Consider the following 121,896-nt stretch of genomic DNA (forward strand, 5'->3'; position numbering starts at 1 on the left):
AGTCCATTATATACATATTTAATCCTTTTTTTTGTTTGTTTGTTTGGTTTTTTTAAAGATTTTATTTATTTATTTGAGAGAGAGAATGAGATAGAGCGAGCATGAGAGGGGGGAGGGTCAGAGGGAGAAGCAGACTCCCTGCTGAGCAGGGAGCCCGACGCGGGACTCGATCCCGGGACTCCAGGATCATGACCTGAGCCGAAGGCAGTTGCTTAACCAACTGAGCCACCCAGGCGCCCCTACATATCTAATCCTTAATGCAGTCCCATGACATAAGTAATGTTGTTATCCCTGATTTGCAGATGAGCGTGCTATAGCACTGAAAGTTTAAGTAACTCTCCCACAGTCAAACACCTGAGCAGAGTCAAGATCTTGACTCATGCAGCTGTCTCCAGAATCAACTTTTATGGCCAAATTATGACATTTTATGGAAAGACAGAAAAGGAGACCAAAATAAATGAAGAGTAACACCACATTCATCCACAGGAAGACTCAACATCAATCAATAAGATGCTGAGTCACCAAATTAATCTTATATTCAATGCACTTTCAGGCAAAACCTTAAAAAGTTTGCCTGAGGACATTTCAGGCTCTTTCCATAGTTTTTGTATCCTTCGGGTAAATAGAATGATGAATGGATAACGAAGAAGTGGTATGTATATGTATATATAATGGAATATTATTCAGCCATCAAAAAGAATGAAATCTTGCCATTTGCAGTGACGTGGATGGAGCTAGAGTAGAATGTTAAGTGAAAGAAGTCTGTCAGAGAAAGACAGACACCATATGATTTCACTCACATGTGGAATTTAAGAAACAAAACAGATGAATATAGAGGGAAAAAAAGAGAGGCAAACCAGGAAACAGACTCGTAAGGATAGAGAGCACATTGAGGGTTGCTGGAGGGGAGGTGGGCAGGGTATGGGGGAAATGGGTGATGGGGATTAAGGAGGGCATTTGTTGGGGCGCCTGGGTGGCTCAGTCGTTAAGCATCTGCCTTCGGCTCAGGTCATGATCCCAGGGTCCTGGGATCGAGCCCCGCATCGGGCTCCCTGCTCCGCGGGAAGCCTGCTTCTCCCTCCCCCACTCCCCCTGCTTGTGTTCCCTCTCTCGCTGTGTCTCTCTCTGTCAAATAAATAAATAAAATCTTTAAAAAAAAAAAAAAGGAGGGCATTTGTTGGAATGAACACTGTACGTAAATGATGAATCACTAAATTCCACCCCTGAAACTAATATTACACTATCCATTAACTAACTGGAATTTAAATAACAACATGAAAAACAAAAAAAGTTTCCCGAGAAACGTCACAAGCAGATTTTAAAATTTACATGGAAGTGTACTGGCCTCAGACACTCTTTTTTTTTTTTAAGATTTTATTTATTTATTCATGAGAGACACAGAGAGAGAGGCAGAGGGAGAAGCAGGCTCCCAAGGAGCAGGGAGCCCGATGCGGGGCTCGATCCCAGGACCCTGGGATCATGACCTGAGCCGAAGGCAGATGCTTAATGACTGAGCCACCCAGGCGCCCGGCCTCAGACACTCTTAAAAAAAGAATGAGATGGGGAAATTGCCCAACAGATTTCAAGATTATAAACATGCAATAACCAAGGCAGTGTGATAGTGTTGAAAGGAAGCACAAACATCCCAAATAAAGGACCGTGCCCAGAAACAGAACTGTCGAGAGCCATTTGACTTAGGACAGAGCCAGACAGCAGATTGGTGGCGAAAGAATGGATATCTTAATTAACAGCTGGGATAATCAGGTATCCATATGAGGGGGCAACATATGAATAGATCCTTACTTCACACTTTACACGCAAATCAGTTGTAGAGGGATTGAAACATAAATGTGAAACCCAAAACTTTAAAAATTAAAGTAGAAGTTGTAGGGGAATACCTTTATAAACTTAGGGTAAAAAAGAATTTATTTTCTTAAAAGACTTTATTTAGGAGCGCCTGAGTGGCTCAGTCGTTAAGTGTCTGCCTTCGGCTCAGGTCATGATCTCAGGGTCCTGGAATCGAGCCCCACATCAGGCTCCCTGCTCCGCGGGAAGCCTGCTTCTCCCTCTCCCACTCCCCCTGCTTGTGTTCCCTCTCTCTCTGTGTCTCTCTCTGTCAAATAAATAAATAAAATCTTTTTTAAAAATCTTAAAAAAAATCAATACTGCAATTAAAAAATGAATAATACAGGGGCACCTGGGTGGCTCAGTAAGTTAAGCGTCTGCCTTGGGCTCAGGTCATGGTCTTGGGGTCCTGGGATTGAGCCCCGAGTTGGACTCCCTGCTCAGTGGGGAGTCTGCTTCTCCCTCTGCCCCTCCCCCCACACTTATGCTCTCTCTCTCTCAAATAAATAAATAAAATCTTTAAAAAAATGAATAATACAACCTGTGGGGTGTCATTTGTACTAAAACCAAGAAAGGCGTAATCTCCAGGAAATATGTTGAGAAGAATAAGGCACACTGCGTAAGAACGCATGCACTGACATCATTTACATGAAGTTTAAATACTTGCAGAAATACTTTAAGTTCAGAGATTTTTCTTAAAGATTATTTATTTATTTATTTATTTATTTATTTATTTATTTGAGAGAGAGTGAGCCAGAGAGAGAGAGAGCATGAACGGGGGGAAGGGACAGAGGGAGAGGGAGAAGCAGGCTTCCCGCGGAGCAGGGAGCCCGATGCGGGGCTCGATCCCAGGACCCTGGGATCATGACCTTAGCGGAAGGCAGACGCTTAACGACTGAGCCACCCAGGCGTCCCGAGTTCAAGGATTCATACATATTTTGTAAAAATGTTTAAAAAAAAAAAAGGAATGCAGAAAAGCAGTAACTATGTGAGTTAAGTCTGTTCTTCGGAATGTGCTCCCCAGGCAGATGTCCAGGAAGGGGTATGGCAATCTCCAATGGAGTCAGTCCCTTGTGAACCCCCAGCCCTGGCAGCCCCAGGTTCCTTAGGGTTTTTGTCATGGGCTGCCCAGGAAGGCCCAGAGATGGACAATGTGGAGCCACGTTGACCTCACTGGGAGCAAAGGGGCCTGGGTGACCCCAGCCTATGCTTTGCTCCTTTCTGTCCTCCCCCATTCTCTCCCCATCCAACCCAGGAGAACCACTTGCTGCATCTTTGGGGCACCCTCTCCTGATCCGGGATTCCCCAGGAGCTGCAGGACTTTGGCCAAATCCTTGAGCTGGTCTCTTCATTTCAAAACAAATGCCACATGCAAAAGAATGGAATTAGGCCCCTATCTTACACCATCCATGAAAACCAACTCAAAATGGATTAAAGACTTAAACGGAAGACGTGGAACTGTAGAATTCCTCAAAGAAGATGTAGAGGAGAGGCTCCTTGACATTGGTGTTGGTAACGATTTCCTAGATTTGATACCAAAAGCACAGGCAAGACTAAAAAGCTTCTGCACAGCAAAGGAAACAATCAGCAGAGTGAAAAGGCAGCCTATGGAATGGGCGAAAATATTTGCAAACCATCTATTTGATAAGGGGTTCATATCCAAAATCTATAAGAATTTAAAGAAAGGGGGGCACCTGGGTGACTCAGTCAGTTAAGCGCCTGCTTTTGTCTCAGGTCATGATCTCAGGGTCCTGGGATCGAGTCCCATGTTGGGCTCATCAGGGAGTCTGCTTCTCCCTCTCTGCCCCTTGCCGCCCCCCCAGCTCGTGCTTGTGTGTGTGTGTGTCTCTCGCTCACTCGCTCTTGCTCCCTCTCAAATAAATGAACAAAATCTTAAAAAATAAAAGAATTTCAAAAAAAATAAAAGAATTTCCTACAATTCAATAGCAAAAAATCCAAATAACCCAATGTAAAAATGGGCAGGACTTGAACAGACATTTGTCTAAAGACATACAAATGGCCAACGGGTGCATGAAAAGATGCTCAACATCACTAATCATCAGGGAAATGCAAATCAAAACTGCAATAAGATATCACTTCACACACATACTTACCTGGCAGGGGAGATACTATGATCACAAAGGTGGTTTTCCCAGGGCGACGCTTATCCATTGCACTCCGGATGTGCTGACCCCTGCGATTTCCCCAAATGTGGGAAACTCGACTGCATAATTTGTGGTAGTGGGGGACTGCGTTTGCGCTTTCAAAAAAAAAAAAAAAGATATCACTTCACACTTGTCAGGATGACTGTTATAAAAAAAATAACAAGTATTAGTGAGGATGTGGAGAAGTTGGAACCTTTGTGCACTGTTGGTAGGAATGTAAATTGGTGTAGCCATTCTGGAAACCAGTATGGAGGTTCTTCAAAAAATTAAAAATAGAACTACCATATGATCCAGCAATCCCACTTCTGGGTATTTATCCAAAAGAATGGAAATCAGGATCTTGAAGACATTTCTGCACTCCCATGTTCATTGCAGCATTAGTCACAATAGCCAAGTTATGGATACAACCTAAATGTCCATGGACAGATGAGTGCATAAAGAAAATGTGGTATCAGTGGGTAGTTTTGGGGCGCCTGCATGGCTCAGTCAGTTAAGTGTCTGCCTTTGGCTCTGGTCATGATCCCGGGGTCCTGGGATGGAGCCCCACATCGGGCTCCCTGCTCAGCGGAGAGCCTGCTTCTCCCTCTCTCTCTGCTGCTCCCCCTGCTTGTGCTCTCTCTCTCTCTCTGTCAAATAAATAAATAAAATCTTTAAAAAAAAGAATTAAAAATGTGGTATATACATACAATGGAATATTACACAGCCTTTGGAAAGAAGAAAACCCTATTTTCCACCACACAGATGAACCTAGAGGACATTATGCTAAGTGAAAGAAACAAGTCACAGAGAGACAAAGACTGCATGACTACACTTATATGAGGTACCTAAAATAGTCCAGCTCATAGAAGCAGAGAGTAGAAGGGTAGTGGCCAGGGGCTGCGGCTGGTAAGGAGGAGGAAATGGGGAGGTGTTGCTTTATGGGTATAAAATTTCAGTTATGCAAAGAGGAATAAGTTCTAGAGATCTGCCCTACAACATAGCGTCTCTACATAGGTAACTATATATGCCATACGTAGCCGACAATAAGGAATTGTACACTTTAAAATACATTAAGAGGAGGGATCTCATGTTGAATGTTCTTCAACCAAAAGAAAAACACACAGACACACACGCAAAAGAACACAAGGAAATTTTGGGGGGCGATGGGTAAGTTTAACATCTTGCTTGCAGGGAGGGCATCGCGAGTCAATGCATATGTCCCAACTCATCAAGATGTGTAAGTTGAATATGTGCAATATTTTGTGTATCAATTATACCTCAATAAGTCTTTTAAGAAAAGAAAGAAAAGAAGGGCAAATATATGAGACTTCATGAGGTTTTAAAGGACAGGACTTGTATTGCGTGGGTGGCCGCTGGTGCTCAGTAAGCAGTCAATAGCGTCTTGCGTATTAACTGGGGGACGAGGGTTAACTCTCCGTCCTCGCAGCTCCCTGCAGCCCCCGACAAGCTCCGCCCCTGCCACCAAGGGCACAAGTGCCTCAAACGTGCCTCCCAGGCACACGCTGACACGAAGCGGGGGGGGGGCGGGGGGCGCAGGGCTGGGGAACACCTAGAAAGGAGGGACTGGGGTGGGACGTGAACAGCCGCCCGAGGCGCCCAAGGAGACCCTAGAGGCGGGGAGAGAGGGATGGCAGAGCGGTGGAGGGGGCGACAAAGCTCCAGGGCGGAGCACCCCACGGCGGGGTGGGGGGGGGGGTGTGCCTGGCTGTTCCAGGTCAGACCCTCGGGGCCCAACATCCGCAGTCACTTGAACGCCAGCTCCCCACTGGGCGAAACAGGAATGCCCCAGTCTCTAGACCAAGCAGCCTCCTTGCTCATCATGTCACCTAACCCCGTACCCCCTCCCCCCTCAGCAAACTAAGGCGTTCATTCCTTCAGCCCTTAGATCTTTCCAGAACCCTCCAGCTAAGTCTGGGGTTGGCCAAGCGCAAGCTCACCCCCAGAGCCAAAGCCATACCTCCTTAGCGAGCAATGCCAGGGCGAATGGAGATGGAGAGCCGGTGGGGGCTTCAGGTGCCGCAAGAGGAGTATTTACTGTGATAGGAGGCGCCCCTAACCTTGGCCTTTGCACATCTTATATCTGGAAAAGCCGTGTTGGAGCCCCAGGGGGATGAAGGGGGTATCTGCTGGCCCCCCTCGTTAGTGGCTTCTAAATGCCACTCTCCACAAAAGGATACAGGGCTCTTTGGAGAAATTGCTTATTCTAGGGATGAGCAAGGAAAGTACAAGATGAGCTTGCAACATCTTGTGCCAGAAAGTAAGGGAATGCTCAGGAATGATGGAGACATATCAGAATAATACGGGAGACAGCTCCAAGGGGCCCTCACGGGGTCACATTTGGACCATTTAAGCACCAAAATAAATAATAATATGACCTCTAGTTCCCACCAAGTTGAAGTAGCCCCATTCCTTCCACGCCCTCCCTCTTACAACTAAAAACCCCTGTAACAAACATAAGATGACTCTGAAAGATGGAAAGAAGACAGACTTCCTAGGGGGCTCCAGGACTTGAGAAATAACACAGCAGTGCATTTCCTCAGCTTCTGATTGCCACCTGTGGATCCTGGACAGGGTCTCCAGAAGCCTCCAATTCCCAACTCCCAACAGGCACCGAGGAGAAATAACAAATGAAAAGCTACAAGGAAAGCCTGTTCCCCTTAGCCAGAGGTCCTGGAAAACAGGTGGACCAACAACAGAAAACTTTTTGGACAATACCAGCCCTGCACCAGCCAAACACAATGGAAAATCCACATCACCCATCACCGCCCCCCCCCCCCCCCCGCAAAAGCCAGATTTCATCATTTCATCAGGGGAACGTGGAGCTAATGCTCCACCCCACCCTGAAGCAGGAGGAAGTGAACTGAGTCTCGGTCCCCACCCATCTGAACAGATGAGAGAGGGGTCTAATCAGGATTCCACATTTCCTTCACCTCTGGTGTCAACAGGACCCAGCAGGCAGGTGAGCTCACAATCCCACACAGAGATAAGGAGGTGGTGTGTGTCTGTGCCCTAATTTTGCTGGGGACAAATTTCCTGCTGGGGAGAAGATGAGTTTCCACTGCACCTGCACCCACCTACTTGGAGGCAGTGTAAGTGCCCCACCTTCGCTGGGCACTTGAAAAGAATGTGCATTCTGCAGCTGTTGGGTGGGTCACATCTTCCATATACTTGCTAAGTTTTTGTCTAGTAGTTTTATCAATTGGTAAGAGTGGGTGTTGACGTCCTCAACTATAACAATGTATTTGTTTATTTCTCCTTTCAGCTCCATTGTTTTTTTTTTTTAAATTATTATTGAAGTATAGTTGACATACAATGTTACATTAGTTTCAGGTGTACAATATAGTGATTTGACAATTCTATACATTATGCAGTGCTCAGCACAAAAAGTGTAGCTACCATCTGTCAGCATACAGTGTTATTACAATATTACTGACTATATTCTCTATGCTATACTTTTCGACCCTATGACTTATTATTTTATAACTGGAAGTTTGTACCTCTTAATCCCCTTCACCTTTCAGTCATCACCCCAGCCCTCCTCCCCTCTGGGAATCACCAATTTGTTCTTTGTATTTATGAGTCTGTTTCTATTTGTTGCTGTCGTTTGTTCCTTTTGTTTTGTTTTTTGGGTTCCACATATAAATGAAATCATATGGTATTTGGTTTTCTCTGACATATTTCACCTAACATAATACCCTTTGGGCCCATCCATCTTGTTGTGAATGGCAAGATATCATTCTTTTTTATGGTTGAGTAATATTCCATTGTGTGTATATATATCACATCTGCTTTATCCATTCATCTATGGACCGACACTTGGGTTGCTTCCATATCTTGGCTATTGTAAATAATGCTGCAATGAACATAGGGGTACATGTATCTTTTTGAATTACTGTTTTTGTTTTCTTTGGGTAAATACCCAGTAGTGGGATTACTGGCTCATATGGTATTTCTATTTTTAATTTTTAAAGAAACCTCCATACTGCTCTCCATAGTGGCTGCATTAATTCACATTCCCACCAACAATGTACAGCACTAGTTATTTCTTGTGGTTTTGAAACTAGCCATTCTGACTGGTGGGCATCAGTTTTTGTTCTATGTACTTTGAGGCTCTTTTGTTTGGTACTTGCATATTTAGGATGGTTATGTCTTCCTTTTATCATTATGCAATATCCCTCTTCACTTTTACTAAGGTTTTTTTTAAATCTGATATTAATATAGCCACTCCTTTTAAAAAAATTAATGTTTTCATGGCATATCTTTTTCTATCTTTTTACTTTCAACTACCTATGTTATTGTGCTTATGGTGAATTTCTTGTAGATAATATCTGATGTGGAGCTCAATGTATGTAGAGAAAATATTTAAGACAATTATATTTAGGGGCACCTGGGTGGCTCAGTCGTTAAGCGTCTGCCTTCGGCTCAGGTCATGATCCCAGGGTCCTGGGATCGAGCCCCACATTGAGCTCCTTGCTCCGCGGGAAGCCTGCTTCTCCCTCTCTCACTCCCCATGCTTGTGTTCCCTCTCTTGCTGTGCCTCTCTGTCAAATAAGTAAATAAAATCTTATAAAAAAGACAATTATATGTAAAAATATAATTTTTTTATTTTTATATAAATATAATTTATAGGGAGGGCACCTGGGTAGCTCAGTTGGTTAAGCATCTGCCTTCTGCTCAAGTCATGATCTCAGGGTCCTGGGATCAAGCCCCGCATCAGGCTCTCTGCTCAGTGGCAAGTCTGCTTCTCTCTCTCCCTCTGTGCTCACTCTCTCTCAAATAAATAAATAAAATAAAATAAATAATAAAAAATAAAAAGTGGGAAGGGTAAAAGAAATAAGGTTTCTATACTTCATTCAAAGTAGTAAATGCTGATACCGATAGATAAGTTACATATCTACTGGTTACCTAGAGCAACCAGTAAGAAATCTATACAAAGAGATATACTCAAAACACTATAAATAAGGGGCGCCTGGGTGGCTCAGTCATTAAGCTTCTGCTTTCGGCTCAGGTCATGATCCCAGGGTCCTGGGATCGAGCCCCGCATCAGGCTCCCTGCTCAACGGGGAGTCTGCTTCTCCCTCTCCCTCTCCCCCTGCTTGTGTTCCCTCTCTCGCTGTGTCTCTCTCTGTCAAATAAATAAATAAAAATCTTTAAAAAAAAACCACTATAAATAAATCAAGTTGGAATTCTAAAACATGTTCAAATCACCCACAGGAAAGTAAGAGAAAGAAATAAGAAACAGAGAATATGCAAAAAACGTATTAAGATGGCAGACTTAAACTGTAATATATCTATAATGACCTTACATATAAATGATCTAAATTCATCAATTAAGAGAGATTGGCAGAGTGGATTAAAAACACGATCAAATAACATGCTAGAATATATAAAGAACTCTCAAAACTCAACAATAAATGGGCACCTGGGTGGCTCAGTTAAGTGTCCAACTCTTTTTTTTTTTAAGATTTTTAAAATTTATTTTAAAGAGAGAGAGAAAGAGAGTGTGTGTGAGACTGCAAGCAAGCGAGAGAAAGAGCAGAGGGAGAGGGAGAGGGACAAGCTGACTCCACACTGAGCATGAGCCCATTGCAGGGCTCGATCTTACCAACCTGAGATCATGACCTGAGCCAAAATCAAGAGTCAGATGCCTCACCAACTGAGCCACCCAGGTGCCCCAAGTGTCTGACTCTTAATCTCAGCTCAGGTCTTAGTCTCAGGGTCATGAGTTCGAGCCCTGTGTTGGGCTCCACACTGGGCATGGAGCCTACAAAAAAAAAAAAAAAAAAAAAAAAAAAAAAACAACTCAACAGTAAAAAAACAATCCCATTAGAAATTGGGCAAAAGGTATGAAAAGACAGTTCACTGAATGGGGTATGAAGTGGCAAATAAATACCTGAGAAGTTGTTCAACGCCATTATCCATTAGGGAAATGAATATTAAAAGCAGAATGAGCTATCACCACACACTCCTAACAGAATGGCTAAAATAAAAAATAGTAATACCAAATGCTAGCAAGTATGCAGAGAAACTGGATAACTCATACATTGCAGGTGGGAATGTAAAATGGTACAAACGCTCTGAAAAACATTAGGGCAGTTTCTTATAAACTAAACGTGTAATTACTACATGACCCAACAATTATACTCTTCGGCATTTATTCCAGAGAAACTAAAACTTATGTTCACACGAAAAAATTGCACACAAATGTTCATAGAAGCTTTATTAGTAACAGTGAAAACGTGAAACAATTTAGATGTCCTTTGACAAGTGAACGGCTAAACAAACTGTGGTACATCCATATTATGGAATACTACAGAGCAATAAAAAGGAACAAAATGTTCCAAAAGGAACACACAACTTGAATAAATCTCCAGGGAATTATGCTGGATGAAAAGAGCCAAACCCAAATGGTCATATACTGTAGGATTCCATTTGTATAACAGTTTCGAAAATGACAAAATGATAGATATAGAGAACAGATTAATGTCAGGGGTTAGGGACAGGGAGGAGGGGATGGAGGGTGAAAAGGTAGCAGATGTGGTTATAAAAGGGCAGCAGGAGAGATCCTGTGAATTATATCAATGTCAATTCCCTGGTTGTGATATCGTACCAAAGTTTTGGAAGGTGTACTATTGGAGGAAACTGGATAAAGAATCTCTCTGTATTATTTTTTGCAATTGCAGGTGACTCTATAATGATCTCATAATAAGTTTAATTTTAAAAAATTCACAGCTCACATTTGATGTACGTCTATCTCTGGTTTAGATCATGGCTACAAAGTAGTAACCAGAGGGTGGTGAGAATAAAGTGGGGGAGGTAGGAATCTTTTGGAAGCAACGGAGAAAAACAAGCAAGCACATGGTGGCAGAAGCCACATTGCCTGGGCTAGAATCTTGAGTCTGCCACATACTAGTTCCACAGCCCTGGCTAAGTTATTCCCTTCCTCCGTGCCTCAGTTTCCCCATCTATAAAATGTAGATGAGTTAATATGTGTAAATCACTTAGAACAGCACCTGATACATAGTTAGCATTCAAGGATTTCTTATTATTTCTATTATTTCACCTAGGAAGGATAGTGCTCAACTTCTGACATTGATCCCCCAGTGCACTAAAAAAATGCTAGGTCAACATCTTAAAAAAGTACCGTAAAATCACATCACATGAATATTTAACTTATGAGAATTTCATTATTCATGTTCTGGGGGTAACTAACATATTATATGTAACCATTTGTATGACTATTCAGATTTGCTGTCTTCTTTTTGTATTACTTCATTCTTCCCCATCTTTATCCTAATTTGTATAATAAAAACAATATTGAAATTTTTAAAAATAAAAATAAATAATAATAGTAACTTATAAACCCATAGAATAAAATAGGGCATCATGAGTCCATACTGATATAAATACATGAATAAATTAAATATTTGATGAGGAAGAGGATATCTGCATGATCTCAAAGTGACTCTCTATAAATTATGTATTAATTACAACAGGGAAATGAGTAGCTTTACAGTGGAGAAGCCTGCCAGATCCACTTTAATCAAGCAATTACAATGAATATTATTGGTAACAGGACAAATTGACCTTATGTGCCACCTGATTAGATGCATTCAGAACACAGCATCATTTCTGTGCTATCCCTGACAAAGATACATAACCTGAACCTAACCTTGAGGAAACATCAGACAAATCCAGATTGAGGGACATTCTACAAAATAACTGCCCTATGATCTTCAAAAGGTTATGAAGGACAAAGACAGACTAGAGAACTAGTCTTGATTGAACAACACTAAAGAGACATGAAAACTCGATGCTAAACATGATCCTAAACTGGATTTGTTTGCTATAATGGGCACTGTTGGAACAATAGGTGAAACCTGATGAGGTCTGAGGATTAGATAGTAGGACTGTTAATTTCCTAATTTTGCTGGCTGTCCTATGGTTATGTAGGAGAAGGTCCTCGTTTGTAGAAAATACTGAAGTAGTCAAGGATGATGGGGCATCACATTGGCAGCATACTTTCAAGGGGTTCAGAGAAAAGTCATTTTTATTGAACTTGCAACCTTTCTATAAGCATCAGATAGTCTCAAATCAAAACTATTAAAACCAAACAAAATAAAATCTATTCATCCAAACATCATCAAATAGTGAAAAGCCACAGACTGGGAAGAGGTATTTTCTATACCTATAATGAACAAAGGATTAGAAAATATCCAGAATATAAAATGTCACTAAGAAAATAGGGTGCTATTTTCTTCACCCTCTCACTTTTCCTCTCAGCTCTCTCTCTCTCTCTCTCTGAAGTAAATAAATAAATAAAATCTTTCTTAAAAAATATTTAATGGGCGCCTGGGTGGCTCAGTTGTTAAGCGTCTGCCTTTGGCTCAGGTCATGGTCCCGGGGTCCTGGGATCGAGCCCCGTATTGGGCTCCCTGCTCAATGGGGAACCTGCTTCTCCCTCTCCCTCTGCCTGTCACTCCCCCTGCTCATGATCTCTCTCTGTCAAATAAATAAATAAATAAAATCTTTAAAAAATTTTTTAAAAATATTTTTAAAAAAAGAAAATAGATGGACAGGGGCGCCTGGGTGGCTCAGTCAGTCAAGCAGCCAACACTTGGTTTCTACTCCGGTCATGATCTCAGGGTTGTGAGATCTAGCCCCACGTCGGGCTCCGTGCTCAGCACACAGTCTGCTTGAGCTTCTCCTTCCCCCTCCCCCTCTGTTCCTTCCCTTGCTCATGCTGGCACCCTCTCTCTGTCTCTCTCTCTCTAAAATAAATAAATAAAATCCTTAAAAAAAGAAAATAGTTGGACAACTATATAGAAAAATGAACAAGAAATTGAAACAGGCAATTGACAAGAGAGGCAACTAATCATATAAAAGTTGATCAGCCTCATAGAATAAAACCTCATTAAGAACCAAGGTTGGTAGTCATTATCCTATTAGTCCAATACTGAAGATTTCCCAAAACCATGAAACCGACTTAATAAGAAAGGATTGTTTTCATTATCGTACATATGAAAATGATTCCTAATTAGTATATTAATGCCATACATGAGTAGATGTAGCTAGTGTCTGATAATAGTTTAATTTTCATAGTGAGTCAAACCTGTTCAGCAATATTTTTTTATCTTTTAATTTATTTTCTCCAGCTATATTGAGATATAATCGACACATGACATTGTGTAAATTTAAGGTGTAGGATGTGTTGATTTAATACATTTATAAATTGCAAAATGATTATCACCATAGTATTAACTACCACCTCCATCCCATCATAGAGTTACCATTTCTTTTTTTGTGGTGAAAACGTTTACGATCTACTCTCTAGGCTCCATTCAAATATGTGATACAGTATCATTAGCTTGAATCACTACACTGTACCTTAGCTCCTCCAACTGTTAATCTTATGACTGGAAGTTTGTACCCTTTGACCAATGTCTCCCCATTTCCCCTGCCTCTCTACCCCCGGTAATCAACACTCTACTCCGTTTCTCTTTCTTTTTTAGATTCCACATTAAGTGATATCACAACAGTATTTGTCTTTCTTTGTCTGACTTATTTCACTTAGCATAATGCCCTCAAGATCCATCCATGTTGTTGCAAATGGCAGGATTTCCTTCTTTTTTATGGCTAATACTCCATTGTGTGTGTGTGTGTGTATTTTTTTTTCTTTATTCATCCATTGATGGATACTTAGGTTGCTTCTATGTATTATAAATAATGCTGCAATAAGCATGGGATGCATAAATCTTTTTTAGTTAGTGCTTTCATTTCCTTAAGATAAATACCCAGTAGTGCAATTGCTGGATCATATGCTAGTTCTATTTTTAACTTTTTGAGGAGCCTCCATTCTGTTTTCCACAGTGGCTGCACCAGCTTGCATTCCCACCCACAGTGCACGAGGGTTCCCTTGTCTCCACAGTCTTGCCAACACTTGTTCTTTCTCATCTTTTTTTGCTAATAGCCACTCTAACAGGTGGGAGGTGATAGCTCATTGTGGTTTTGATCTGCACTTCCCAGATGATGAGTGATGTTGAGCATCTTTTCACGTACCTGTTGGCCATTGTATGTCTTCTCTGGAAAAATGTCTATTCAGATCCTCTGCCCACATTTAAATTGGATTGTTCATTTTTCCCTTTTGAGTTATATGTTTTAAATGTTAACCCCTCATCAAATACACGATTTGCAAATATGTTCTCTCATTCCATAGGTTGCCTTTTCATGTTGGTGGTGGTCTCCGTTGCTGTGCAAAAGCTTTTTAATTTGATGTAGTTCCACTTGCTTATTTCTCCTTGTGTTGTTTGTGTTTTTAGTGTCATATCCAGGAAATCACTGCTGACTAATGTCAAGGAGTTTTTCCTGGTGTTTTCTTATGAGAGTTTAATGGTTTCGAGTCTTAAATATAAGTCTTTAATCCATTTTGAGTTCATTTTTGCGAGTGGTGTATGTCCAGCAATAATTTTTTTTACCCAACAGTTTTACCTCACAAATGGGTAAAGGAAACACATATCACAGTTAGCTGCCTTACATTCTGTTGGCTCAAAGCCAGAGAGAGAGCAAAACTTACTTGGACTATTAATTATTTTAAATGACTCTTCTCTTAACAGACTCGAGACGAAGGCAATGAAAGCCTTTTCTGCCTTACCAACTTGGAGATTCTGATGCCTAAATAGCATGTATCTCCAGGTGCTGTGGCATTTCCCTATTCAAGTAACGTCCTGATGTGGTTCTATTTTGGGTGGTGATTAGTTTAATTGCCTGTTCTGTGGCATTTCTTCTTCTACATCTCACTGCTTGTAAAACAGCAGATATTCAAAGGGTTCTGAAATTTTTCTTCGCTTAAAAGTTTTCACTATTTTCCCTCTATGCTATTTTTCTGACAAGTTCCAGTGAATCTCAAACACTTCTAGGGTATCTAGTAGTTAGTTGGGGGGAAAAAATGAAAACTCGAGATCTTACACCTCATACCAAGATAAATTCCGTTGGGATAGAAGCTTTAAAGGCTAAAAACAAAACAAAACAAAACAAAACAAAACAACCCAGACAAACCTAAAGAAAAAAAACACACATTGGAAGTATTAAATTAAAACAAAGGCGAATATTTTTATAACTGACAAATCGGATGTCATGAAAGAAAGAAAAATCGCTAAATTAGGCCTCCTAAAAATATAATTGTGTATGCTTCTGAGCATTTTGCTATTCTTATACCAACATAATTTTTTTAAGAAAAATGAGATCGGGGCGCCTGGGTTGCTCAGTCGTTAGGCGTCTGCCTTCAGCTCAGGTCATGATCCCAGGGTCCTGGGATTGAGCCCCGCATCGGGCTCCCTGCTCCGCGGGAAGCCTGCTTCTCCCTCTCCCACTCCCTCTGCTTGTGTTCCCTCTCTCGCTGTCTCTCTCTCTGTCAAATAAATAAATAAAATCTTTAAAAATAAATAAATAAATAAAAGCAAAAAAAGAAAAAAGAAAAATGAGATCAGTGAATGCTTATTGCTTTGCGACTTTTATTCACTTGGCAATAGAATAATGGCACCTTTCCAAGTTAGTGCCTTTGTTTTAATGGATGTGGAAGTAATCTCATTACATTGAGATCGAGAATGTATTCTCTTTCATATTCTTCTCTTTTGTTAATATCTTAACTAACTAGGTTACAGGAGAAGCAACGGATAAGCCTATAGCAATATTTATAATGCCTAGAGAGTCTTATCAAAGGGTTTCAAAGCACCTAAGCCACTGGTTTTGTGACATCCTCTGCTCCAGTGTGTGGCTGGAGATAAGGGATTCCGGGGGGGGGGGGGAAAGTGCTGAGTCACAAAACATGTATTTTTTTCCACCACCCCCAGGTGGATATGAATTTTAATATTAAAAAAATGGTAATTAAGATTCTGAAGACAATAAAATTATGAATATTGGAAAATCACATAGTTTTGCTTTCCAGGGTGATGATAAAAGTGTACCATTTTAGTTATTAACTTTAAAAAATAAACAACACATCAATACATGTCAGGTGTTGCTCACAAAAAGGAGAGAGGGGAAATGAGCTAACTTTATGATCTAAATATTGTATCCGCGAAGCAGTTTTCAAAATGTGTACAGAATCAAACGAATAACTAATTGTTTTCTTTGGGTCTCAGAATTTTTCCCTTACACTGGCCATGGCCTGTTTCCTTCCAGAAAATTCCCTGGACGGGATTTTGCGCATAGCCCAGTAGAGGGCCCCGTGTTCTGAGCCACCGTCCCGCATATATTTAAGACACTGCGGATACCAGTTAGGAAATCAGGAATCAGGGCTTCTAACCTCCCACGCTCCACCCACAGGGCTATCAGTTTCCAGTTACAGCTGTTTGGCTAACAACAGATGGCTTCTGTGCTTCCTTTTAATCAAGGAGGCAGAAGAAATGGTTTCTAAGAATAACTAGCAGCTTGGGAAAATATCCCCATTATGTGAATTACCATGCAAGTATTTTATATTGCAGCTTTCATTCCCCTAAGATTCCTAGCCTTGTTTTAAAAATGTATTTGAAAGATATATAGACACATAATATGAATGCTTAGGAGAAATACATTAAAAAGGAAGACATCACAACGATAAATGATGGTTATTACTGAAGAGATTATGGCTGATTTGGCCACATTCTTTCATTTTCCTGATTTTAAAGGCAGCACATGTCTTTTGTTTTGAACATTCCATTTTCAAAAAGAGCAAACACAGAAGAAGGGAAAAGCAAGAGATAGGAAGTAAATACATGCTTAGCAAAAACATTCAAGGGGCGCCTGGCTGGCTCAGTCAGTAGAGCATGCTACCCTTAATCTCAAGGTCGTGAGTTCAAGCCCCACGTTGGGCGTGGAGCCTGCTTCAAAAATAATAATTATTAAATTAAATTACATTTAAAAAACTCAAAACATTTGGACCAACTTTTAAAAATTTTTCTTAAAAGCATTTTTAGAACAGTATAAAATAATGTACATGAGAATGACTCATTTAGCCTTTACCTAATTGGTCATTTTTTTTATTTTTTATTTTTTATTATTTATTTCAAAGATTTTATTTATTTATTTATTTATTTATTTATTTATTTGAGAGAGAGAGCGACAGACAGAGAGGGGTGCAGAGGGAGAGGGACAAGCAGACTCCGTGCTGAGCACAGAGCCCCACCCAGCTGCATCTCACGACCCTGAGATCATGACCTGAGTGGAAACCAAGAGTCAGCCACTTAACCGACTGAGCCAGCCAGGCGCCCCTAATTGGTCATTTTTATCCTTTCAGCAAAAAAAGTGGAAGAATGTATTTATGTGAAGAAGGTATGGATCACTTTTCCAGAAAGAAATTTTATCTTGAGTTCAAGGAGGGGGAAAAAACGGCGACTTTCTGTCATTAAAGTATGTTTTGAATTAAAAGATCATTTACTTATTCTTTTTCCACAAATATTTACAAATGCCTTTTAGGTACCAGGCGCTTTTCATTCCATTAATCCTCTCCCCACCCCCACCCCCCCAAAAGATTTGCCTGCCTAATCTAGATCACAAGCCCTACTTCTCAGGAAACTAGCACTGTTACTATTTTCATTCCCTCTGGTAGATGTTCTATCTCCCCAACCCCAGCTGTCACTTGGCTAAGACCCCTTCATTCCTTAGTTCTTCAACAATTCTTCAGGGAGACTTTCTCATGTCTCCATCCCAGCTGGCTCCTGCCCTCCAGGCATTTGCTTCCTCAGTACCCCTGGATGGGTACCTTCATCAAACTCCTTGCGGACGCTGGGTCTTCTGCTTAACTGTGAGCACCAGGAAGGAAGGCCAGGAAGCCCTGGAGCCAAATCTGCTGACATGGAAATCCCAAGTATGCATAAGTGGGCTGTACTTATAGAATAAGCAGGTTTGTAGGCATTCTCTAATTCCAAGATAGGGTTAGTTCTTCTCTGTCCCACTATATTTTATATTTTTAAAAAAGATTTTATTTATTTATATGCCAGAGAGAGAGAGAGAGTGCACAAGCAGGGGGAGCGGCAGGCAGAGGGAGAAACAGGGTCCCCCGCTGAGCAGGGAGCCCAACATGGGACTTGATTCCAGGACCCCGGGATCATGACCTGAGCCGAGAGCAGACGCTTAATGACTGAGCCACCCAGGCATCCCTATTTTACATTTTTAAAAAGATTTTATTTATTTATTTGAGAGAGAGAGGAGAGAGAACAAGCTGCGGGAGGCATAGAGGGAGAGGGAGGAGCAGATTCCCCACTGAGCAGGGAGCCCAGTGCGGGGCTGGATCCCAAGACCCTGAGATCATGACCCGAGCCGAAGGCAGACGCTTAACCGACTGAGCCACCAGGCGGGTGCCCCTATTTTACATTTTTAAATGTTTATTTTGAAATGATTTTAAATTTAAAAGAAAACTTGCAAGAATAGTACATAGACACTTTGATGATGTGTAGGATGTTTTGTAGACTCAAACTCCTCCCTCCCATTTAGTATTCATTGGTTATTCTTGCATATTTATTTAAATTTTTAGTTTGCATTAAAACTTTTTTCTTTTTTTTTTTTAAGATTTTATTCATTTATTTGACAGAGAGAGAGAGAGACAGAGAACAAGTAGGCAGAGAGGCAGGCAGAGGGAGACGGAGAAGCAGGCCTCCCTCGGAGCAGGGAGCCCGACACGGGGCTCAATCCCAGGACCCCGGGATCATGACCTGAGCCGAAGGCAGCGGCTTAACCGACTGAGCCACCCAGGCGCTCCAAAACTTTTTTCTTTTTTAAATTTAAATTCAATTAGCTAACATAGTTAGTTAGTTTCATATGTAGTGTTCAATAATTTATCAGTTGCGTATAACACCCAGTGCTCATCTCATCACATGCCCTCCATAATCCCCATCACCCAGTCCTCCCATCCCCCCACCCAGCTCCCCTCCGGCAACCCTCAGTTTACTTCCTAGAGTTAAGAGTCTCCTATGGTTTGGGGCGCCTGGGTGGCTCAGTCGTTAAGCGTCTGCCTTCAGCTCAGGTCATGATTCCAGGTCCTGGGATCCAGCCCCTCATCAGGCTCCCTGTTCGGCGGGAAGCCTGCTTCTCCCTCTCCCACTCCCCCTGCTTGTGTTCCCTCTCCTGCTGTGTCTCTCTCTGTCAAATAAATAAATAAAATCTTTAAAAAAAAAAAAGAGTCTCTTATGGTTTGTCTCCCTCTCTGATGACTTCCCCTTCTGTTTTCCTTCCCTTCCCCTACAGTCCTCTGCCCTGTTTCTTATGTTCCACATATGAGTGAAACCATATGATATTGTCTCTCTCTGATTGACTTATAATTTTTAAATATCCATATGGCCTGTGTTGCATTTTTGCTTTAGGACCTGCTAGGAGTGGGCTTAGAATGTATAGATGTTCTGGCGCCTGGGTGGCTCAGTCGGTTAAGCAACTGCCTTCGGCTCAGGTCATGATCCTGGAGTCCCGGGATCGAGTCCCGCATCGGGCTCCCTGCTCAGCGGGGAGTCTGCTTCTCCCTCTGACCCTCCTCCCTCTCGTGCTCTCTGTCTCTCATTCTCTCTCTCGCAAATAAATAAATAAAGTCTTACAAAAAAAAAAAAAAGAATGTATAGATGTTCTTCTTGAAGAAGAGCAAGTTTGGAAGACTTGTTCCACCAGACGTCAGAATGTATATAAATTAGGGCAGGGTGGTAATGGTGCAGACATAGACAAGCAAATAAACGAAGCCGAATGGAAAGCATGGCAATATGCCCAGCATAGAACCTTGATCTATGATCAAGGTGTTACTACAGAGCAGTGGGGGAAGGTGGGCCTTTTCAATAAATGGTTCTGGGCCAATTGTATATCTATATGGAAAAAACCTGAACTTTGTTCCCTATTTCACACTATCTACCAAACATCAACTCACGAGGCATTATAGATCTAAATAAGGGGGCGCCTGGGTGGCTCAGTCAGTTAGGCGTCCGACTCTTGGCTTTGGCTCAGGTCGTGATCTCAGGGTCAGGCTCTGTGCTGAGGATGGAACCTGCTTGGGATTCTCTCTCTCTCTCTCTGCCCTCGCCCTTCCCCACTTATGCTCTCTCTCTCTAAAACAAGCCCCCCTCCAAAAAAAGATGGTAACTATGGAAGGTGATGGATATGTCAAATAGCTCGGTTGTGGTAATCATTTCATAATGTATAGGTATATCAAATCATTACATTGTCCATTTTAAATATATATAATTTTTATGGTCAATTATACCTCAATAAAGCTAGAAAAAGTCCCCAACCCACCTTGGGTGGATACTCCGAAGTGGCGCCTCGATGTCCCTTCAAGCAAGAACTTGTGGCCCCAGCTGATGGGAGCACTGGGAGCACGGCCCTCAGTCATCCACCCCTGCAAGGGTGCTCATGGCTGCGGAGAGCCATCTTGCACAAGGCCATGCCCTCCCTAGGGCAGTCCACACCCAGTCACTGACTAATGAGGGGGTAGAAAGGCCTGGCTATCTTCGGCCCAGCTCTGGAAATCTCTGATAGGCCACCCTCCATCAAGAGCTGTCCGGCGTGATCAGCCAAGGCTGTCTACGGGACTGCCCATAAAAGCTCGACTTGTGGGTGCCTGGGTGGCTCAGTTGGTTGGGCGACTGCCTTCGGCTCAGGTCATGATCCTGGAGTCCCAGGATCGAATCCCCCATCGGGCTCCCTGCTCGGCGGGGAGTCTGCTTCTCCCTCTGACCCTCCCCCCTCTCATGTGCTCTCTCTCTCATTCTCTCTCTCAAATAAATAAATAAAATCTTTAAAAAAAAACAACTCGACTTGTCCTTCAGTCCAATCTGGCTTCTCCCATCGCTTCCATGTGCACTGATGCCAAGAACATTCCTGAATAAACAGTCTGCACACTAAACTCCACCACAGGGTCTGTTAATTAGAAAACCCAACTTGCAAGATCACCTTTCAATCTTGCGGCCTCTGATGTCATATTTTAAAAAGAAATGACAGACATTGTGACTCTGCCTGATCAGATGGACGAGTCTTTGGCTTCAAGATATATATGGTTTCAGGGGCGCCTGGGTGGCTCAGTCATTAAGCGTCTGCCTTCGGCTCAGGTCATGATCCCGGGGTCCTGGGATCGAGCCCCGCATCAGGCTCCCTGCTCGGCAAAAAGCCTGCTTCTCCCTCTCCCATTCTCCCTGCTTGTATTCCCTCTCTCGCTGTGTCTCTCTCTGTCAAATAAATAAATAAAATCTTAAAAAAAAAAAGATATATGGTTTCAATAAATTTCTGTATATAATATAGTTAATATTGTGTATCTAGATTGCACGTCAAGTGCAAAGCTTCAGCCTATTGTGAAATGTGTGCATTTTGAATGAAGATATAAATCGAAAAAATCCTTTAACCCAGCTTAGATTTCTATTAGTTTGTACAAATACTAAGGCACACAGACTCTTGGATTAAACATGAAAATTTGCCTGCTAATTGTGAAGAACATCGGGGCTCTAGAAAAGTAAGGGTTTTTATATGAATTAAAACCTCATATTGAGGGGCACCTGGCTGGCTCAGTTGGTGGAGCGTGGGACTCTTGATCTCGGGGTCATGAGTTCGAGCCCCACGTTGAGAGTAGAGATTACTGACAAATAAAATCTTTAAGAAAAAACTCTCAAGGCGCCTGGGTGGCTCAGTCATTAAGCATCTGCCTTTGGCTCAGGTCATGATCCCAGGGTCCTGGGATCGAGCCCCGCATCGGGCTCCCTGCTCGGCAGGGAGTCTGCTTCTCCCTCTCCCACTCCCCGTTTGTGTTCCCTCTCTTGCTGTGTCTTTCATGTCAAATAAATAAATAAAATCTTTAAAAAAAAGAATAAAAGGTTTGCATCTTCCTGAAATAGTATTTTTAGTACAATATAAATGCAATATAAAAGAGATTTCGTGCAATATAAATATATATTTATAAAAAGATAAATTTTTAGTGCAAGCCTCTGTTGAAATCTTTCAATAGTACCACTAGAGGGCCTGCACTGCAGAAAACATTTGGTATCATAGAGGTTGCCAGGTTTAGCAATTGTTGGGGTTTTTTTTGTTTTTTTATTCTTATGTTAATCCCCATACATTACATCATTAGTTTTAGATGAAGTGTTCCATGATTCATTGTTTGTGCATAACACCCAGTGCTCCATGCAGAATGTAGCAATTGTTGGTTTTAAGAGCCTTAAAAGCTTTTTTTTTTTTAAGATTTTATTTATTTATTTATTTATTTGAGACAGGGAGAGAGAGAGAGAGAGAGAAGCACAAGCGGGGGGGGGGAGGGGCAGAGGGGGAGAGGCAGAGGGGGAGGGAGAAGCAGACTCCCCACTGAGCAGGGAGCGCCTTGCGGGACCCGATCCCAGGACCCTGAGATCATGACCTGAGCCGAAGGCAGACGCTTAACTGACTGAGCCATCCAGGCGCCCCCTTTCTGAATTTTTCAAACATTACTTTTTAAAAACCTTTTAAATTTTTTATAAGTTTTTATTTTAATTCCAGTGTCGTTAACATACAGTGTTATATTAGTTTCAGGGGTACAATAGAGTGACTCAACACTTCCATACATCACCCTGCGCTCATCACAAGTGCCCTCCTTAATCCCCATCACCTATTTCCCCCATCCCCCCCCACCTCCCCTCTGGTAACCATCTGTTTGTTCTCTGTAGTTAAGAGTCTGTTTCTTGATTTGTCTATCTCTTTTTCCCTTTGCTCATTTGTTTTGTTTCTTAAATTCCACATATAAGTGAAATCATTCTTATTTCACTTAGCATTAGACTCTTTAGCTCCATCCATGTTGTTACAAATGGCAAGATTTCATTCTCTTTTATGGCTGAGTAATATTCCATTGTCTATATATACCACATCTTTATCCATTCATCAATCGTTAGATGCTTGGGCTGCTTCCATATCTTGGCTATTGTAAACAATGCTGCTATAAACACCTGGGTGCATGGATCCCTTTGAACTAGTGTTTTTGTATTCTTTGGGTAAATACCCAGTAGAGTGATTGCTGGGTCATAGGGTAGCTCTATTTTCAACTTTTGGAGGAAGCTCCATACTGTTTTCCACAGTGGCTGCACCAGTTTGCATTCCCACCAACAGTGCATGATTGGGAAACTCAAATTTTAAAGAGAAAGTTTTGAGAGAAACTCATCCTTTTGAGGCATTCTCCATAGTTTTGGCACCATTTGTCTTTAGCATCAGTTAAAATTCTTCTAATATTACAATGCAAATTACATTATGTGAGGAGCAATACTGGGAATAAAGAAGTGGACACACGTTTAGAGACCTAGGCTAGGCCCTACAGGAAAAGGCAGGTCTAGATCCCCTCATTCTGTCCCTGGCAAGTTCAGCTTCCTCATCCTTGGGACCAGGGAGGGAAGAAGAGGGGTCTGATTTTCTCACCTATCTTTGCCAGGGCCGGTCCCCAGTTGGGACACCTCACTACATTAAGGCCACAATCCATCTCTTTTCCTTCTGTATTGGAAAAGGGTACCCATGAGATACAATGAGATTTAGACTAGAAAAATAGGCATCATCGATAAAATTGTAAAGATTTTCAAATGAGCGTGCATTTGTGAGTACCAAGAACGTGTTATTTTGTTCGTGATTTCCCAAAAGAATCACTGATAAAAAGGCATTTTTGAATAGTTTACTTCCATGCCTTTTCATAATACTGTCTTTGCTCATGTAGGTATCGGGAAGGTGAGTCTGAAACGGAAATGTGTAATCTAGAGGAAAGCAATGTTCCCAGATCGCCATCCTTGGATGAGAAATATGGTGTATCAGTCTTCTGGAGCCACCATAACAAAATACCACAGGCCGGGGAGGGGGGTGCTTAAACAACAGAAATTTATGTCTCCCAGTTCTGAAGGCTGGAAGTCCAAGGTCAAAGTGTTGGCAAGGTAGGTTTCATTCTGACACCTCTTCTTTTGCCTTGTAGATAGCAACCATGTCATTGTGGGCTCAGAGGACCTCCTCTTTGTGAAGGGGAGAGAAGGGGGCAGGAAGGGAGGGAGGCAGAGGGAGAAGGGCGGGGGAGGGGAAGAGAATACATGAGTGCTCTCTGGTGTTTCTTCCTAGAAGAACACTAATCCATCAGATCAGGGCCCCACTCTTATGACCTCACTTAACCTTAATTACTTCCTTAGAGGCCCCATATCCAAATATAGCCACACTGGAGGTTAGGGTTTCAACATAGGAATTTTGAGGGGACACAACATTCAGTCCATAACATACAGTGAGGATGCCCACATTCTCTTCCATAAAGAAGTTGAATGTAGTAGATGAGCCTGTTCTCCATAAATATATTGGTAAATCTCTTTAAATATTAAGGCTTATGATGGAATTCTACAACATGGGAAAATTTTTTCAGAAGGTTCAGAGAGGGACGCCTGGGTGGCTCAGTCGTTAAGCATCTGCCTTCGGCTCAGGTCATGTTCCCAGGGTCCTGGGATCGAGTCTCGCTTCGGGCTCCCACTCCCCCTAGTTGTGCTTTCCCTCTCTCTCTCTCTGACAAATAAATAAATAAAATCTTTAAGAAAAAATTTAAAAATTTTAAAAATTAAAAAAAAAAAGAAGGTTCAGAGAATATTCATTCTATGCCTAAAGGTATTTGTATTTCAAAATAGCTGGACAGAAATATTATGTGGAAGCATATTATATACCTAGACAATTTCTTTCTCTTTTTTAAAGATTTTATGTTTAAGATATCTCTACACTCAACGTGAGGCTCACATTTACAACCCTGCAATCAAGAGTTGTACCCTCCACTGACTGAACCAGACAGGTGCTCCTAGACTATTTCCATAACAAGCATTTAACTGTGAACTCAGAATTAAACCCAGGGATGAGAGACAGGTCTTCTCAAGAGGAAGAATGTTCTGTGTAGAGAAACTTCTGCCAGTGTGTGTGGGGAAAACAGTTTCAGGGAAACAGCAGCTTTTAAAGAAATTTTGGCCAGTTAGATCATTATTTTGGAAAAAGCACCCAAGGTCTTGGTTTTGGAGGTTGTGTGGAGTCATTAAGAAAAGAAGTAAACACTTCTGTTTCCAACCAAGATGAAGTAACAGGGAATAGATATAACGTCCTATCCGAAAGAACCAAAAAATCCCAGACAATATAAATAAAACAGTGGTTTTTAAGATACTGGACATCACGCAATGAAGGGCAGTGATCCCCGAGAAACGGAAAATAAACAAGGTCAGCCCTGTGATTGCCCCCAGCTTACTGTCTTGAGAGTTTCCGGACCCCACAAAGGGCCAGGGAATGAGATGGGGCCCAGTGGACTCCCTGAGTTGAGGAGATCTCCTGGTTGTGATAGCATACTATAGTTTTGCAAGATGTTACCATTGGGGAAAATTTGGAAAAGGGAACACAGATCTCTCTATATTATTTCTTACAGCTGCATATGAATCTACCATTATCTCAAAATGAAAACCTTAAAAAAACGTTAGCTTTAAAAATGGGAGAGGGGTGACAGGCACCTGGGTGGCTCAGTCATTAAGCGTCTGCCTTCGGCTCAGATCATGATCCCGGGGTCCTGGGATCGAGCCCCACACTGAGCTTCCGGCTCAGCAGGGAGCCTGCTTCTCTCTTTGCTGCTCTCCCTGCTTGTGTGTACGTGCTCTCTCTCTCTCTCTGACAAATAAATAAAATCTTTAAAAAAATATTTTTAAAAATGTAGGAGAGGGGTGTCTGGGTGGCTGAGTTGGACTCCCTGCTCAGGGGGAATCTGCCTTTCTCTCTGCCACCCCGCCTGCTTGTGATCTCTCTCTCAAATAAATAAACAAATAAATAAAATCTCTAAAAAAGTAGGAGAAATAACGTTGCTTTCGGGTATACAAAAGCTGAAAGAATGCATCACCAGCAGACCTTCAGTACAAGAAATGTTAAAGGATGTCCTTCAGGCAGAAAGCAAATGATACCAGATAGAAATCAGGACCTACACAAAGGAATGAAGAGCACTAGAAGTAATGACGATATAGGTAAATAAACAAGATTTCATATAGTTAAATCTCTTTAAAATGTTATTTAAATCTCTTTATTTTAATTTTTAAAGATTTTATTTATTTATTTGACGGGGGTGGGTGGGAGAGGGAGAAGCAGGCTCCCCGCTGAGCAGGGAGCCCAATGTGGGGTGAGGGGCTCGATCCCAGGACCCCGGGATCATGACCTGAGCCAAAGGCAGATGCTTAACTGACTGAGCCACCCAGGCGCCCCTACTTAAAATCTCTTTAAAAGATAATTGCCTGTTTAAAAATAATCCTAATAACGTGTTATGGGTTTTTTTCTTAAAGATTTTATTTATTCATTTGAGACAGAGAGATACAGAGAGAGGGAGAGAGAGAGCACGAGCAGGTGGGAGAGGCTGAGGGAGAGGGAGAAGCAGACTCCCCGCTGAGCCGGGAGCCCGATGTGGGGCTCGATCCCAGGACCTGGAGATCATGACCTGAGCTGAAGGCAGACACTTAACTATCTGAGCCACCCGGGTGCCCCAGGGTTTTTAACATATGTAAAAATATAACGCATGGCAGCAAGAGCATAAATCTCAAGAGGGGAGCAATAGAAGTATACTATTGTAAGGTTCTTATACTATACATGAAGTGGTATATTGTCACTCAGAGGTAGACTATGATAAGTTAAATATGTTTATTATAAAGCCTAAAGCAACCACAAAAATAATAAGTTCCTAAGTCCGTAAAAGAGATAACACGGAATCATCATAAAAATACACAATCCACGGGGCGCCTGGGTGGGTCAGTCGGTTAAGCGGCCAACTCTTGGTTTCGGCTCAGGTCATGATCTCAGGGTCCTGGGATCAAGCCCTGCATCAGGCTCCATGCTCGGTGGGGAGTCTGCTTGTGGATTCTCTCTCCCTGACCCTCTGCCCCTCCCCCTGCTCGTGCTCTCTCTCTCTCTCTGTCTTTCTCTAAAATAAATAAATAAATAAATCTAAAAAAATACTCAATGTGGGACACCTGGTTAAGCGTCCAGCTCAGGTCATGATCTCATGAGTCATGGGATTGAGCCCCCCAGTCAAACTCCATACCCAGAACTTCATGTTTCCCCTGACTCAGTACTTCCTAAGCTTCTAAACCCCTAGAAACCTGTGAGGCCAAGGATACCTATATTTCTTGACTTCTCCCAAGCTTAAATCCTTCTGTTCTGCAAGCAGAGAATCCCTATCCTCAGAGACCCAGTTCCAAGTACTCAGAGACCCAGAATCCTTGGATCCACAAGATCCCCACAGTCCTTCAGACCCCAATACCCAGAGTACCCTAGTTTCCCCCAAAAGGAGCCTCCAATGCCCCTTGAGACCCAGAATTCCCTCAGCCTCCCAGCCCAGGCCCCCAGATCACCCCATTTCGGTCCCTCCAGATTATCTTTATGGTGGGCCATGGCTATCTGTCCCCGGACCTCCCCTCACTTGCTCTCACTCTCTAAAATAAATAAATAAATCTTTAAAAAATCTTGAAAATGTTCCTGCAAGGAAAATTCCAGGCGCAGGTGGCTTCACTGGTGAATCTACCAAATATTAAAGAGGAAATAATAATTCTACACAAACTCTTCCCTAAAATTGGAGAGGTGGCAAATCAAATTCTATAATATATTAAAATGATAATACATTATGACCAAGTGGGGTTTATCCCAGAAATGTAGAATTGGCTTAGCATTTGAAAATCAATGAATGGGGGCGCCTGGGTGGCTCAGGTCACAATCCCAGGGTCCTGGGATCAAGCCCCATGTCCAGCTCCCTGCTCAGCAGGGAGCCTGCTTCTCCCTCTCCCTCTGCCTGCCGCTCCCCCTGCTTGTGCTCTCTCTGTCAAATAAATAAATAAAATCTTTAAAAAGAAAAGAAAATCAATGAGTGGAATGCACTACACTAACCACAATAACAAACTAAAAGAAAAAACCATATGGCGGAAAAGCATTTCACAAAATCTAACACTCATTCTGATAAAAACTCCCAGAAAATTAGGATAAAAGGGAACTTTATCAATCTTCTAAAGGGTATCTTCGAAAAGGAAAAGGACAGAAGAAATGGAGCAGACCTTCTCAAGGCCCTAGCACAGGCTGAGCTGCTTACCTGCAGGTCCCCAGAATGGCTTAAACATCTGTCAATGCTGGGGCTGAGCCTTCTGAAATGAAACTATCCTTCATATTGGATTTTTTGGGATGTTTAATCTTCTGTAATCCTGTCACGTCCTTGAACTTGGGTCATACAAGTTCTGCCAGGGGACATAGATCTTTGCTTTAATACTTTAATAATACTGATGGTGATGATAGTGATAACGGAAGTAGCAAATAATTACTGCTTAGTCACTGTGCAGAGGGCACTGTGTAAAGTTTGATATAGATTAGTTCACAGAGTCTTTCAACCTATGACAGAAGTTCTTAAAAAATATTAAAGATAAGGCTGAGACACGTGGAGAGAGGAAACAACTTGCCCAAGGTCACAGTTACATAGCAGGACATGGGGATACTCGCACACTCTAACTGGACAAGTGGTCAAATCCTAAGGCATTCTAGGTAATTCTAGAATTGATTTTCTCAGACCACATGACCATACATAACTTTTACGTAGGTGGCATAAACACTATGAGGAATTCTATTATATATACAAAGGACTAAATATAATATGCGTATCGTATCAAGAATGACATAGTGAAGACCACATGTGGGTCATTTAATGAATGAAATAATGAAAACTTACTTGGAATACATTGGTGTGAAATCTCATTTACAACGGTTTTAGATATTGACTAGAAATTTATTAAATATGTGTGATGTAAACCACAGATATTAAACTTTTTTTCACCTATGATGGGCCTGTAGCTCAGTGTATATGTGCTTGAAATAAATGTGTTAACCTTGAGAAAATTTTTACCAGATGCATTTCTTTTCTTTTTCTTTTTTTTTTTAAAGGTTTTATTTATTTATTTGACAGAGAGAGAGACAGCGAGAGAGGGAACACAAGCAGGGGGAGCGGGAGAGGGAGAAGCAGGCTTCCTGCCGAGCAGGGAGCCCGATGTGGGGCTTGATCCCAGGACCCTGGGATCATGACCTGAGCCGAAGGCAGACGCTTAATCGACTGAGCCACCCAGGTGCCCCACCAGATGCATTTCTGATGAAATCCAAAGTAGACACTTCTGAATCACTTCCTTTGGGGAAATTACTTTTTGTTTGTTTGTTCAGTTAATTAATTAAAAATTTAAAAATAATTGCTGACCATATTAAATTGTGGTCCCTACCTAGGGAGCTAACAAGGAGGACCAGAGGTGTATGTTACTGTCCATGGCACCTCAAAGGTGGTTCCATTGCTCAGTTTGTAGGTTTATATTGATCCTTTTGCTAGACTATTAAATATTTTCATACTTGACTTTTATTTCTAAGAGATAAGCACACTGACCAAAGGATTCCCTCATCAGAGTAAATTTTTAATAACAATTACAGGACTGTTGGGGTGGCTCAGTTGTTAAGCATCTGCCTTCGGCTCAGGTCATGATCCCGGGGTCCTGGGATCGAGCCCCGCATCTGGCTCCCTGCTCAGCGGGAAGCCTGCTTCTCCCTCTCCCACTACCCCTGCTTGTGTTCTCTCTCTCGCTGTGTCTCTCTCTGTCAAATAAATAAATAAGATCTTAAAAAAAAAAAACAATTACAGGACTGTTACTTGGTTTAATTATTTTCCCCCTCTTTATCGAGAAATAATTGACTTTTTTCTTTTTTACTCCTCTGATCCTTGGATTTGGAGACTGAAAACATACAAACCTGCACATTTGTTTTATTTTATGAAAGCATGGAATGCCATATGTAGCATATAATGAACTTAAAAAAATTTTTTTAAACAAAAGAATCCTGTGTTGGTTTAATGGTGTGTTTTTCATCAATTTGGATCATACAGATAGCAAACTCAAATTCCTGCTCAATGCATTTTCTTAGATTTTTTTTAATGAGGAAAATTTATGTTAAAAGTAATGTTTTGGTTCACATGTAAATTCCCCACACTTCTTACCCCTGGGTTGTATATTAAAAATCTCTTCAAAGAATATTCATAAGTGGAAACTTCCACACTCTGCTTCAGATGGACCAATTACAGCTGCATTGCCATTAATTTAAAAGCAACGTTAAATTGCTGGTTTGTAGCAAGTCTCGGGCTTGCATCACCTCCCATTGGCTGGGATGGCCCAAAGCCCACCTCCTGTGCGTAGCTATTGGTTTGTCCGTGGCTCCTCAGCATCCGGACGTCCCCTCTCTTCTCATTCTTCAACGCCTGGGGTTGAGGTAGAACCTATCAATGCCCGCGGCATCCCAAAGCCCACCCTCCTCTCCATTGCCATTGGCTGATCTCGACGCCTGTCGAGGGCCTGGAGCGCGGAGTGGCTCCCCGCAGACCGCCCGTGGCCTAGCGGAGCCGGTAGGTGAGGGTCCTGAGTTAGGTCTGAGGGGCCTCCAGCCAAGTCTCCCTCCTTAGTGAAATGTGAATACGCGCGGTCGTCTCTTCCGAAATGGGTAGCTGAGAGGGAGGCACTGCGATCGGGTCTCAGAGGTGGCATTCTCCCGGCGGCGGCAGCGGGGGGCAAGGGCGTTGGCGTTGGGAAATGGGCGTGGCAGGTTCTAGAGGCGGGCCTCAGGCAGTCCGGACTGCTGGGGTGGATCCAAGATTCCTTAAGGAGGTGTCCCTGGCCTGCACCCTTGTTGAACAGTTTTTAATCAAACTTGAATTCCTGGGCTGAGCTCTCCTCTCCCTCCAGTTAGGGCAGCCTGAACCTCAGTTTGCTCAGCTGCAAAATGGGTAGCATTACAACAGCAGTCGGTGAACAATTCAGATTTTATATATATATATATATTAAAGATTTTACTTTTTTATTTGAGAGAGAGGGAGAGCACAGAGGGAAAGTGAGAGGGAGAAGCAGACTCCCTGCTGAGCAGAGAGCCCCATGTGGGATTAGATCCCAGGACCCTGGGATCATGACCTGAGACAAAGGCAGACGCTTACGGGCTGAGCCACCCAGGCGCCCTGTGATTTTATATGTTTGTAGACACGTTTCTAAGACTTTTTTTTTTTTTTTTAAGATTTAACCTATTTATTTGACAGAGAGCACAAGCAGGGGGAGTGGCAGGCAGAGGGAGAAGCAGGCTCCTAAGGGGCTGAGCAGGTAGCCCAACCCCGGCTCAATCCCAGGACCCTAGGATCAGGACCTGAGCTGAAGGCAGGCGTTTAACTGACTGAGCCACCCAGGCGCACCAAGACTTTTAAATCAACAATAAAAAAACCAACAACCACTTTAAAATCGTTTAAAATTTCTAGGTGGATAATTTAGAAAAAATCATTATCAGCTAGTTCCGGTTTTAATTTTGGTTTTAATACATGGTGCTTCTGATGGTTTTAAATGTATGATGACGGTGATGTTATATAAAAACCCAAATCACTTTAAAGGCCTTCACGGCTTGTCAGGTACCTGTGGGATACTTGGCTGAAGTCCTGCCAGTTGGGATGGGTTTGAAGTGAGTCTGTGAGCCCTTGGGAGAGAAAAGATTGCCCTCTTTCCGCCATCCATCCCTTCCCCCCCTTACCTTCCCGCAGCGCCTGCGCAGTGAGTTTCTGGAGGGATTTTTTTTTTTTTTTTTTGCAAAGGTCCAGCAACACAGCCAGAAGTCTGTCTTTAAATACTGCCTAGAAATTAACATTTTTAAACAAATTAAATAATATATAACTGAATAATATTTCAATGAATTGAAATTTAAAATGTATTCCCCCGACCCTGGAATTTATTCTTAGTTGGAGTGAGTATGTTCGCCCTTCACCGAGCTCCAACAGTTGTTCCTGACCCCATGTGGTGCTGAGGTGGCTGCCAGGGCGCTTGCACTGAGAAATGGGATTCAATTTCAGAAAAGAGAATTTAAAAAAAAATTCTCTAACCCGTAAGAATTTGTAAGAAATCAAGATGTTTGGAATTATGTTTGAAGCCATTTTTTTTTTGCCATGCGTTATTTATGAGGTATGTTTACATACAATAAAATGTCCCCAGTTTCAGTACAGAGTTCAATGAGTTTTGACAGATGCATACTGAACAGTCCAGTCACCTCCAAAAGTTCCTTCATGCCCTTCCCAGTTATTTTCCCGTAAGACAACAACTAGTCTGAAATCCCTCATTATAGATTAGTTTTGCCTGACTTAGAATTTCATACAAAGGGAATAGAGTATTTCTCCTTTGAGTCTGGATTCTTTTTTTTTTTTTAAGATTTTATTTATTTGACAGAGACAGCGAGAGCAGGAACACAAGCAGGGGGAGAAGCAGGCTTCCCACTGAGCAGGGAGCCCGATGTGGGACTCGATCCCAGGACTCTGAGATCATGACCTGGGCTGAAGGCAGCCGCTTAACGACTGAGCCACCCAGGCGCCCTTGAGTCTGGATTCTTTCACTCAACCCTATGTCTATGAGATTCAGAGACATATGAAGTAGTTTGTTTCCTTTCATTGCTGCGTTGTAGTCCATGATCCCATTCTTGTGTTTCTTGTCAATTCTTCTGTTACTGGACACCTGGGCTGCTTCCAGTTTTTTGGTATCATGAATAAAACTAATATGAACATCTGAGTGCAAGTTTTTGTGTGGACATACTGCAATCGCATGCTGTGGACGGCTCACTAGAGCCGATTTTGCAAACCTCAACTGTGGTTCAGTGATGGCATATTAGTAGCTTGAAATAAGTCATGGTGGGAGTGTTTACACCATAATTGGGAAATGCTACAAATTAGAGGGTTGTTTTTTTTTTTTTTTTTTCCTGGAGAGCTGGTTGTTAAACATTTACCAGCACATCACTGGACATATGTTCTTATTTCTTTGAATACCTAGGAGTCAGATTGCTGGATTGCACGTGTTTACCTCTATAGGAAGCTTCCGACCTGTTTCCAAAGTGGTTCACCACTTTAATGACAGTGCATGAAAGTCCCAGTTGCTCCACATTCTCAACGATATGTGGTATTTATTGTCAGTCTTTTTAATTTTTGCCAATGAATGGTGAAAATCCGAATAGAATGGGGGCGATGGGAAATGGGAGGTTATATGACAGCCCAGTAAGCCAAACTTTCGTCTCTCTTTATAGGCAGAGAAACATTAAATACACGTGGAAGCATGTTGACGTCTCCGCACCTAGGGACTGTTCTCTATTCTTTCCCATTTCACCACATAAGGATGCTGAGGTTCCAAACAGGAGAATGTAGCCAGTTCAAACACCACAGGCAATTCACACTGTCGGGGAAATAATTAAATAATAAAATCTTGTGCCAGCCTGTGAATCCTCTCCACAAAGGTAGAAAAGAATGAAATAGTTTTATTTTTGAATAAACATTAAACCAGACCGCAATGTGCAACTCAAGCAATGCGCTAAAGAGCTTTCAAAGACAGAAAGAAACCTCACCTTTTATGCAGCCAGGCAGCTCTAACCCGTTAGTTAGATACACGTTCTCAAGAAGGACAATTTGTCCTCGAGCAAGAGAACTTGACAGCACCGTTTGCTATACATAGTTCATCTCCAGTTCACCTGGAGATCGGGGTAGCCATCTGCCCTTACCCAGAGGAAAAATAAAACACCTATCTCTTTGACAAGCAGGTAACAACTTGGGGCCAAGAGCCTAGGTCAAATTCCTACGGAGACGAGGAGATAAGGGTGTTAGACTCGATGTTTACATTTCAAAGAGATGGCTCCAAGGCCCTTAAGAACAACATTCCTGGGTAATGAAACTGGCAAGAGGCCTGTGTAGCTTTTTACAAGATTTACGTGCATTTGGAAGGGACAGGGAAAAGATTTTACAAGTCTTCTAAAGGAAATGCTCTAAGAGAAGAGAGGATGGAAAGCCTCGTCCACTTTTGACACCAGGGAAAATTCAACTTTTGAAAAATTTGTTCTTACCCTACAATGCCTTCACACATTTCCCTGCTCTGTGCCCCATTCCAGGTCCACACTTCCCTCGCCTCCTCAACGTGGTCATCTATGACTAATCTCTCAAAATCCTTACCAACTCCATTCCTAAAGTAAACTGCCCAGAACAGCAGGCTGCTCCTCCTAGGGCCAGACACCCCAGCCCCGGGCCCAACCAGAGACCCGCTGTTATCAAAATCTATGACTACAAGTTTCTTGGAACTGGCAAATGTTGCAGTTCTGCGGTCTGATTGCAACTCATTTCAAATGCGGTAAAACCGAGACACAGGAAAAGCCCAAATGGGTACCTAGGGCTTCGGGTCACTGGCCAAAAAGAGGGCACTTAAGGATTTCCCGCCCGGACTCAGGAACCCCTAAAGTCAGCCCCAAGTGACTGAAAAAAAATTCCTGCTTTACTCCACCACGGCACGATTGGGGTTGAAGTCCACCGCACGCAAGTCTCCACCCGACTGCGCCTGCGCGAGTCAGGACGTGCGAATTTGCCTCAGACCCTGACGTTTCAGGCAGCCCCTCCTAATCCGGAACACGACCCACATTCCGCCGGTCCTGCCTTGACAGGCGTGACCCTAACCCAATAAGCATGGAGGGCTGAATCCAGCGGAGCCAATGGCGAAAGTCCGAAGGGCGGTGGAGGCGGACTCTGCGAGGAAACAAGAAGACAGGCCCAAGATGGAGGCGGCGGTGGCCGTAGCGGCGTGACAGGTGAGGGCGGGCCGGGCGGGGTTAGGTTTCTGGAGCGACCGCCGGGCACGGGCAGGGAGCCGGGACCGAAAGCTTAGTCCCAGGATGGCTTCGCCTGGGCCCCGGCGCCCCCCGCCCGGAACCGGAGGAGTGGTTTGACCCGGGGCGAGACCATCGTCGACAGCGGGGGTGGGGTGGGTAGACAGGAATAGGGGTGCAAGGCTGCGGGGGATGGTTTCGCCCTTTCGCGTGTGGCAGTGCGCCTGCGCCGAGCTGGAAGGCCCTCGGTAGGCGGGGCCGGGTTGAATGGGGCCTGGGCTGTGGTGCGGTGTCCGGGCTCCCTCTAAACCTCCTTGAGGTCTCTTGGTGAACCTGCCTTGCCGGCCATGGGGAGTGCGTGGAGCTGTGGTTCACTAGTCACGACCCACTAGGAGACTGTTTGAGGATTCCCCCATTACTCCTCTTTATTCCTCCCCAGCCTCCTTCCATTGTCACCAGTAATACGTCCGTGATCCCTTCATTAGTTAGGGGGGATTTTGGACCCCTTCACCCCCCGCTTTAAACCTGTTTATCTCACCTCGACAGTGCTTGGTAATGCACCATTACCCTCCATTCCCCCATGACAATGCCTGGTGATCTCCGTTATCCACTCTTCTCCCCATTACAGTCCCTTCAGCACAGTTTGTGCTGAGCCCCTATGAAGTCCCCATCACAGCCTGGTGACTGCCGTTAGCCACCGAACACAGTGTTTGAGAGCCTGCCACCGTTACAGCCCAGGGCTTAGGGATTCCTGCAGGACCCTTAAAAACACTGTTGGGTGCAATTCCCATTTCCCCCCAACTAAGGGCAGTATCTGATGATCTTGCATTTCTTTCCCATCATCCTGTCTGTGACTCCTCCCTCACCACAGTGTCTGGTAACCACCCTTTCTCCATTAAAAAGCCAGGACAGCCTGTTCTTGTCCTTTATGTACCTGACACGCCTAATTGCAGTGTGGTTTGACTTCCTTGTTACCCCCATCCCCCCAGCACAGAGACTCGATACTCCTGTGCCCTCCAGGACAGTTTGTGCTGCCTCCTTGTGTGGTTACTACCCTCTCCTCTGCCTCCACCCTATGAATCCTGGACCTTGGCCCTTAATAGGGGAGGATGAGCAGAGGAGACACTGGATGAGTTCGAGGTGTTTACAAGATCCCTTGGCCGTTGTGTGTAGATTGGGCAATGGGGGTGGGGGTGATGTGGAGCCTGGAGATTGAATTTTTTTTTTTTGGTCCCTTCCACTTTGCTTCCAGACTATCATTACTGGACCTCTGAATTCCTCCTGTGTTCTAGGAGCCCCATGGCACCTGCTCAGCCCCGCCTCAGCCCGTCTTGACAAAGTCCTAGGCTCCATGGAGCCACCACGGGGCCCCCCTGCCAACGGGGCCGAGCCATCCCGGGCAGTGGGCACTGTCAAAGTATACCTACCCAACAAGCAACGCACGGTGGTGAGTCTGATGGCACAGCTGGCGGGGGGTGGGGATGGACCCAGTTGTAAGTCTTGGATCAGAACGGTGACTCGGGGAGGCGGGGTGGGGTGGGGTGGGCGGTGAGGCTTCTACAGAGGCCCAGGAAAGTCGGCTGGGGCCCTTGTTGGGCACTGACCCACCCGTCTGCACACAGGTGACTGTCCGGGATGGCATGAGTGTCTACGACTCTCTAGACAAGGCCCTCAAGGTACGGGGTCTCAATCAGGATTGCTGTGTGGTCTACCGGCTCATCGAGGGGTAAGTGTGTCCCCCTCCCCGCTTCGACTCCCTCCACTGGGCACCCAGCCTCCTGTCCCCTCCTCGGAGGCATCCGATTCCTTCCCTCTGTCGTGCAGTTTCCATTAGTCTTCCCTTAAGCTCAGTGACTCCATGAGTGTGTGCAGCTTTTGTTTCATAACTTCATTCATTCATTGGCCTTTGAGGCCAGCAGCTCGTCTCTCCTTGGCCCTCAGGTCCTCGCCCTGCTCCCGCGCCTCGTGCCGGAGTTCATCTGTGGTGTTCTTTCACGATTTCATCTGTTTGCCAGCTCGCTGCATCCTCTGCCTCCTCGTTCTTGGTCTGCCGAGCTGGGCCACGCAGGCCTTCCATTTATTCTCTGTCCTGGGCTTCCTTAATTGTTTTGTTCGACGCACACATGGCTTTTTATTTGTCGTCTCGGCCGCATTAGCCACTTTTTCAGGGGCTTGCTGAGCGCTTCTGAGATTTCGTGGTTTATTCACTGTCTCATTTGCTCCTCACCGTGTGATTAAGAGCATGGGCTCTTCACACTGGCCAGCCACTCTCAGTCCTTTGTGGCCTTGGGCCAGTCACTTTATCCCTCTGAGCCTCAGTTTCCTCATCTGTAAAATGGGGGCGAGGATAGTAATTAGTTCCTAGAGTTGCCATGATGAAAATTAAACACGTTAGATGTTGCTCCATGGATGATGAGCATGGAGAGACTTTTGGGGGTTCCCTGCCTCCCACGAGCCCTGTCCCCCCTCTCACTCACTCCCTTCCATGCCTCCTACAGGCGAAAGACAGTCACCGCCTGGGACACGGCCATTGCCCCGCTGGATGGAGAGGAGCTCATCGTAGAGGTCCTTGAAGACGTCCCACTGACCATGCACAATTTTGTGAGTGTGGGGTGGAAAGTCGGGGCAGACTGTGGGCATGGGGCGGGAGGGTCCTAGACCAGGCCTCAACCTTCCCTGCTCTGTGGCAGCAGGTACGGAAGACGTTCTTCAGCCTGGCGTTCTGCGACTTCTGCCTTAAGTTTCTGTTCCACGGCTTCCGCTGCCAAACCTGTGGCTACAAGTTCCACCAGCATTGTTCCTCCAAAGTCCCCACAGTCTGTGTTGACATGAGCACCAACTGCCGACAGTGAGCCTGGCCTGGGGTGGGTGGGGGAGTGGGGACGACAGAAGCCACAAGGTTCTTACAGACAGCTGACTCTTGTCCTCTTGCCGTATCCCCTTAATGCCCTCAAGGTTCTACCACAGTGTCCAGGATTTGTCCGGAGGCTCCAGACAGCACGAAGCTCCCTCACACCGCCCCCTGAATGAGCCGTTAACCCCTCAGGGTCCCAGGTAGGGGTGCCTTAGCTGGAGGCCTGTTGTCGGGAGAAAAAGATCTGGAGGCCTTCATAGACCACAAGCCATACTTCATTCATTTGTTTATTTGCACACATTAAGCACCTGCAGGTGTGGAGCTGTGGGACCTTGGGCAAGTCACCTAATCTCTCTGGGCCTTAGTTTTCTCATCTACGAAGAGGGGACAATAATACTTTTTACCACATAGGGTTCTGGTGAGAATTTTTTTTTTTTTTTTTTTAGAAAATTCTTTCTTTCTTTTTTTTTTTAAAGATTTTATTTATTTATTTGACAGAGAGATAGAACAAGTAGGCAGAGAGGCAGGCAGAGGGAGAGGGAGAAGCAGGCTCCCCGCCAAGCAGGGAGCCCGATGCGGGGCTCGATCCCAGGAGCCTGGGATCATGACCTGAGCCGAAGGCAGCTGCTTAACCAACTGAGCCACCCGGGCACCCCTCTGGTGAGAATTTAAATGTGTTAAGGCATATCCAGTGCTTAGAATGAGATCTGGTACAAAATAATAAGTCCTTATTAATTACAAATACATATGTATAAGTATCTAACTGTTTCGTTAATTCTTGCAGTATAACCATGCTGAAACCTTTCCATTTTGAAATACATATTATTTTATCATAAATTCCCTTTTATTTCTCTTTAACATCAAGTATTATAATACTGTAGTATTTCTTTTTTTTAAAACACTTCTTTTTTTTTTTTTAAGATTGTATTTATTTGTCAGAGAGAGAGAGAACATGAGCCGGGGGAGGGACAGAGGAAGAAGTAGGCTCCCCTGCTGAGCGAAGAGCCTGATGTGGGGCTCGATCCCAGGACTCTGAGATCATGACCTGAGCTGAAGGCAGACGCTTAACCGACTGAGCCACCCAGGCGTCCCAATACTGTAGTAGTTCTATATTAAAGTATATGATTGCTCTAAGGTAGCATAAGTTTATAAAATATGCATTTTATGTGTCTACAAATACAGTACATTATATTAATATATCATGTGTTCTATGTACATTATTTTTATGTAATATAAAACACATTTTTATGTAACAAAATAGTAAAGTTAGGGCATTATGTTGTTTTTAATTATGGGTACATGTAGATTAATTTCTATGCATTTCATTTCAGGATAGTGAAAGGAACATTTAAAAATACACTTGTGACACTAAAATATATATAACATATCTTTATGTATTAACATGTACATCTGTGTATAACATATAGTTGGCCTTTGAACAACATGGGCTTGAACTGCATGGGTCCTGTCACACGTGGATTTTTTACATGCAGTACTATAAGTGTATTTTCTCTTATGATTTTCTTAGAAACATTTTCTTTTCTCTAGCTTACCCTATTGTAAGAATACAGTATATGATACATTGAACATACAAAATATGTGTTACTCGACTGCTTATGTTATCGGTAAGGCTTCTGGTCAGCAGTAGGCTCTTAGTAGCTAAGTTTTTGGGGAGTCCGAAGTTACACATGGACGTTCAGCTGGGCAGGGGGTCAGTGGTGCCCCTAATCCCTGCATCGTTCAAGGGTTAACTGTGTGACGTTACTGTAATAGGGCATATTCAGAAGCATTGGCATCTTAATACAGATATATGTTGTATGTCACATAATAATAGATTTGAGTAGTACACACAGAAGATATTATTTATTACTCTTCCCCCCCCACTATCTTCTGTGGCTTGCTATTCCTCCTTTAGGTCTTTACTCAGATGTCCCCTCAGGGAAGCCTTTCCAGACAGAATCCGTGACACTTTCTGTCTCCTCGTGTTGCTTTACCTTTTCTTTATTGCACCTGTCACCAGCGGACATATTAAATATTCCTTGGCGTTTTTTGGCGCTCTCTCCTCACTAGAACACCAGCCCCACGAGGGCAGGAACTTGTTTTCGTTTTGCCCTCAGTTTTATTTCCACTTGCCGAGTGCCTGCCCTGTGGCAGACACCATCCTAGGTAGTGGAGAGCGGTAGTCACAGGAGACGGTGACTCGGAGCTACACATAATGTTTACCGGGCTGGGGGGCGGCTTTCCTCGTTCTCGTTGGTTCGACAGTGATTTCACAGCCTTTCCCCTGCTCTAGCTCCTGCACCCAGCACCGCGAGCCTGAGCACTTTCCCTTCCCCGCCACGGCCAACGCCCCTCTCCAGCGCATCCGCTCCACGTCCACTCCCAACGTCCACATGGTCAGCACCACAGCCCCCATGGACTCCAGCCTTGTCCAGGTTGGTGTGGAGGGGCTCATTCCCAGAGGGCACCGGGCAGAGGGGCGCGCCGTTCCTCCTGGCCCCTGTGTCCCCTCTCTGACTCCCGTCCCTCTTCTTGCAGCTCACTGCCCCGAGTTTCAGCACCGATGGTGAGCCCGCCCCCCCGACCCCACTCCCGTGCCCCGCGCCCCCTCACCCCACCCCCTGGGCCCCCACTCACATCCCCTCCACACTTGCAGCTGCCGGTAGTAGAGGTGGTGGCGATGGAGCCCCCCGGGGGAGCCCCAGCCCGGCCAGCGTGTCCTCGGGGAGGAAGTCTCCCCATTCCAAGTCCCCATCAGAACAGCGGGAGCGGAAGTCCGTGGCCGATGACAAGAAGAAAGTGGTAAGCTCCGGGGGAGCCTTGGGTGGGGACGCCACAGGCTGAGTGATGAGGGAAGTGGGCAGGCCCCTGAGATGCCGCCCATGTGGCCCACAGAAGAATCTGGGGTACCGGGACTCGGGCTATTACTGGGAGGTGCCGCCCAGTGAGGTGCAGCTGCTGAAGAGGATCGGGACGGGCTCGTTTGGCACCGTGTTTCGCGGGCGGTGGCATGGCGATGTGGCCGTGAAGGTGCTCAAGGTGGCCCAACCCACAGCTGAGCAGGCCCAGGCCTTCAAGAACGAGATGCAGGTGCTCAGGTGAGATGGCACGAGTGTGTGTGGGGAGGGGGGGCGCGGGGGCGGGGTGGCTTTGGCGCCTCCCCCAGGGAAAGGCCGCGCTCAGGGCCCTTCCCGCACATCAGCCGTGTTTGTGTTATAAGCATCAGTGTAAGCTGTTTCTCAATCAGGGATGTTCCTTTCCCCTCTGGGAGATGGCTCTGTCTAGAGGCCCTCTGATGATATTATTGTTTGGGTTTGGGTTGATACTGCTGTTAATTCATGTCTCCGCCTCCAAAACGTGGGTCTTCTCATTTGCCCGGCACGGGTGGGTATGGCCGTAGGACTTGGGCGTTACTGCGTGCCCTCACGTTAATAGCGTGCTGTTAAGCGCGGTGCCAGGAAGTCTCGTGTCCCTCCTTCCTCTCTGCTTGTATCACATCGTTAGTATTAGGTTTATCGGGGTGGATTCCTGTTATTAATCACAGTAATGCCGTGATTTCAAGAACAGTATTATTTAACTTACTTTAGTCATTAATTAACGGTTGTAGTTGCTCTACTTAATACGTTGTTAATAGCATATTAGTTAATTTGCACTGAGAAACGCTGGTGTTCCTTTTCTGCCACTCTAGTTACTACCACTCCTGGGGTTGCTGACGTGGACTTGTCCTCTGACAAAAAATGGGCACAGTTACGTTACAGAGTTGATGTTATCATAATTTCTTGTGCTATTTTAACATTTATCCTCGTTATGGACACCGCAGTAAGAAAACTTTTATTCTCTGTTCCTCTCTGTGAAATGATTTGAGCACGCTGTTAGTTTGCATCGTATTAATGTTTTAACCGTAATTGCACCACTGTGAAGAACGCTCCTGTCCTCTGTTACCCACTCTGGCGTGAGCAGAATTGCAGAGCATTGTCGATGTTTGCATTTGTGTGACCGTAATACCTGAGGTTACTCCTTCTATAAGGAGGGAAGATTTTCTTCTAAACCAGAGGGGGGGTCTGTTCTTCCGTGATGGAGTTTCTGTGAGGTAGACTCGGGTACCCAGTAGCAGTAGCAAGGATAGTGACGTTTTCAGGGTGCTTACCTGTGGTAGGTGCTGTTCCAGGTGCCTTGCCGATCATTTGGTAACTCTTCTTGCCAACATCCCTATAAGGTAGCTGATATAATGATCACAGTTTTGCAGTTGAGGAAAATGAGAGGTTAAGTGTCGTCCCTGAGGTTGCACAGTGAGTACCCGGGGAAGCCTGGATTGGAACACAGGATCTAATCTGAGTCCTAACTCCAAGCTCTTTACCTCTGAGCCTCTCGTGGTGATTAACAGGATGTAGTCACACGTCACTGGTATTTTTACGGGCGTGTATCAGTAGTATTAGGCTGCTGTATCAGTGAAGAAGGTTGGCATTCCACGTTCTTGTCTGTGAAACGGTCACAGGTCCAGGTCATGGTCGGGGTCAGAGGTTGGCAGGTGTCGATGATGGAGAGCCACTGGTCGGTAGAGGGGTAGGGGGCAGTGGTCTCTCCCTCCCGCTTTTGTTGGGAGACTCGGCTGGGGAAGCTGGGGACACAAGCCCCCCGGGGACGGAATCCTAGCCCATCCAACATACCTCACAAATGCAGTGCGTCTGGCCGCGGCCTGGCCCCGAGCCTCCTGACAGACAGGGTGGAAATGACGACAGAAGGCAGCAGTGAGTGGCACCATCCCTGATGCTCCGAAAGGGGGTTACAGCCGCTCTCTTTCCTTCCCGCCCCGGTACCACCCTCCCTGCTTACAGGAAGACACGGCACGTCAACATCCTGCTGTTCATGGGCTTCATGACGCGGCCGGGCTTCGCCATCATCACGCAGTGGTGCGAGGGTTCCAGCCTCTACCACCACCTGCATGTGGCCGACACGCGCTTCGACATGGTCCAGCTCATTGACGTGGCCCGGCAGACCGCCCAGGGCATGGAGTGAGCCTCCCGGCCTGGGGGTGAAGGGAGGGGGCCGGGGGGCTTGGGGCGGGGAGATGAGGTAACCCCGCGCGCCGGCCAATTTGCCTTCTACTTCCACCCCTACAGCTACCTCCATGCCAAGAACATCATCCACCGAGATCTCAAGTCTAACAGTATCTGCCTGTCCCTGTCTGCGGGCTTGCGGGGGGGTGGGGGCTCAGTGGGGGTGGCTCTTGTTGGGGGGCCCTCTGGAGATGCATGGGGAGGGACACGTGTCACGTGGCTCAATAGGGGCTCTAATGGGGGGGTGTCTCTTGGTCAGGACTCAAGGTTGTGGCTGATTCGGGTGCTGTTGTTGGGGACTTTGGTCAGGGTCCAAGCTATGGGAGCTGTGGAGGGCATGGCAGGTCTGGGTGCTGCTCGAGGGGCTTCCTGGCTAGGAGCCGCGGTGGGGTGGGGCAAGCATAGGGGGCATTAATTGGAGTTCCCCACTCAAGTCAAGATTGTAGCTAGTTTGTGTGATACCGGGGGGCTTCTGGTCGGGGTCAGAGGCATGGCTGGTGGGGGGGGCGTCAATGGGAATCGCCCAGTCAGGGTGGGAGACGTGGCTCTTGGGAGCTCCTCTAGTGGCCCTTGACCCTGGTGGACATCTTCCTACACGAGGGGCTCACGGTGAAGATCGGTGACTTCGGCCTGGCCACGGTGAAGACACGGTGGAGTGGGGCCCAGCCCTTGGAACAGCCCTCAGGCTCCGTGCTGTGGATGGTGAGTTGGGCCAGGCTGGACTGCGGCCATCCAGATGGGGGCGTGGGTGGCTGGGGCGGGATGTGGGGAGCTGCGTGGGGTGGGGATGCTTGTGCCAGATGGGGGCGTCTAGACTGCTCATGCTTTACCCCACGTGGGTGCTCTGAGTTGTACCCAGTGTGGTTAGTGGGATCTGGGACAGTGGGCGGCCATTTGCTGACCTCCATGGTTCCCCCCTGCCTGGTCTTCCCTATTGAAGGCGGCTGAGGTGATCCGTATGCAGGACCCGAACCCCTACAGCTTCCAGTCAGATGTCTACGCCTATGGGGTTGTGCTCTATGAGCTCATGACCGGCTCGCTGCCCTACAGCCACATTGGCAGCCGTGACCAGGTGGGCCCCACCCTTTACCCATAATCTCCCAGGCACAGACCCCAGATTTCCTCCTTTGTAAAGACCGAGAATGCCACACTTCCCCCAGAAACCCAAAATCTTCTGGGTTGAGAGCTCTCAGCATCCTCTGGGCTTCCCTACCTAGAATCCCCTCCTTCCCTACATATCTACAGTCCTCTGGGTCCTTGAAGTCCAGAACCTGCCATGGCCCCCAAACACACCCAGAAGCCCCCTGAAACTCTAGATACCTACAGTCCTCTGGCCTGGGTACTCAAAATCCCCCAAGTGCCAAAGCCCAGAATCCCATTTCTCCCAGTGACAGAAGCCGTCTGTGCTTCTGGAATACTCACAGATACCCACAGTCATTCAGGCCTTGGGTATCTGGCAGGCTTTGGGGGCCCTGGAACCCATGATACTCTGGGCCCCAGGCTCTCCGAGTTCTCCACGTTGAAGGCCTCCAGGCCATCAGAAACCTGGGATCCTCTAGGCTCCAAGCACTGAGCTGTCACAATCCTACAGGCCACCTGGACCCATAGTTCTCTAGGCACCAGCCCCCTACAGAAACACAAGCCCCTGAGTTTTAGACTCCTTTAGCTCCTCCAGACCCAGAACTTCGTGTTTCCCCTGACTCAGTACTTTCTAGGCTTGTAGAAACCTAGGAGGCCAGGGATACCTGTAATTCTGGATTTCTCCCAAGCTTCAATCCCTCTGTTCTGCAGAGAATCCCTGTCCTCAGAGACCCAGTCCCAAGTCCTCAGAGACCCAGTGTCCTTGGATCCACAAGATCCCCACAGCCCTCCAGACCCCAATACCCAGAGTACCCTAGTTTCCCCCAAAAGGAGCCTCCAAAGCCCCTTGAGACCCAGAATTCCCTCAGCCTCCCAGCCCAGACCCCCAGATCACCCCATTCCTGTCCCTCCAGATTATCTTCATGGTGGGCCGTGGCTATCTGTCCCCGGACCTCAGCAAAATCTCCAGCAACTGCCCCAAGGCCATGCGGCGCCTGCTGTCTGACTGCCTCAAGTTCCAGCGGGAGGAACGTCCCCTCTTCCCCCAGGTGGGCCTGGTAGGAGGGCTGGATACACTGGGGAGGTCGGTGCTCAGGAGGAGGAGGACTCCGGGGTGTCAGTGGGAATTGTGCAAGTTCAATGCTCAGAAGTGTACGGCGTGTGTGCGTGTGTGCGCTTCCCCAGTAGGCTGGGGTTTGTGGGTGTCGGGGTGCCCATGTGGCTCCGGACACCCCCCCCTAACCTGCCCTTGCCCCCAGATCCTGGCCACGATTGAGCTGCTGCAGCGGTCACTCCCCAAGATTGAGCGGAGTGCCTCCGAACCCTCCTTGCATCGCACCCAGGCCGATGAGCTGCCTGCCTGCCTGCTCAGTGCAGCCCGCCTTGTGCCTTAGGCCCTGCCCCCAGCCACCCGGGAGCCAATCTCAGCCTGCCACGCCAAGGAGCCCTGCCCACCAACCAATCATTGTTCTGTTTCTGCCTTGATAACTGCCTCAGGATCCCCCATCCCCGTCCTGGGAGATGAGCGGGTCCCCATGTGCTTTTCCAGTTCCTCTGGAATTGGGGGACCCCCGCCAAAGACCGAGACCCCTGCTTCCTCCATGATTTGGTTTCCTCTTGCCTTTGGGGATACTTCTAAATTTGGGAGCTCCTCCATCTCCAATGGCTGGGAGTTGTGGCAGGGATCCCACTCAGAACCTCTCTGGAATTTGTGCCTGATGTGCCTTCCACTGGATTTTGGGGTTCCCAGCACCCCCTTTGGATTTGGGGGGTCCCCTCTGTGTCTTCCCCACCATTCAAGGACCCCCCTGTTCACCAAGAAGCACAGAATTCTGCTGGGCCTTTGCTTGTTTATTTTGCTTCCCGACTCTTCTCGTGGGGTTCAGAGCCGCTGAAGGGTGGGGGTGAGTCCAGGCAAGGAGTGGTTGGGGGGAAGTGCGGACCACACGAACAGCGCCACTGCACGCTCACCACAGGCGGCACGAGGAACGCAGACCACGTATGCCAAGCACGGCACGAGAGGAGGCCACGGCAGTCACAGACAGACATCACAGCAAAGGTGGGGAAGCGGAGGACCATTGGCCCTCCCTGTGCAAAGGATTCTGGGAGGATGGGTGGAGTTTGCATATTTAAAGATAGCTGTCAGAGGCAGGGAAGTGGGAGTATGGGTCCCTGGGGAACAGGAGGGTCCTAGCAGTGGGAGGGCCTCCCAGTGTGTTGAATGGGGCTGGGGGCGGGTAGGAGAAATCCCTGCGGGGCTGGGTCGTGGCATCTGACGCGGTGGCTCCAGAGATGGGAGATCCGTGGAGAGGGCCTCCAAGGCAGGGGTTTCTTAAGGATTTCGGGAATTCTGATGGGGCACACGGCGCACTTGAGAGATCTGGGACCAGGAGGACGATTTTCCAAGAATTTCGGGGCTCCAGGAGGGGCCTTGGTGTCAGGGCCAGAACGGGTTGCCTGGTGTTTGGGAGCTTCTGGGAAGGAAAGTGCACTCCGGGGGGCGGGGGCGGCCGGGAGTAGAGGTCTTCGGGAGTTTGGAGGTTCTAAAACTGAAAAGTACGTCTTGAGGTGGCTGGGAGTGGGCTTTTGAAAGGACTTGGGGCTTCCAAAAGTGAGAACTGGTGTTAGGAGCAGGAGTGAGGGGTTCCCCAGGGACTTGGGCATTCTGCGGAGTGAGAAGAGGGATCTTGGCGGACCAGGAGAGGGCTTCTCAAGGGATTTGGAGACTCCAGAAGTGAGAAATGGATTCAGGGCCCAGAGGGGGGTTGCCCAGGAGGAATTAAGGGTTCTCAGGGTGGGGTGTCAGTCGGAGAAGAGGCTGGCGAAGGACTTCCTCAGGCTGCGGATGGTCTCAGCTTTCACCTCGTCCTGGCTAAGGCTGGGCCTGGGCGGGGCTGGCTCTGGAAGGTTGAAGGCATTGGTCAGAGACTGGGATTTGCTAGAGAGAGACAAGGTGGAGGCATGGGAGGAAGGGGGGGGAGGAAGGGAGGAAGGGGAGAGAAACACAATGTTACCCCAGGCCCGGCCCAGCCCTGCCCCTCTAGTCCTGGGGCTGTGCCTGTGACCCTCCCACCCACCCTCACAGGCCTGGACCCTGCTGGAGTCTCGGGTGGAGTTGGGGGAGCCCTGGGCCAGGCTGGGAGGACTTGGATCTAAGGTGAAGTCTGGGCTTAGTGGGAAGAGGCCCAGACTGAACCTCCTCTTCACATTCTAGGCTGGACTGGGAGGAGTTGGAGGTGCAGGGGAAGATGGGCGGGGCACTTTCCAGTCTGGGTGAGGTGTCCTGGAGGAAGCACGGTGTGGTTCGCACCCAGGACTGGCTGGCGGGGGGTGGTGGGGGGGGGCAGGGCTAAGGGGGGAGTAGTTGCATGTGGCGGGGAGGACTTCTAAGCTAAGGTGGGGGGAAGTCTGGAGTGCACCAGAAGAGGTAGAGAGGACGGTATGATGATTTGGGGGGAGACTGGGATGGCCCAGAGAGGAGCCTAGGCTGTAGGGAAAGCATGAGGGCAGCTGGGAAGAGCATGAAGTGACAGGACGACAGTGAATTGGGCCGGGAGGAGTTTGGGGGTTCGGCTGGGAGGAGTCCGTTTGGGCAGGAGAAGGGTGCGTTTTGCTGGGAAGGCTCCAGACGGGCGGGGAGGAAGATCTGCTGGGCAGGGAGGTACTCGGGGAGGGTCAGCAAGGCGCCAGGGTTGGGCCCAGAGGGGCTGGGGTAGGGGGTTTTCCCAGGGGCCTGTTTGGAGGACCTGGAACTAAAAAGGGGTTTCTCTGGGATTCTGGCAGGAATCTCTGGTGTGGAGGGGTGGATAGCTCGGAGGAGGGTTCTGCCCAGACAGGACATGGAGCTCTTGGGACTCCCGTGTGGGACCTGGGTCCAAGGAGCCTGGGAGCTGGGGCCACTCTCCTGGTCGGGAGCCTGTTTTGGGAGCAGCAAGGCAAGGGCTGCCGTGGGGTCCTCTTACTTGAGCTGGGGGTGCGGGGGTCCCCCGGCAGTGGCGGGTGGCGGCACGTCCTGGCTGGGTTTCTGGGCCAGCTGAGGCTTGGTGGGCCGTCCAGCAGGTCCTGGGCCACTGGGCCGCGGCTGCTGCGTGGTGGGTGGCCCAGTGCGGGGCATGGGACCCGCCTGGCTGGCCTGGCGGGTGGGGCCGGCAGGGCCCGGGGGTTTCTGGGGTGGGCCCTGGCGCTGCTGACCACCCGGTGGGGCCCCCGAGACCTTTGGCGGAGCCTGACCGGAGACGGATGTCTGCCGGGTAGCCTGTGGGGGGCCCGCCTGGCGCTGGGGAGATGGGGAGGCGGGTGGGCGGGCTGCTGGAGGTGCCCCAGGTCCTCCCGCCACCGGCCGGGATTGGCGGCCTTGACCCTGGGCCAGCGGTGGGGCCTGGGACACAGGCTGCTGGGGCGCTGATGTGGGACTTGGTAGGCGCTGGGGCAGGGGACTGCCAGCTGGGGGTCCAAGGCCCGAAAGGTGCTGCTGGCCCTGCGGGGGCGGGCGCTGCTGCAACGGGGGTCCCTGGCGTTGGGGGCCTGGGCCCGGCTGTGGAGGGCCACCTGAGGGACAGAAAAAGTGCACATGTGAGAGGTGGGTGGGGGGTCTGCCAGTCCAGTAGGGGCCCAGGAAGCCGGCCCCTCACTTACCCTGGGGTGGGGGTCGTTGCTGAGCCGGAGGCCCCGAGGGCTGCTGGGAGGTCTGGCGGCCCAAGGGCAGGGCCCCTGGGGACGGAGTCTGCGGCAGAGGAGTGGAGCAGGAGAGATTAAAAATAGTCACGGGCCGGCCTGAGCGTCAGCCAATCAAAACGACACGGGCTGTTCTTGTGCTGGGTGTTGCCGTGCCTGTGGCTGAGCCGAGGGGGTGTCAGGCCGTGTTTGTGTGTGTGTGTGTGTGTGTGTGCTGGGGGGGGGGCTAGTTCCCAGGGGCTGGCCGGGAGGCACTCAGGGAAATCAGGACAGCGGCTGTTTGATCAAGTTTAAAAGCGACTGCTAACTGCCACCACCCACGCGTCGTGGCAGCGCCCTCGGCCGGCCGCTTCTTAGCTCTGCGGCGGCGTGACCCCGGGCTGGCCGGCCCGCCACCAGCCGCCTCGCGCCAAGGGCCATCGCCCGGCACCAGGGGCCTGACCTGGCTGTGGGAGCCCCGGCCGGGGGAGGCCTCCCGCTGCCGCTGCCTGGGCAGGGCCTGGGCCATCTTGTTGACCACAAGCTCCACGATGAGCTGCTTGTCTTCATCTTGGTGGTCCCCGATGAGCGGCATGGAGGAGCCCACCACCTGGGGGAGGAAAAGGGGCGCAGTGAGGAGAGAGGCGGGAAGGTGCCTGGGAGGGTGACAGTGACAAAGTGCCTTCAGTTGGGGAACGGCAGGGCTGCTGCCAAGGAAACGGAGATTCAGTTTGCCAAGCACCAGCTCTGCAGTGTGAGGAAGGCTTGTGGGTTACAGGTACCTTACAGCTGGGGCGGGGGAGGGGGGGTCGGTTGCTACAGCTCAGAGCAGAGTTCCACTCAGGGCCTGTGGGGCCAAATCCAGCCCACCTCACCCCTGTTTGGGGATGGCCCCTGAGCTAAGGGGTGGGTTTTGCACTTTTGAATTGTTGGGGAAAAAGCCAAAAGAAGATTTCATGCCATGTGAAAACATATGAAGTTTAGATTTCTATGTGCATATGGTTTTAGGGAATGTGACACAGCCGTGCTTTTTTTTTTTTTCTTTTCAACATACTGTCTTTGGCTGTATAGCCCACAAAGCCCAAAACGTGCACTGTCCGGCCCTTGACAAAACGTTTACCAATCCCTGCTTTATAGTGTGCTAGGTGCTCTGTCGTTCACGAAGAACTTTGTGGCTTATATAGTACTTTACAGTTTACAAAGCTCCTGTTCTTCAAGGGACTGGGGGTATATGGTGAGTTTAGATTTCGGACAGTGCTTTGCTAGGGCACCACTGTTTACAAAATGCCTTACCATGTATAAAGCGCTGCCGTTTACCAAGCACTCCACATTTTCAAGGCACTTTAGAGTTTATAAATGGCTTTGCAGTTTCCCAGGGGTACTGCTGTCTACAAAGAACCTTAGAATGTTGAAAGCACTTTGCTTCGATAACAGGGACCTCCCGGTTTACTGAGCTCCTTTTTTTAATTTTATTTTTTATGTTTTAATTTTTTTGAAAGATTTTATTTATTTGAGAGAGAGAGCACAAGCAGGGGGAGCGGCAGGCAGAAGGAGAAACAGGCTCCCCACAGAGCAGGGAGCCCCCCGCGGGGCTCGATCCCAGGACCCTGGGATCGTGACCTGAGCCAAAGGCAGACGCTTAACCGACTTGAGTCACCCAGGTGCCCCCCAAGCTCCTTTTTATTAAAAAATAGTTTTATAAAGCACTTCGCTGTTCACGCGGCACTTCCTACTTTGTAAGGTACCTTCCAGTTTAGAGAGTGCTTCAGTAGCCACCTTCTGGGCCATGGGGAACTGCACAGTTCACTGCGCGTCGCTGCCATGCGCCTCCCTCCGTACCCCCACCACTTTCCGGGCGCTCCCACCTCAATGATGTGATCCCTTCCGTCCTTGCCGTGCAGCGCCTCCACCGCGCAGATGTCCAGTCCCCCAAAAATCTCTGAGCAGGTATCCACCCACAGCTTGTACCTGCCAAGACGGGGGGGGGGGGGCAGGCAGCCTGTCAGTGCTTGGCTTGGGGCGCGCCACGCTCCCCGCCACCCCCACCTCCGATCCGGCCGGGCCCCGGGCCACCCCCACCTGTCAGACATGGCGATCTGCTCGAGCATCGCAGAGCCGGTGTTGGTCTTCCAGTTTCCCGACACTGACGTCCTCCTGCGGCGGGGAGGGGGGCCGAGAGGAGAGAGGACCGAAGCTCAGGGGAGCCTGGGCTGCGTGGGGCAGGGCCCCCCCCGACCCCGGCCCTGGTCTCTGCACTCACATGTAGGCTTTGTAGTTCTGCCCAATCTTCTGGACACGCACGTCATATTTGGCATCGATGAAGGGCTCGGCGGTGGCGTACGTCTTGGTCAGTGCCACGACACTCGCGATGTCCTGGAAGTCATGCTGGTTGTCCACCTTGACCTGTGGGGAGCGGGGCCTGCTGAGGACAGGGCAGCCGTGGGCCGCGGGGGCGGGGGGGGGGGCGCCTCGGGCTGGGGGCGTGCGCACCGATGGGCCGGGGGTCCCGGGGACATAACAACCGTGTGGCACTCAAGCATGCAGGACGGTGGGCCTCCTGGCTTTCACACGGACACAAGAGACACACAGGTGGGGAGATGCAACTTGGAACACATTGAAAACGGTTGAGTTGTCCACTTCAAGTGGGTAAGCGGTATGGGAGGTGACTTTTTTCTCAGTAAAGCTGTGGGAAAATGGTGTGTACGTATAGTCCGCGCACGTGAGCACCCAGACCCAAAGTCAGTGGTACACACGATACGAAAGCAGACAGAAGCACAGACACACATTCCAAGTTGGCTTCCTACGTACACAGAGCCAGACTCCGGGGGACGGAAAGCATACAGGACCCCAAGAGCCTTGAACATGAAAGACCACACGCTGTGTGTTCAACACAGAGGCACGCATATACACAGACACAAAGCCGGCTACACGAACAAAAGAATAGGACACACAAAACTGGTTGAACGTCCGACAGAAAATTGGGCCAAGAGAATCTAAGCATGTGAGGGAAACAATACACATCGATGAAGACGCCCCAGGACACACAGTCATACAGAATGACTGCTGTGCGTTGAATGTGCGACACACACAGACACACGCGCGCACGATGCCAGGAGCGTGCACCACGCCCACGCGCACACGCACACCCCGTCTGGGGACTCACCTTGCCCATCCCGGAGTGCGCATGCCCCATCTTCACCACCACAGGGTACGTCGTGCTGCTGAGCTGGTGGGGGGGAAGGCAGAGCACGGTCAGGGCGGGAGGGCCGATGGCCAGGGGTGGGGATGCCGCTGAGAGAAGCCCATTCAGTGGGAGCCACAGTAGGAGCCATTTCCCAGAAGGGGCGAGTCAGAGACAGATAGCAGCGCCAGGTCGGGGGAGGGGGGGTCACACAGCGTCTCTGAGCCCAGAATCGAACTCAGAGCCCTGCCTGCCTGTCCCTCCCTCCACTACCCCCAAGTGCCAGACATCCCGCCTCTGCTTTCCCGGGCAGAGGCATGGGATAGGGGTGGGGGACTTTTCCGGAAAAGGGAAAATTTGTTTTGACAGTGAATGGATGCTAGAGAAGTGAGTGTGTGCATGTGTGTGCGTGGGGGTGTGGTGGTGAGCACGTAGTGACCGGACCCCTGGGCCAGGCCTCCTGTGTGAGCATGGTTCGGACACAGCCCACAGACCCGCACACAAACCCTCGGAACCCAGACCCACACGACCAGACCCAGACGCTCCCACGCGTGTCGGGACCCGCACAATGGAAAGACCCAGGACCAGCGCAGGCTCGGAGCACGCCTTGCTCTCCGGCTGCCGAGATCCGCACGGCCGGTCAGCCTGCCAGGTGCTCGCCGTGGGGGCAGGGCCCGTGCCCCTGGCCAGCCTCACCGCCCAGCAGCGCACGGGCACACACATGCGGGCACACACACGCGCACACCCCCCCTCCTCTCGCCCAAACGCGCACGACAGAGGGACACACACAACGTGGAGGATTACGCATGCAGTACAGAGGCACGGCCACGGGACGCAGACAGAACTGGGCACGTACTGAACGCTCACAGACACACGCGACACTCCCAGGCATCCGCACGACGGACAGGACCCACGCCACATAGAGAAGTCCGCACCCTTCTGGGTATTCACATGACCACCACGGCCCTGGGCACACAAGAGGTCCACCTAGGGACACACACACACACACACACACACACACACACACACCCCATGCCCGGCCATCTATACAAACGGAGAGGCACACACACGGCCAGAGACGCCCACGAGCTGCCGAAGTAGAAGCCCACGCTCCTGGGTGGGCGCGCACGCACGCACACACACACATTCGGGTGTGGGGGTAACCCGAGTGCCCCGCGCCCCCGGCTGGGGGAGAGTGCAGCTGGCGGCCCGGGGCCGAGAGAGGGCATTCCTGGCATTCCCGGAGGGGCTGCTGGGGCGGCGGTGGCTCCCAGTTCCCGACAGGCACAGGAAGCCCGCAGGCTCAGGGTGACCGACTGACCTCCAGGCCTCCCCCTCTCTCCCCACACCCCCACCTTCCTCATTTCCCAAATGACTGGCATCACGACGGGGCCCTGCGAGGCACGGCGCTGGGACGGGGGTTCCGGGGGACCCTCTAGGGAGCATTCCAGGGCGACGGTGCAGAGGCTCGGGCGCCCTCGCGGCGCGGACGTGAACACCACGTCCACAGTTAGACGTGCAGCCTCCACCCGCCCTGCAGAGGCAGACGTGCGACTCCCAGAAGCAACACAGAACACAACGGGGCTACCCCCAACCCCCAGGTACACACGTGCACCGCGCGGAGGGGCACGCGCCGCCCAGGGGCGCACACACAGTTCTCAGACGCAGAGACACGGGAGAGCTGCGCGCTAGTGCACCCCCCCCCCCCCCGTTTCTAGGCCCCTCTTTTCATAAACGTTCCTTGTTTCCGCGGGACCTGAGCCTGAGCACAGCCCCGTGTGTATGTGTGCGGGCGGGGAGCTTCGCACTCTAGGGTCCCCTGGCGAGCCCTAGGTCTGACTCTTGGCCTCTCCTCTTCCTCAGGCCACGTGGAACCCCAGGCAGGTCGCTTAACCTTCTCTGGGCCTCAGTTTCCCGATCTATACAAAGGGCACCACGAGGCCCAAGCACTTGGCATGCTGTGGCGATGGTGGGGCGTCCGCTCTGCACACGCAGCCGGTCCCCATGCGCCCCCCCAACCACCCGTCCAGCTCCCCAGGTGGTCACACACCTGGATACCCCTCCTCGACACCCCACCGGTTTCAAAGCCTGCACTAAAAGCCAGATGCCCAGAACCCCCCACGTGTAGACAGTCCGCCCGACTCGGTGCCGACTCAGGCTGCGGAGTCTGCTGGCCTCAGAAGCCGGGTCCGTGAGGGGCTTTCCCTTCCTGCGAGGCTCCCTCCGGCCAAGCGCGGACTTACTCAGCCCCTGCCTCATCCACTCTCCCTCCCCGCTTTCACAACCGGCTTCCCCAAATTCCTGGTTTACTTCCCTTCTCCCCAACAGGGTCATTTCTTCATTCTCACTCCTGGGCTGGTGGCTCTTGACCCCTTGGTATGTCGCAGTTCCCTCATCTGCATAAGGAGATATGCAAGTCTCCCGCTACCAGGGAAGTTGGGAGGAACAGATTAGTTATTCCAGGGAAAGTGCTTAGCTCAGTATCTGGCACACAGAAAGTCTCCATCCTCAAAAAGTGTGCGGCACCGTTATCATTAGGGGGGGGGGGGGGGGCAGGCAGCCAACATTAATTAGCAAGGAGGCAGTTGGGCTTGGCTGAGAGATGAAAGCCCTCACACAGATCTTAGAGCAGGGTTTGATACCCATAAGAGCTGCTGCTGGTGGTGCTCACCGAGCTTAACCTCCCTGAGTTCAGCAAGCTTCGGGAGCCAGGGGGTAATGAAGCCCGAATGGGAGAATTTACACAAAGAATATGGGGCGCAGCGCGCAGTAAGTGCTCAGTAAGCGACTGCTAGAGCGTCGCTCCCATCACTATTATTATTGGTCGGCCCTCTCTGACTAACAAAGGATGTTAATGAGCCCTTAGAGCCCTTTCCCAGGACCCCAGAGAAGATTCAGGCAGCATCTGGAAGCTGGTGGGCAGGGATTGCCTCACCACCGCCCCCCTCCCCAGAGGTGTGGGAGGATTGGTGGGGAAGGGGCAGGGCAGGATGGGAGGGGATCTGTTTTCTACTGACTCACTGCCGTCTTTCCCCACCAGTGAACTCCCCCCCCCCGACCCCAATGCTCACTAATTCACTGGCACATTCCCCGCTTGCCAGGGCTGTGCCACGCCTGGGGTAAGATCCTGGCACCAATTAGCCTGCGTTCAAATCCCAGCCATGCCCTGTGATCCTGGGAAAGTTCTTCAATCCCTCTCTGCTCCTATTTCCTCGTCTGTAAAATGGGACGAATACTGGTACCCATCTCAGAGGTTACTGTGAGCTTTAAGTGAGAAAAGTTATGCTGAGTGCCTGGTACACAGTTGGTGCTATATAGATGCTGACCGCTTGCCTGTGTGTGTGTGTGTGTGTGTGTTTTTCTTAAAGATTTTATTCTAAGTAATCTCTACACCCAACGTGGGGCTGGAACTCACCACCCCGAGATCAAGAGTCAGCTCCGCGGACTGAGCCAGCCAGGCGTCCCTGCCTGTGTTTTTGAGAGGGCTTAAGATCCAGGCTCTCGGCTTTCTCTCTCTTCACTGCTTCTACTCAATCTGTTTCCTCTCTGCCTCGCTCACCCTTCGCCAGACTGTCAGATCTCCCAGGAGAGGGGTTTCTGTGGGTGCTTCCAGCAATGTTTATTAAAGGGGACGAACTCATTCGGGCTTCAGCCATGGGGAGCTGGGCGGGGGGGGGGGGGGGGGGGGGGGGGGCGGCGGGTGATTTGGGTAGACTTTGGAGAAAGTTTGGAGACTTTAGGGAACTGCCCTGGGCGGGGGGGCGGGGGGGGTAGTCCTGCCTCGAAGCCCTCCAGAGGCTGCCTGGAAGGACTGGTGACTGATGTGGAGATGGGGGTGGGCGGCCAGGGCGAGGCCCAGAAGGAGGGAGGGGAGGAGGGTGCATCTCCTTTTCGGCAGCCCTCGGCCCGCCCCTTGGCCTCCACCGAGGGTGGGCGGATGAGTAATGCATCCAGGAAGCCTGGAGGCCTGCGGTTTCCGCACCGCTGCCGCCCCCGCCCCTCGCGTGGACATTTATCCCCCGCTGCTCAGGCCCTGCCGCCATCGCCGCAGACCCGGCGCCCCGAGAGATACACCGCAGGTAGGCTGGGGCCCCGGGTGGCCCCGCGGGGCCTGGAGCCGGGCTGGAGCCTTCCTGCCGGACCCCTGGCTGCTCAGCCCGGCCGGCGGGTTCCGGGACCCCGGGCTGGTCAAGGGGAGGAGGGCGGGAGGGTGCTGGACCGGCTCCCCCGATTCCCACACTCCAGACTCCTTGGAACCCCGACATCTATCCCCGACTCCTCCGAACCCAGGAGCCTCTAATATCACAGCTGCCTTCCAGGCCGCCAACTCCCCTAAATTCTGCCCCCCCAACCCTCCAGACTCCTAAATCCCCAACTCCACAACTTTCTCTGCTCCCAAATCCCTCAGGCACCCTGCCCCCTTAAGTCCCTAAACTCCCTGAACCCCCAAGCTCCTCCCAATTCCTCAGCGTCTCTCCACTGCCCCCAATCTCAATATGCACAACCCCGAAACCCCAAACGCCTCCAGCTCCCCAGACCCCAAATTCCTCACCCCCAGCTTCTCGACCTTCCAACTTTCCAACGCCCCTAAATCCCGCAACCTCTCTGCCCCCTATTCTTCAAACACCACAGTCTCATGGCCCCCCACTCACCCAGTCCCTGAAATTGCTCAACTCCCAGACTCTCCCAACCCCCAGCCCTCTCAGCTCCTCTGGGCTTCCAAATCCCCGCCCCCCTTTAAAATCTCCACACTCCCCAACCCTTCAAGCCCAGAGTGCAGCGGCTTAATCCCCTTCCAAGCTGGCGGCGGCGGCGGCGGCGGGGCGGGGGGGCGGGGGGGGGCGCTGCCCACGTCCGCAGAGGACCGCTGAGCCCTCCTCCCCACCCCGCAGCACCCACCATGGCACCCCTTGCGCCCCTGCCCTCCTGCATCCTGTTGTTGCTGTGGCTGCCGGCCCCTAGCAGGGCCTGTACCTGTGCCCTGATGCACCCGCAGATGGCCTTCTGCAACTCCCAGATCGGTGAGTGTACCCCACTCTGCCCCCTACACTCTGTGCTTTGGTTTCCCCTCAGTCCCGCGGGGTTCACAGCGGTGCCTACCTCTAGGACAGTCCCACTCAGCCCTGCCCTGACTCTTGTAGCCGCACTACCACGCTCAGGCTTCCCTGATTACTCCAGGCCCAATCCCACCTCAGGGCCTTTGTACTGGCGGCTTCCTCTGCCTGGTACACCCTTCCCCGCAGGTATCCACATGGGGGGCGGCCCCAGACGTCGGGACGGTCTTCCTCGACCACCCTGTTCGAAATCCCTTAGTACTCCTGATGCCCAGCTCTAAAATTCCTCATCACACTGAATACCTTCCATACGCTTATTATTTTGCTTCTCTTGAGTCTCCTCCTGGCTAGAATGTGAGCTCCACGAGGGAGCGGGCTTCTGTCTTTTTTGTTCACTGTTGTGTTCCTAACACCCAGAACAGTGCCTGGCACACAGCGGGCTCTGAAATACTGGTTGAGCGAATGAACACACGATGAATATAGGAGAAGGGCTTAAAGCAGCTCCCGACAAAGAGAAGTCACTCGGTGTACAGATGCTTCATTTAACCAGTGTGTACATCGCTTAGCGAGCCGGCTGGCATTCCGGCGATCCCTAGTGAAATACGTGGTTCGCGGGTGTTAGTACCGTGATTATGTTATTTTATTGGCTCGTGCAGCCCATTTGACTCGTCTTTCCCCCCACCCCTCCCTCCTGCAGTCATCAGGGCCAAGTTCGTGGGGACCGCAGAAGTCAACCAGACCAGCTTAAACCGGCGTTACGAGATCAAGATGACCAAGGTATCCGTCCTGCCCTTTCCCCAGCACTGCCTAACATCTGCCTTCCCGTCAAAGTCAAAGCCGAGGAAGTTAGCTGTGATGTCAGGATGCTAAAGAGGACTGCAGGGAAGAGTGTGGAGTGGGAGGGCTGTGTCAGTAAAGGAGACTCTTGCCCTCCTCCGTCGACAGATGTTCAAAGGGTTCAACGCCTTGGGGAATGCCTCTGACATCCGGTTCATCGACACCCCCGCCCTGGAGAGCGTCTGCGGATACGTGCACAAGTCCCAGAACCGCAGCGAGGAGTTTCTCATCGCCGGTGAGGCCCCACCCCCTCGCCCCGTCCCTCCGACGGGCAGCCCGGAGCGGGCGACGCTCCGAGGGGCTGGTCTCCGTTGAAATGGGGATCGCCCCGGTTTCAGCCCATCGGGAAAGGGGAAAGCCGGGGGGCTTTGCCCAGCGGGGGTCTGTGCGCCCGGGACGCCAATCAGGCGCCGCCCTGCCCCCGCCACCCCGGCCCTGCCCCCGCCACCCCGGCCCAGCCCATCAGCTGCTGCCTGTTGCCCACCCCCACCCCAGGAAACCTGCAGAACGGACACCTGCAGATCAACAGCTGCAGTTTCAAAGCTCCCTGGAACAGGTTGAGTAGCGCTCAGCGCCGGGGCTTCACCAAGACTTATGCTGCCGGCTGCCAGGAGTGCACAGTGAGTGCGGGGAGGGGGGAGGCCTGCCCGCCGCCTGGGGAGCGGTCCTCGGACCGCTCCCCAAACCGTGGCTTGTTTCTTGCTCCCTCTGGCCATTGCTTGTCCGTAGGGCTGCTGCCCGAACCCTAGGGCTGTCCCTGATCTCTCTTGCTGTTCCCCCGAAGCTGACACTGTTCCCTGGAAATTCTGGTTGTTCTTAGCTCTGTGTCTGATTCCGCCGTTCCCTGGACTGTCGGGCTGATTCTTTTCCCTCTAAATCCCCCTTGTGACTATTTTCTAGTCCCTCTGTCTATTCCTGACCGCCCCCCCCCACCCCCACCCCGCCTAGGGATTGTGTCTTGCTTTCCTAGAATGTTCTCCAAGAACCCAAAGTGCTGCTCCCCCAGCCCAGCTCATCCGATTCTTGCTCTGCCTGCCTCACACACAGGGGTGTGGTCCATTGCCCTTCGGACTAGTCCAAGGCTGTCTCCTGATGGCCCTGAATGCCCTCTGATCCCAGGGGCTGTGTCTGAGCCCCATGGCTCTTTCCTATGCCCAAGTCCGTCCCTTCACCCCCCCCCCCCCCGCTGCCCCACCAGCTGTTCCCTGCTACTGCTACTTGTTCCCTATCCTTTGGGATAGTTCCCCTGGAAGCCTGCCTGCCCCCCCACCCCCCCTGACTGTGTCCCAACCGGCATTCCCGGAAACTGATCACAGTTCGCTGGATTGCCGTCACCTTGCCAAGCCCAGTGACTGTTCCTCCAGTGGGAGGGGCTGCTCTTGAGTCCCTCCCAGGTAGGGCAACACCAGGTCTCCCCAGCAGCTCCATGTTGAAAACTGAGGAGGGGAAGGTTCCGCTGTGTAGGGGAGGTAGGGGCAGGGGGAGAAGCCCTCAGAGATGTGCCTCTCTCCCCTCCCCTAGGTGTTTGCCTGCTCATCCATCCCCTGCAAACTGCAGAATGACACTCATTGCTTGTGGACGGACCAGTTCCTCACAGGCTCAGACAAGGATTTCCAGAGCCGCCATCTAGCCTGCCTGCCCAGAAAGCCGGGGCTGTGCACCTGGCAGTCCCTGCGGCCCCAGATGGCCTAAATCCTACCCCCGGCGGAAGCTGAAGCCTGCCCAGTGTCCACCCCACTTCCCGCTCCTGTCTTTCTTTATCCCACAAGACAATGAAATAAAGAACTACTATCCAGCAGGCAGCGTCCCTGTGTCATGTCTGGGGACCAACCCATGTTGCCGATGACCTGGTGGGCATACCCGGGGACCGAGGCCGAGGGGGGTGAGGGATGCCAAATGTTGGCTTTTGTGTATTTCACCTATAATTTCAGGCATTGGTAACCATTCTCCACGTCGGCATTAGCCTTGGTGACCTGCCACGTCCGCGGGGGCCATTGAACCTGCATTATCCACCACAACGTATCGGCTAATCTCTCTGCCCGATACCGTAGAACATTTTCCCAGACTAATTGATGATTCCTATTTGCACAGCCCTCTCTAGAAAATGATCCCACTACTGACAAATCACCACCTCACTGGCAAATCCCTCCAGTTGACAAGCTCATTGACAAATGTCTTATCGATCCAATTTTGGTATATGTGCTACCGAAGGGAGCACGACAAATGTCTTATCGATTGGCAAACAGCTCTCTTCCCCTGGGCACGGTCCTGATGTCATCCAGGAGGATGTCCTGCTCCATCCACGTCTGTGGCTGTTACCGTCCCCACCCTTAGGTTTTGTACTGCGAGTCTGACTTGAGTGAAAAGGGAAAGCTCGGGGGGGGGGGCGCGAGGGGCTCAGGGTGCCCCCCTCCCCTCCCACTACATAACCCAGCCAGGGTCTCTGAAAGAAGGGGTAGCCCTGGCTCCCCACCCATGGCCTGCGGGAGATTCCTCGGAAGTGGCCATTTGGGAAATAGGAGGGGTGAGGAGAAGGTGTGATCTGGAAATCCCCAAGCTCTGCCCTTCTCCCCCTTCCCCTACCTCTCCTCCCCTCACTCCTTTTTTTTTTTTTTTTTAAGATTTACTTATTTATTGGAGAGAGAGAGAGAGAGAGCACGAGCATGGAGGAGAAGCAGAGGCAGAGGGAGAAGCAGACTCCCCTCTGAGCAAGGAGCCCGACGCGGGGCTCAGTCCCAATCATGACCTGAGCCGAAGGCAGCCGCTTAACGACTGAGCCACCCAGGCGCCCCTGCAGCGACAATTTCTATGTCAACATCTAGACCTTGGTTATGCCTGGCAGGATTTAAACCCCGTCCACGAAAAGGGGAAAATGGCCACCTTCGCTCATGGGTATGCCCATAAGGGCCCTGGTGGCCTTGTTGCTCTTGGCTCAGCTGCTCCTAACAGGTCACCAAACCCTAGTAGCAGCGCCCTGCATTCTTACGCCGTTGTTCCCTGACCCCGGGGCCCATTCTCTGAGCCCTCAGCTATTTTAATCCCTAGGAGGAAGGTGAGGTAGAATGAGGCAGTGGAAAAGGACGGAGCCCAGTGTGGAGGCCGCGCTCCTGCCGACCTGCCCACCAGCAGGTGGTGCCCTGGTTCGAGACATCATGCTCCAAGGCCAGGCCTGACCACGAGGCCCTGCGGAGGCCAGAGCAGCATACAAGGCCGCCTCCCACAGACCCCGGCAGGAGCCCCTGGCAGGATTTCTGTCATCCTGGGGTCACTACATTCCCCCCATCGCTCTTCTAGAAAATTTACTCAAGCGAGTGAAGTGAGAACCCCCCCCCGCCCCCGCGTTCCATGTGTCTGGGTGTGAATCTCTGCTTGGGAGAGGCTGATGGCTGAGAGGAAGCACGTGGGGGTGACAGCCCTGTGAAGTGTACAGCAAGGGGGGGTTCCGGCTCAATGGGTGGCTTGGGGGCCGGCCCTTCCCTCACCTGAGTCTCAATACTTCTCCCTAAAGAATGGGCCTCACAGTCCCTACCTAGAATCCTTCTGAGGTCCGTGCTAGGGTTGGAGGATGATTAATGGGTGTGTTCGTCCCTTGGGTATTTTTTCAGGTCAGAACACGAAACGCTTATAAATAAGGAATTCACAGGTAATATTACTAACAGGGGCTTAATTTCTAGACAGGCGACGTCTAACGGTTAAGAACATGAACGCTGGAGCAACGTCATTTGCATTCAAGTGCTGCCTTTTCCACGTACTAGCTCTGTGTCCTTGGGGAAATCACATTACCTCTTTGTGCCTCAGTTTCCACATCTGTAAAATAGGGATGAAAAGAATGCCTAACTTGCAGGGACAACGTGAGCAATAAATGAGGTCATACATGTCTAATGCCTGGAACAGTGCATGGAACATAGCACTTACAAGTATTAGTTATTATGACTAGTAGCAGTATGAGAAATATAATTTAATGTGTAACTTTAGTAGTGATAATTTGTATCAGTAACGATTATTTAGAGTAAGGAAATAATGTTTGATATCAGTTGTAATAACTTAATGCACTCTGAAAACCTTGGTTTAACTTGTGATCCTGATAATCTACCCCCTAGAGACGTTACAAATATTTAGTATGTTCATTTGTGATGTTCTTATTATCCTGAACCTTGTATACTTTTTCCCAGTGTGCAAGTCTCCCCAACTGAAAAACACCAACATTTTCAAAGACTTCTATGGGAACCCCTCCCCCCAGTGATAATGTTCCCCACTATGAAGTCCTCACTGTGGATGACGAATCACCACACTTACAAATCTCTTCTGTTGCCAAGACGGCAGGTGACAAATTTCTAAGTCTTCGGTAAATCTTTCCTTGGAAAAGTTCCCTCTCCTCACTGTACAAATCCCCTCTTTCACAAATCCCCCATAACAAATACCTCTGTTGAGCCTTATTTATAAATATCGCATTGACATAACCCCATTGACGACCCCCATTGACATCTCCCCGTTTACAAATACCTGGCAGCAATCCATCACCCATTGATGGATCCCAGTGACAAATACCTCTCTTCATAATTACCCACCGTTTGCATATCCCCTACTGACCACCCAGGTGACAAATCTATTTATAAATTATATATTCCCTATTTATGACATAATTCCCATTGACAATCTTTTTTAAAAGATTTTATTTTGGGACGCCTGGGTGGCTCAGTCAGTTAAGTGCCTTAGGCTCAGGTCATGATCCCAGGGTCCTGGGATCAAGTCCCACATTGGGCTCCTTGCTCAGCGGGGAGTCTGCTTCTCCCTCTGCCCCTCCCCTTCCGCTCCTGCTCACGCTCTCTCTCTTTCTCTCTCAAAAATAAATAAATAAAATCTTTTTTAAAGATTTTATTTATTTATTTGACAGAGAGAGAGAGCACAAGCAGGGGGAGCAGCAGAGGGAGAGGGAAAAGCAGGTTCCCTACTGAGCAAGGAGCCCGAAAGGGGCCTTGATCCCAAGACCCTGGGATCATGACCTGAGCCGAATGCAGACGCTTAACCGACTGAGCCACCCAGGTGCCCCTAAATAAAATCTTTAAAAAAAAAAGATTTTATTTTAAGTAATTAATCTCTACACCCAACCTGGAGCTTGAACTTACAAACCCAAGATCAAAAGTCACATGTTTCATCTACTGAGCCAGCCAGCCACCATCCCCCACTGACAATCTTTATTGACAAATCACCCTATTCCTGTATCTCTACCCACTGACATATCTCCTCATTCAGACATGCCCATCAAAATGCTCCCATTGATAAACCCCCTTGTCAAATCTTCCCATTCAGAAATACCCACCATTGATATCCATCTCATTGATAAGTCCGTTTGAAAATCTTTCCATTCATTGAACCCCAGCCTTCCATATGGTCCCCTATTGATCGACCTCCATTGAAATTTCCCCATGCTTAGATATCTCCAGTTGGAAAAATCTCCTTGCTAGAACAGCTCCCAGTGTATTACCATATTACCATATATGTTGAAACATCTCTCCCCACCTCATCAATGACAGATGAAGAGGTAGATTTCTTTCTTTTTTTTTTTTTTTGATTTTTAAAAAAATTCTTAAGTAATCTCGACACCCAACCTGGGGCTTGAACTCACAACCCCGAGATCAGGAGCTGCACAACACTCCACTGACTGTATGACTGAGCCAGCCAGGCGCCCCAGATGAAGAGGCAGATTTCTCTAATAAGACCAGTCCTTTTTTTTTCCCCAAAGTGGCTGACACCTCTGTCTCACTATCCAGCCCTGGACACCTCCTATACAGTAGTAGTGAAAATCTGAGGACCAACTCTTATCACACTGTAGAGCTCCCACCAAAGGAAACAATTAGGGCACAAGTTGTCTTTCAGTGTGAGAGTGAAGGTGGGGCTTTTTTTTTTTTTTTAAGATTTTATTTATTTATTTGACACAGAGAGAGAGAGAGACAGCGAGAGCAGGAACACAAGCAGGGGGAGTGGGAGAGGGAGAAGCAGGCTCCTGGCCGAGCAGGGAGCCCGATGCGGGGCTCGATCCCAGGACCCTGGGACCATGACCTGAGCCGAAGGCAGTCGCTTAACGACTGAGCCACCCAGGCGCCCCAGGTGGAGCTTTTTTAAATAAAGAAGATAGGTTGAAAGTGTGTATAAGAAGCCATTAGGAAAAAAAAAAAAGAAGCCATTAGAACCTCAGATACACTGCCCAACTCCTAATCCCCAGTCCAGTAGAAGGCTGGAGGGATGCGCTCTTGAAAGAATAAAATAGAGGGTTCACGTGGGCAGGAATGCTCACACCGCACCTCCCTCTTGTTGACTATTTATCTACCACTGAGCTTGGGTCTCTTGTTGAACCTTTGTGGAGAGCTACAGTTCTGATGGACAGAGGTGGGGCCATTGGCCAGAGGCCCAGACTCAGTGTCCTTTCCCCTCACAATGGGGGCCTCCCCCTGACCCCAGGCCCCTGGAAAGCAGTAGTGTTAGACAGATGCTCCCTGAATCCTCTCCTGATTAGGGGTGAGCTGGGCCAGAGAAAGGCCATTTTTCAACTCTCCCCCCTACCCATGTCTCTCAGGCTCTCGCCACAAGTCCCACCTTTCTGCTGGTCCCTGTTTTGCTCCTGGCTCTGCCCGTGACCACCCTTGAGCAAACCTTTGGATGCTACCATCCACAAACCCACACTATTTATAGTAACTCAGACATGGATAAGTCTGGGCAGACCTCGGAGAGGCTTCCGACACAGGGGCTCACGGTGAGTTTCAAGAAGGATAGGTACAGCCCCTTGAGGTGGTAGAACTTGGAGGGGAGGTGCTCTGCAAACTTTTTTCAGGAGTCTTAGGGATGGGAGAAATCTTGCCTCAACCCAAAAGGGTTCCCTGACACATTTGTCCCATCCCTAGTTCTCATGGCTTAATTCCTGGGGCTCATCCTCCTCACTGAGACCATGAGGCATCATGAGTTCAAATCACCCAGGGACTGTCTCCCCACCAAAATACAAGCCTCTGACCCTGCTCTGGCTGAGGAAATGGGTGGGTCTCTGAGACCCAAAAGCTACTGATGTGATACTAAGACCTCGGTCCCTCATCCCATAAATGCTCTTCAGCCTCTGTGTACCTCTCCCTTTCCTTGTTTCACAGACAATCAAGATTCCTAAAGGGATCTTGAACCTCTGGTTCACAGGAGTACCCAAATATAAAGAGCAATGTGGTTCTATCTATCTACATGCCCACCAAGAACAGCTGTGGGGACATCCATGAGGAGAGTCTCTACCCTGCACGGACTCCTCATCCTCAGGCTTTTCCCCATCTCATCCCTGGAATCAGGTATCCCCTCATCAGGGTATTTTCTTACAAGTGCCCCACCCCCCAGGGTACTGTGCCCCCAGTTTAGACCAATCACAGTAAATTCTGTCCCCAAACCATAGTGTTCTGAATCTTTGGGATTGACCACTTGCAGATCATGGTCCTAGCCAAGGGACATCTGGTCACACTTTACTGACCTCCAGGAGTCAGGCATGGCATCTGTCTTCTCTAGGCTCTTTGAGAGATGGGAACTTGCACTTCAGGAAATGAGTGGTGTATCCTTGGAAGGGGCTCCGCGAGGAGCCTATCAGGGAGGCTTCCTGAATATCTATAGGAAAGGGTGCCCTGGGCGTTGAGTGTGCCTCTCAGGTATGTGTGGCCAGTGCCACTCTTCCCTCTTCTTTCTGCTCCCTGCTCCTTCCTCCCCAACCCCTGCTCCTTCACCCTGTTCCCCATCCCCTGCCCCTGCCCCTGCTCCTCCTCCATGTTCCCCATCCCTCTCCCTGCTCCTGCTCCCTCTCCTTGCTCCCTTCTTTCCACCCTGCTCCTTGCTTCTCCCTGTTTCCTCGCCATGAGCTATGCCCTTTCACTCTTCCCTGGCCCCTCTGCCCATCCTTAGGGCCCGCCACCCTTCTCTCCTTGGAGCAAAAGCTAAGAGAAGTGTAAGGAGTGGTGTTCTGCCCAACCACTTCTAAGTGCCTTCCTGCCACCCCCCACAAAACCACATACCTAAATCCCAACCTTGCACAGTGTCCATGGAGGGACACCTGCTTATCTGAGCATGGGCGAGAACATGAAGCCATGAGGGGCGCCTGGGTGGCTCAGTCGGTTAAGCATCTGCCTTCGGCTCAGATCACGATCCCAGGATCCTGGGATCAAGCCCCACGTCGGGCTCCCTGCTTAGTGGGGATCCTGCTTCTCCCTCTCCCTCTGCCCCTCCCCCTTGCTGTGTTCTCTCTCTCTTCCTCTCTCAAATAAGTAAAATCTTAAAAAAAAAAAAAAAAGAACATGAAGCCATGAACTTGGCTGCCTTCCCTGGTGGCCCAATATCTGCTCTTGAATCCTCATGTACAACAGCCTCCTGCCTTGGACCGGGACTTCTATTCAGCCACAGTGAGTTGGGGACTCTCCACCTTTCTCAAACTCTTAAGTCTCCTCAAGTCCACCAACTTCCCACAACTGGCCCCTCAAGCCTCCCAAAGACCATCAACTTCTAACTGTGCTGGGGATCTATCTGGTCATGTTGTGTTTCTTGATCTGGATGCAAGCAACAGGAATATGCTCACTTTGTGAAAATGTAAGGAGCTGCACACTTGTGATATGTCCTCTTTCCTGGACTTGTTATATCTCCATGAAATTGGTCCCTCAAAAGAAAACTCCCCACCCTGTTCACACATCTCCTATGCTCCTTCCTTCACTTCCCTATTTACTCCCACCCTCTCTTTTTTCATACAATCCCCACATCCCCAACTCTGTTGATTCTCACTCCCAAGCACCCTCTCTTTCCCCACAGCACAGGGACCATGAATCCTGGAGAAGGGACTGGATCCTGAGAGGCCTTGGGGCCAGACTCCACCTGCTCTATTGTGAACCCTCTATAAATATTTGCTGAGCCATAAATCGCCTAGAGATTTATGGCTTAGAGATAATGTCCCTAATCCTGCAGCAGCCCCCACCCCTAGGTCTGCACGATCAGGTTGATGTAAGCAGATCACCATGCTATAGGGAAGTTGGGGTGAAAAGAAGTCAGATTGTGCTTAACAGAGTCCTCCCATGTGCCCCATCCCTGACTGGTGACTATATAGACATGCTGAGCCGAGCAGCCCTGCAGATTCCTGGTGGCCTGCAGCCTGGATGGGAATAGATAGGGTAGCAGAGCCAGAGTCTCCATATGTGCCTCCCACCACATGATGGAGGCTGGGCAACCTTCCCACCAGAGCTTCAAGGTACAGGGTGGGGGAAGACCGCTTCCACAAATCCAGGCCTAGCTTATGGCCCTCCATGCTGCACAGTGGGGTGGGGGGACAAAAGAGGAAATGTGAGTGGCAAGTTGGCCTGTAGGAAGTCTAATGCCTCTGCCATCTAGCTGCCACCATCGTCTGCCATTAGCTCTGTCTTCTTCCCGGCCTCTTCGGTCCTGTTCTTTCTGCCTCTCTACAGCTACAGAACAGCCAGGAGGTGTGACTGCCCTACTAGATATCAGTAGTTAATGAGAAAATATAGTTATTAAACTAGTACTGCATCAGTACGGAACTTGCCCCCATAAGTACGTAAGATTTTAGTACATGACAGAGGTGGCATACTGACCACATTGGTGGGGAGAAAAGGAAAACTATGAAACTGGATCTCACCCTACTTCCCACTGTATATGAAAATCAATTCCAGGGGCGCCGGGGTGGCTCAGTCGGTTAAGCGACTGCCTTCGGCTCAGGTCATGATCCTGGAGTCCCGGGATCGAGTCCCGCATCGGGCTCCCTGCTCGGCGGGGAGTCTGCTTCTCCCTCTGACCCTCCCCCCTCTCATGAGCTCTCTCTCTCTCTCATTCTGTCTCAAATAAATAAATAAAATCTTTAAAAAAGAAAAGAAAAGAAAATCAATTCCAAAGAACACATGTAATAGACATTTGTGAGAGTGCTACTTGTTGGCTATGTTAAGCACAGTGTTACATAAGTGAATGGATGTGACGGCCATTCTGTAATGCATGTAGAGAAGTGTTCAAGAACACATGTAATAAAGAGGTCTGTGAGAGTGCTAAAAAAAGAGAAAAAATCCATTTCGGATGAAGAATTTAAATGTCAAAAACAAAGCTTGCCACTTTTACCATCCACTAAATTTCCATATGTACATGGATCTATATCTGGACTTTTAATTTTTCTTTCTTTAGTCTGTCAGACTGCCTATTCATGTGTCAGCATCATACTGTTTAAATTAGAAAACCTTCATAAAATGTTCACTGGCAGAGGCTTAGTACTAATCCCCCCCCCATTATAACTTTTCTTTTTTTATGGATATTCTTCCATGTTTGCATTTTCATGTGACGTTCACTATCAATTTTTATCAGTTGCAGATAAAAGCTTATAGGTATATTTTGGGGGATCACATTGCATTTATAAATGAAGACTTGAGAAGGGAAACTGTCATCTTTATGATACTAATTCATCCTACTCAAGAACAAGGGATGTCTTTGTTTTTGTGTAAGTCTTTCAGGAGTGTTCTAAACTTTTCCTCAGATAAGTTTGCATTACCCCTTGTTGACTTTATCCTGACGGATTTTATCCTTTTTTGTTATCATAAATGGGGTTTTCTCTTCTATTATACATTATATCTGTTTCTTTGTGTGTATGAAAACTAATTTCTATATGTTGGTTTTATATTCTGCTATATTACTGAATTCTTTATTGTTTGAATTAGCTTTGTTATTGGTTCTCTTGGGAATTTCCAGGTATACTATGGATATTGTCTTAAATAGAGATATTTTTGGGGTGCCTGGGTGGCTCAGTCAGTTAAGTCATGATCCTGGAGTCCCAGGATCGAGTCCCACACTGGGCTCCCTGCTCAGGGGAGTCTGCTTCTCCCTCTGACCCTCCTCCCCTCGTGCTCTCTCTCTCTCTCAAATAAATAAATAAAATCTTAAAAAATATAGAGATATTTTTGTGTTTTCTTTACCCAATCTTACATCTATATTTTTTTTCCTTGTCTAACTGCATTGGTCTAATACCCCCAAATACAATGTTGAAAAGGAGTGGAGACAGAGGGCATTGCCTTATTTCTGATCTTAGTGGAAATACTTTCCATGTTGTTCCATTAAGTTGGTGATAACTTTAGGATTGAGATATACAAATTTTATCATGTTAAGAAGTTATCAGTTGATTTCTATTTTTGAATGATTGTATCAGAATTCTGCCAAAGTCTTTTAAAATATCTATGGAAATGATCATATGATTTTCTCCTTAGATCTATTATTATGTTGTATTATATTAACATATTACCTATAAAGAACCATCCTTATTCCCAGAAGGAAACTCACTTACTTGGTCATGCTACATTATTTTCTTAATGTAGTTCTGAATTCATTTGCTAAAATTTCATTTAGGATTATTGCATTGCTATTCATGAGTGAAAATAGTCCATGCTTTTTTGAGTGCAATCAATGTTATAATTGCTTTAGAAAAAACGTGTGGAGATTTCATTTTCTGTTCTCTGGAATAATTTATTTGGCATTGGGATTAACTGCTCTGTAAGTTTGGAGAATTATCCTGTGAAACCATCTGGGCCTGGTGCTTTTTTATGAGGTGGTTTTTACTCACTTTCTCTTTTGTTTTATGGAAACGGTCTGTTAAGCTCTAATGGGGTCAATTTGGTAAACTGTGTTTCTCTAGGAAATTATCCATTTCACCTAGGTTTTAAATTTTATCCGTGTATGCCTTTTTATGTTTTGTCTTTTGGAATCATGCTAATGTCTTACATGAAAAAATATATAATTAAGTCATAGATAGGGAAAAGACTAAAATTTAATACAAAGATAAACATTATATTCGAAATAAAATGAATAATGTAATCATGCTGAACGAAAAATAAAATAAACCAAGAAACTTTTGAATACAGTACTTTGACTATATATCCTCATATAAAGAGCTAAAAAGGGCAAATAAATCTCTAGCTCTACCTTACTAAGTTTGTTTTTCATAGTGGTGTGGATGTTGAAATTCTAAAAATACATTCTGTGTATTGTAGGACTGAGCAAATGAGTAAACACTGATGACACTGGAGGCTAGGGTTCTCACTGTTATAGAAGAAAAATATAAGTATAGAATGGGGGAAAGCTAGACAGAACCCTGTGATGTGTTGGGTTAGAATTAGAGGTATCAGTGTGAACACATGAAATTCCATATATATAAATTTCTTAGCTTTATATAACGAGAGGGCCTAGAGGCAAAGATATTCCAGTATCAGTGAGTACATCTAGCTCCCATACCCTGGCTTTGAAATACTATTATCTTAGGGCTGGGGCTGAGAAAGAGGAAGTTATGTCCGGAAGTGATGTCGGTGGAAATGCCAGAGTAAGGGTCTTTAAAAATCTTCTCTTCCATAAAAACAATGAGAATACTGGCAAAAGTTGTCAAAATTAACTTTTTTCAGAACTCTAGACGTTGACCAAAAGCTTATAACAATTCAGGAAGCGTCTATTCAAGAAAAATGGCTGAATCTCAGTAAGAACAGTATGCTTTGTGGCATTTGAACTTTCCCTGTTTCCATCCCCTTCTCCCTACCTCCACAACAGCCTTGAAAATCAACAGCCTTGTAATCCTGATGAAAACCAGCAGCCTAGCAGCCAGAAGGGGAAGTAGAACAGGGTTGGAGTTTCCTCCAAAGTCCCATTCCTAGAGAACTATCTTTATTTGACCGGTCTGGCACTTTCCTAGAAAACTCCATTCACAGGCCTTGTCTATTTGATTTGACTCAGAGTTCACCTAGCGTGAACAGCTTTCCCTGGGGTTTTTTTTTCAAAAACAATCAGTAGCAATTGTTAACATAGCAAGTGCTTGAGGCAGTGATTATAGTTAGGACAAACATTACAAGCTGACTGAAAAACCTAACAGGAAAAGTTGGGTAAGGAGATCTTCATAGGAGGCTTTGAAAAGCACTGACAAATTCCCAGGAATCTAGAAAACCACAAATATGCATAAGGCTGTGTGCATGCTCAGGATCTCTGGCTGACCTCGAGGCTCTGCAAAACCAGGAAGTAAAGGCTATGTCAAAGTTGTGAACAGCCTGCCAGAGCATTGAAGGCGTGCTCCAACAGGTGCACAGAGCCCATCAGCAAAAGCTTGGAGACTTAATGTTTCTAGGTGGTTAAAGAAATATCTGCCATTCATTACCTGACCGCAAAGCTAATGAAGCAGAGACTCAGCGGCCATATAGGACAAAGAATACAACCTTTACAGAATTAGTTTAGGAATGTCACTAAAAAAACAAAGAGCAAGAAAAATAAACCCTAGAATGGGGGAGAGAATCTGATTTCCAGAGCGGCCATGTAATATTATTTACAATGTTAAGTTTTCAACAAAAATTTATGAGACATGAAAAGAAATAATAAAGTATGACCCAAACAGAAAAATGTAGCCAATAGACTTGTCCCTGAGGAAGCCCAGATACCGGGATTAATACACAGACTATAAGTCAGCTATTGAAAATATTTTCAAAGAACTAAAAGAAATCATGTCTAAAGAACTAACTGAAAGTATGAGAATGGTATTCTAACAAATAAAGACTATCAATAAAGAGACAGAAATGATAAAATAATAGAATTCCAGAATTGAAAAACACAATAACTGAAATTAAAAATTCACTAGAGGGACTCAACAGTAGATTTGAGCTGCCAGAGGAAAGAATCAATGAATTTGAAGGTAGGTCAACCAAAATAACCCATTGTGAGGAACTGAAAGAAAAAAAAATTACACAAATAAACAGAGTTTCAGAGGCCTGTGAAACACCATCAAACATATCAACACACACATAATGGGAGTCCCAAAAGGAGAGAGTAGAGAGAAAGGTGCAATAAAGAATATTGAAAGGAATAATGGCTGAAAATCTCCCAAATTTGATGGAAAATATTAATCTATACATCCAGGAAACTCACTGAACTTCAAATAGAATAAACTTAGAGCTACATCTAGACACATCATAAACAAACTTATGAAAGTCAAAGACAAAGAGAGAATCTTGAAAGTAGTAAGAGGAAAGTGACTCATCACATACAAGTGATCCTCAGTAAGATTAATAGCTGATTTCTCGCCAGAAGGCAAGGGGACAACATATTCAAAGCCCTGAAAGAAAAAGACCATCATATAAGAACTCTATATCTAGGGTGCCTGGGTGGCGCAGTCGGTTAAGCATCTGACTCTTGGTTTTGGCTCAAGTCATGATCTCAGGGTTGTGAGATTAAGCCCTGTGTTGGTCTCCGTGATCAGTGGGGAGTCTGCTTGAGATTCTCTCTCCCTCTCCCTCTGCCCCTCCCCCTATGTTCATACTTTCTCTCTCTCTCTCTAACCTAAATAAATAAATCTTTAAAAAATATTGAACAGCTAAATAAAATATTGAGCATAAAAGGCAGATATAGACAGAATGGATGAAAAATGTGACTTGATTATATACTGTCTACAAGAGACACACTTTAGATTCAAAGACACAAATAAGGTGAAAGTAAATGGATGGAAAAAGATTTGCCACGCAAATAGTAACCAAAAGAGACCTGGCTATACAACATCAGATAAAATAGACTTTAAAACAGAAATTGTTACTGGAGGTAAAGTAGGACATTCTAAATTGATAAAAAGTTTAATCTATCAAGAAGACATAACAATGATAAAAACATATGTACCTAAGAACAGAGCCCCAAAATAAATGAAACAAAAAGACAGAACCGAAGGGAGAAGTAAACAATTCAACAATAATAGTTGGAGACTTCAATGCCTCACTTTAAATGATGGAGAAAACAGCTAGACAGAGGATCAACAAAGAAAGAGAAGACTTGAATAACACTATAAACCAACTAAACCTAACAGACATCTATAGAACAGTCCACCCTACAACAGCAGAATACACATTCTTCTCAAGTGCACAAAGCCAGAAAACAAGTCCCAATAAATGTAAAAGTACTGAAATCATACAAAGTATGTTCTCTGACCACAGCTGAATGAAATTAGGAAGTAAACAGAAAAAAAATGGGGAGTTCCACAAATACGTGGAAAGTAAACATGTTCATAAATAACCAATGGGTCAAAGAAGAAATCACTAGGGAAATTAGAAGATACTTTGAGATGAATGATTAAAAAAACACAACATATCAAAACATAAGGTATGCAGCTAAAGTGATGCTTATAGGGAATTTCATAGTTATAAATGTGTATATTAGAAAGAAGAGAGATATCCAATCAATAACCTATTCTTCCATTTTCAGAAATTAGAAAAAGAAGAGCAAATTAAGCCCAGAGCAAGCAGAAGGAAAGAAGTAATAAAGATTAATACCAAAAAATAGAAGAAGGGAAGTGTCCAAATTCATCCTATGAGACCAGCATTATCCTGATACCAAAACCAGATAAAGACACAACAAAAAAGAAAACTACAGGCCAGTATCTCTGATGAACATAGATGCATAAATTCTCAACAAAATATTAGACCGAATTTAACAATACATTAACAAAATCATGCGCCACAATCAAGTGGGATTGATTCCAGGGATGCAAGGTGGTTCAGTATTCCCAAATCAATCAATGTGATACATCACATTAACAAGAGAAAGGATAAAAACCATATGATCATCTCAATAGATGCAGAAAGAGTACCTGACAAACTACAACACTCATTCATGATAAAAAACTCTCAGCAAAGTAGGTTTAGAGGGAACATACCTCAACATAATTAAGGCCATATATGAAAAGCCCACAGCTAACATCATACTCAATGGGGAAAAACTGAGAGGTTTTCCTCTAAGATCAGGAACAAGACAGGGATGTCCACTCTCACCACTTTTATTCAATATACTGGAAGTCCTAATCACAGTAATCAGACAAGAAAAAGAAATAAAAGGCATCCGAATTAGTAAGGAAGAAGTAAAACTTTCACTGTTTGCAGATGAAATGACACTATATATAAGAAGCCCTAAAGACTCCACCAAAAAAACTACTAGAACTGATAGCTGAATTCAGAAAAGTCACAGGATACAAAATTAATATATAGAAATCTGTTGCATTTTTATACACTAACAATGAAGTAGCAGAAAGAGAAACTAAGAAACTAAGATAAATTAACAATCACATTTACAATTGCACCAAAAATAATAAAATACCTAGGAATAAACTTAACCAAGGAAGTGGAAGACCTATACTCTGAAAACTATAAAACACTGATGAAAGAAATTGAAAATGACACAAACAAATGGAAAGGTATTCCATGCTCATGGATTGGGAGAACCATTATTGTTAAAATGTCCATACAACCCAAAGCAATCTACAGATTTAATGTAATCTCTATCAAAATACCAAAAGCATTTTTCACAGAACTAGAACAGATAATCCTAACATTTCTATGGAACTACAAAAGACCCCAAATAGCCAAAGCAATTTTGAAAAAGAAGAACAAAACTGATAGTATCACAAGCCCAGATTTGAAGATATATTACAAAGCTGTAGTAATCAAAACAGTATGGTACTGGCACAAAAATAGACATGTAGATTAATGGAAAAGAACAGAGAGTGCAGAAATAAACCCACACTTATACGGTCAATTAATCTGTGAGAAAGGAGGCAAGAATACACAATGGGAAAAGACAATCTCTTCAATAAATGGTATTGGCAAAACTGGACAGCTACATGCAAAAGAATGAACCTGGATCACTTTCTTACACCATGCACAAAAATAAACTCAAAATGAATTAAAGACCTAAATGTGAGTCCTGAAACCACAAAATTCCTAGAAGCAAACACTGGCAATAATTTCTTTGACATCTGCCATAGAAACATTTTTGTAGGTATGTCTCCTCAGGCAAGGGAAACAAAAGCAAAATTAAAGTATTGGGACTACACCAAAATAAAAAGCTTTTGTACATCAAAAGAAACCACCAGTTAAACAAAAAGGCAACCTACTGAATGGGAGAAGATATTTTCAGATCAGTAGGGGTTAATCTGATAAGGGGCTTATATCCAAAATATACAAAGAACTCATACAACTCAACACTAAAAAGCCCACAAATAATCCAGTTAAAAATGGGCAGAGGACTTGAATAGACATTTCTCCAAAGAAAACATACAGATGGCCAACAGACACATGAAAAGATGCTCAACATCATTAATCATCAGGGAAATGCAAATTAAAACCAGAATGAGATATCACTTTACACCTGTCAGGATGGCTAAAATCAAAAACACAAGAAATAACAAGTGTTGGCAAGTATGTGAAGAAAAAGGAACACTCACGTACTGCTGGTGGGAATGCAAATTGGTGCAGTCACTGTGGAAAATAGTATGGAGGCTCTTCAAAAATTAAAAATAGAATTATCATGTGATCCAGTAATTCCACTACTGGGTATTTACCCCAAAGATACAAAAGTAGGGATCCGAAAGGGTACGTGCACCCCGATGTTTATAGCAGCAATGTCCACAATAGCCAAACTGTGGAAAGAGCCAAGATGTCCATTGACAGATGAATGGATAAAGAAGATGTGGTATATATTTACAATGGAATATTACTCAGCCATAGAAAAGAATGAAATCTTGCCATTTGCAAAGACATGGACAGAGCTAGAGAGGTTAATGTTAAGTGAAATAAGTCAGAGAAAGACAAATACCATATGATTTCACTCATATGTGGGATTTAAGAAACAAAACAGATGAACATAGGGGAAAAGATGAAATCAGAGAGGGAGACAAACCATAAGAGACTCTTAACTCTAGGAAACAAACTGAGGGTTGCTGGAGGGGAGGTGGGTGGGGGGAAGGGGTAACTGGGTGATGGGCATTAAGGAGGGCACCTGATAGAATGAGCCCTGAGTGTTACATGCAACAGATGAATCACTAAACTCTACCTCTGAAACTAATAATACACTATATGTTAATTAATTGATTTTAAATAAAAATAAGAAACAAAAAGAATAAAAGAGACAAACCCCTAGACTCTTAAATACAGAAAACAAACTGGTGGTTGCCAGAGAGGAGGTGGGTGAGGGGATGGACAAAATAGACAAAGGGGATTAAGAGTACACTTAATCTTGGATGAGCATTGAGAGAGGTACAGAATTGCTGAATCATTATATTGCACACCTGAAACTAACATCTAACACTGCATGTTAATTATACTTCAATAAAAAATAAGTAATAAAGATTAGAGTGGAAATAAATGAAATAGAGAATTGAAAAACAATAGAGAAAATCAACAAAACCACAAGCTGGTCCTTTGAAAAGATCAACAAAATTGATAAACCTTTAGATTAAGAAAGAAAAGAGAGAAAACTAATTATTAAAATAAGGAATGAAAGAGGGGACCTAACTACTAACCTTACAGAAATGAAAAGAAATTTAAGAGAGTACTATGAACAACTGTATGTTAATAAATTAGAAAACCTAGATGAAGGGGACAAATTCCTAGAAAGACACAAACGACCAAAACTGACTCAAGAGAAACTAGAAGATCTGAATAATATTATAATAAATGAAGACATTAGATTAGTAATAATAATAATAATAATAATAATAATAATAAATGTCCTACAAAGAAATGCCCAGGAAGGGGGTGCCTGGGTGGCTCAGTCGGTTAAGCAACTGCCTTTGGCTCAGTGAGGAGCCTGCTTCTCCCTCTCCCTCTGCCCTTCTCCCCTACTTGTGCTCTCTCTCTTTCTCTATCAAATAAGTAAATAAAATCTTAAAAAAAGAAAAGCAATGCTCAGGACTAGATGTCGATGTCTTTACCAGTGCATACTACAAGTATTTAAAAAGAATTAACACTAATCTTTTCACAGCTCTCCCCCAAAATAGAAGAGAAGGGACCACTAACCATCTCATTCTGTGAGGCTACTATTACCCTGATACCAAAACCAGACAAAGACATCATAAGAAAACAATAGATCAATATCTTTTCTGATGATAGATACCATAATTCTCAACAAAATACTAAAAACTGAATCCTAAAAAGGATTATACACCAGACCAAGCAAGAGTTGGCCCAGTTAAGCAAATGCGGCTCAACTCGCATGGAACTCAAGTAATGTAATACAGCATATTCATAGAATAAAGGAAAAAAACCCACATGATCATATCAATAAATATAGAAAGAACATTTGACAAAGTTCAACATCCTTTCATGATAAAAACACTCAACAAGTTAAGAATAGAAGGGAACTTTGTTAACACTTAGGGAGCAGTTAATATATACCAGATGCACTGTTCTAACCCCTTTACATTCATTAAGTAATTTAATTCTCACACCAACGCTGGGAGGCAGGAACTATTATTACCCACATTTTGCAGGTGGACAAACTGAGGCACAGAGCATTAAGTAATATGCTAGGATTCCAATATAGAAATTCTGGCTAGAGTCCATGCTCTCAACCACAATCAGCTATTCTGTCTCTCAAAGAACGTGGGATAATAATAATGATAACCAAATTGGGTTTCCTAAGAACTAATGATTTGATCTTCATCTGTAAGTAAACTTAATTCATAACACTGTTAACTTATATCAGTGACCATAGTTTTTAATGCTGGTTAGAATTTTTAGTATTAATACCAATGTTTATTTAACCAAGTTGGTAACATTGGGTCAATATTGACATTTAACTGTAATTTAACTCACAGAAGTGGTGATGATCATTTATATAGGCAAACATAATTTATAACATTGTTAAAAATTTATAAAATTAGTTGTAAAATTTGATGGCATCAGTAATGGTGATTCAATTTCTATTTGCAACTAAAATTTGATTCATAACTGTGGTACTCATAATTTATATTAGTAATCATAACTTTAATATTAGTAATTATTCATAATATAAACTGGAGTGTTAACCATATTAATGATGATTTCTATTAGAAGCTATCAGATAATTCAAAACATAGTTACTCATAATTTATCTTAGTAATCTTAATTTGTAACATTGGCAATAATTTGTAATATTAGTTATAATATTTGATGATATTAGTAATGATAATGCAACTTCTTTTCAGTATAATATAACTCAAAACAGAGACTTATAATTTATATTAGAGCATAATTTGTAATATTGATAATAATTTGTAATAATAGCTATAATCCTCAATGACACTAGTAATGATTATTCAATTTGTTAGGAACTGCAATCTGATTCATAACACGGGTACTCATAATTTACACCAATAACAGTAATTTGTAGTATTAGCGATAAGTTGTAATATTGGTGATTATATTTTATAATAATAGTAACCCACAATTCAATTGCTATTGGTAAGCAATTTAATTTATAACATTGCTACTGATGATTTTCATTGCCAGTCCTAATTTGCAACATTGGTGACATTTCTACAGGAAGAATATTTGCTAATATTAGTAATGATGACTTGATTCTATATGTAATATAGCCTGGTTCATTACATTACATCTGTTTATTTACAGTAGAAGCCGATTTTTAATACTGCTGAGAAAAGGTACTATAAGAAACGGGATCAGTGACTGAAATCACACCTGTAAGCTCATCAGTAAATCCATGGTATTAATAAACCCTGTCGCGAAGCAACTTCACCCTCCACAGCACACAGCGGCTGCACTCCCTGACAGTGTTGCCATTGCTAACGCATCCACTCGCAATAATGTTGCAGTACACACGATGCTCTTCCCTCCTGCCCATCCTACGTCCCCCAGACTCACCATCTCTTTGTGATTGGGGTAGAAGGTCTGATCGATAAGAGGGAATTCCTCGGTCCCCAGTTTCTTGTGCAATCGAACCATCTGGGCAAACTAGAAAAAGCCAGGAGAGATGGGTCAGCATGCCCTTCACCGGGACAGAGTCTCCAAGCTGGGATTCCGAGCTTCAAGCTTTCTCAGTTCCCCCAGATCACAGTGATGTCGAGTTCCCACATGCATGCATGCACAAGACAGTCCCTCGCCAGCAGCGCCCTTCCTGTCACTTACCACCCAGGGCTTGTCACAGAAGTTGTAGACAGAATGCAAAGAGTTGACGCTGGGTATCCCAGCATACTGCAGCCCAATGACCAAACTGCGGTAGTCCCCGTTCCGTGCCATGCTGAAGGCGTGCTGGCGGATCAGCACAAAGTCTGGCTTCAGAGACCTGGGGTGGCAGGGGGAGAGGTGTCAAGGATATGCCCCCAGGGCTCCCCACCACCCTTAGAACAAAAACCAGGTTTCTACGGGGGCACCTGAGTGGCTCAGTCAGTTAAGCGTCTGCCTTCCTGGGATCGAGCCCCACGTCGGGCTCCCTGCTCAGTGGGGAGCCTGCTTCTCACTCTCCCTCTGCCTGCCTCTCTCTCTCTCTCTGTCAAATAAATAAATAAAATCTTAAAAAGAAAAAAAAAAAAAAACAAACAGGTTTCTAAATCTCCGCAGCTCCTAGAAATTGCGAAGTGGTTGCTCAGCTCAGCACACACACACAAGCTGTTTCCTCCCGCACCAGCACCCTTTCCACCCTTTCCCCATCTGGTGATCCCAGGGTCCTAGGATCGAGCCCTGCATGGAGCCCCATCGGGCTCCCTGCTCAGCAGGAAGCCTGCTTCTCCCTATCCCTCTGCTGCTCCCCCTGCTTGTGCTCTCTCCCTCAAATAAATAAATAAAACCTTTAAAAAAATGTCTCTCACAATATTGGTCTTCCTCATCCAAACTGTAGACCCCTCCACCATCCAACGATTCCTATATCCTTTTGCTGCTATGTATTTTTTCTTAGCACCTTTACATTTTCTGATTTGTTTATTGTATGTATCCCACAGTAGAATATAAGCTTTATGAGGGCAGAGGGTTTTTTTTGGGGGGGGTGGGGGCTCTTTTTGGGGGTCGGTTTTGTTAACTGCCAGGTCCTCAGCATATACAAGAGGTCCTGGTATACAATAGGAGCTTAATAAATATTTGCTGAATGTAAAATGCTGAGGGCAGCACCTGGCATACAGTAGATTCTCAAGGAATATTTGCTGATTTAATAACTAAAAAGTTTGGCTTGGGGCGCCTGGGTGGCTCAGTCGTTAAGCGTCAGCCTTCGGCTCAGGTCATGATCCCAGGGTCCTGGGATTGAGCCCCGCATCGGGCTCCCGGCTCAGCAGGAAGCCTGCTTCTCCCTCTCCCACTCCCCCTGCTTCTGTTCCCTCTCTCGCTGTGTCTCTCTCTGTCAAATACATAAATAAATAAATAAATAAATAAAAATCTTAAAAAAAAAATGAAGTTACCCAAAAAGCTCTTAAAAAAAAACTTTGGCTTGTGGTCTGCTAGGATTCTTGGCTCTGCAGAAGAGAAGCTATTTTCCCACATTCTGTACCTAATTTAATTTTTTTAAAGATTTTATTTATTTATTTGACAGAGAGAGAGGGAGAGAGCACAAGCAGGGGGAGCAGCAGAAGGAGAGAAGGCGCCCCCCTAATTTCTTTTTAAATCGACATATAACATTGTGTAAGTTTAAGGCGTAAAACATGTCGATTAGACACACTTATATACTGTAATAGGATTGCCATTGTAGCGTTATTTAGCAGTTCTATCATGTCACATAATTATCATTTCCTTGGGGCGCCTGGGTGGCTCAGTCGTTAAGCGTCTGCCTTCGGCTTAGGTCATGATCCCAGGGTCCTGGGATCGAGCCCCGCGTCGGGCTCCCTGCTTGGCAGGAAGCCTGCTTCTCCCTCTCCCACTCCCCCTGCTTGTGTTCCCTCTCTCGCTGTGTCTCTCTGTCAAATAAATAAAATCTTTAAAAAAAAAATTATCATTTCCTTTTTGTGGTGGGAATAATTAAGTTCCAATCTTAGTAAGTTTGATAATTATGATACAATATCGTTATCTATATTCACTATACTGTGCATTGGATCTCCAGGACTTACTTATCTACCAGTTGCAAGTTTATACCCTTAAACATTTCTTCTATTTTTTTTAAGATTTTATTTTTTATTTTGAGAGAGAGACAGAGAGATCATGAGCAGGGGGAGGGGCAGAGGGAGAGGGAGAAGGACAAGCAGAATCCCCGCTGAGCAGGGAGCCCGATAGGCGATAAGCGGCTTGATGCGGGGCTCACTCCCAGGACCCTGGGATCATGACCTGAGCCGAAGGCAGAAGCTTAACCGACCGAGTCACCCAGGCGTCCCTAAATATCTCTTCTATTCTACCACCCCTCAGCCCCTGGTAACCACCATTTCACTCTGTGTTTTTATGAGTTTGGCTTTTTTAGATTCCATAGACAAGAGATATCATACAGTATTTGTCTTTCTCTGTCTGATTTATCTTACTTAGCATAATGTCCTCAAGGTCTATTCACGTTTTTGCAAATGGCAGGATTTCCTTCTCTCTCGTAGCTGAATAATATTTCATAGTGTATACACACCACATCTTCTTTATCCATTCATTCACTAATGGGCACTTACATTGTTTCCATATCTTGGCTATTGTAATATACCTAAGTTCTTGCTCACAGAAGGATGGGTGGGGAAGTGGGGGCTCTCCCTCAGCTCTAAGGGAGTCTTCGTGCCTCTCCCATAACACCAAGTTAACCTTTCTCTACTTACCGCATGACCTTCACCCCATTCCGAAGAACTTCCATGTCCACAGAGAATCCACCATTGGCGTGAGCCACGAGGTTGAGATCAGAGAATTCAGCCTAGGAAGGAGAAAAAAAAAAAATCCGTGATTCACTCACATCACACAAAAACGACCAACCAGTTTTCGGTCTGGACAGCCGACCCCCAGGTCCATCTGCCCCAACTAACCTGTTCTACTTTAATGTCAATTTCTCCATGGATCTTTTTCCCTTTGAAGTATTTTGCCCTGGAGAGGAAAAGCAGAGCACAGCCATCAATCTCAGAAGACAAAACCCAGGCCAGTCCTTTGACCCTGTTGCCCCTTCAGAGCCATAAAGTGTTTCGTGATTGTTGAAACACTTTGCCAAGCTCAACAGTGCTTTGGGTACCATAAAGTCTGTTGTGATCTCTCATGGAGGTGTGTAAATGTCAGAGGACACTGTGAACTCTAAACTAAGTCCTCAAACCACAGCCGGCAGGCAGGCGTTCCCCAGAGCGTGGTCTGCTCATCACACTGCTACCAGAAATTTTTTTTTTTTTTAAGATTTTATTTATTTGACAGAGAGAGACTCAGCAAGAGACGGAACACAAGCAGGGGGAGTGGGAGAGGGAGAGGGAGAAGCAGGCGTCCCGCTGAGCAGGGAGCCCGATGCGGGGCTCGATCCCAGGACCCTGGGATCATGACCTGAGCTGAAGGCAGACGCTCAACGACTGAGCCACCCAGGCGCCCCGACCAGAGATGTTTTTGAAAAGCCTTGCCAAAGGAGGAGGGCTTCGTAAGCTGTTAACGTACTTTGGAATTGCATGGAGGTTCGTAAATGGCAAAAAACCCAAAACCAAAAAGCATAAACCAAACAACAACAAAACAAAACAAACCCGTAGAGAATACGTGTATATGGAGTGTGCCCGGGCATGCCTCAGTTGCGTGCGTCTGCTTGTGCGGCCTGAAGCATCTCTCTGCTCTCTGGCCCTTTCCCATGGGGGATCACACTTGTCCGCGTGTGGCTGTGCGCTGTGAGGGACCCAACTGTGGGTGGGCGGCTATATAAAAAAGGAGGAGCAGACCGGGGGTGGGCAGGCTGGCGGTGGGTCTAGGGATGGAAGCCCGGGCCAGCAATGATGGGCGCGGGGAGCGGTGCGGCTGAGGGCGAGGGGAAGCCACAGGAGCGAAGACGGGTAGGAGCAACAGCGGATGCAGGGGGAACTGCCATGTCACTCTCCCTGGGCGCGACCCGGCTGGGCTTGGTTTCCAGCGGCATCCTCCCCCAGGCCCAGGATTCCTACCCGACAGGTTTCGCTACACGCGGAAGCTCATCTCCAGTCAGGGGTCGCATACAAGAGGGATGACGAAAGGAGCCACTCCCAGGCTTGCCTCTGACACAGACAGCACGGACAGGCCCTGGCGACTTCACTGACAAACCCCAAAGACTCCAAGCACAGCCATTTTCTCCTCTCCCTCTCCCTCCCTCCCTCCCTCCCTCTCTTTCTCTCACACACTCCATTACTGACACTGTCCCCTCACAAGTGTTGGAAGAGAATTTCTCTGAGACCTGCACATTTTTCACTTATAAAATAATGATGAGTGTAGGTTATATCACTGTATTTCAAACTTTAAAAAAAAAAAGATTTTATTTATTTATTTGAGAGACAGAGAGACAGAGAAAGCGACGGAGAAGACGAGTGGGGAGGCAGAGGGAGAAACAGTCTCCCCCACTGAGCAGGGAGCCTGATGCGGGGCTCGATCCCAGGACCCCCCAGGATCATGACCTGAGCCAAAGGCAGATGCTTAACCGACTGAGCCACCCAGGCCCCATATTGCAAACTTTTTTGACCATAAGTGTAGTGAATACTGTGGCGCTCTGCTCAGATGTCCTTTTCATGGCCAATGCACCCTGAATATCAGCTCTTGACAGCTTAGGGCTATGTCCCACTGGGATCTGTCTTCTCTCACAGAGGACTGCTTTGGCCAAGGTTATACCTACTTCAGGCCGCCCATGTCTTATATCTGGTCTGCGAGTGCGTACAAAGGCTGGCCTCTTTGCCTCAGTCTAGGCTGACTCCGAAGGACCATCCCACCCCCTGAGGTCGCCCTAGGATCGGCTGAGGCCTCTGATGCAGCTGCATTGTGGACCAGCGTCCCCCTCTGCCCAACCCTGCCCTCCTTACAGGCGTTGATCCTAAAGGCACTCCCCAGCAAGCCTCCTGCATACAAACGCCTGCCTCCAAATCTGTTTCCTGAGAACCCAACCTAAACCAGTGTGCGAGAGATGTCAAGCCACACAAAAAAAAGACTCTAACACCATTCTGGAATTGGGTCACCCAGCAGCCAGCAGGCAATGAGGAACCATTATTTGTCGGGGAGAGGGGAGCCTGGATAGCCCCGAACATGCTGTAGCAACATAAAGCACCCTGTAGCGGGTCTGGGCTGTGGTTCTGGCAGGATGCCACTTGCACCGTGTGATCTGGCAGATTCCATGATACTGGACGTGTCAGTAGTGGGAAAAGAGGCAGTGCGGAGTTCATTCTCATGAGTGTGAGAATTACAGGGTGGGCCCCTGAGGTTTGGGGGTAGCAGTAACTTTTACTGAGAGTGAACTGTAATGAGATACTGGTGGAAGGGAATGCCCCAGTTGGTGAAATATCCCTGGCACTTGAGAGGCGTGAGGGAAATGGTAAGCAGACTCCAGTGACTATTTGCTAAACACCATCGATTAGCTGAAGAAATATGTGACATGTTCAGGGTGAGTAATCGTTAATCCAAAGCAAAATGTGAAAGCCAGAGGACCCCCTTGGCTACATTTAAGGAAACCCCAATCTTCTGCAACTGGAGGGCAGATGGGGGGGGACCAAGAGGTTAGGGCATAATCATAAGTGTAGCAAGACCTCAGAGAAGGTTGAGTTCTCAGGCCTAGCACATCTCCTATGCCATGATCAGGACCCTAATAGGACAAGTGAAGCCCTTAGACTTGGGGTAGGGATATCTGGGAAGATGCATGTAACACCTCAAACTTATTGATTCACCTGAACCCACTGGGCCTGCAGAAGCAGCCCCCTCCTCTTTGTTAGAATGTAGACCTTTCTGCTTGAAGGTAATACGGAGGACTTGAATGAAGCAGGTGCCTTATAAAACAATGCTTGCCCCTTTCAGAACCTACCCCCTTCCCCTCTTAGCAACCAGATCAATAAGCAGGGTCAAATCCTAGCACACCTGATTGGAGAGGTTCTAAGCTTGCAAAGGAAGGAAAGAAATAATACACAGAAGCTGAAAAATCTGGCCAATATGTACTGCCAAGAGCTGTAAAAGTATGCATGAAAATGGTTCCTGAGGACAATGGACCAAAGAGGTGGAACATGACATTGGAGCGCTCTCCCAGGACCCAGAACTTAAAACCCTGGCAAGGACTCTAGGAGATGTTGCCGATACACTGTTGGATGACTTGTGGAAGCTTGGAGAAAACAGTGGTCCACACTGGCAGAAATGCCAGATCTTCCATGGCAGACTGTGGAAAAAAGGATCAAAGGACTCAAAGAAGCAGACATGTTAGAAAAGACATATTATGTAAGTCTAAGAAACTCATCAGCTGACTCTCTTCTATGGGAAGGCCCAGAGGATCTACCCAACTTACAAAATCAATAAGGAATATGCTGGTAAGAGTGGCACCAGCCATGCTGAGAAGCACAACAGTGGAAAGGTGGTAAATGAAGTCCTGTCCCAGGTCCTGTTTGAAGTGGGTCCCAGTCTGCAAATGCATAATTAAACTGGACATATCTGTAGTTGTCAGAACCCCTACGTGGGTTCCTTGGCTTGTGGGGTAAGAGCTATTGTAGTGGGGAGGTCCAAATGGATGTCTCTGGAACTACACACCCCTCCCCTGATCAAATCAGCAAATCCAAGCTAATATTATATCTGTCCCAAGGGTGATGGTGGAAACTAGCGCTACTTTGAAAGATCTAAAGGATGCAGGGGTGTTAGTCCCATCATATCTCCCACCGAATTGACCAGTTTGGCTCCTGGAGAATGTTTGTAGACTCCTGCAAGCTCGACCAAGCAGTATCCCCGAGGGAAGCAGCTGTAATGCACAGGATGCCATTGCTAGAGCAGACCTCAGGTCTGGCAGGTGGCCGCTGACTTCCTGAATGTACTCTTTTCTGTTCTGATCAGAAAAGAGGATCTGCGACAGTTCATGTTCACATGGGACTGACAACAATATTTGTTGATGGTCTTGCCACGGGCCTATGCTGTCTTTCTCACCCTGTGTCATCATATGGTCCAAAGGCACTGGGCCATCTGGACATCCACAGAATGTCACACTGGACCACTGTATCAGTGACATCAATATTGATTGGGCAAGATGAGCAAGAGATGAGTAGCACATTGTCTTGATAAGACGCATGCACTCCAGAGGGTAGGAGATCAACCCTACAAAGACTCAGGGGCCTGCTGCATTAGTAAAAGTTCTAGGGGTATAGTGGTCCAAGGCAAGCCCAGGACAACCCCCCCCAAAGTAATAGGGCAAAGCATTGCATCTCACACCTCCTACCATGAGAAAAAACACACAACACTTGGTAGGTGTCTTCAGGTTCTAGAGGCAGCATATTCCACACCTGGAGATACTGCTTTGATTCATTTTTCAGGTGCAACCTAAGGCTGCCGTCCCTGAATGGGGGCCAGAGCAGAAAGGGCTCGGCAGCAGATCCAGACTATGGTGCCAGCAGTCTTTCCACTTAGGCCATATGACCTGGTAGATCCTATGATACCGGATAAGTCAGTAGTGGGGAAAGATGCAGTGTGGAGCTTACGGGAAGCTTGAGTGGGAGGCCCTTGGGGTTCTGGAGCAAGGCCAGGCCATCTGCAGCAGAGAATTACATGACTCTTGAGAAACACTTCCTGGGCTCCAGAAGAGACAAAATGCTTGACTATGGGGCACCAAGTGATTGTACCTCCAGGTGCCCCATCATGAGCTGAGTCCTGCGGGCCCACCAAGTAATAATGTCAGATGGACCCAGCGGCTGGGATCAGGCTCAAGCCAGACTGAGCAAGCTGCCTGAGCAGGTAATCTCGATGCCCGTATCATCCACACTGGTGCCCTAGCGCCTCCCTCAGCTCACCAAGGGGCCTCCTTACAACCAGTGGATGAAGGAAGGAAGAAAAAGCGTAAGCTTGGGTCACAAATGGACTGGCTTGGTATGTGGGGAGAAGCAAAAAAGGGACAGTGGCTGTACCATAGCCCCACTTGGAGTGGTCCTGAAAGACAGTGGCAGAGCTCCCAATGGGCAGAGCTTTGGGCTATGCCCCCGGTAATGTACTTAATAGGGAAAGGGAAATGGCCCAAGATTAGAATATATACTCACTGATGGGCAGTGATGGGTGATGGGTGGCTTGGCTGATCAGGACAAGGAATATTATGCTAAGCGAAATAAGTCAGTCGGAGAAAGACAAATATCACGTGATTTCACTCATATGTGGGATTTAAGAAACAAAACAAATGAGCAAAATGAAAAAGAGAGAGAGGCAAACCAAGAAACAGACTCTTAACTATAGAGAACAAACTGATGGTTGCCAGGGGCGGGGCGGGGGCATGGGGGAAATAGGTGATGGGCACCGGGTGATGTACGGAAGTGTTGAATCACTATCTTGTAGACCTGAAACTAATATTACATTGTGTGTTACCTAGCTGGAATTTAAATAAAAACTTAAAAAAAGAAGATCAGGACAAGGAGGTCTGGGACACAGAAATGTGGGTGGACATGGGAGTGGGCAAAAAGTGAGGCGTGAAGATCTGTGCATTGTGTGTTAACGCCCACCGGACAGCATCCACAACAGAAGCGGCACTAAACAACCAGGTAGACAGAATGAGTCAGCCCGATGATGTCAGCCAGCCTCTCAAGTCAGCCAGCCCAGCGCTAGCAGATGCGCACATGAATGAAGTAGCAAGAGGAGCAGAGATAGAGGCTCTAAGTGGAACCTACGGCATTATTGCGGAATATCCAATCTTCCAGCAGCAGAGACCAACATTAAGCCTGTGACATGGCACCATCCCTTAAGAAGCCCAACTAGCCACTTTGTGGCAAGCTGACTCCACTGGGCCCCTTCCACCCTGGAAAGATGAATGACTCATATTCTATATGTGGGTTTGCCTTTCCTGACTGCAGGGCCATAGCCAGTATCGCTGCCCGAGGGCTTATACAATGTTTGACCCACCAGTATGAGATCCCTCATGACACTGCATCAAACGAAGGACACACTTGACAGTAAAGGAGGTGCCAAAGTGGGCCCATGACCACGGTCAACTGATGATGTTATATACCACACCACCCAGAAGCTGCTGGCCTTGAACAACTAGCCACAGCTAAGATCCTAGCCTGGACATGATACCATGAAAAAATGGGGCACCATCCTCCAAAGACCCTAAATCGACGGCCCATTCTTTGTGCTGTGTTCCCAGTAGGTAGAACACATGGGTCTGGGGACTCGGAGGTGAAAGTAGGAGAGGCCCAGCTTACCATCAATCCCAGTGATCCACTTTTGGAATGTGTGCTTCTCATCCCCTTAAGGCTCTGCAAGGTTAGAGGTCCTGGTTCTCCAAGGGGGAACAGTGCTACCAGGGAGCACAGCGAGAATCCTATTACATTCTAAGCTACGGATGCCATCTGGACACCTAGGTTCCACATGCCGATGGATATGAAGAGGAATGAATCACTGTCTTTGCAGGGGTACATGACCCTGAACATCAGGAGGGGGTGGGGCTGCTCTTACAAGGCGGGAGCCGGGGGTGGGGGGGATAAGTTTGGCACCCAGGCGATCCATTGGCTGTCTGTGAGTACTCCTTGCACAACTCTGCAGGGAAATGAACAAGGACAGCAACCACAGCCTGGGAAGGGCATGGGGACCAAGGGCTCAGGGATCCCTCAGGGATGAGGGAATGGATCACTCATCAGGTAAGCCACTGAGACCAAGAGAGGCGCTAGCTGAGGGTGAGGGGAACCTGGAACGTATAGTAGAAGGAAGGAGACAATGCTTCTCATTTATTTCTGCCACTTTTATCAACGGCAGCGGTAGAGTCTATGGTCCATCCCACTAACCGTGCTCTTTCAAGCTTCCCCCCGGAAAACCAGACCAATTACAATCCCAGAAATGCTGTGCCCAGATGGGGCGAACTTACTCTAAGAAGTAAGTGAATCTGAGCAGTACAAGGAGTGGACTCTGTGCTCCCCTCAGATCCTCACCCCCCCACACACACACCCACGCTCACCTTCAGGCCTTCATATCTAGTTCCCAGCTTCTGGGGAGATTTGCTGCTGAAGGCTCATGGTGCTGTCCCTCACTGGGAATTGCCCTCTGCTGCAGGGATTTCCTTCCCCAAGACTATGCCTCCTTCCCGGGGGTAGCCTGCGCCTAAGGATTGACTGATGTAAGAATACAAAAGCCTGGATACCCCGCCTCAATGGAGGTAACTCTGAAGGGTCATCCTAGCTCCAGAGCTCCCCCAGAGGATGGGCTGAGGCTTCTGTTGTGGCTGCATCATAGCTCAACCTTTCCCTCTGCTAAATCCTGCTTCCCTCACTCCTCCCCCGCAACAGGTGGTGTTCCCAAGAGCTCTCCCCAATAAATCTGCACACAAACCTCAGAGTCTCAGGGCCTGCTTCCAGGGAAGTCTAAGAAAAGAAGCCACAAGAAGAGATAGAGTTTATATAACCCACTATATACATAGATACACAATAACCTACCCTATATATGTAATATATACATGACACCTCTAATGTTATACAGCAAATATAATATAGTATGGCTTATGTAACATATCATATATTGCATATTACATACTAAGTGTGTATGTACCTAGAAGGTATATAAACATACATATATAATTGGAATGAAAGTTTCAGTAGATGATTACCTTTACTATGTGCAATGGAGTCTAATATTTCCTGTTCTATTTTATCTCATTTCATGAAGAAAGACATACACATATATATGTATTATATACTCTAAACCTATTATATAGCAAATACATGATAGGGCATCTGTCATATATAATATATGGCATACATTGCTGATTCTATTTCTTGGAGTAACAGTTCCACTAAATAGTAATAATTCCACTTACTACGTGTAATATATTCTTGTTAGATTCTATTTTCATTTATACTACTGCATAAAGAAAATGAAGTGCTGGTCACAAGCCAATAGGTGACCCATAGTCCCGGTGGGCTAAATTATCTCTAAAAAGGGGAGTTGATTCTCAGCTCAGAGTTTGCAACCATGAGCCACAGAGGACTTGAGACCCAGGGAAGAGTGAGAGTGGTGAGGTTTGGTGGAAAAGGTGTCAGACTCTATCTAGGTGTACAGTCCATTATGGAGTTTGCACAACACCTCCTTTATTCCAGGCTGAAATCCCCAAAGCTCGGATGGTACTTGCAAAATCTGCAGGCAGGTGATGTAGAGGTCTCTGTTCCCCACGCTGAGCCTGGTGTGCGTACACAGGCCCTCTCCCTTTGTCCATCTCACCCCATCTATAGTAGACACTAAATAAACATTTGCTAGATTGACTAGAAGAAAAGACTAGAGCAGCTGCTGGGATAAGGGGGTGGGGGCGGTTCTGAGATGCAGAAGGGAAAGGGAAGAATCTTTCACTGAATTTAACAGGAGCTTAATAAATGTTTGCTGGACAACTTAGAAAAAAATGGAAAACACTGGAGTTGTAATTATGGAAAGGGGAGGGTCTTGTCAGTATTCGGGAGATGATTAATAAATGTTTGATGGAACAAAGGAAAACGCAGCAAAGAAACTTCCTGGAGTATAGGAGTGGGGAAGTGAAGTCTAAAGGAGAGTGGTTACCAATATACGGCAGGGGCCCCATTAAGGTTTGTTGACTTCAATGGAGCAAATTTAGCTAAGAAGATGGCTCCTGTGTGAGTGGGTGTTGATGGAGAAAAGAGGGATGTGGTTGTTTGAAAAGAATATAGTCAGAGATTAATAAATGCTTTTTGGATTAATGTGGCGGGGGGAAGCAGTTGGGAAGATGGCTAAGAAGTGCGGGAGGGGACCTAGCCAGAATACAGTAGGTGCACATTGTGAGCCTTCCAGATTGCGTAGTGTCAAAGGTCAGATGGAGATGGTCGAAGGGGAATTAGGGCTTCAAGAGGGAGAGGGAAAGAGGCATTGAATATGGGGTCCTTCGTATACAATAAGTGCTTATTAAACGATTGTGGGGTTGAATGGAGAAAAAGGTATAGAGAATCCAGCTGGTGGTTGGGATTAGAAGGAAAGGGAACTGAAGGAGGGTTCTTCCTAGTATATAGTAATGCTAAATGGATGCCTCCCACACTCTGACACATGGGAACTATGCAATAAATACCTGTAGAATGAATAAATGGCTCTGAAGAGAGAGAAAGGCTGCTGGGTAAAGGCTCCTGGGGGAAGGGGTGATCTAACCAGTAAAAAGCTGGTACTCAATAAATTTAGGCTGAAATAGACCCCTGGAGAGAGAGGTCTTGAGACGGGGCAGCAACTTTCAGACTTGGAAAGAAGACGTTGAGAATGGCCCTTATATAGTAGGAACTCACTAAGTGTTTACTGGCTTAAGTAAAAGAAAGACCTTTTGGGGTATGGACTTAAGATTGGGAGAGGGAATCCTAGGGACACTGAGGGGAGTGGAAAAGGGGTAATCCTGATAAATTGGGCTCTAGATTTATCAAAAGAAAGGACCCTAGGGAGAGGCTTTATGACCAGCGCAGTTTCTTCTACGGGTAAGGAAGGGGTGTCTACTCCCTCCACACAGCAGGCACTGCATATATGCTTACCGGATCCACTAAAAGAAAAAGACTTTGGGAAGAAGGTGTGAACATAGAGCACACAGACGGCACTCCATAAATGCTCACAGGAGCCACTGGAGGAAAAGGCCTTTGGGGGAAGGTGATTAGAATCGAGCACCTGGCAGACAATACATAAATAAATGCTCACTGGATCCATTAAAAGAAAAGGTCTTTCTGGGCGGGGGGGACTAGGGGTGGGCATACAATCACTGGATCCATTGGAGGAAACGTCTTCGGGGAAGGGGAATGGGGTTGCAGAAGCTTGGCCTATGTAAGCTTGATTCTCCATCAGTGAAAGGAAAGGCTTTTGTGGAGAGGGCATAGAATCAGGCACACGGTGGTGCTCCATGAATGCTCCAAGGGGTGATTAAAAAGAAAAGGCCTCTGGAAAGAGGACTGAAATGGTGCACACAAGTGTTAGATATTTGATCACTGTATTAACTGGAGGCAAGCCTTTATGGAGAAGGTCTAAGGTCTATGCATGTGTTGAACACCTTGGGTCATGCAGAATGTGTTCAACACATGCAGACTGAAGCCACTGGGGAAGGGTTTGGGGATGGGGTAAATAGCAGGCACACAATAAATGCTTTCTCAATACACTGGAGGAAAGAAGCTTTAGAGAAGGCTCACACGGCAGGCAGGTGATAAATGCTAGGTGGGTTTACCAAAGGAAAGGTCTTTGAAGTAGCTTGAGAATGGAGGAGAAACGAGGCACTCAATAAATGCCTTCTAGATCCACTGGAGGAAAAGGATTTTGGGGAGAGTCTGAAGATGAGTCACACACAGAAGGTTAAAAAATGCTCATGGGACTCATTTGAGCAAAATATGTTTGGAAAGGGGTTTGGAGGTAGGGCATACACCAGGCATTTAATAGATGCTTTCTAGATCCTTTAGAGAAATAAGCCCTTGGAGAGGGGACTTAGAGTTGGGACACACAGAAGGCATTCAATAAAGGCTCACAGGATCCATTAAAGGCAACACTTTCGGTGAGAAGAGTTACGCAGCAGGCAATCAATGTTCACTGAATAGCTTAAAGGGTCTTTGGGGGGAGGGTTGGGATGGGGCACATACCACACTCTGGGTACATGTTCACAAGATCTATTAGAGAGAAGGCCTTAGGACAAGGTTTGAGGGGGACAAGACACATAGCAAGCTCTCAATGAATGTTCACAAAATTCATGGAAGCCAAAGGCTTTGGGGAAGGGCTCCCGGACAAGGCACATTGCAGGTACTTGATAAATGCTCACAAGATCCATTAAAGGACAAGGCCTTTGGGGTGAGGGTTGGGGGAGGGGGGGCAAGGCACATTAGGCTCCCGAATGCTCACAGGATATACCGAAGCCAAGGCTTTTGGGAAGGAGGTACACAGCAGGCGCCCGATAACTGCTCCCTGTATGGATCGAGAGGGCCGGGTGCGGGGCAAGGGCGGGCCACACAGGAAGCACCCAGCATAATAATTTAAAGGAAAAGGGTTTGGGCTAGGGGGCCAGGTGCCTGGCACACAAGCGGTGCTTGGTAAGTGCTCGTCGTGGAACGATCTGGGGACCCAGGCCCGCGGGAAGACGTCCGCGGCAGTGGCTTACCAGTCGGTGTGGGGCTCGTCGATGACCAGCAGCACCCTGGCGGCAGCGCCCCCACGACCTGCGCCCCCAGAGCCGCCGCCCACCTGCTCGCTGAAGGTGGCCGCCGCGGCCGCCGTGGTCTGCTTGACCGCGTTGGACAGCGACGAGAAGAAGCCACCACCCCCCGAAGACCCGGGACTAGGGGCAGCCGGAGAGGCCACAGGGGCGGACGCGGAGGCCCTCTCGGCAGTGGCAGTCGTGGGACCGGGCGTGGCTCCGGGGCTGGGGGCAGCAGGCGGCGGCGGGGGTGGCTGCGGGCGCTGCAGGTCTGTCATGTACCCATTTGGCAGATTGGCCATGAAGTTGCTGTCCGACAGGCGGCGCCGCAGGTAGTTCATGGCTGCGGCGCGGGGCAGGGGGTCCTAGGAGCAGTCGGGTCAGGAGCCGCGGGGGCGGACCGCGCGGGGCCCAGGAGCACTGCTGCGCTCTCGGGCACGACGCGACTCTTCGGTTGCCCGCTGCAGACTGAGGCAGCGCTGAGTCGCCGCCGCCGCAGCGCGGATGGTCGCGCCCGTACCCCCCTATCTCGCGCCCTTCGTGGTGCTGTCCAGCTGGGCCGGCGGCGGCGCGGACGCGACCAAGGCGACCGGGAAGGGGAGTTTGGGGAGGAACGGCGAGTGACGTCAGCGCGCCTTCAGTGCTGGGGAGGTGGTGGCACGCGCCGGTAGGCGGGGGCGAAGGAGCTGTCCGTGGTGCTGAAGGCGGCAGTGCGCACGCGCCACGCCGCATCCTGTTTCCCCTCCCCCTCGTCCGATTGGGGATGCGCAATTTGGGGAGTGGGGGCGGGGTAGATACTTGTCGGGAGGGTCGGGGTGAGTGGTCAGGCAAGACCCCCACCCCGCCTCATTCTGGTCTTCACACCCGGTCGCACCCACACGCAGGATTCTCTGCAGATACTCAGTTTCCAGTGTTGATATTCACCACAGAAGGCATGAGGGGGGGTGGAGGGGGGGAGTGGAGGCACACGCAGAGACTCAAAAGTAGAGAAATAACCTCCTCACCGCGACAGATGGGGGTCACAAGCAGTACCCTGTGAGGGGAGATCAATTTCCTATATCCATATGGGCTCAGCTAGGCAGAGAGAGGGTGCTGGGGTGGCATAGACAGCATCAGACAGGCAAACTTGGACACTTGGGCGCGGTACACACGCTTGCCCTGGGTTGCTGGGGCCTGGAGGCACACAGGAATGACACACACGTGGAGATACATATAGACACACACAAAAGTAAAGAAACACATGGAGGCACGTACAGACGGAGAACACTCCGATCTAGGTATCTATACAGACATACACAAGCCCGGGGTAACACACATGGGCATGCATGCATATATGCCTACACACACACACACACACACAGGCACCACACCTACACACAGAGACCCAAGGAAACTCACACGAACATGCACACCCAGACAAATCACATACCCACAGACGATCATGATAAACCTAGATCTGCCACACAGACCCATTCCCTGAAGCTCCAGACCTGATGTGTGTCCATCTCTGTCCCCCACCCCCCGGGGCCCTACACACACACTCAGTCTGTATGCCCCCATCGCTCTGCCCTGGATAAGCCAAAACCCACCATAACCACCTGATATCAGTGCCCATGGCTGACTCCCCTGCACCGGAGAACTTTCCACAGACAGAGGCAGACCCATCCTAGGGTATGCACACAGCAGGTGCCAAATAATGTTTGCCACATGAGCAAATTACCTTTATAGTCCAGGCAGAGGGGGGCTGTGGAAGCCATCCCGTCAGCTCCTGTAAGATCCTGACTACAATGAAAGCATGAATCCATTTAAAAACAATCATTTGTTGGCAGCACCCAACTAAGCTGTTTAGGTGTATTGTTTCATCCAACCCTTACAACAATACTATGGGGTGGGAAACATACCCATTTTACAGATGAAGGAATCCAAGACCTCCAATTCATTCCCAAAAGGCCATGTTCACTTTGTGATCCATTCGTTTTTTTTTAAAAAAAGAATGTGCTAGAAAGAGGTACCAGTGTGGCTGAAACAAAGTGAGCAAGGGGGGTTTGTGGCAGGAGATGGGGTCAGAGTGGTTAGCAGGGACCAGACTGAGCAGGTCCTTGTGGGCCATAGTGAGTGATGATGGTGGACCAAGTGAGGTAGAAGAAGATACGGTAAGAAATAGGCAGATTTGGAGTCTCTTCTGCTTGCAGGATTTTCAGGTGAATCATCCACTTATTCATTTGTTCATTCTTTATTCTTTAAATCCTTGGTCCGTTTAAACAAGGTAGTAAAGGTGTGGAGTCTAGAGTCAGAGTGCTTGAAGTTCAAAATAGACCTCCACCATACCCCCGGGAAAGTGACTTAACCCTGCTGAGACTTGGTTTCCTCATCTATCAAGATGATCACCTGACCCATCTCTAAGGGTATGGGGGGCTGGTGGGGGGAGGAGACAACCTTTATATTTTCGCATGTGCTGTGACTTCTGCCAGGAATGTCCTTTACCTCTCTCTCTCAAGGATCATCTTTGGCTAAGGTCTCCAGGAAGTCCCCTTCCCCAGGACTCAGATTCCATCCCCTCTTACCCTAGCCTCCCCAGTCCTCAAGTTCAATACTTCCAAACCATTCTCTACTCCATCCTCCATGCCAGGCAGCTTCAGTCCCACCTCCAGGCCTTCGCTTTGGCCATTCCTTCCCTCTCCTTCCTGGATGCTCTCTCCGGCATTCCATATCCCAGTGTTGCCCAGATGGGGAGCTCCCATGAATCATGTATTTTCCAACATTTAGAAGTATGTGCTTCTCAGTTTTTTTGCTCAGTAACTGAAGTAAACAAGCTGTGTTGGACCCATGGTGCCCTCTCTAGGGGATAGGAGCAGCTGCAAGTCAACAGACCTCTCTGGCTCCTCTGGGAGTCAGAAGTTGGGCTCCTTAGGAATCTGTCTCCAGAATGCCTCTTCCCAGGGCCCCCATTCCCACGTTTCTAGTACTCATGGCCCCCAGCATCAGTCCCTTTCTCCAGGTGGCTCGGTTTCCAGAAATTAATATTTTGGAGGTTGTTTAGCAGAAGAATGAGGATTCCCCTCAGGAGTGTCTCAACTCCCTGAGGCAGAGGTAAGCCTCCTCTGCACTGTCTCCATCGTCTCCAGCAGGAATGAACGAATAGAAGGGGCTCCAGGAATGATTTTCTTTGTTGTGCATTAGTGAGCAATGACTCTGAAACACACACCCCTGACATATGTTTGTAATCAGTATTGTACCCATGTTTAAAACTCACACACATGTATTATCCACGACATCTTAATGCACATGTACATGTGTGCACGTGCACACAAACACACACACACACACACCTATAACTCAGACTGTTATGGCGCACACATGGTTGTAACTTTACATGCACTCCACATACACTCAATACATCCTTAATTCTTGCACAGGCCCATAGGTCTGCATATCACACATACACAAAGATATGTGTCTCATGATGTGCAAAGTTCCACTCTCTTGTAGACACATACCTCTCATACCCTGTAGTAAGCAACCAGAATCACTCCCTTCAGCTCATTCTTCCCAAGATGACCAAAAATTCAACTTTGTCTTTATTTCAACCCATCAACTGACCTATTTTATGGGGGGAAACCGACCCAGAGGAGTGAGCACCCTGACAGAATCCAGGTGTCACGCATCTCCCATCTGAACCCTTCCACAGAGGCATCCCTCCACTCATAGCACACATCGTGCTTCAAATGTCCAGCCTGCTACCTTTCTGTGCCTTTGTAAATGGGAATAATGATAACAGTGACCCTCATAGGCTTGTTGTGGAGTAAATGAATTCATGCTGTGCAACTTAAAACACTACCAGGCACACGGCAAGCACTCTATAAGTATTAGCTAATACCATAATTATGATGATTCTTATGATTTGCCTCATCACCAGGGGCTCAGCATTCAGTAAATTCTAATTAGTGCAACACTGAGCAAATGCCAACAGCTTTAGTGTCTGGGTTTGTTCCCTTCACTGTGGAGACACGTGCTGTTCTGACTCCTCTTGTCCAGCGCTATTGTTAGTATACAGTAGGCGTTGATAAGTGTTGAAAAAAAATGTTCAACGAAAGGATCGCATATTCTGAGTTTGTTCCCTCGCTCACATGTCCTCTCCTTCTACCAGTCCTCCTCCACCCCAGATGCCCAGACTTCGTTCTCGTATGCTGTAGACGCTATAAAGTGTTGAATGAATGCACAAATACTAAAGGAATCTGTGTCTGGGTTTGTCAGAGGGGCTCCTTCTGGCAGATGCTGACTCTGGCTTCTCTTCGCTCCCGCCCCAGCTCAGAGCACCTCACAGGCACTTCCTCGGCCCACCCCCCCGCCAACCGCCACCCCTCTTTCGGTCCCCGCTAATTGCGGCATTGGATCTGGGCTGTTGGGAGTGGGTGGGTGCAGGTGTTCACGCGGCTGGGCGCCAACCCCAGCCACGCCTCTGCCGCCTCTGCCGCGGCTCAGAGCGGGATTGATGCGGAACCCGCCAGCCGAGAGGCTCCGGCGGGGGGGGGGGGGGGGGGGGCGGGGAACGTAGGCACGCCGGCCAATCAAAAAGTGCCGGCCAGGCGAGTAGCCAACCAGAAAACCCATAACGCGGAGCTCTGCAGAAGGACGTGCTGGACGCCCCGGGACGCCGCGCAAGGGGTTGGGGGGTGGTTGGGGCGGGGGGCAGACCCTGGGGCTGAGGCAGCGGCGAAGGGACCTGCCCAGCTGTGACCACGGTGGAAAATACTGTTTTCCACAACAAGCCACTGCATCTCTGCCCGTGCCGTGCCCTTTGGCCTAGAAGATGCTATTGCCCCACTCCTGGGGAAGAGGCCCATTTATTGAGGTCTGGGAGGGCAGGGGGTCAGAGTGGGAGAGGGCGGTGTTAGGGCTGCGCATCCTCAGGGTCTTGGCAGACAGGCACGTGTAGACATGGCCGTTTCTCCTCCACCACCGTATTATGCCCCTGCAGCATCTCGCACCGTGCTGATGGTTTTCCCCAGAAGGTCACGTTCTTCTCACCCTGACCTTCGACCACGGTAATGGTGGGCCTGGGGCATTAGAGGGGGAATGGAGGGGAGAAGCTCAGGGAAGGCAAGAATGCATTCGACAAACTCTTACTGAGTTTGAGCTAACTATTTGTTAGCTATGAGATATTGGGCAATTTCTTTATCTTCCCTGTGCTCATCTGAAAAATGGGAATAATCAGAAGAATAATGATACCCACCATATTGGGCTGAGTGAGGATAAATTAGTTAATTTTGGTAAAGTGCTCAGAGTGGTGTCTGGTACACAGTAAGTACTCAATAAATGCTAGTAATTGTTACTCGTTGACAAGAGCTACCTTCTCTTACCTCCAAAACCCTTCACATCTCACCCCATTGCCCACTGGGGGGGAAAAAAAAACCCCAAATGCCTTGCCTGGTATTTGAGGTCTTGCTTTTGGGCCCACATGCCTGGCCCAAGGCAATCCCTCTCTCTTCCACTTTATCCAGACTTAGTCCCACATCCAGAATGGTCTTTGCCTGGCTTGTTCCTCCCACGAAACAAGCATTCCATTCATTCACTCTCACCCCCATTCCCTCAATCAAATCCATTCATTTCCCTACTCTGTCAAGTGCTTCCTGCCTCCATTCAACACCTCTAACTCATCTTCAGAACCTACTAGAAACCCCAGAACCGGAGACCATTTCCCAGATGGCAGGCCTTCCATGAGTTGAAAATAGCCCATTTCATCTAGTGGCTTGACGTATGTGGAAATAAAGAAGGGAGGAGTGAGTGTTTACACCCTCTCTAACACCTGGGCCACCAGGAAACCAGCTTTGGGCAGTTGGTCACCAGTATCCAGGACTCTGCTCACACAGTCTTGACACTGGGAATGCCTTTCCTGACCCCTTCCTGCCGGGTGACCCCTGATCAGCTTCCTGGATCCAGGGCGAGGTGTCAGCCCCTTTTCCATGTACCAACTGTTCTGCATCAGCCTTCTGTCAGGGCCCTGCTGACCTGGATCCCTCAGGGGACCCACGGGACCTGGGTTCTGTGTGTCTGCAAGTGTTGCCGAAAAGGCCTCAAGCGTCTTGGGGCGGTGAGACGTTGGGTGAGATGTGGGTGGCTGAAGGAATGAGTAAGTGGATGAAGGCCTGAGTGACTGAAGGGGCAAATGGAAGCATGGGTAACCGAGAGGGCCGAGTGCATGGTCACAGGAAGGACTGGCTGAGTGGCTGGATGGCTGGGGGACTGAATGAGAGGTAAAAGGGCACAGAGGCTACTCATTCTCCCCTCAGGATCCTTTTTCTCGGCTGCTTCTTTAGTGACTTTCCTCTTCCTGCAGGAGGGAGAGGACACTCCTCAAGGCAGGCATCTTAGACCCAGCGGAGGATGCCCTGGTTGTGGGGAGCTGAGCCGACTCTCCCACCCTCACTGCTCACATATGGATATCATGACCCCCTCCTGGGCACGCTTTGCCCCCTCACTCACGGGAAGTTGGGGAGCTGGGCCGTGCAGAGGCGCTGGCGGGTGCGGACGGGGTTGGGTCCACACGGGGGCATGCATAGCCCCCAGGAACTCCACTCCGACCATGAGCCTTTCCCTGCAATGAGTCAGAATGAGAGGTCTCAGTGGAGGTGGTGAGAGAGAGAGAGAAACAGAGAGAGACAGAGAGGCAGCAGGGACATGGGGTCCAAGGTAGAGTCAGAACCCCCCCCGCCCCGCCCCGCACAGGCTGCCCCATCCTCACAGTGGAGTCGGCCGGGGGTGGGGGCACTCACAGCTACATTGCTGGATGTTATAGCAGTGACGGATAATTTGTTGTTGCCCGAGGCACCGCCGTCCATCAAACTTGCGGCCCTTGCAGCTCCTCGAGCGTGTCTGCTGGCCCGGGATCTCCTTACAGTTGATATTGTTTATGTTCCGACGGATGCAGGGGCTCCACTCCTCCCAGGACCCCCACTCTCCATCCACTGCAGAGACAGGGGCAACCAGGGCTTGCACCAAAGAAGGGAGCCAGTGAGGGGATTCAGAGGAAGGAATGACGACCGGGGGGAAGGAGCGGCGGTGGTCAGAGGTGGGGCCGAGGCACCAGGGCCAGGAATGGGGGCATTCGAGGCAGGAATAAGGCATTAGCAGCAGGGATGGGTGAGGGGCTTAGGCATGGAGATGGCACATCTTGAGCTACTGACCAGGGCAGGGCACAGCTGTGTTGCAGATGTGGGCCCGGGTGGCCTCACCAGCACAGGGGGGGCCCCCATGCTGGGGCACAGGGCGATCACACTTCCGTCTTTCCAGGGTCTGCCCCAGGCCACAGGTCACAGAGCAGGGGGTCACAGGACCCCATGGCCCCCAGCCCCCAGCCACTGTGGGGGTGGGGGATAGGAGTGAGAAGAAAGGTCACCTCAATCTCCCCATCAGCCCCTAGACCCTTGAGGCGGACTGCCGCAAAATGAAGAGCTCCATGGTCACATGGTCTAAGATCTCTGTCCCCTGAAACGGCAGAGCATCGGTGACTGAATCGAGAACAGAGTGTCAGGGGCCTCATCCCTGTGTACCTGGGCAGGGTGGCAGGCCAGAGCAGGGCCGGGTTTCGTGGTTCAGCCCTGGGCACGGCTTCCCAGGAGGCTTCTTGGAGGGCTCAGGTGCAGAACACGTGCGGCTTCGTCTCTGGGTAGGTGCGCTGGGTCCACCGTGGCAGGACCCCGAGCAGTGGCCCCAGGGACCCCAAGCGGCCCAGGCCCCATGTACTGTGGTGGAGTGGGGGTTGGGGGGACACCAAGTGTGGTCACACGTGAAGTCCTCCCACCCTGGAAGTTCCCTGCTGTAACCCCCAGACCCACCCTGGGTGCCCACATCAGTGGCCTTCACTCACTGGGGCAGACCTGCTGGGTGTCACAGGTCTCAGACTCCTGTGGCTTTCCTGGGCAGTGGCCCCCACACTTGGGGGTGGGTTGATTACATGTTCGCTGATGGGTCCGGGTCCCTTTGGAACAGGTGACAGAGCAAGGCATCCAGGGCTCCCAGTGAGACCAGCCACCCATCTCTATGGGAGAGAAGAGAGGGGGACAGGAGGGAAGTGGGGGCATCATTCAGGGGTCCTTGCTTCCTTGTGTGCCCCACGTCCTCTGCCACACCCAGTCCACCCTAGGATGACTGCAGTAGCCTTCCCGCGGGTCCCGCTGCTTCAGCCCTCACCACAGACCATCCGCCCTCCTCCGGACAGTGAGAGGGATCTGACGCAACCCAAGTCAGATCACATTTCTCCTCTGCCCACAACCACACAATAAAAGCCAGCGTCCTCACCGTGGCCCACAGGATCGGGCCCCCCTTTGACCTTGCCTCCCACAACTCTCCTCCAGCCACACCGGCCTCTTCCTCAGCGCCTCACAAACATCAGGCACAGTCCCACCCTCAGGGCCCCTGCACTGATTGTGCGTTCCCAGGGCCAGGCGACAGGCAGCGCTGGCCTGCCTCGCTGAGCCTCCTCACCAGGACAGCACGGCTGGTCCTCACAGGCCTGCAGCTGCCACTCAAGGGTCCCGGGCTCCACCTTCTCGGCACACTGCCCACCATGGCCTATGCAGCGCCGGTGCCGCAACTGGGATCCCTCAGTGCAGGTCACTGAGCAGGGGGCCCACGCAGACCACGGGGACCATTGTGGGGGCCTGTAGAGAGGAGCACACGTGTCCTACCCTAGCTTGAGCTGGCAAGGATGGGGTGTACTGGACTGCGGGGCGAGGGCAGGCACAGGCAGGGGTGCAGGATAAAGGTACATGGAATGGATTGATCAGGGTATGCACCCCTTAGGGATGTTAGGGATTGAACGGGAAGAGGGGGGCACACAGTAAGTACTGACCTTCATGACTGGGGACCTGGAACACTTTGAAGTCCCCCAAGGCTAGTGCCAGACATGCAGTAAGCAAATGTATGGACTAAGGGCCCAGAACTGCTGTCAGAAACCTACCAGGCCACCACCATGCTCGGTAGCTGGCAAACAAAAAGTTCTTAATAAATAGAAGCTATTGTCCCAGTGAGCTCAGAGACCCTGTCAGAGATACCCCGGATCTGGGGCGCCTGGGTGGCTCGGTCGGTTAAGCGTCTGACTCTTGATTTCAGCTCAGGTCATGATCTCAGGGTCGTGAGATCGAGCCCTGCATCAGGCTCCACACTGAGTGTGGAGCCTGCTTAAGATTCTCTCTCCCTCTACCCCTCCTCCCGCTCCCGTGCTCTCTCTCTCTCTCAAAAAATCTATATTTTTTTTAAAGAGAACTACTCCAGATCTATCCCTAACCCCGTGCACAGCATAATACTAAATTGATGTGAACTGTTGACATTACTAGGGGCCCAGAGCTACCTTCAAAAACCCTCAAGCTTCCCATCCCCATGGTGTACCTGGGATATACGCTAAGCTGTTAGAAAACATGTCTGGCGTTCAGTAAGGGCTCATTACATGTAAGCTGGCATCATGATGAGACCAGTGTCACCCCAGAAATCTGCCAGCTACCCCTGACCTCTGCAATGCATCTAGTAGGCTGGCAGTGATCAATGAACGTGAAGTGTCATCATAATTAGGGGCCTGGAGCTGCCCTGAGAATTTCCCAAACTCTCCCACCCCGACATGTCTGTATGCAGTAAGCACTCAATGTGAGCTGGCATCACAATTAGGGGACTTGAGCTACCTTCAGAACACACCTGACCTGTACCCCACCCTCTAATGCTTCCAGTACGCGGGAGGTGCTCAGTAAATGTAAGCTATGGCAGTGGTTCTCAACCAGGGCCGATTTTGCCCCTGGGGGGACATTTGGCAATGTCTGGAGGATTTGGGTTGTCACAGTTGGTTGGGAGTTGCTACTGGCATCTAGTGGGAGGCCAGGGATGTTACAAAACACAGGCTTTGCAATGCCCAGGTCAGGCCCCCACAACAAAGAATTTTTTGGCCCCAAATGTCAATAGAGGCGAGGCTGAGAAACCCCGAGCTATGGTCATGATCGGGGCCTTGGGAGTCACCCTTGGAAACCCCAGAGAAGGAAAGAGCCCAGTCCTGGGTGGCCCCCAGGCTCCCCCTCACCTGCATGCCTGACAAAGCTTGCTGCCAGGCTCCTGGAAGCCATAGGCAGGGTTGAGACAGCAGTCTTCCACACTGACACCGCCCCCCAGGAGGCCCTTGCATATGCCGGAGGATTCCTCATAGTGGGTGAAGCAGAGGACGGGGACTGAGCCTGCAACAAGGTTGCGGGGGGGGGGGGGCGGGGGGGGGGGGCATGATCAGCGGTGTGATGGGTCCGGGCACCCCTGCGGGCCAGCTGGGCCCTCACGCACTCACCTGCAGCCGGCAGCAGGGCGAGCAGCAGCAACAGCAACTGAGGAGCCCGCATGTTGAGCATGCACCCCTGCGGTCCTGCCGCCCTGCCAGAGAGGAGGCCCGGCTTTGTATGGGCTGACCCGACGCTGGGATCAGGGCAAAGAGGAACCGGGCCAGGAGGAACTGGGCGGGAAAAGGGCTGCGGGGGGCGGGGCAGGGGGGAGGGGAGGGTGCCGTGCAGAGTCTCCGCAGTTCTGACTTCTCTCCTGGCACCTTTGCCCCGGAGCCTCCTGCTCCGCTCTCCCCTCCCTACTTCCTGTCTCCCTCTTGATCCCGGTCTTGCTTGTCACTGTATCCCCAGCAACCACACCCTGCCCAGCAACAACTCCTTAGCACTCCATCAGTGCTCCCTGGAGCATAAACGTCCTAGCTGTGTGACCTTGGGCAAGTCGCTTGAAACTCTCTGTGGAGCCTCATTTTTTTTCCCCCTGTAAAATGCGGTCTCTCCCACAATGGGTCAACCTCATGCGGGTGTTGAACAAGGATGAAATGAGCTCAGCGTGCCCCTCATTGAGTGGAGCAGGCATTAAGATAATTGCTTCATCCTCTTTCCTGAAAGTGAGGTTGCCTGTGGTCAGCAAGGACAGGGGAGGTCAGCAGGGGGGGGAAGTGAGAAGGGGAAGTGAGAAGAGTGTGGGGAGAAGGGTTTGAGAGTGAACTGGGGATATTGACTGTCCCGGGGCTCCAGCTGGGACCACCCCCCCCCCACACACACACATATACACTGGCCTGGGGAGGGAATCAGCTTGGCCATGTTCTATTGAGTAACTGGGGGTAGGTGACAACCCCCTCCCTGAGCCTACAGCATAGAGTTTGTTGCAAAGATTGGGAGTTTAAGATTTTTAAAAGTCCTCAGAACAGCGCCGGGCATACAGTAGGTGCTGTTTCTTAAATACATTCATTCAGCATTTGCTAAGCACCTATTGGGTGTCAGATGCTGTTCCTGGCACTGGGCAGAGCAGAGAGTAAGCCCCAAATCCTGGCCCTCAAGGGGCTTATGCTCTAAAAGAGAAGAAAGACACAAAATGCCCCCCCCCACAGAGGCCTTCCCCAGCTACCCTTTTTGTATTGGACCCCTGTCACTCGGTAGCCCAGGGGCTCTCAAACCTCAGTGTGCCTCAGATTCATCTGGAAGATGTGTTCAATCGCAGAGTGTTGCCCCCCCCACCCCGTTTCTGATTCTGTAGGTCTGGGGTGGGACACAAAAATGTACATTTCTAACAGGCTGCCAGGTGGTGATGCCGCTGCGGCTGGTCTGGGGAGCACATTTTAAGAGCCATTCTAGCCGCTGACACCTCTTTTTCTTTGTAGGTGTCATCTATAAAAATGATGCTACGTGCTCCTTCTTTTACTCTTACGTCCTCTTCAGCCCCTTTTCTGTGCAGGTAAAACCAAGCTCCATGGACCCGCTTTTTTTTTTTTTTTTTTTTTAAGTAATCTCTACACTGAATGTGGGGCTCGAACTCACAACCCCCGAGATCCAGAGTTGCATGCTCTTCCAACTGAGCTGGCCAGGAGCCCCTCTTTTGTTGTTTCTTATTAGCCCTGATGAGTGAAACTCCAGAGCTCACTTCAAAACCAGGAATCTCTTCAATGAACAAAAAGGAGTCTAAGAAAGTTAGGACGGCAAGGTCTTGTTTCCTCTGCGTTCCTGGAGAGAGAGGTACCGTTCTGCAAATTAGCACAAGGTAATAGACTTTGGTTTGGGCAAGTGTTAAAAGAGAACTTTCTCAAGAATGTTGGTCTTGTGTTATGGGGCAATAAGGCGTGTTGACATCTGTATCCATTACACATGTACTCTGTTTCCTGATCATACAGGCCTGTCTTTGGAAGTCTGCTTTGAACAAAGGGGTTTTGTTAAGATGCCAAGACTTCAGACATCAGCGCTGTGTTATCCTGTGGAAACAAACTCCCCCAGAAATCTGTGATTCCAGTTGGCTGTTTTTTCTAATCCCCGGTTGCCCTGGTAATGAGGTTATAATCGATCCTTCCTTTGTGCCTAAACCGTATATACTCCGAGGACTCCCTGTGGGAAGAGGATGGTTGGTGCTTTCTTTTCCCACGTTTGCGCAATAAAATGACGGCAGCTCTCGTATTTAAACAGTTTGAGAAAGTCTCATCTCACGAAATTATTGCACTGCCACGTGATGATGTTGTACTTATCTGCTTCTTGTCCGTCGCCCTCACTAAAATACCTGCTCGCCAAAGGGCAGGGATTTGTGTCTGGTTTGGGAACTGCTGTGTCTGCGGGCTCAGTAAACAGGCGCTGAATGAATAGGCCAACCACCAAAGCTCTAGAGAGATTCTGACACGTGCGACGAAGACGACTCTGGGTTGGAGGGAAAAAATGTGCCATCACCGGTGGGGGGATTAAGTGGTGTCTCGAGTGTCGGGACTGGACCGGAGCACCCTGGAGAGGGCTTGAGGAGAGGGAAGGGAAGCCTAGGTGAAGCCCTGGGAAACTCCAGAATTTCAAGTTTTGGAGAACTGGGAGAAGACAGCACTGGGGATAGAGGAGGCGAGACCAGTGGAGGAAGTGGCTTTCTCCCACGCCTGGCACATTCGATCCGTGGTCTCTCATACAGTCTCATTTGGTCTTGGTCATTTTCTCTTACTTTTTCGTTTACACAGTTACGCACGCAATTCTGGACCTGCAGCGTCTACTAGGAGGCCCTTAGGGACAGGCTCACATACATACTCAGTCCCACAGCCTCTCGGACTTGCCCTCAGGGTCATTTTTTTTCTGTCATGGATTCCTGGTCTCCTACTAATAGCGTCACACGCACACACACACACTCACGTCTTAACAGCCTCCCTCATTCGGCCACGATCACCGACACTTCCTCTCACCAGTTTTTTACACGCACACACACGCAGTCACGCCTTTAGACGTTTCTACCACTCAGCCCGATTTACAGCCCCCGCTGGTCTCTCAGGAACTTTCTCGCACACGACCTCAATCACCACCTCTCCTACTTCCTCTCACCCCAGCCCCCATCGGGCACACCCCCCCTCCCCGTCCCTGACGGACGCTAAGGTGCGCCCGCGCACACCCGCACACGCGGCCTCACCGCTCGGCTGCCCAGGTCTCTCTCACACGGCGCCATGTGCCTCCTCGGCTCTCGCTCGGACCCTTCCATGGTCTCTCGTGCTGCTTCAGTCACTCGGCCTCACCATCCTTTTCTCCCTTGCCGTCCCGGTCCCGGAGCCTCTGGGCCAGACTGGAGTAGTACCTGTCATCCATCTGCCACTGGTCTCAGGCACACCCACTCACCCACGTACCCACACGCGCTTACAGCCTCATGCTCCGCACACACGGTCCCGCAGGCTTGGATCTTGGGCCTCACAGTCATCTTCTGTCTCACGGTCAGCTCTTCTCCACAAGGCTCCCAGGACTTCGGTCGCTACGACAGCCTTGCGTGAAGGTTCACACACCATGCGTGTCCCGAGCACAACGCCCTGCGGATTTACAGGCGGGCTTCTCGCCCGCACCCAGGCCCTGACCGGCTCCGCCACACCTTCGTGCCCGTGCGGGCTCACGCGGCGTGTGTCGCTCACCACCGTCAGCCGGTCAAACGGTGTCGGAGGCGCCGGCCCGGCTACCTGTGCCTCAACAGGACGTCACGCGTACCTCCGGGCTCTGCGACAGTGCCTTAGTCCGCACTCAGTCTCCCAGTGATTTTCCAGCGCACGGCCGTAATTTCTCCCACAGACACGGTGTCGTCCGTGGTTCCAGCCGCCAGTCTCTCACGCACACACACGCGATCGCAGCTTTCCACCCTCTCTCTCTTCTTTGCACACCTGGTTACCAATCTGCAGGCTCGCCGGCTGTCTCCGACACACGCTGTCATGCTCTCTCTCACAGTCAGTGTCACACCCTCGCCGCCTTCCACAGAAAGTCATGCCTGTCACAGTCAGTCCCAGTGGCCTCGGGGGGGGGGGGGGCGGAAAAAGGCTAGCAGCCTCCAGCGTCACCTTTAAAAATATATATTTACAGGAACAATTCCCCATTCTCTGGGACTCTTAGAAAAAAAGATCCATTTTTGGGGAAGTAAAACAAACAGTGGAGACAGGTGTAGCACCGTCCCCCAAATCACCAACCCCCAGGTCCCTAGGCCCGGGCTGGGCCGGTGCTGATAGGAGGTGAGCCCAGGAGTCCTTTGAACCCACCCTCTCCAGCCTGGAATTCAGATAGGACAGGCTTTATGTCCCCCATTCCTCCCTCCCAACTCCAGGGACACTTAAAGGGTCCTTTGTACCCGCCCGCAGGAAATTGGGGGGCTGGGAGGGAGGGAGCTGAAAATACACGTTTGGTATCAAAAATAAACACTTGCGGGTGGCAGGAAGATCCCCCCCACCAAATCCCTTCCTTCCCACCCACCCCATCTCAGATACAGGAAGAGATGCTCCCCTCTCCCCTATTGAAAAGCCCTGTTTAAAAATAGATTATACTATCAAAATGGCAGGGGGCGGGGGGACAAGGTGACCTGGAGTACTGGCTGGAGGGGCCCCCCAGACGGAGACCACTCCCCAAAAAAACCCTCCATTGGGAGGTAACAGGCAGGACCCCAGGAGTTTGGCAGACACAGGAATGGCTTCTCAGGGGGAGAAGAACAAAAGGGGCATTCCTCCCTGGCCTAAAAGGTGATATCTGAGACAAAGGCTGGGGAGGTGGAAATTCCTATTTCAAGGGTGTGAGTCTTTCCTTGGCCAAGACTCCCAAACCGTTAAACGGCACAAATTCTTCCTGGACCCTCGGGTATGGCCAGGAATAATAAACAACAACAAGCTACCTCTTCTACTCACACCCCAAAATGGAGACAGGGCTCCCTCAGCTTCCCAAGGGCAGGCTGAGAAATAAATAAAGGTCCTTCTCAAGCCAGACCCCGACGGTCTCATCTTGGGGAGAAAATGTGGAGATGGGGGAGATGCCCTCACCAACCCCCCAAAAGGGGTGGGCCAGGCTCCTCCCAGTGGCCTTCAAAAAATAAATAAATAAACCGTCCCCACCACTGCAGTAGGAGACGTGTAAGGGCGGCCACTGGGGAACTGACCGAGAAGAGAGAAGTTGTATGTTTCCTGTGAAAGGGTTACTGAGAGATCTTTCCTAAGAATCCCTACCCCACCACAACTAGAGCGTAAGTCTGTCAGCTGAACTATGTTTCTCCTTGAGACGGCTGGCTGGAGAGAAGTTCAGGGCCATGGATGGAGTGACCCCAGAAGGGGGTGGTGGTGGTGGTGGTGGTAGTCATGGCTTCTGGGGCCCTGGGGAGAGCACCACGGGGGTTGAGAGGCCATCCACGCTGATGGAAGGGATGTGCACCTGGGCGCTGCCACTGGATGGAAACTGGGGACAGAAAGAGGGAAAGATCATGGATGGGGGCCATGCTAGGGCCTCTCACCCTCTCCCAGATGGGGGAAGGGGTTCCTACCTGGAAGGAGAGCTTGGCTGGGCTACGGGGTGCAATGGGACTCAGGGTGCTCCAGAAGTGAATGCTGGGGGGCAGCGAGCTGGGTGTCAGCAGCACCGGGGTCTGTGGGGAAGGGGCGGTTGGAGCTCAAGTGAGTAGAGGGCAGGTGGGGGAAAAACGGAAGGAACGTGGCTCCAGTCCCACCAGATTTCCCACTCAGACTTCTGAGATCACCCTCCCAAAGTGTACAGGCTTACCCCCTAACTGCTAAGGTCAAGCCCATGACACCTCTCCAATGTTACAGACAACCCTCCCAGCTCCCGAGAGCCCACCTCCAGCTTCATTGGGCGAGACCACCTACAAGACCCCATCCACATGTCAATTTCAAAACTCACAGGTCACTATCCCATCAGTTTCGGATCAGCCCCCAACTCTTACACCCCACCAACCCATATAGCTCACAGGAAACCCACTAAAGAAATCCCAGACCAAAAAGCCCCATGCAGGATCCCCAAGCCACGCCCCAAACCAGAAAACAGTCCCCCCCCGCCCCCCGTCCCACGCAAAGCCTCTCGGTCCCCGCCCACAACCCCCCCTCCCCCCAGACCTGCCCTTCCTTCCAACAGCCCGACCCTCGGCACCGGAGACTAGCTCGCCCTCCCAGTTAATCAAGCCCGGTCCCTCCAGCCAATCCCACTCGAAGGCTCCACCCTCCCGCTCACCCAGACATAACCACACTGGCCCCTGCAGTCTAGCTCCTCCCTCACCCGCCGCAGCCCTTCACAGGCACTCACCAATGTGTGCGTAGGTAGCAGGGACGGGGTCAGCGCTGGCCCCGGCGCCTGCAGCCCGGAGCCACTTCCCGATCCTGGGGTCCGTTCGGGTCCTGGCCCACCCAGCAGGCTCGGGCTGAGTGGAAGCTCCAGGTCCCGGGGCTTCCGGCCCTTCTGAGGCTGGGCGATCTCTGTGCTGGAAGCAGTGGAAGCCGCGAGGCCGCCCACCTGCGCCGCAGTCTCCATGACGACCGCGGGCAGCCGGGCCGGCACGCCCTCCGCAGGAGGGACTTCCGGCCCGGCCTTAGCGACTTCCTGCACAAACCCCGCCTCCCCACCGACTGCGGCTTCCAACTCTTCCTTGGGCCCGTCCACTTTCACTTCTGGGGGCAGTGGCCTGCCCAACCCGGGCTCCACATTCAGCTCTTCTGATTTAGGGTTCTGGGCCTCGGGTGGGGTCAGGATGACCTGGGAGAGGAGGGGGGCGGGCAGAGGGGGTGCGTAAGGATTGCTGGGCTAGTGAAGCCAAGGACTTGTCTTGGAAAGCAGGACTTGGTATTGGGGTGGGGGGGGCATGACTACACATCAAGGCAGGTCCACCAGCAGGACGTGAGAGACTTTGCCAAGGACGTGGGGCTTCTTCTGAGGCAGCTTCTCTCTGGGGGACAGGGCTTCCCCTAAGGGTGGGCCTCCTGGGGATACTGCCCTCATTCATGAAAGCAGGGGTTCTCAAAAATTTGCTTTAGGGACTAGCAGCGTGTGCCTCATCTAGAAACTAGTTAAAAAGGCAAATTCTCGTGCTCATCCCCGATACACAGAATCAGAAACTCTCGGGGGTGGGCCCTAGAAATCTGTCCTTTAAAAAGTCCTCCAGGTGATTCTGATGAATGCTTAGCTGAGCGAACCTATGCATTAAGCAAATAACATTCAGGGCACCTCGCATAACTTAGTACTTGCATGGCTCTCCTCCCCACCCCCTTCGCCCGGGGAACTTCTGCGTTCCTCCTTCCACCAAACCTAAATAGGATGTTTATGTCCCTTCTCCAGCACCCCTCCTCATCTGGGAATTGTACCCCCACCCTCTTATTGAATTTCCATATTCCAGTCCTTACCTGCAGAGGCAGGCCGGCCTCCTCGGCCTCCAGGCAGGCCTCCAAGGGGCTTGGACTGGTGCTCCTGCTCCCAGATGGGGGCACTGCTGCTCCCGAAGGGGCGGTGTTGGGGAGCACTGAGGCAGGCCGAGGATGAGGGGGCGGCTGTGGCTGTGGCTGCAGGGACTGGATGGTGAAGGTGGAATAGAGGCCTGAGCGCATGTACTCGTTCCGGCTGCTGCGTGCCAAGCCACCCGGGCCTGCCATTCCTGCACCCTTGGGTGTGCCTGGTTTCCCAGAGGCAGCGTCCCCGGGGACAGCATGTATAGCAGTGGGGGCCACATTTGCCACAGTAGAGGTGATGGACACCTCGGGCTGGGGCGGGCAGTCCTCAGTGGAGCACCTCGCGACTTCGGGGTAGGACACAAACTTGTAGACGAACTTCTGGCCGCTCACTTTGCGGATGATGTTCTGGGAAGGGAGGAGATAGGATAAAGGGCCTTAGAAGAGAGGGCCCGGAGTGGAGGGAGGGTATGGATGAGGGGGCAGAGGGGTGTGTCTCCCAGGGTCCTTCTTGCCCCTCTCCTGTCTTTTTACATATACACCATTCCACCTCCACATCTGCCCCCAACTAGGTACCCTCCCTCCCAGCCCACTTCTCACCTGCGTCTTTCCCAATTTGGGGGCTCCTCCCTTCTCCTCCTTCCGTTTCTACCTCTCTTCCCCATTGTGATTCCCCGCTCTGTATTCTTCCCAGTGTCTCCCCTTTCCCTCTTCTCCCTTCCACAACTCTTCCTTTAGTATACTGCCCTTCTCCCCTGTGTCTCCTTCCCATCCATCCCTCTCCACATCTCCCCGTCACTCTTCATCTCCATCTGTCCAGTCCCCCCACCCCCACCTCAGAGACACACACCCACACCCCGTGGCACCTCTCCACAATGGGGCCCACCTAGGGGAGTCGGTGCAGGAGCAGGCTTTCCTCCTGGCTCCCAGAACCAGGGGTGTCTGTGGACTGACAGGGCCAGGCCTTGGGGGTGGCTGCCAGGACAGGTGGGGAGTGTGGCTGATGCAGTAAGACAGGAAAATGAAGTAACTGATGTAAATATTGGAAGAGACCAAATTAATATAGAAGATTGTGGTGCTGAATTATTAATATAGAGGATTATTTAAAGCTATCGATAGAGATGTAGAATAGGGCAAGGTCACTAGGGAGAACAGGCTGAGAAGCCTCACTCTTGTTTTTGTTTTGGGGCTTTTTTTGGTTCTCATAATTTATTTCTTGACTTAGCTGTAACTGAGGAGCCTCATTCTTAATACTGTGGTACAGGCGGCACCTGGGTGGCTCAGTCAGTTAGGCGTCTGCCTTCGGCTCAGGTCATGATCCCAGGGTCCTGGGATCGAGCCCCGCATCGGGCTCCCTGCTCCACGGGAAGCCTGCTTCTCCCTCTCCCCCTCCCCCTGCTTGTGTTCCCTCTCCCGCTGTGTCTCTGTCAAATAAATAAATAAAGGGGAAATTTAGGGCACCTGGGTGGCTGCTTCTCCCTCTCCCACTCCCCCTGCTTATGTTCCCTCTCTCGCTGTGTCTCCCTCGGTCAAATAAAGAAAGAAAATCTTAAAAAAAAATAAAAAATACTGTGGTACAGGTTTAAGCTAAGGCAATTAGAAAATGAGGTGACTGATAGCAACCAGATAAGAGCATTAAAATACTGGTATTAATATTGGGGGGAATCTCAAGGCTGGCTGGGTGGATTGCAGAACATGTCTAAGATATTTCAGGATAGGTCTGGAGGGTCTCAGGGATGTTGTGGTGGTCTCAGAGCACAGAATGAGGCAGCCTCAATATTATTTTGGAGGCTTCAGCTAAAGGAATAAAATACAAGAATGGAATAATTGCTATAATTTATGGTATGCAGCAGAGGTCCAGGGCTGTTCTGGGGGACAAAAGGCAGCTGGGGGGCACTAGGGCACCCTAGAGACATCTTAATGCTGGTCAGGTACGTCACAGGGTGGGTTTGTGTTTCTCAGAAAAGGAATGAAAAGGGATATTCATTAATATTGTTTTGGAAGTTTCAGATAAAGAAGAAAATGAAGGGTGAGGGACGGGAAATCCATCCAGCACTTGTCTGAGAGTCTAAGAGGATGAGGAAAATATAAAATTTTAGCTATATGAATAAGATGATAAAATAATAAATGCTGGAGCGGACCAGTGTTGCTTTGGGGATGCATGAGAAGGGAGTGTGGGGCTGGCATTATACGCGTTCTTTATTTTAGCTAAAGGAATGAGAGAAGAAAAGAACTGACAAAAGTGTTCAGTATCCTAGAGGATGAGGTAAGGAAAGGTTAGTATAATATTGCCGTGGACATTTTGATGCTAGGTAGAAGAATATTCTGGAATTCTTATTCTGGAATAAGAGCAGGTTATGAAATAACTGAGGAAGTCAGGACTGCTCCAGTTCCAGAAGACAGGATAAGGAAGTCATTATTAATACTGTTTTTCAAATTTTTAGCTATAGGCATAAGACAAGAAAATGAAATGTTGGGTGGGGTGTAGTAGAACAGCATGACCTTGGGGGCCTCAGAAAGTGGGTGAGTAGGGGTATTAGTATTACTATGAAGGTTTCAGCCTTAAAGCAATTAAGACAAAGAAAATACCTGAGATTGGGGCGCCTGGGTGGCTCAGTTGGTTAGGTGACTGCCTTCGGCTTGGGTCATGATCCCAGGGTCCTGGGATCGAGCCCCATGTCGGGCTCCCTGCTCAGCAGGGGAATCTGCTTCTCCCCCTCCCCCTGCTCATGCTCTCTCTCTCATTCACTCTCTTTCAAATAAATAAATAAAATCTTAGAAAAAAAAGAAAAAGAAAATCCTGAGATAAACGTTTGGGGTGCCCAACATTGGTCTGAGAGTATGAGAGGAGAGGGTAAAAAACAGTAGATTCTGTTTTCAAATTTATAGCTATGACAATTAAGACAAGAAAATGAAATAACTGACATAAATGTCAGGGGTCCCCAGGCCTGGTCCCAGAGGCCTTACCTTGTCATAGTAATACCGCAGGGCCCGGCTGAGCTTGTCGTAATTCATGTTGGTCTTGTTCTTACGCAGGCCCCACAGCCGGGCCACCTCCTCAGCATCCACCAGCTTGAACTCACCGCCATCCCGTGAGGTCCAGGAGATGATGTGGCCGTTGCCTTGCTCTCTCAGCAGCTGCAGCAGAAACTGCCACAGCGTCACAGAGGGGTCCATCGCTGGGGGAGCGCTCACGCCATCCCAGGGGTACCTGGAGGGCAGATGGCTCAGAGCTGAGAGGCTGTGAACACAGACGGAGGCAGAGGTCAATGGGAGAAGGATTGCTTTCTTGCCATCTTATCTCCACCTCTATTCCCAAAGCCCACCATCATTCCTAAACACCCTCAGACTGAATTCTAAGCTCCTCAGCCTGGCTTTGGACGACTCCCCATAATGATAGGAGACTTTTGGGGACAAGAGGATGGTGTGAATGTATTTTGCATGTGGGACAAACGTGAATCTTTGGGGGCCAGAGGACAGACTGTGGTAGGCAAAATAATGCCCCTCTCAGAAATGTCCACATCCTAATCTCTGGAACCTATGAGTATATTATGTACATGGCAAAAGGAACTTTGCAGATGAACTTAAGGTTACAGTAAAACCTTTTCTCTTATCTGCAGGGGATATGTTTCAAGACCCCCAGTGGATGCCTGAAACTGTGGACAGGACCAAACCCTACATATACTATGTTGTTTCCTATACATATACACACAATAAAGTTTAATTTATAAATCAGGCACAGTAAGAGATTAACAACAATAACTAATAATAAAATAGAACGATGACGGCAATATATTAGAATAAAAGTTATGTGAATGTGCTCTCTCAATATCTTATCGTTCTGTACTCACCCTTCTTCTTGTGATGATGTGGGATGATTAAATACCCATATAATGAGATGAAGTGAGGTAATGACGTAGGCACTGTGACATAGTATTAGGCTACCACTGACCTTCTGATGACAGGTCAGGAGGATCATCTTCTGCTTGACCACGGGTAACTGAAACCGCGGAAAGCAAAGATGCAGATAAGGGGGGGGTACCACTGTATGGACCTTAGGGAGATTGTTCTGGATTATGTGAGTGAGCTGAATCTAATCACAGGAACTCTTACTAAAAAAAGCAAGAGGCAGAAAGAGAGCTCTGAGAGATGCAACGACAGAAGAGGCAGGAGAGATTCAAAGCATGAGAGGGACCTGACCTGCCATTACTGGCTTTGAAGATGGAAGAACAGAGCTCGAGCCTGGGAAAATGGTGGCCTCACAAAGGTGGGAATGACCCTCAGCTGACCGTCAGTAAGGAAACAAAGACCTTAATCCTACAACCTCAACGAACTGAATTCTGCCAGCAACTTGAATGAGCAGGAACCAGATCCTGCCCTGGAGCCTCCAGAAAGGAAGGCAGCCCTGCCCACACCTGGGTTTCAGCCTGGTGAGGCTGTGCTGGACTTCTGACCTCCAGAGCGCCGAGGTAATAATAATTTGCATTTTTTTTAAAGATTTTATTTATTTATTTGACAGAGAGAGACACAGCGAGAGAGGGAACACAAGCAGGGGGAGTGGGAGAGGGAGAAGCAGGCTCCCCGCAGAGCAGGGAGCCTGATGTGGGACTCGATCCCAGGACCCTGGGATCGTGACCTGAGCTGAAGGCAGTCGCTTAACTGACTGAGCCACCCAGGTGCCCAATTTGCATTGTTTTAAGCAGCTATATTTGCAATAATTTGTTACAGCAGGAGTAGAAAACTAGTAATAGTGCCCCTCACCTGAATGTTTTCATTTGCATCCTCTGCCACATCAAATATCAAGTTTCCCAGGAGGTTCCTTCTGCTAGCCCCCCGCAAAAGCTGTTCACGCCGTGTGGGGCTCCCTTCTGCCTAGAAGTCTTCCCCATCGTTCCAGTCCCAGCCACAGGAGCCGTGCCTTTCTGAAGCCTTCTTGAAACTCAATGCCTGCTCTCTTCTGTCTACTTTGCACTCCTTGGGCCTGCTATGGTCCCTTTATGTTCTCCTTCTTGGTACCAGCAATAACTAACATTTGCTGAGTTCATAATGCTTGGCTGGCATTGTTCAAATCAGGCAATATGGCCTAACAGACAAGCACTCAGGCTCTAGAGCCAGATTGCCAGGACTGGAATCCTGGTTCTGCTACTTATTAGCAGTGTGACCCTGGGCAAATGCTTTAACTTCTTTGTGCCTCAATTTTCCCATCTGTAAAATAGGGATAATAACATGCTCACCTGTGAAATAGGGATACTAATAATACCAAGTTCATAGAGTTATTGTACAGATTAAATATCATGTGCCTGGAGTATGATAAGCTTTTAATAGATATTAGTTTCCAATTTTTTCATAATTCCTTATCTGCTATTCCAAAATCCAAAAAGCTCTAAAAACAGAAAATTTCTTGGGGCACCTGGATGGTGCAGTCAGACAAGCATCTGACTCTTGGTTTCAGCTCAGGTCATGATCTCAGGGTCGTGGGACCCAAGCCCTGCATCGGGCCACATGCTCAGCGCCATGTCAGCTTGGGGATTCTCGCTCTCCTTCTCCCTCTGCCCCTGCCCCCGCACATGCAAATAAATAAATAAATAAATAAATTTAAATTTAAAATAAATTTAAATAAATAAAATAAATAATAAATAAATATTTCTTTATTCTCAAATAAATAAATAAATTTTTAAAAACAAAACAACAAAACAAAAAACCGGAAAACTTCTTTATCACCCTTTGGGCAGCAAAAAGAGATTTGAAATGAACGAGGCCCTTTCTGGTCTTTAGTGATTCTCACTTAGTGTGACTGTTTATACATTCTGCTACAGAAACCTGAATGTGGCTGATTACTGAGCCCACTGAGGGCATTATGTAACATATTGTATGTGCACCTTGTCACCTTTCTAAAATCTGAAAAATCTGAAATTCTGAAACACATCTGGCCCCAAGGGTTTTGGATAAGGGCATGCAGACCTGTACTGCTATTTTTATAGGTACTGACTCATTTATCGTTCATCACAACTCTGGAAAGTAGGTGCTCTTTATCATCACTAATTTACAGAGGAGGAAGCTGAGGTACAAAATGTCCAGATGATGTCTATGGGCCACAGAGCCCAAATGGCACAGCCAGGATTTGGATCCCAGGCAGTCAGATTCCCGTTGTCTAAGCACATAAACCATTAGGCTAAACTGCCCCCACGCTGCTCCCTCAGCACATCCCGCACAGAACGGGCCCTTCCCCGCCCCCCTCTTTGCTGCACTGGAGGGTGATTTGGAAATAAACATGGAGCTTCCTATTCCTTAAGGAATGAGCTTTCATCGATCGACTGTTCACTGGCTGGGACTGTTGGGTTATGAATAAGACCTCCCAAACCAGGTTTTAAAGAGCCTTCCTTCATTCTTTAATCTGTAATGAAATACACAGGATGATCAGCATGATCCTCTCATGTCTGAGCTGGTTTGAAGTTCATTGGGTGGACACAGTTTTAGGCTATTATACAAGTCACAAAACCATGAAGTGTCCACGTTTGAGAGCCCTGTCATCAGAGGCTTTACTGAGTTGACTTCAAAGACCGGCTTGTTTCAGAGGCACAAAGAGTTCAGTGTGACTCCTGGTGGCGAAGACAGGCAATTTTACCAGATCCTCTTTCAGCCGTGAGAGGACCTATTAATTAAGGTAAAATCTGACCCTTTGCTCCAAGCCTCAACAGCACACGGGGTTTTGTGTTTTGTTTATTATCGTATTTCCCACTTGACCCCTCATAAGAGGTCTAGTAATCTGCCTTCCTCGGGTGTGTTGACTTCTCTTCGTCTCATTCATTTAGTAAGCATCTACTGAGCGCCCACTGTGGGCTGGGGGCTGGGGGTATAGCCGTGAACAAAACAAAAATCCCTGCTCTAGTGGAATTCACATTTCAGTGGGGAAGACAGTTAAGAAAGAAGGTAAATGAGTCAAAGAGTATGTCAGATGGCGAGAAGAGCTATGGAAAAAATGAGGCAGGGAAGGGGCTGTTATTTTTGAAAGGGTAGTCAGGGGAGGGTAGGCCCCGAGCAGGGGCCATGTGAGCAAACACCTAAATGAGGCGAGCGAGTCAGGTCTGCGATGACCCGGGGAGCAGGTCGATCCAGGCAGAAGACACAGCCAGGGTGAACAACCCTGAGGCTGGAGCGCGCTGGGCAGGTCAGAGGAAGAGCAAGGTCAGAGAGGAGGGAGGAAGGGTACAAAAAGGAGTAGGGAGGTGAGAACAGAGGGGCCATGGGGGCCAGACTGAGTGAGGCCTTTCCGGGCCCTGCCAGGCCTTTGACTATGAGTGAGAGAAGAGCCACACAAGGGCTGTGAGCAGAGGGGCAACAGGCCGTGACCTGGATTCTAACAGGATCCTTCTGGCCATTGTGAGGAGAGAACGGGCTGGAGGGGTCTGCAGACGGTCCAAGTGAGTGATGGTGGCGGCGGCAGTGGAACTGGGGAGGAATGGCTGAGTTCTGGATGAAATGTGGAAACAGAGTGAGCAGGATTTGCTGACAAGAAAGTATGGGGCGGGGGGAGAGTGAGAGTGACATCACCAAGGGTGATTCCAGGTTTGCGGCCTGAGCGCCGGAAGGATGGAGCTGGGGACAGACTGAGATGGGAGCGCCGCGGGAGAGCAGGGTTCGAGGTAAGATTGGGAGGTCAATTCTGGAGATGGTCTCAGAGGCCTGCTCGACACCGATATGTATGCGATGAATAATGATACTCATTTTCAAAACGGTCCTATAACCCCTACTGTGTGTCACACACCGTTTTAGTCGTTTTAGCTCACGCGGTCATGAAGCAACACTGTGGGGCGGGCATTATTATGATCCTCCCATTTTCCAGATGAGGAAATAGGGGCGGAGTTCAGTCACTTGCCCAGAGTTCTGCAGCTGGAAGCCGGCAGAGCTGGGGTTCGAGCCCAGGCAGTCTGGCTGCAGGCAGGGATCCCGGGGCTTTACAACAGCCACCCTCTATGAAGAGAAACAGAGAAGGAAGACCCTAGCGGGGGTCGGGGATGGTATTTCACACAGGGTGAGCAGGGAGGGCTCCCCGAGGAAGTGACTCGTGGAGGTAGCAAGCCATGCGGCCATCTGTGGGAAGGGTCTTCGTACAAAGACTAAGGTGCCCACGAGCTTGGCACCCTACAGCATGGGCACCATGCGTTCATCCAGTTTCCACTTCGGAGGATATGTTTGTACCCTACCCCCTTCTCACACCTGATAAACTCTTTATTAGATGATCCTCAAGTTCTGCCATCTCCCGGGCAGAATGAATTCTTCCTCTGTGTGATCCAGTGTGCCGAATAAACCTCTGTGCTCTTGCAAAGCTCTCCTCTCTGGGTCTCCATTCTCCTACTCCTCTGACCTGCTCTAGCTGTGCGACCTCGAGCAAGTTACTTAATCTCTCTGGCTCTGTTTCTGCATCTGCAAAAGATCCTCAAAATACACTATTCTCAAAGGCTTCTGTGGGGATAAGTGCCAATACATGTAAAGGACTTAGAAAAGTATCTCTGGCATGTGGTAGACACTCGACAAATGTTAGCTCTTAGCTCGTGTACCAGCGTTCTCCCTCCCCCCACTCCCCAACCTTATGTATCACCATGGCCTACACCATCTGGCTCCCATCACTGCTCTAACCTTGCCTCCTGCCTGCCTCCCTCCCTCCCCTCTGCTCCAGCCACAATGGCCTCCTTCACGTTTCTTGAATGTACTAGGCACAATCCCACCACAGGGCCTTTGCACCGGCTGTTCCTTCTGCCCCTAGAACACTCTTCCCCTAGACATTATGGCTTCCTCCCTGATCTCCTTCAGGCCTCAATTCAAGAGTCACCTTCTAAGTGAGGCCTGCCCGGTGCCTAAGATTTCAACCACCCCCATACTCTCTCCCTGTCTTCCCTACTTCATTTTCCCCCTTAGCGCCTGTCTAACATACTAATTTTACTTACTGTTTTATTTATATAGTCTGTCTCCCCCACTTTTAGCAAACGTCTGCTCCACAAGGACAGGAATTTCTGCCTGTTCTGTTCCCTCCCATATCCCCAGCACCTAGAAGAGTGCCTGGTACTCAGTAGGTGCTAAGTGTTTGCTGAATGAACAGTCTCAACTAGCTTCTTTAACTAGCTCTCATATGCCCTCTTCATCTCCATCTCCCCCACCATCCTGATTTGTCTGAAATAATATTTTTCACATTCATTCATGCAATAAATTTACTGGGCACCTACTATATACTAAGTATATTTACCCAGCAGTAAATAAGCAAACAAGAAACTGTAAGCCCTCATGGGACTCCCTTTCCAATGGGGAGGGACAATAAACTGGTAAACTACACAGTGTATCTGATGGTGACCAAGAGCAAAGGGACCAATAAAGCCGAGAAGGGCCCTGAGGCCTGCTAAGTATGCAGGTTCAGATGGTCAGGGACAGGCTGACATTTGAACAGAGCTCTGAAAGGAATCATGCGGAGATCAGGGGGAGAGTGTTCCAGGCAGAAAACAGAACCGATGCAAAGGCCCTGAGGCTGGACTGCATCTGCTGTGTTTGAGGATGAGTGAGGAGCTCAGTGTGGCTGGCACAGAGTTGGGGGGATAAGGTGCAGGAGGTGAGGCCAGGGAGGTGACTTGTTTTATTAACTGCCAGGGATGCTTCACACTGTGAGGGGATTCTAGTTCTGATTCCTCCATTTTAGAAATGAGGAAGCAGGGGCAGAGAGAAAGTGGTTAAATCATTCGGGTCATACAGCTGCTGTGACTGGGGATGGAGGGGTGCTGAGACAAGGTGTGGAGTGGAGACAGCTCTGCAGGCAGGGGTGATGGCAAGAATAAAAAGCTTGGAGATGGCAAGTAATTTGGTGTTTAAGGAGTGGGGTCTCATGTGGGATGGGATGAAGTGAGAGAGGGGAGCCTCAAAAATTATTCTGTGTTCTGAGGGGCAACCTAACTGGGTACTTACCTCCGAATAAGATACTGAACCCCCTGAGTACCTGTCTCACAGGGTTGTGGTGAGGATTAAATGAGCTCACTGATACAAAGCACTTTGCCAGGTTCCACCAGGTGCTCAATAAACCTTAGCTTCTAATGGCATTATCACTATCTCTGATGCATCCACTTATTGGAGGGAGGCAGAATGTCTTAGGGGTTAATGATGTGTATGAGGGGGTGTGTTCTAGAGTAAAAAAGACCTGGGTTCAACAAGCACACGGGATGAGCCACTGCTAAGGAGGGAGGGGGGCAGGGAAGGCCATGGACTGATCCACCACGAGGAAAGGAGGGACAAAATAAAAGCACCCTCCTGGAGGAGGAATTACAAAGCACTGGACTCAGGGGAGGGCATGGGGGTGTGTGCCTGAATGCAAGCACATGGGTAGCCGGGAAGCCAATGAACAGATCCACTGCAAAGGCCGGGGAGGGGGGGCGGAGTGCAAAGGTTCATCTTATTTATGGGGGGGCGGGGAGAGCAAGGGGAGCAGAAAGACATACTGACTGTACCACAGGAGATGGGGTGAAAAGCCATCACACAGACTGCTTAAAAGGAAAAGGGAACGAGGCCATGGACTGGGCTACTGAAAACGGGGAGATAAAAAGCACTAAACTGACTCACTATTAAAAGGAAGGGGGAAGCCCAAGGACTGGAGCAACAGTCTACAAAAAAAGGAGAGGGCAATGGGCTGATGACTAGGGGGATGTGAATACAAGCCTTTAGACTGGTACACTGTAAAACGGGGTGTGTGACAGAACCATGGACTGATGCACTGGGGGACTGGAGGAGGCAGGAATACAACTTCACAGATTAACTCACTGTTAAAGGGGGTGGGGGGTGTACAACGCCACGGATTGATTCACTACAAGGAACAGGAGTCGTGGAACAAACAAGGCCACAGACGGGGCCCTTGAAAGTTGAGGACAGGAGAAAAACAAACATTCAGATGCACCTACTGTCAAGGCGTCGGACAATGCCAGAGCCGGCTCCCCTCTAAGTGGGGGTGGGGGCAGGACCATGGACGAGTCCACTGTAAGGTGGGGTGGGGAGAAAATACAAGCACGCAGAGCGATCCATTATAAAACAGGAAGGGGGGGCTCAGGCCACGCTCAGATCCACTACAAGGGGCGAAGGGAGGGGACAATACCACAGGCAGGTCCACCAGCCGTGGTGGTGGCGGTGGGCAGTCGAACACCAGCAGGCCACGGGCCAAGCCACATCCCTCGCGCGGGGGCGGGAAGGATACGTGGGGTCACGGACGGGCCCTCCACCCTCCAAGCCCCGGGCTCACCTGTGTGTAGCGCAGTGGCAGTATTGGCAGCTCCGGGGGGCGGGGGCTCCATGCGCAGCCCCACCGCCCCCCAGGCCCGGGCTCCGAGGCGGCGGCGGTGGCGGCGGCGGCGGCAGCGGCGGCAGCACCTAGAAGCCGCCCCTGCGTTTCCTCACCGCTCACGTGGGCCTACGGAGGCGGAGCCGAGCATTCTGCCGCTCGTGGGTTGGACAGAGCGCCTTGGATCGACCGCGCGGCTTCCAGGGTTGGGGAGGCGGGCCCTGCCCCACAGAGCTGTGCCGTGACTGGCCCAAGGGAGACTGATGGAACGCAGATGGCCGCCTGGGTTCCGAGGGGGCGTGCTGGGCCCCACCGGCGCTTCACGCTGATTGGCTCAAGACTGACAGCCCGTGGGCGATTGACAAGACTCTGGGGGCGCCTGCCTCACAATGATTGGCCTACACGGAAGACAGCCTTCGAGGACAAGGGTGGATGGACTCTGCTTTCTGCTGATTGGCGGAGGAGGGACTCCAGACAGCTGCCAAAACACCAACGGGGCGGTGCTGCACTCCACGCTGCTCAGCGGAAGCAGGCCTTGTATGGAAGTGGGCGTA

At 48.7% G+C, this 121,896-nt stretch overlaps 5 protein-coding genes and 1 non-coding gene across 12 annotated transcripts; 3 read left to right on the forward strand and 3 right to left on the reverse strand.

Annotated features, from left to right (window-relative positions):
* The first annotated feature begins 3,951 nt into the window (after positions 1 to 3,951).
* Positions 3,952 to 4,111, forward strand: LOC118010619. The gene has a single exon (XR_004679268.1). It is a non-coding gene; the product is annotated as a U1 spliceosomal RNA (small nuclear RNA).
* A 30,452-nt stretch (positions 4,112 to 34,563) lies between these two features.
* On the forward strand, positions 34,564 to 45,473 carry ARAF (A-Raf proto-oncogene, serine/threonine kinase). 2 transcript variants are annotated; one of them, XM_035003834.1, is made up of 16 exons: positions 34,564 to 34,625; positions 35,896 to 36,090; positions 36,266 to 36,369; positions 37,142 to 37,244; positions 37,337 to 37,491; positions 37,599 to 37,697; positions 39,791 to 39,932; positions 40,036 to 40,063; positions 40,154 to 40,299; positions 40,393 to 40,595; positions 42,333 to 42,509; positions 42,618 to 42,664; positions 43,138 to 43,256; positions 43,495 to 43,626; positions 44,549 to 44,683; positions 44,894 to 45,473. In XM_035003834.1, the coding sequence occupies exons 2-16, from the start codon at positions 35,995 to 35,997 to the stop codon at positions 45,026 to 45,028; spliced, it is 1,821 nt and encodes a 606-aa protein (XP_034859725.1). In that variant the 5' UTR covers positions 34,564 to 34,625; positions 35,896 to 35,994; the 3' UTR covers positions 45,029 to 45,473. The 2 variants fall into 2 exon arrangements, with proteins under 2 accessions (XP_034859725.1, XP_034859729.1); XM_035003838.1 differs by having other exon boundaries at positions 34,570 to 34,625; positions 35,936 to 36,090.
* Positions 45,474 to 46,120: 647 nt separating this feature from the next.
* Positions 46,121 to 92,683, reverse strand: SYN1 (synapsin I). 2 transcript variants are annotated; one of them, XM_035003831.1, is made up of 13 exons: positions 92,307 to 92,683; positions 81,097 to 81,154; positions 80,896 to 80,987; positions 78,317 to 78,473; positions 78,053 to 78,142; positions 51,451 to 51,513; positions 50,548 to 50,690; positions 50,367 to 50,441; positions 50,153 to 50,255; positions 48,751 to 48,897; positions 48,270 to 48,357; positions 47,597 to 48,182; positions 46,121 to 46,534 (listed from the first exon to the last, which is right to left on the reverse strand). In XM_035003831.1, the coding sequence occupies exons 1-13, from the start codon at positions 92,681 to 92,683 to the stop codon at positions 46,507 to 46,509; spliced, it is 2,007 nt and encodes a 668-aa protein (XP_034859722.1). In that variant the 3' UTR covers positions 46,121 to 46,506. The 2 variants fall into 2 exon arrangements, with proteins under 2 accessions (XP_034859722.1, XP_034859718.1); XM_035003827.1 differs by having other exon boundaries at positions 46,121 to 46,572.
* On the forward strand, positions 55,287 to 59,158 carry TIMP1 (TIMP metallopeptidase inhibitor 1). Its single transcript, XM_035003876.1, has 6 exons — positions 55,287 to 55,547; positions 56,361 to 56,489; positions 57,220 to 57,299; positions 57,468 to 57,594; positions 57,855 to 57,979; positions 58,881 to 59,158. The coding sequence occupies exons 1-6, from the start codon at positions 55,298 to 55,300 to the stop codon at positions 59,049 to 59,051; spliced, it is 882 nt and encodes a 293-aa protein (XP_034859767.1). The 5' UTR covers positions 55,287 to 55,297; the 3' UTR covers positions 59,052 to 59,158.
* Positions 92,684 to 97,167: 4,484 nt separating the features above from the next.
* On the reverse strand, positions 97,168 to 102,809 carry CFP (complement factor properdin). Its single transcript, XM_035003856.1, has 9 exons — positions 102,661 to 102,809; positions 102,406 to 102,556; positions 100,827 to 101,002; positions 100,210 to 100,380; positions 99,893 to 100,084; positions 99,527 to 99,700; positions 99,116 to 99,307; positions 98,826 to 98,937; positions 97,168 to 97,399 (listed from the first exon to the last, which is right to left on the reverse strand). Exons 1-9 carry the CDS (start codon positions 102,719 to 102,721, stop codon positions 97,234 to 97,236), a joined length of 1,395 nt encoding a protein of 464 aa, XP_034859747.1. The 5' UTR covers positions 102,722 to 102,809; the 3' UTR covers positions 97,168 to 97,233.
* A 3,861-nt stretch (positions 102,810 to 106,670) lies between these two features.
* Positions 106,671 to 121,488, reverse strand: ELK1 (ETS transcription factor ELK1). 5 transcript variants are annotated; one of them, XM_035003866.1, is made up of 7 exons: positions 121,304 to 121,488; positions 113,990 to 114,037; positions 113,005 to 113,278; positions 109,996 to 110,445; positions 108,905 to 109,351; positions 108,132 to 108,233; positions 106,671 to 108,046 (listed from the first exon to the last, which is right to left on the reverse strand). In XM_035003866.1, the coding sequence occupies exons 3-7, from the start codon at positions 113,212 to 113,214 to the stop codon at positions 107,948 to 107,950; spliced, it is 1,308 nt and encodes a 435-aa protein (XP_034859757.1). In that variant the 5' UTR covers positions 113,215 to 113,278; positions 113,990 to 114,037; positions 121,304 to 121,488; the 3' UTR covers positions 106,671 to 107,947. The 5 variants fall into 5 exon arrangements, with proteins under 5 accessions (XP_034859757.1, XP_034859762.1, XP_034859753.1 ...); XM_035003871.1 differs by lacking the exon at positions 113,990 to 114,037 and having other exon boundaries at positions 108,905 to 109,111; XM_035003862.1 differs by lacking the exon at positions 113,990 to 114,037.
* Positions 121,489 to 121,896: the final 408 nt, after the last annotated feature.

Source organism: Mirounga leonina, unplaced genomic scaffold, assembly GCF_011800145.1.
Source record: "Mirounga leonina isolate KUSES-001 unplaced genomic scaffold, KU_Mleo_1.0 Mir_101609, whole genome shotgun sequence".
NCBI lineage: Eukaryota > Metazoa > Chordata > Mammalia > Carnivora > Phocidae > Mirounga > Mirounga leonina.

Bases quoted from the DNA above. Each gene is read 5' to 3' on its own strand.
- ARAF (XM_035003834.1), top strand. From the start codon at position 35,995: ATGGAGCCACCACGGGGCCCCCCTGCCAACGGGGCCGAGCCATCCCGG. The intron at 37,698-39,790 runs GTAGGGGTGCCT...CCCCTGCTCTAG, and splicing joins TTAACCCCTCAGGGTCCCAG to CTCCTGCACCCAGCACCGCG. The intron at 40,300-40,392 runs GTAAGCTCCGGG...TGTGGCCCACAG, and splicing joins CCGATGACAAGAAGAAAGTG to AAGAATCTGGGGTACCGGGA.
- TIMP1 (XM_035003876.1), top strand. From the start codon at position 55,298: ATGGGGGTGGGCGGCCAGGGCGAGGCCCAGAAGGAGGGAGGGGAGGAG. The intron at 56,490-57,219 runs GTGAGTGTACCC...TCCCTCCTGCAG, and splicing joins CTTCTGCAACTCCCAGATCG to TCATCAGGGCCAAGTTCGTG. The intron at 57,300-57,467 runs GTATCCGTCCTG...CTCCGTCGACAG, and splicing joins ACGAGATCAAGATGACCAAG to ATGTTCAAAGGGTTCAACGC.
- SYN1 (XM_035003827.1), bottom strand. From the start codon at position 92,683: ATGAACTACCTGCGGCGCCGCCTGTCGGACAGCAACTTCATGGCCAAT. The intron at 81,155-92,306 runs GTAAGCCACTGC...TTTCCTCTCCAG, and splicing joins GACGAGCCCCACACCGACTG to GGCAAAATACTTCAAAGGGA. The intron at 51,514-78,052 runs GTGAGTCTGGGG...CCCCCCCACCAG, and splicing joins ACCCCAATCACAAAGAGATG to CTCAGCAGCACGACGTACCC.
- CFP (XM_035003856.1), bottom strand. From the start codon at position 102,721: ATGCTCAACATGCGGGCTCCTCAGTTGCTGTTGCTGCTGCTCGCCCTG. The intron at 101,003-102,405 runs GTGAGGGGGAGC...TCCTCTCTACAG, and splicing joins AAGCTTTGTCAGGCATGCAG to GCCCCCACAATGGTCCCCGT. The intron at 100,085-100,209 runs GTGAGTGAAGGC...ACTCCACCACAG, and splicing joins CACCCAGCAGGTCTGCCCCA to TACATGGGGCCTGGGCCGCT.
- ELK1 (XM_035003862.1), bottom strand. From the start codon at position 113,214: ATGGACCCCTCTGTGACGCTGTGGCAGTTTCTGCTGCAGCTGCTGAGA. The intron at 109,352-109,995 runs GTAAGGACTGGA...CTCCTCTCCCAG, and splicing joins AGGCCGGCCTGCCTCTGCAG to GTCATCCTGACCCCACCCGA. The intron at 108,234-108,904 runs GTGAGTGCCTGT...CCTTCCCCACAG, and splicing joins TGCTACCTACGCACACATTG to ACCCCGGTGCTGCTGACACC.